At 47.4% G+C, this 142,330-nt stretch overlaps 4 protein-coding genes across 7 annotated transcripts in view; 1 reads left to right on the forward strand and 3 right to left on the reverse strand.

Moving 5' to 3' along the window:
• ALX3 (ALX homeobox 3) overlaps positions 1 to 5,091 on the forward strand; it is a gene marked incomplete at both ends in the record, with an annotated part of 9,194 nt that extends 4,103 nt beyond the window's left edge. The window contains 3 exons of the mRNA XM_080799970.1: positions 1,278 to 1,594; positions 4,297 to 4,425; positions 4,783 to 5,091. Coding sequence (XP_080656096.1) covers positions 1,278 to 1,594; positions 4,297 to 4,425; positions 4,783 to 5,091 — 755 coding nt within the window. The remainder of the gene's footprint in view (positions 1 to 1,277; positions 1,595 to 4,296; positions 4,426 to 4,782) is intronic.
• Positions 5,092 to 11,284: 6,193 nt separating this feature from the next.
• Positions 11,285 to 29,254, reverse strand: STRIP1 (striatin interacting protein 1). Its single transcript, XM_080799957.1, has 21 exons — positions 29,056 to 29,254; positions 26,003 to 26,072; positions 25,073 to 25,147; positions 24,514 to 24,648; positions 24,294 to 24,414; positions 23,953 to 24,021; positions 22,823 to 22,929; positions 22,583 to 22,710; positions 21,414 to 21,596; positions 20,841 to 21,058; positions 19,606 to 19,671; positions 19,418 to 19,481; positions 18,283 to 18,354; positions 17,723 to 17,797; positions 17,435 to 17,532; positions 16,112 to 16,238; positions 15,799 to 15,899; positions 14,797 to 14,863; positions 14,155 to 14,259; positions 13,368 to 13,572; positions 11,285 to 12,262 (listed from the first exon to the last, which is right to left on the reverse strand). The coding sequence occupies exons 1-21, from the start codon at positions 29,233 to 29,235 to the stop codon at positions 12,015 to 12,017; spliced, it is 2,514 nt and encodes an 837-aa protein (XP_080656083.1). The 5' UTR covers positions 29,236 to 29,254; the 3' UTR covers positions 11,285 to 12,014.
• Positions 29,255 to 39,524: 10,270 nt separating this feature from the next.
• On the reverse strand, positions 39,525 to 80,754 carry AHCYL1 (adenosylhomocysteinase like 1; the record flags this gene model as incomplete). 3 transcript variants are annotated; one of them, XM_080799965.1, is made up of 17 exons in its annotated part: positions 80,368 to 80,754; positions 56,133 to 56,244; positions 53,494 to 53,637; positions 52,442 to 52,542; positions 51,695 to 51,797; positions 50,438 to 50,532; positions 49,750 to 49,856; positions 48,808 to 48,924; positions 48,471 to 48,534; positions 47,587 to 47,675; positions 47,152 to 47,222; positions 46,694 to 46,788; positions 46,508 to 46,606; positions 46,061 to 46,129; positions 45,544 to 45,622; positions 44,315 to 44,435; positions 39,525 to 43,795 (listed from the first exon to the last, which is right to left on the reverse strand). In XM_080799965.1, exons 1-17 carry the CDS (start codon positions 80,485 to 80,487, stop codon positions 43,789 to 43,791), a joined length of 1,593 nt encoding a protein of 530 aa, XP_080656091.1. In that variant the 5' UTR covers positions 80,488 to 80,754. The 3 variants fall into 3 exon arrangements, with proteins under 3 accessions (XP_080656091.1, XP_080656093.1, XP_080656092.1); XM_080799967.1 differs by lacking the exon at positions 80,368 to 80,754 and adding an exon at positions 60,808 to 61,090; XM_080799966.1 differs by lacking the exon at positions 39,525 to 43,795 and having other exon boundaries at positions 44,311 to 44,435.
• Positions 80,755 to 122,537: 41,783 nt separating this feature from the next.
• On the reverse strand, positions 122,538 to 142,004 carry CSF1 (colony stimulating factor 1). 2 transcript variants are annotated; one of them, XM_080799968.1, is made up of 9 exons: positions 141,793 to 142,004; positions 138,465 to 138,587; positions 137,162 to 137,224; positions 135,379 to 135,549; positions 131,793 to 131,940; positions 129,524 to 130,557; positions 128,916 to 128,968; positions 128,523 to 128,581; positions 122,538 to 124,673 (listed from the first exon to the last, which is right to left on the reverse strand). In XM_080799968.1, the coding sequence occupies exons 1-8, from the start codon at positions 141,829 to 141,831 to the stop codon at positions 128,536 to 128,538; spliced, it is 1,677 nt and encodes a 558-aa protein (XP_080656094.1). In that variant the 5' UTR covers positions 141,832 to 142,004; the 3' UTR covers positions 122,538 to 124,673; positions 128,523 to 128,535. The 2 variants fall into 2 exon arrangements, with proteins under 2 accessions (XP_080656094.1, XP_080656095.1); XM_080799969.1 differs by having other exon boundaries at positions 129,524 to 129,654; positions 141,793 to 141,996.
• Between the last annotated feature and the right edge of the window lie 326 nt (positions 142,005 to 142,330).

Raw genomic sequence — 142,330 nt, forward strand, 5'->3', positions numbered from 1 at the left:
GGGAGATCCCTGACCACCTTTCAGATGAGGGGGACCCTGCCCAACTTGTCCTCCATAATGCAGATGGGGAATCATCAGAGCCAGAACCCAAGAATCCCATCTGTCTGGTCCCATCCTTCCCTGATGACAGCTGTGATCCTGACACCAAGTCCCAAGGAGGAAACCGCCTCTTGGTGCCAGCCTGCTAGGCCTCCTGGGGCTCAGACTCCTGCCTGGGGTGGGCCAGGGCCAGGCCAGGACTGTGTGAGTCAGTGGGGCGCCTTTTTGGCTGTGCTCCTGCTGTCCCAGCGGGCTCTCGAGATTTCATGGCAATGCCACTTGCCAGAGGAGCGGGCAGAGCGATCGGGGTGACCTATTTTTCACCATGACCGGGTTGTGGCAGGGCTCCACCAAGCCTCTCATGTGCGGGTTAGCGTGTCAGAGTGGGGCTGCTGGGAACTGCGCCCAGCAGCAGTCAGGTCACCCCTCCCTGGTTGCTCATCCTGGGCAATGGGGGAGCCATCAGAAACTGCCGAGGAGGGAGGGGCAGTCATTGGCCAGAGTGATGGGGTTGGGAGCTGAGTCCTCCTCTTTCGACACTGGTCCCCCAAGCCTTCACCCTCCTGCTCTCTAATGCTGGAGCTCAAATGTTGGGTCAAACATCACAATTTCCGGAGGAATGAGACAATGTCTTTTGGATGCTTCTTTTCCCCATCTTGTCCTTCTTGCCCCGGGGCTGGGGGATTTGTCATTGCCCTGAGATTTGGGGTCTAGAGAATGAGGCACAGCCAGACCAGCCAAAGGGGATCTGAATGTCCCTGTCTGTCCCCTGCCTGGACCTGGGACCGGAGCAGGGGCATGAGGACCTGGGAACCACAGTCCCCGCAGTCAGGGCCAAGGAGGCACTTCCTGGCAGGGGCGGGAGATGCCAGCCACCCCGGGGCTCACCCCCTCCTCCCGCCTCTGTGCTAGGCCCTGCCCAGGGGGCTAGTCCTGGCACCCCCACGCCCTGTGGGCCACGCCACCACAAAGCACTTCCCCGAAATGAACCCTCTTCTGGCCCCAGCAGATCCGCCCCGACCACAGAGCACATGGTTCCCCAGGGCCCCCTGAGCTGGAGGCTCAGCACACAGGCCTCCAAATGCCAGGCTCCCATACAGGGTGGCTGCTTCGACGAGGGAAGAGAAAGGAAGGGGGAGGCGGGGACTGAAGCGTCAAACGTTCTGCCCCCTCCCCCAGTCCACCCACAAAACCTCCTGGTTCGGTTTCCATCCTCCTTTTTGTGTTTTCCATTGCAGCTGAGGAGAAGGCCTCCAAAGCTGCCAGCTTCCCCCAGCTGCCCTTGGACTGCCGAGGGGGCCCCAGAGACAGGCCCTCTAGCTTGCAAGGCTCCCCGGGCCCTTGTCTGGCCAGCCTGCGTGTCCCTCTGTCCCCGGGACTCCCGGACTCCATGGAGCTGGCCAAGAATAAGAGCAAGAAGCGCCGGAACCGCACGACCTTCAGCACGTTCCAGCTGGAAGAGCTGGAGAAAGTCTTCCAGAAAACCCACTACCCAGATGTGTACGCCCGGGAGCAGCTGGCTCTGCGAACGGATCTAACTGAGGCTCGGGTACAGGTGAGGGCACCCCGGCCGTGGGCCTCTCTGGCTGCCTCGACCACCCCGGCCGTGGGCCAGGCCATGGAAGGGCCGGGAGAGGTGGGCGCTGGTGCCATGCTGAGCTGTCTTTCCCCAGTGCCTGACCCCGGCCTGCCACCCTTCGGCTCCCCCTCCATGCCCAGCTCCGCTGCGGCCCAAGTGCCTCATGGGGTAGTTGTCTCTGGCAGTTCAAAGACCTACCTGTCTGGGAACCCTAGCTCTGCCACTTTCTAGCTGACCAGGTGACTTAGTGCATGTCGTTGGATCTCTTGATCTCACTTTGAATGGTCTTTGAGCATCAAGATGCGGCAGCCTTTCAGAAGCAGTGAAAGGCTGAACACATCGGGCAGCTCCTGAGGCAGCTGCCCAGAGCAGGAGGGTCCCCAATGGGGGAGTGTGAGGTTCAGTGATGCTCAAAGCCATCCTGAGCCAGCGATTTTCAGGCCCCCCAGCTCTCAGACCCCTTCCCCACCCAACCAACTCTCCCCAGCAGAGATCAGGCCCCAGGGCTTCCTGGGTAGGGCTGTGGCCAGCTTCCTGTTGGGGTTGAGGGGATGGAGGGATGCTGGGAACAGGGGAAAGGGAGAAGGAAAGTCCATTTCCAAGACACATCAGAGGTGAGAAAGAACAGGCAGATGGCAAGCAGAGGGTGGGGATGGGGAAGGAGTCTTCGGGAAAAGCTTGGCCCAAAAGGAAGATGGTGGTTGTTGCCTTGCTTTGACTGGCGTGGTGTCCAGCAGGCTCCCTGAAGCCAGGCAGGAGTCACTGGGAGAGGGGTGGGATTTGGGCTTCTTGGGAGAGGTGAGGAAGTGACCTCTAGACAGAGGAGATTCTCTTTCCCCCTGCAGAAGAGAACTCATAGGGACAGAGCTTATACATAGCACACCCTGTATGGGACCTTGCAAAGAGGCCAGTTGCCTTCTAGCACAGAAGGCCCCACAGCTGGATTCAGCATAGGACCAGAGGTACTTGGGCTCTTTCCCCCTTCTCTTCTGGGTCCTCCTGCTTTCATTCCCCCCCACCAAGGTGGCACCCAAACACACTTCTAGGACTGTGCTCATAGAGTGCCCAGGGCCGGGGCCAGCAGGGTAAGAGGCCGAGCATTCACAACAGTCCCAGAACTCTTGAGCCACAGAAGTCCAGAACATCGAGTCTCCAGACCCTCAGCGAGCCTCTGGGGTAGGGTCCCAATAGCCATGGCCGTGGCACTCCTTGGAGAGCTGGAGTACATCCCCCTACTCCTTTCCCAGGCCTTCTCAATCCCGAGGGGGTGCTGGGGCGGCCATAGGCCCCCAGACTGACGCTTGAGGCCCCAGAGGAAGGCTCTTTTCTCTGACAGGAAAGTGACAGTCACCTGTAGGCCCTGCCCCACAGAGAGCAGTAAGCCGCCACACGGAACAGAGCAGAGGGCCTGGCCCAAGTGCAGGTGGAAGGCTACGGTGGGGTCTATAGAGACAATCAGGGATGGTGGGGAAGAACACCCAGTGAAGCAGCCCCCTTCACTCACTCCAGACTCTTTCAATTGCCCGTGGGGCAGGGAGGATAGAGAAGGGAAGGCCCAGCAGCTGGGCAGGCAGGATGGTCCATCCCTGACCTTGCCCCAGGCCTGCTCTGGGCTCTGGCTTTGAGGCTTGGTGGGCTGGGGGTCTGCCAAGCTCCTTAACTGTCGTGGCTTCACCTGCCTGTGTGGGTAGGAACGGCCACCATGGGGGTGTGTATGAGGGGCCGAGGTGGGGTTCCTTACACACTCACACGCACACATACACACAGAATTTGTTGTGGCTCCGAGCTAAATCCCTAGAAAGCAAGGGGATGGTTTGGTTCGGTTTGGTTTGGTTTTGATATTGCCAACATCCAGCCCAGAGCCTGACACAGAAATGTTTATTAAATGATAGAAACACAAAACACATGCATGGGGACCATAAACGTAGAGCCGCAGGGCCCACAGATCCATCGCAGATGCACACATAAGCGCCCAGCACACGGGCGGGCGCCCCTCACCTGCCAGGCGCTCACAGACGAGGGGAGGCACAGATTACAAAGCAGACAATGGTAATTGGGTGGGGTGAGTATGAGAGAGATGCCCGCATGACACCCAGGCCAGTGGAGATGTATGCGTATGTGTCAGGGTGAGGTGGGCAGCCCAGGCAGGCGAGGCCCAAGCCAAGACAGGGGACTCTCAAGGTGGTGGATGGGTTGAAAGGCAAGCGGGCATGAGAAGCAAGTGGGGAGAATCCATTGATACTGCCTGCTTGGGGATGAGGCTGCGGGGAAGGGGGTGCTCAGGGCCCAGGGGCCTTCTTACAGAGCTGGGCCCGGGGCGGACAATGGCAGGTGGGTGGCCTGGGACTGGAGATGAGGTAAGGGAGGCCTAGGTGGGGCCCAGAGCCTCTGAGGCCACAGATCCCATGATACCCTTAGTAGCCCAAGCGGGCAGAACCAAGAGAGTGACTCAGCCTGGTGTCTGGGGGGTAATGGGGACCCAAGGGGCCAAGAAACTCCCTCCAAACTCAGATCTTTCCTAGACCCCATTCCGGGTTCCCCAGCCCTGAGAACAATAGGAATTTATAGGCAGCTTAAGGTCCTCCAGGCGGGAGCCAGCTCCATACCTTCCAGAAGGACACCACCACCCACCTCAGGGCCACTGTGTCACTCCCTCAGCCTCTCCCCTCCGTCCTCAGGTCTGGTTCCAGAACCGCAGAGCAAAGTGGCGGAAGCGTGAGCGATACGGGAAGATCCAGGAGGGGCGGAACCCCTTCACATCTGCCTACGACATCTCTGTGCTGCCCCGAACTGACAGCCACCCGCAGGTGACACCCCACCCAGCCCCACATCAGGGCCTGGCCCCCGGGAGACCTGAAGCAGCATTAGGGCTCTGTGAAACTGTGGGTAAATCACTCGTCCTCCGCCAAGCGGGGCTCCTTCCTGTCTCACGAATGATGCATGCCTAACGGCGGGCACGGCAGGAAACCTCACTTGGCGCAGTGGCAGGGGTCTCCTGGATTCCATTTCGAGGGTCGGGGGTAGGAGGGAGCAGATTCTAGACCGCGGTCAAGCAGAGCTTGCCGGGTAAGTTTCTGGAGTCCTAAGGGCAGAGACAGAACCCCCAGGTAAGGGAGGCAGCCCTTGGGCTATTGATTCATGGGCCTTCTTTTCTCTCTTTTCAGCTGCAGAACTCCCTGTGGCCCACTCCAGGGTCTGGGAGCCCCCCCGGCCCCTGCCTCGTGTCTCCAGAGGGCATGCCCTCGCCGTGCATGTCTCCGTATTCCCACTCTCACGGGAATGTGGCCGGCTTCATGGGGGTGCCAGCTTCCCCCGGAGCCCACCCTGGCATATACTCCATCCATGGCTTCTCCCCGGCCCTGGGGGGCCACGGCTTTGAGCCTCCCCCAGATGGCGACTATAAGTCTCCAAGCCTCATCTCGCTCAGGGTGAAGTCCAAGGAGCCACCCACCCTACTAAACTGGACCACGTGATTGGTTGCGTGGACATGCAGACTAAGCTGCCCACCCCGCTTTTCTGTTCCCATCTGCTCCCACCCCATTCCAGCCTGGGGGGCCAGAGAGGACATACCTCTGTCTCCAAGCCCCAGAGATGGTTCCCGGAGGCCCCAGCAGAGCAGCTGGGATACTCAGCCTCCTGCAGGGGACAAGCTAGAGTTTTGTTTTTTTTTTTCTTTTAAAATAAAGTGGGGCTGCCCAGGACAAAGGGGGCTGCAAAGCAGGTAGGACTCTTCCTACCACACACTGGGTCCCTTCATCCAACTCTGGGCTCGAGGAAGACACTTGCCCTGCTTCCTTCAGACTTTGTCTGAGTTTAAGTGTCACCCCGCCAGCTGATATGGGTGAATTGGTTCCTCATTCAGGGAACCCAGGAGAATAAGAGGATGGCAAAGGTTGAAGCAGGAAAAGCTCTCTGTGACTTAGGGGAAACCTGGCTTGCATGAACATCTGGGGCCAGCCTTACTTCCCCCTCCTACCACTAGGGGGCAAGCGCTCAGCATCTGGAGCTCACAAGGGTGCATAGGCTGTCCCTGGAAATGGTTCCGGGCACCCCTGATCCAGCCTACCCCTTACTCCTGCCCTGTGCTCCCTCTCCCAACATGCCACGGAGTCCTCTCCCCCTGCAAGGGGGCAGAAAGTCCCCCAGACACCACCAAATCTTTGGATTCTCTTCAATGGGATAAGGCCAGAGCTATGCCATGGAAACTGTAGGCTCCCTTGGTTTACTCGTTAGATGTTGGTAAGAGTAAAAGAGATTTCCACAGAGTCTAAGCCCCTGAGATCTCAACACCCCTTTTGTAAAAAAAAAAAAAAAAGAAAAGAAAAGAAAATTTTAAAAAAATGTGCTGCCCAGCATACTAATAAAGATGGCAGTATTTTTTGGAACAGGCAATTGTGTTGGGCTTTGGCACTTGGTTAGCTGGTCTGTGCCCAGGGTTCTGGCTGAGCCAGGCCCTCCTGAGGGGCCACTAGGGATCCTGGGGGCTAGGGGAAGGTAGGCCTGCAGCAGGGCCCCCAAGGCTGAGTGATGCCATGCCTGGCTCTGTCACCTGCCCAGGATCAGCTGGTGTGAGTGGCAGGAAGAAGAGCCCAGCTCTAGGGCAGCTAGGCCCATGTGGAAGGGAAAATGGGGGACTGGGAGTGGGAAGGTGAGTGGGAAGGCGGAGATAAACTTGTGGCTGAACTGGCAGCGGAAGTGAGGGGTGGAATGAAAGACGGGGGAGCCCACTGAGGGCTCTGGGCTCTCCTGGGCCAGAACCATGGGGGTGGGGCAGCCCCCTTCTCCCAGAAGCCCCAGGAGCTTGTCTGAGCTGTGGGGCAGAGACAAAAGCCAGGACTCTTTCTTGTGGTTTCAGAGTATTAGCCATTCTATCCTTCATCCCTACTTTCTGCCTTATCTCTGCAGCCTGGAAGGCAGGAAGAAAGCGGGCCTGGCCCTCCCACCCTCCCAGTAAACACAACCACATTGCTCAAAAGAGCTCAGCCTCAGCCAGGAGCCCAGGCACCACACCCCAGGCCTCCTCTTCCAGGCACAGAGAAACCCGAGCACACAAAGACACCAGTGCTGTGCTCATTCCCAAAGAGGCAGCAAGTCCCCATCAGGATCAGATCTTCCTGACAGTGTGGCTAGGTTCAAGCACCCTTCAGAAGAAACCAGTGTTTTCCTTCCCTTCCCTTCATTCAAGGGCCAGGCTGTCAGTGATTTCTCTGATTTCCCTCCTCTCTGTACTGACACTGGCTCTGAGGTCCACATGAGAGCCCTGTAGCCATCAGGAAGGGAAGAGCTAGTAGGGACAGGCAGCCCCAGCACCTCCGAGGAACACAACACCCCCTCCCCAACACCCCCCCCCAACACCCCCCCACCGCCCTTCACAAAGCTGGTCAATAATGACCGGGCTCAAACCCAAATTTCTAACTCAGGGCTAAGACCACTGCACTCAAAGTTTCTGCACCCAAGGAGTGGCCAGCAAAATTCTGGAATTCTGTGTCACAAAGTCAGAGAGATGCAGAAAGATTAGTTTGTTCTACAAGTATTTATTGAGTGGCCACTCTGTGCCAGGGATTGTGCTGGGTGCCAGAAACAGAACAATGGTCAAGAAAAAAATCACAATTCCCTCTCTCACATAGCTCTGCGGGGGATCGGGGGTGGCAGTACATGGAGAGGAAGGGATCCGTGAAAGCAAAAGAAGCAGAAGTCGGGAAGGGAGGGACGAGAGAAGAGAAGGTAGTAAAGCCAACAGAGATCCATGCAGCAAGAGTGGAGGAGGCAGGCGGAGGCTGGGAGCGAACCGTGCAGGAGGGAGGCCCTGGTGGGGGAGGGCATGGGGAGGCCAGAGACCAGCTACTGGCTCCCATCCAGGGGCATCTGCCCACAGCTCATATTTTTCTGGCCAGTGACAGCTAAATGAAGAGAAAGCTAACTTTACAACCGCCCACTTCACACATAATGAATATGAATGGGCATCCCCGGAGCCTGTTCCCTAGGATTATCTGTGAGCTGATGGCTTCTCCCACCGACTGGGCCATCCCAGCAGGCCTGTCCCCTGGCTAGGACACAGGCAGCCCTTCCACCTGCTTCCCATTAGCCATCCTCCCATCCTCCCCTCCTCCTCCACACCCTAGGCACCTCACCCCTAAGACACGGCCCCCCTCCCCCCATCTTCAGATGCCCCTGCCCCCAGCCTCACTCCCGAGGTGACCTCAGCTCTCAGCCTAGTCCCCAGGCCAGGCTGGGGGCTATGCTAACCCCTTCTGGAAAAAGAAAGGGGAAGTGGCCCCACCTGGAATCCAAAATTTAAGAGAGTTGCTAGGCTCAGTGCCCCTTTGCTAAGGCCCCTCTCTGCCCTAGTGAGGCCCACCCAGAGAAGCCCTAAATCTTGGTGCTGGCAGGGACACAGACCCCAGGTCCGGAGAACAGAGCCCTTGTTAGCGGGCCCTTTGGTCCAGGCTTCTGGTCTCAGTCGGGCATGAGGAAATGCTTCTCATTAGAGGCATTCAATCTTCCTTCCCCACCTTCCCCCAAGCATTTACACATCAACCTGAATTACAGCCCTTACAAGCAGACCTTCTGCAGCCCCAGACAGGAACAGAGCCCAGCCTGGCCAGGAGCCGGGCATTTCCCCCCGTCAGATGGAGGGAGCACACGCTGCACTCCCGCTCCAGCCTCATCCTGGCCACTCTCCCCAGGGGCAATGCTCTCAGGACCCATGGTCTGGACGCCGGAGCCCCCACCCTCCCCACAACCCCACGGCAGGCTCCTCCACCCAGTGTCTTCTCCAGGGCATTGGCTGGGGCCAGTGGGGCCCAGGTGACCCTGCGGGTATGTCCACCATGCTATTGCTCTCGCTTGCTGTTGGAGGCACCTAACAACTGACAGCTTGTCAAGGAAAGGGAGTGTGGTGTTCTGTTCCCCTGGATGCCCAGGGCACCTGGAAAAATGCCTGGCCCAGAGAAGACGCCTTCAAGGGAGGGCAGCAGGGTGGCCCCGCAATGGCTGACTTTTGAAAGCCTTCTGTATACAGAGCAGTGAGCTTAGGAGGAGGGACAGGCGGAGGCCTGAGACATTGTTCTGGCCCTTGAAGGGGGCGGGGGGTTTTCTCCAGGGGATTCAGGAAGTGGAAGCAAATTCAGAGTGGGCTAGAGTTGGAAGGGCCCTTAGCAGGACTACGAAAAGCTGTCATTTATGAGCCCGTGCTGTCCCCACCGCAGCCAGGCATGGAGGCCATTATCCATGATCTTATTTAGCCCTCATGACCACCTGTTATTATTAAACCGATTTTTACAGATGAGCCAGCTGAGGGTTGAGCTCGCTGAGCTCCAGGTCCTCTGCAGTCTGAGGCTGATCGTGCCAAGTGACAAGTGAAATGGCCCCACTACTGCTTCCTGGAGCAGTGGGCTTCTGAGAGGACAGAGAGCCAGCCTCCCAGGACAGGAGCCTGACAGCAACGGCGGGGCAGCCACACGCAAGGCCTCTGGGACCGGGGACAGAAAGACAACCCAGCTCAGGCCGAAGAGGAAGATAGTAGCGACAGCCCCCAAATTACCTCGATGAGGGCACATTTGGGGCACATGAGAAGCCAGAGCAAGGCCTAGTGGACATCTGCCAAAATTCTTCTTGCCGAGGACCATGCTTAAGCAAATACTAAGTACTGATGGACTAAAGGGAATAAAAGAGCAAATGAATGCACTGGTGGTAAATGCTGGGGGTGGGGGTGGGGTGGGGGGGACGACGGCATTGACATACACACTTTGCAGAGACCTGGGTTTGTATCCAGGCCCTGGCTCTCCTATTCTGTGACCATGGGCAAGTTCCTTACCCTTTCTGTGCCAGTTTCTCATGTAATGCTGGTACCTTTCAGGGTTATTAGAAGCAGTAAGATATTATATACAAAGCACTCAGAGTAGCGGCTAGCATACAGCAAGCACTGAACACTGGCTGGCTCCTGTGTGGGGAACAAGCTTTCAAGAAGCATGGGGACCGGACCTGGTACCTATATGGCACCAAGTGGTAAACGCTTTTGATTAACAAGGCCAGTTCCCTCAGGTGATAAGGCCACCAGGTAACCCATCTGTCAGTGGATGGAAGGAGCCCTGGACCTTCAGCCTGGTAGCAATAATCAACATTTTGTGTAACTCAACCATTTACAAAGGGCCTTCATGTACCCTGCCCATCTCAGGGCCCAGATGAGAAAGAAAACCACAAAGAGAACATGGCCCACTTGTTCCAAAAACCATTTTTGTACAAAAGCCTGGATCTGAACGGCCAGCCCAGCACTAGCACACTCTGTGGCTGGGATATGGCTCTGCCTCTCCTGGGCCAGCCCCTGGGCCTACAGATGCAGGCATTCACTTGCCCACTCTGGCTTCATGGAGCCGCAGTGTTGATATTCTGCATTCTTATTTGCACAAACTTATAGATAAATTAGACATATAGGTATTTACAGACCTTTGCAAACCAAGAGGGGAAAAAAGGGCACCTCTGGTTAAGGGAAACTTCAGAAGAGATTGGGGAGATCTTAAAAAGGGGAAGGAAGCAAAACTTCAGACAGGCTGGTTCAGTGATCCAGGCTGCCTGGTGGAGTAGGAAAGTGAAAATCTGTCTTACCTGAACTAAAATCTCAAGATACATACTTCCTATTGGTCCTGGCTAGGAACAGAAGAAAATCCATCCCACACATATGAATGGTGTCTGATTCCCTTGTCTGGTGCAAGTTACCGAGGAGCAGAAATTCAATCAGTCGCAGGGGACTTCCCACCTCAGAGGCTTACAGAAAAAGGACAGTGCTGGCTTTGCCCCTGCTGCTCCAAATCATGCAGGCTTACCCTGAAAGCCCAGCTTGGGGCCTGCACTGGGGCTCAGCCAAGACCCAGGCCAGGAAGGCACTGAACCAGCAAAAGGGAGATTCTCCCCAGAGCACATTTCCTTTGTAAGTCAAGACCCCTCAGAGACTTAAGACCCAATACACATGGCCTACAGGTTAAGATAAGGGACCTTCAAGTAATTCTGAAAAGAGAACAGTCCTATGGTATCACCTGCACCAGAAACAGAACCTCAAGATGGAAGGAGGTAGAAGCGGAGATGGAAGTAGGTGGAAGCAGATGTGTCCAGGGATTGGAGGCCAGGTGCAGGCTCCAGGAGGCCTCCAACCGACACCTACCCCAGAGAATCCCCTTGTCTCTTCCCCAGCAATGTGGGCTCCTGCGGCCCCCAAACCACACCTTCCCCCTGTGAGGCTGACTGCTTCCCCAGGCTCTGGGCACAGAGGTTTCCTCTCGCTCCCAACCACCCACCCTTGTGAGGGCCCAGAGCAGCTGAGCCCTCGCTGACTCAGCCGCTCCCTCGCTGGCACTACAACTGGTTTGGCAGAAGCCAACTCAGAAGTGTGATCCAGAGACGCCTGGGGCTTCTACTGCGATCACATCAAACCCAGGCACACAGAACTACTGGTCACCCCAGCAGCCCGGAGCCCTGGAGCTGGGCTGAAGCGATTCCAGATTGACGTGGGGGAAAACACTCTGGGTAAGTATCAACTCCCCATTTCTCCCCCTCAGGTGGGAAAGGCAGGTAGCCTGGCAGAGAACAAGTGGGTGACCCATCAATGCTGGCAGGAAAAGCTACTTTCTAGATGGGAGGAGATAGGGGCCATACTTCCTGCAGACACGGCAATGGGGATTGGTTTTGCTTCCTTTTAATGTAAACAGAATACACAAATACGTTAAAAACCCCAACAGGACACGAGAGAATACACAGAGATTTATATATAGGTATTTACAGACCCTTGCAAACCCAGAGGAGAAGTGGCATCTCTGGCGAAGGGCAGCTTCCCTTCCTAGCCCCTAACCCCGTCCCAAATCAAAGCATTGAGGCAGATGTAGGAGCCTCTGCAACTGCTTTTGGATGAAACTTAGCAGGAGGCTGGAATGACATCAGAAACCCCCAAAGCAAAACCAAGATTCCAACTTTCTGGCCCTGGCCCATACCCTAAGCCCTCCTCCTCGGCAGGCTGACATGCCAAGAATCTGTGCATCTTGGGAAGAGTCAGCGTGACCCCTGCAATTCAGATGCAATGGCTTCCCAGCCCACCCCAGCTTTTCCCAGCCTTGGGCTGAATGAGAAATGAGCTGCAACCAACCGTGTCCAAGAGAAGAGGGTAGGGAGGAGTGAAGGAAGAGGGGATCCCAAGCTGAGAGCAGACTGCACTCAGAGCAGGACGCTGGGAATCAATGAGGGGCCAAATCTGGCCTCCCCCACCAGCCCAGCGTGGCCTAGGGAGGGCACGGTGGGGCCGTGCTGCCACCTGGAGGAAGGTGGGAGCACTGCACCCACGGACTGGGACAGCCCCTGGGGCACCTCCAGGTTACCCCCTCTTTCCTTGTCAGTCCCCTGCCCAGGAGCCTCACTGCAGCAGCTCCTCCCAAGAAATGGGCTTGGAGAAGACCTCCCTTTCTAACCAGAGGTCATAGTTCATCTGGAAGTCCTCAGGGAGGTCCACCCGCTGGCCCAGGACACTCTGTAGGCAGTTGTCCACAGGCAGGAAGTCCGGGTTGCTATGGGCCCGGTCGTACCGCCGGGCGTTGAAGCGTTCGATATTGGCACGGAGGGCACATTCCTCTGCCTGGAAGTCCCAAGGCCGGGCATCAAGATCTGGGACAAAGCAGGAAGACACGTTTAGGAGCCAAGCCCTTGTGGCAGCTCCCCCGGGTTCACCGAAGCTCGGGACCAGGCTGACCCTGGCTTGAAATGCTATCAGCCCAGAGCAGATCTCCAATCCCCATCCTCAGGAAGACTGACAGGACTTTTTACTTTGATACAAAAGAAAATCAGGTAAAAAGAGAGAGACCAGATCTATAAAGAGGCCATGTTGCAGCTTGTGGGGACCCAGCTAGGGAGGGCCACAGAACGACACACTTCTCTGTAAGTCACATTCTCCCTGGCTCTCTGGGATGGATGGCAGGAAGCTGCAGATCCCCTCATTGGCTCATTGGCTCAGTTCCCTGGCCAGGGCCCCAGGGGCCACTCTGGCTCCGCACAAATTCACAGGGCACTGGGGCGCTTATGTGGTCACCTGGCCATGGGGCTGTGGGCTAGGAACCGGAACAGGGTGGCAGCACGCTCAGGAAAGCCCAGGAAGAGCCCACTCCACCTGGAGGCTGAGGTGGCCCCCAGACAGGAAGCACACATACAGATACCCAACAGCTACAGGTATGAGGGAGGTACCCTGCTGGGAGCAAGGAATATAGAGGACAATGGGGCTAATGGGCCAAGATCCCTGTGTGGGAGGGAGGCTGAGCTAAAGAGAAGCTGGATCAGGTTACACAGGAGGGGAAGAGACACTGGGCCAGCCTCACAAGCCTTGCTTAAGAGTTCAGAAGCTAAGGAAGGATTTTACTCAGGGAGTTAGCGCCACAGGACCTGCTTTTTAAAAAGATCACAGCAGCTCAGTGTGAGGCACTGATAGAGGGGAAGAAAAGGAGGGCAAGGAAACCATCTGGGTCTGTGAGAATTTCAGTGGTCAGAACCGAGGCAGTGGTCGTGGGGAGAGAAAAGATGGTTAAGCATCTTGTGACAGTTTCTGGAAAAGGAACTCCTTCAGGGGTACAGAGGAATGGGGGATGATCACATGCACCAATCCCAGGCAGTTTCTCAACGTCCTTCCTAGAGCTCCCAGCGGGATGGTACAGAGGCAGGAACTGGACTCCACGGGTTCCTTGGAGGGAAAGGCGACCCCCAGCTTTGCACCAGAGCTTACCGTTGCCATATGCCCAGTCATCGTTCAGCCGATGCCGCACCTTCTGATAGATGGCAGACATGGTCTTCATGTTGCTCTTCCGCCACTGCCGCCCCAGGTACTTGGTCTGCACCTTGAGCAGCTTGAGCACGTACAGCTGCATCATGGCCTGCTTCACCTTGAGGGCACGCTTCAGGATGGGGGCCGACTTGAACACCACCAGCATCTGGGAAGGGCCACGTAGGGCCGGGTTGCGGGCAGAGATTGACACCTGCACCACGCCCTCTGCTCACTGCTTTTGGGGTTACAGGCAGGGAAACCGACTATCTCTGTCTCCCCAGACTGAGGGGTTTCCCGGGACACTCCCACCACTAAAATCACGGGTCATCGCGAAATCTGAGGCAAGCCGTGAACCCTCTCACCACCAACATTCATATGTGCACATATGTAAAATTTCCAAGGACTCACAGACATCCCCACCCCAAAGGCATCCTGACTCAGGGTTAAGGGAGACTCCCAGAATCCTGGTTGTGGTACAACTGGAGATTAAGAGGACATAGAAAAATCCCTTCTCTATGTGTCCACTGGCTTCAGGGCACGACTGAGCCTCTTCCAGTTTCCAGTTCAACTCAGCAAGGAACCAGGAATGAGCCGTTAAATGCAAGGACGTGGCTACAGGCAAATCCGGTGAGAAGGATGTAGGGGCAGCAGCAAGCCCACCCCGGGGATACCCTGGGAGGGGACAGCATGGGGTGTGGCCCTCTGCCTTGACTTCCAAGTTGTATACCTGCTGACTATACTAGCTCACCATGGTCCTAGAGTGCTTCCACTTTGTCAGCTTGTTCAAGATCCGAAGCAGATTGATACAGGAAAAGAGGTTCCTCCAGCAAAACTGGTTATTGTCACCTGCCTCCTACAGGGAGAATCCGGGAACAGTTATAACCCTCACAGCTGCAGGTGCTCAGCAGTGGCCAAGACCCGCATGCCTCTCTCAGAACTGCCGGGCCTTCCTCTCCTCAGCCCTGGAGGACTGCTATCCCAGAGTTTGGCAGGGGTATGGAAGCTCCCTAGAAATTTTCTCCAGGACATGTGGAGCATGTGGGTTTTGGAGACTGTGCCCTTAGCCCCCACACGTGGGGCACCCGCACCCACCTCAGAGCTGCACCCCCCAGAGATCCAGCATGGGAGAGGGAAGCAGCCCGGCCAGGGGAGCTCTGGGTCCACAGCCCCTGAAGACCCTGCTCCTGACCAACTACTCCCTATACCCACATCTTTCCCCTCAGCAAGCTCCCTCCTCTGGCCCTTCTATGCCCTCTTGCTGCTTTAAAAGCCAGCACTCAGCAGTGACCTCACACTTGTGCACACCTCCATCCCCATGTCAGGGGAGGCAGGCCCTCCACCAGCACCCCTCACGCCAAAGGAACAGCTGGGGAAGCACACAGCCACTCACCAGACTCTCGGCGGTCAGCTCCGGCAGCTCGTGCACCACGCAGTGGGGGTAATCCAGGACAGAGATGCTGCAGAGAGCCAGGGTACCCATCCTGAGCAAAGCTGGGGGCTGGTGAAGCAGCTACAACAGGGCTGGCTCCTGGCCTTCCTCCCTCACTTGGGAGTGGAAGCAGGACTCTGCCTTATCTACACCCCTTGGTTCCCCCAGTTATAGGAAGATGAAATCCCTACTATCAGAGAGCTTGTAGGGTCCCTCTACGGTCAGAGACCAGCCTGCCATCTTGCAAGGTCCAGAGTCCCTGCTTTCCTCAAAGCAATGAGTCTGGGGCCTGGGGAGGGGGAAGATTTCTCAAGGTAATTAATGTACGCCAAACCCCTCATGGAGACAGTGTCCAGCTGAGGCTCACCCTGCAGCACATCGTCAAATCTGCTGGCCCCAGGCGAGGGGCGGCAGGGTAAGAGCAGACAGGGCCTCACGGTGCACATGGCAGAGCCCCTCAGAGATCAGGAAGCCCAGCCAGTCTCCTCAAAAAAGCACCAAACAGGGGCACCTGGGTGGCTCAGTGGGTTGAAGCCTCTGCCTTCAGCTCAGGTCGTGATCCCAGGGTCCTGGGATCGAGCCCCGTATTGGGCTCTCTGCTCATCGGAGAACCTGCTTCCCTTCCTCTCTCTCTGCCTACTTGTGATCTCTGTCAAAAAATAAATAAATAAATAAATAAAATCGTAAAAAAAAAAAAGCACCAAACACTGAGGACAGCACTGGAGCCCAGGATGAGAACCTTCCTACCCAGCACAGATTGAGTCACCTGTCACTAGAGTAGCTAGACTCAGACTGGACACAGTGGCATTCTCCACAGCAGGAACCACATCTCACTCATCTTTGTGTCCTGGGGCCTCGTGGAGTGCTGGCATGTAGGGCCTGAACAGGCTCAGGAGGCGAGGCCAGCAGGGAGCCCTGCCATCTGGCCATACCCACCCCTTCCTGCTCCCTCATCCTTATCACCTGTTCTTGGCGGTGATGTAGGACATGATGTTTTGATTGAAGAACTTCAGGATCAAAGGGATGCAGTTGGCAAACACCAGGTGCTGGGCCATGTATTCAAACTGAAACCAACAGAAAAAACTAAGCATGCCCTTTAGGACCTCACCCTCTTTCCTCCGATGATAAAAGGCCTTGGTCGGAGCACTATGTCTTAAAACATTCATGCAGAGCTCAAAGGGGGTTTGAAGGTCAAGGCCTGGGTTCTTCAGGGCTGGAGGAGCAGCACTGTCTGGGGCCCTGGCCCAGTGAATAAGAAGGAAGGCCCTACAAGTACCTGGTAGACGTGGTTCAACTTAAAATGCTTGAGCAGCAACAGCAGGACAGCGGAAATGGCCTTAACAATGACCTCCTTGTGGCGGTTCACATCCACGCCCAGCTTCATGCTCTGCAACACCGTGGTGCTGGAAACACAGTTCCGCGGTGAGCCACCAGTGTGTACAGCACAGCCTTTCCTGGTGCTCACAGGAGACACAGGATTCCTGAGCCTTCCCTGGGCAGAGGCCGCTGCCCCACTCCCCAACCCCCGACCCTCACCCCAGATACCTCAGATATCAGGCCCGGGGCTCCTCCCACCCACCTTGCAGGCAGTCCGGCTCAGCACAATTTATTTCTTGTGAGGCCACAAACACATTCTTAGCCTGTTTCCCTGATTTCCTCACAAAATGAACTTTTCCTTTTCAAGTTCTTCCTAAGCTTTTGCTACCATATGAACTTAGGTCCCTCAAAGTGTATTCTGTGGAATACTAGTACATTGAGATGTATCACACTATGGAGAAAAAAGGGCTTTGGTGTCACATAAATTGAAGAAGCACTGAGTTCAATCAGTTTCTTCATTCAGGGCTTCTCACTGTAAATCTCTGTAAAAAGAGGTTTAGTATCTGACTCGGGAACCTTTCTTCCAAGGATCATCACGATGGCTTTGTGTTCTGGGACACTCCCTTTGGTATTAGCCAATCCCTGCCTCCTCCCTCACAGGGCCATCACTCAAGGGGCCCAAACCCCAGGGAGCTGGGAGGTACTGGCAGGCTGGCAGGAGGTCAGATCAAGGCCCAGGTCCTTCTCAAAGCATAAAATGATCTCAGTTTGTACTCTCATACCAAAGTGATGAGGTCAGTGTCCCAGAGAAAAAGAACCCCTAAGGATTTCACCAGCGCCCTGAGATACCCATAAATACTTTGTTTGCCAAATCACCGGTGAATAGGAAAGAACCTGCACCCCGCTCAGAATCGGCTGTTGGCTGGTAAAGTGTCCAGAAGCTAAACCTACGTGTCCTGGCTGTCCCGATCACACTGCTTTCGAGGGAGGGTTTCAGGAAATGTCAAACACAGCCTGATTCGTTTTATAGGGGAGGAAAGGAAGTTTCCCCAGTTCACTCAGCGGCAGAGTCCACATCAGAATCCAGGCCCACCACACTAAACCACTTCCCAACCAGTAGAACTAAATATTTAATCCGATATAGTTTCTTTCTTCTGAGCCAGGAATACCCTAAACTTAACCTACAGAGAAACTGAACCAAAGAGAGAAACAACCTAGTAAGACTGGGGCTGAGAGGAAAACACTCCCCTTTCCCCTCTACATTCACAGGAACACCACTCACGGCATCTCCTCAGGCAGGACATCTGCTAAGATGTTGATTGAGTCCGTTTTGGCCTTTGAGGTGGGGGCTGCAGCCAGCAGGATCTTCAGCAGTGCGATCTGGGGAGAGGCAGACCTGAGCCCTGAGAGGCGGTCCTTCCGGAAGAGCGCAGGTAGGCGGCAAGAGGGGCTGAAGGACACTGGCAGGGCGCACTCTCAAGGCCAGTGTAGTGGGTAGGGCTACCAAAGGGCTCCCAGACCCAGAGCCCTCCTGAGCAGGAGGTAAGAGCCCAAGAGCAGGAGCACTCACCATGTACTGAGGCAGGCTGGGAAGCAAGCCTTGGTACAGGGTTTCTGCAGGTACTTGCTCCACTTCCTCTTCTCCCTTTTAACACAACAGGTACAAATAGAGATTCCCCCGTCCTGACTGGTCTCCTGAGCCAGCTTGCTAGGCAGCTAGAGGAGCATATGTAAGTAGCAATGTAAATAATGACATGGATCATGACAGCAAACCTTGAATAATACAATGTGTGAGGCACTTTACCTGTACTAACTCATTTAATCCTTTCTGCAACTCTTGTGAAGAAGGTACTATTACTATTCCCATTCTACAGGCAAGCAAACCAAAGCGCAGTAAGATCCAGTAACTTGCCTGAGTGGCCACCTACTGAGTGGTGGAGCAGGAGTCAGAGGCAGGTGACAGACTCAGAGTCCGTGCTCTTGACCCCCACACTAGCACACGCCACCCCTGCAGCAGGAGTGAGACTGGGAGCTTTGAGGGCAGGGTCTAGGGCAGCTTTGCGGTCTGGGCCCAGCACAGTGCCTAGGAACAGCTGGGGGTCCGGTGGCCAGAGAAGGCCTCAGACTCACCCCTGAGAGGGGAGAGCGAAGGTACTCCTCCTCCATCTGGGCCTGGACCTCTGCAATCGATGTGTACTTGTGCTGGAGAGAGAGAGCAGAGAAACACCTCTCATTCTCTGGCTGAAGCCCCACACCCTGGCAAAGGCCCCACTCAATTTTCTTCAAACACAATCTTCTCAAAGAGGGCTAAGTCACCACAAAGATCCCTACTTCAAATCCTGAAATATTTTTCTAAGTGGGCACATTTTTCTTAAACCCAGCCTAAAAACCACATGATAGATTAGAAAACAACAAAGGAGAGAGGGGCTTTCAGATAACTATAGAGCCAGGAGAAAACTATTAGAGGGAGAGTCAAAGATTCAGAAAAGCCGAGCAGCACAGGGCCTACTTAGCCCACTTACACTATAAATCTCAAAAATATACTTAAAAAAAACTACATCAACATTTCCTCTCCTGACACGTTGTCAGGGGAGACACCTCTTCCCCACTCCTGATGCTTCCTCCCACATGGAGGGATATGCACGTGTCAAAAACCCCCACTCTCCCATCCCATTCCACACACTCCCTCCTCCTTTTGCCAACTGGTGAGTATCAGGGAAGGTATAGGACTCTGAGCCCAGCCAACTACTCTTTCCTCTTTAGAAAAAAGAATAGCCTATGTTCACTTCTGTTCCTCAACTAGGCTTAGGAGGGTTCCAGCACCGCCTGGCCCTGGGTAGTGAGTCTGCCCAATTCTGGAAGTAAAACATTAGGGTGCATATCACTGCTGTGTTCTCATGCCTCACTGTCCAGTCGCTCTATTAGCAATAAAGCTGGTGTTTCAATTGCCATCTGTCTACTCCTCTATCTCAACTGCTTAGAACTTGGACTCAGAAAAGGGAGGGCAATTTATTGGGCCCTTTAAAATGCCAACTATCAAGTACTATCTCTAATAAACTCCCAGTCAAGTCCCCAACAAAAACTCAGCTAAAATAAGTAAAACTACAAAGAGCTGTACTAAAGGGCATTGCCACAGCCCACCCCTGCCTCCACTCCAGGTTCCTTCAGGCAAACAACACTCTTCAAAAGGTTTCTCCCAATGGACTGCTCTCACTTTACTCACTTGGGACCAAAGTAGGTCAAAAGCTCATTCAAAGCCACCTACCTGTTTTAGAGTCTTGATGCTTTCGTGGATTGGCCTGGGCAGCCCCACCACTGTGTTTGTATCACTGGAGAATAAAGAAAACCTGTGTTAAGCCTAGACAGCAATTTGCCTCGATCCCTAAACACCAAAGGCCAGGAGAAAGAACTCCCGTTACCTCTTTCTTCAAAAGGAAGTCAGATCACACTCACCTGCCTAGAGTGTAACCTATAAACTTGCTGCGGCTGGACTCGAGGAACATCTCAATGTCCTTCTCTCTGCCAAAGACAAAGACAAGGTTTTTACGAAATGTTATCTCAAGGTGTCATGGTCAATAGAACACAGAATGCACAGAAATTGTGAAGCCAGGAAAAACGGTCTCCCACCATTATTTTTCTTTTTAGGGGGAAGAAAAAAAGAAAAGAAAGAACGAACGAACAAATCAACTAAAGTCTTCAGACTATTTTAAAGTCCTTTATAATGTTGTTGGATCTATAACCTGAAAATATTATGTGTAACTAGTTTACGGGTAAAATTAAGGTGCTACATCAAACTGAAAAGGACACTTTATTCAGCTGGTGAGTCTGTCAAAAGAATTTCTCAAATATCTAAAGTTATTACAACCACTAGATCTATCAAATACAGCTATTTTCCTATGCGTCCTGGGTCCGTCTTAAACAACTGGCACGTCTTGCATTTCCTGACGACTAGCTCTACATTGCCATCAGAGATCACTGAAAACTGGGGTTTCAGATCAAGAAACTGACTTCTGTATCCTTTCACATGTCCACCAATTTCGTAAGTTGGTGGCTTTTTTTTTTTAAAGATTTTATTTCTCCATTAGAGAGTGAGCGAGCGAGAGCACAGGCAGGGGGAGGGGCAAAGGGAAAGGGAGAAGCAGACTCCCCGCTGAACAAGAAAGCCTGATGCCCGGACTCAATCCCAGGACTCCAGAATCAGGACCTGAGCCAAAGACAGATGCTTAACTAACTGAGCCACCCAGGCGCTCCTAGCTGGCACCTTTTCAAACAGATACCATTTCTATACACCCAGGCACCTTCCCACCTATTGATTCATTCACACATATCTCAAATACCTTAATTATGATTCTAAAAACTCTTCCTTATTCTTTAGTTTTTCTGTTAAAAACACATACATCCCCAGGGTAAGTGGAGATGGGTTCAGTTACATGTCCTGGTTTTCCTTTTTCCCTCCTTCCCCTTCATTAGTACAGCTAACCAAGAGCTAACTCACATTACTGACTCAAGAGCCATACACAGGTTTCTCTGAGCAAGGCCAGCATCCTGAGACCTCTAGGCCAACACACAGTACTTTAAGGAGCTTCATCCCAAAGCCAAGTCAGCCTGGCCCTGCAGAGGACCTCCTCCTGGGGCTGGGAGGCCTCTGGTTTTAGGAGCCACGAGTGTGCCAGACATCTGAGCCTCACCTGACCTTGGGAGCCCACGGAAGCCCCTTTGGGCAGGTGAGCCTGTCAGTCTGAGGCTGCTGTAACGGGGGAGGCATCACTTCATCCCGCTCAAGGGGGAATGTCTCCCCCTCCAGACTGTTGTCATCATCATTCTCCTCTTCCTCTTCCCGAGGGTCATCAGCCTTGTAGGGATCCCGCTCGTTGAAGGCATCCAAGTTGTCCTGTTTTATCAGTGCCTAGGGGGAATCAGACAAGCGCCAACCGAGAAACTGTTAAGGGCAAGGAGGCTAGAGAGGCTGTAACAAAGAAAAGTGGCAGGCGGAGCCAAGGGCCGGGGAAAAACCTGAGAGGAAGGCCAGGCTGGGCCTGAAGGGCTTTTCTTGCCCCAGTGTCTCAAAAGTGCCATGTTGTGAGTACCCATGGTCAACCGGACCCTGGGCTAGAGACACAGTGTCCCCGGCCCAGAAGCCTTCATTTGGACTAGCTGGTCAGAGAGGATTTCCAACAAGCCCGCTTACCCAGGGAGCATGCTGCCATGCGCTGTGCACCTTGGGACTCTTGGGACTCACAGGGCACATCTGTCACCCTCACCTTGTGCTCCCGACGGCCCCGCTTCTGCTGCTGCTCAATCAGGTCCGAGGCAGACGCTGGCGGAGAGGCAGCCCTCATGTTGCGGATCACCTTGATGCTGTCCTCAGGCAGCGGGGGGAGACCCAGGACCATGCGCTTCTCAGCCTTCATGCTCTGGAGCTCCTCAAAGCCGCCCAGGGTACACTGTATCATGGACAAGGGGCAAGGCCAGGCTCAACACCTCCACAAGTGGGTCCTCAAGCCCTGCGAGACACCACAACCTGCACCAATCTCTGAACAAGGGACTAAACCCATTCACACGAGGATCCAGCAACGCCAACGTGGGAGCAGAGCAGTCAGACCAAGGGAAGGAGACACACAGGCTGACTGAGCTAGTGGCCATGCTTTGCTCCGTATGATACACTCATCATATCAGGAAAGCAGACTGAAGAGCCTACTCCTTCAGGTTCCTAGAAGAATCTGTGAGACTAACATGCTTCAAAGGCTATACATGCCAGTCTTTCAAATTGGGGATACACTGTTACATACTCCCCCCACAAAAAAAAAACAACCCAGGCTCCAGCTTCAATGAGGCTTTGTGAGGAACCAAGAGGATATCTGACCAAAATAAAATGTTCATACCACTCTAAAGAGGCCCTAACCTCCCTGAGCCCGGCTCCGCAGAGCTAGTCTGCTCTGGAAGGAGGAGGTGAGCCCCAGGGGGAAGGAGGAACCCCATCTGCAGCTCCACTGGGTGCAGAAGGGCACTGGGCCAGGTTGCTGGCCATTCCTCCCCCAGCCAGAAACAGGCTCTACACAACCCCCTGAGGAAGAGGGCACTAGCACAAGGCTTGCTCTTGCTTCCCTCAAGGGACCTCTGACAGAGGGGACCCAATTACACCAGCTCTAGTTCTGTCTCCAATCACTTCATACACTCCAGGTTCAGAAGCAGCCTGTCTGGGGAGAAGGTGTTTTATGACTAGAGGAGCAGCTTGTAGCTGTCAGGGACCCAAGGGCCAAGTCCTCTTCAGCTATAGTGAGACAAAAGTGCTGTTTTGTTTTAAACCTAAGTTTTATAGTTTAGTTATTTAGTTTTTCACATAATTCAATGTTTAAAAGGATATATAGTGAAAAGTCTGTCTCCTGGCCTGAGCCCTTGCAGCTGAGTTCCCCTTCAAGGAGGTACTCACCAACACTGTCTTCCAGAGCAGCAAGAGAACTTTCTTCATGGGGAAGTGGGGGGCATGGCCGCTGCAAAATTTGGTCACCATCCCAAATAGCATGATGGCAAATGGTTCATTGTTGTACAGGGGGGAACCTAGAGGCAACACAGAGGGATCAGGACCACCAGCAGAACAGGACCCTCCCAAAGGCCAGCAGCCTCGGCTCCCAGGCAGGGCCTCAACACCCCAGGGTCTCCAGGGCCCTACCCAGCTCAGCCCTGAAGGTCTGTCGCATGGTCCTCCACTCGGCCTTATCACCCTCACACTCCTGATGAACAGTCTCCACAATCAGGTACATGATGTTAAGCAGGACCCTGGGAACAAGAGCCAGCTCATAATGTTGCACAATCGTGAAGCAAGGGAGCGTCCTGGCTTCTCCACGGTCCAGCTGATGTGAGGAAAGCATGTGCACAAAGGCTAGTTGGTGGCAGAGGGCTGTGACAAAGAGCAAACTGAGAGTCCCACAGAATGCCCCTTGGGGTGGCCTTTCTTGTCCTCTGCTGTTAAGGGCATGACCAGATCTTACTCTGCTTTGCATGCCAGCAATGAACTAGGTGTTTATCCAAGCAGGCACTTCATCAATGGTTGCTGAATGGATGAACAAGAACAAGAATGGCCCAAAGCATTTCTGGCCCTAAGCACCCCTGGAGCAAGAAGAGGTGGGAGTGAGCGGTGGAAGTAGGTGCCAGGTCAGACAAAGCAGCACAGGGTCCAAGCAAAATAAGCATAATAAATAAGCAAAAATAAATAAGCAAAATAAATAAATAATAAATAAGCAAAAATAAGACCAAGCAAGTGCTACCGTGCTGGAGTGGAAACCGGGAGCCAGGGGCAGTGCCCAGGGACGCAACCACAGTGGGGACCACCATGAACACCCAGTCTGAAAACTCCCAAGCTCACAGAGACAGATGCTAGGCCTCACAAAATGGGAAGGCGACCCCATTGTTCAGCAGCTGCTATTACTGCCTGTGGGCAGGACATCGTGAGGGAGATGGGGGTCAAGCTGCGCACCAGAGGGTGGAGCCCGAGGAGCCACACGGTGTGCGGTCCACCAAGCACAAAGCACCACACCAGCAAGCTGTCAGCAGCAGCGTGGGCAGGAGGCTGCACAGTCACTTGGGCTCTATTAAGTGGCCTCACCCTAGATTTCCTGCCGGGGGTGGTTCTCAGCGCCACCAAGGGAGAGCCCCCGCCCCCAACCCGCACAGCTGACTCAGGACACACGGAGATGGGCAAGCACAGAAGGAGCGCACACATAGCAAGGGCCCCCAAAGACATCCTCCTGCTCCCGGCTCTGATCTCATTCTCAGGGAGCCCAAGCCAGCTGCCTGCCTCACCTCAGGTCTGTGCTGTCTGCCAGGGAGATGGCTGGCTTCCTCACCGCGCTGCTGCAGGCCGCACTGTTGCTGCAGGAGACATCTGGGAGTCAGGCCCTCCCCCAGGAAGGAAGACGAGGAATTGGCCGGTCAAGGGCCGCCCAGTGGGGGAATGAAATGCTACGATAAGTGCTTCGACTGCAGAAGAGCCCACGGTTCAACCCGACTGGTCAGAACAGAGCCTGGGACCACCCCATCAGCCCCACTTGGCCCATTCCCCCTTCCCAAAACCACTGAGCTCTGCCAGCCCTGTCTTCTCAGCCCCTGCCTCCTCTTCCCTACTCCAGCTCCTCAGAACTCACTCTATCTCCATGTTCAGAAGTTCCACCAATGCATTGAACGTGCCCACCTCCAGGAGCAGAAAGATGTTGTAGCGCATCCAGGACTGCACCTCTGCCTCTGAGCTACACTCTCCAAACGTGCCTGCAAACACAGGCAGAGCTCGCGGGGGGCCCTCCCAGGATCGCACTGGACGGCATCACTGAAAGCAGCAGCAGGGTGCCTGGGGGGCCCGCTCAGTACCTTGGGCAACATAGAGAATTGCTCGAGCCACCTTGAGTCTTTTCTCCCTGGCAGTGACTTCCAGGCCATCCAGGAGCCTCATGGCATGGGTACGGTGCTGGTTGGTATCCAGTTCGGTCCATTTCTTATCTGTTACTGTGGGGCAAGAGACTAGCTGCACTTGAGCCCAGAAAAATCCTCACGATGGAATGAACCTTTGTTAACTCACCAAATTCAAGACTGCCACAAGGCCAGAACACTCAGAGAGAGAAGTTAACTCTCTAGGTAAGGCAGAAGGTCACGCTGCTGCTCTACAAATTTCCAGACTGAAACACTGCTGTTTTTTGATGCAATTTTAATCACATAAAGCTTTTCCCCCCAGTACTCACACTCTGCAAAGCCACCATCAGAACACCAGCAAGCCCACCCTAAAGGTGACATGGGGCCTGGCACAATCACGAGTTGGCAGGTTTCTTGGGCCAGTCCAGGATGACTCAAGTCACTCAGATGACTAAGAGAAGCCCTGCAGCTCTCAGGATGCTGGGTCAAAGAAACCAAGAAGTGAGGGGAATCATCTCACCATGGATCCGGAAGTCCTCCTCAAAGCATTTTCGATTCATCAGGAATTCTGGCCCTTCTGTGTAGCTGTAAAGCTCTATCAAGAACAAAGTCTCATCAGCTCCATGTCCACATGCCACAGCAGGTCTCGTCCATAGCAGAGACTACAAGGTATTTGCCTCTAGGCCCCACTCTCTCCCTGAGTCACAGTGACTCTTGGACTATCCAGTTACTAAGGGGGTCTTAGTGCTCTGACGTGCACAATGGAGAGAATGCTAACTCCCCTTACAGCACACAATCAGAATGCCAGTTACACATAAGCCCAGGCATTTCCAGTCTGGTGCACATCAATCCCACCATGCCACGCGAGGCAGACTGCCACCATGGACATGTGTCTCTCAAGTGGCCATGATCTCCTAACTAGGACCTGTACTATGGAGGCCTGAAAAGCAGCTCAGGCTAGCCTAACGTTACATGTGAGTAGCAGTGGCAGCAACACATGTGCACAGACGCAGGCACACCTGTTGGCAGACCTCATGCACGACCTACTGCTCCAGGAAAAACCACTGTCAGGCAGATAGTGTATGGCCCAGGAGCACCACTGTCTGCGACTGGGCCACAGCCAGCTTAGCTGACCACAGCAGAGGGGCTTCACCAAAGCAAAGGAAAAACCAAAGTTATGAGATACACATAGCTGGAACCCCGTAATTAACATGTATGTATATACATATATATATGTGTGTGTGTGTGTGTGTATATATATATATATGGGGTATATATGTATATACACACATATATATATATATGCAAGTTTATACAACTGATATATACGTATATATATCACTAGGTAGCCAAAGGAAAAAATGAACTCCAAAATGACATTCATTCTTAATTTTATTAAAGACCAATACAGAAAAAAAAATCCTAAATAATAAGAAGGTCTGTGCTTTACCCGAGAGCTCTGCAGCCCACTTGTCTGTGTCAGCATATTCAAACTCGAGATCTGGCGACTCGGAATAGCCCTGAGGAGGAGAGGAGACAGTAATGCAAAAGACCTCAGTGTTTTCTGAAGGAGGAAATACACATGCGTCCAGAGACACTGCTGTGTTATAAGACACCACTGCCTCCAATTTGCTGGGGCTAGCTTTGTCTCCGGGGCTAGCTCAGGTTTCCCTATTGGGCCCTTCCAGGGCACCTTCCACTTTCCCTTAAGAGCACAACTTCTAATTATATGCCAGCATGTGTATTTGTTTTGTATCTGTCTCTCCACAATATGCAAGTTCCATTCCTTGAGGAGAACTTCGTCCACTCTGCTCACCAGCGACTTCACAATGCCCAGCATACTACCTCGCCTGAATAAATGAATGAAGTTTTTTTTGTTGTTTTTTTTAAAAAAGATTTTATTTATTTATTTGACAGAAATCACAAGTAGGCAGAGAGGCAGGCAGAAGGGGGGCGGGGAGCAGACTCCCCGCTGAGCAGAGAGCCAGACGCGGGGCTCCATCCCAGGACCCTGGGATCATGACCTGAGCCGAAGAAGGCAGAGGCTTAACCCACTGAGCCACCCAGGCCCCCCGAATGAAGAGTTTATAGTCAAATAAATTCTTGTGAGATAAATGAACACAGAGCTTCTAAGTGTTCTGTGCAGTGAATGACCCCTTCTTTACAACGCTAAGATTCCGGAAGCCTCGCTTCTTTCTGGCTAGTAGTAGGCCATCAACAGCTCAGGACAAAATGAGTATTGATACCCTCAGTTTTCCTGCCCTTTTCTCAAATTTCAGTGAGAACTGACAGACAGAGAAGGCGCAGTCTAACAGAATGGTTTCCCTCCCCCACACACAGGAGAGAATGTGACAGAGAATCTTTTCACTGGTGGGGATAGGTAATCACCAAGAACACACCTTGTGCTGGGAAGAGAGAAGAGGTGACAAAGTAGGTAAAATCTTCAGGCCTAATTATAAGCTACTTAGGAAGACAAAGACCACCCACAGAATGACATAACAAACCCAGACACTGAAAACCATGAAGAACTCTACTCTGTCAGAGGCAACAGACTGCACACTTTCATAAGTTCCTGAGCTTCAGTTCATTTATGGAACGGGGATGACAAAAATCTATCTTGAAGGTTTTTAAGAACTAATCAAAATTATGTAGCACACAGTGGGCTCTCATCAAGTGATGTGTTCCCTGTCCTCCAGGCATTGCTCAAGCTCCCAGACTACTGATTCCAGCTTTGCCCCAAGAGCTGAGTGCAGCACAGACATCTCTAAGAAAATGAATTGAAACAGATCTCTCAGCTTAAGTGTTCACAGGCTGGCCTTCCACGTGTTGAGTCTATATGGAAATCAAAGGATAGAAGGAGAAATTCAAATGCATCAAAGGGTATTTATTTGCTCTTTCAAGACAACCTAGAAAAATTTTAAACTGTAACTCCTCTCCTGATAAGGGTGGGCTCACCCCCACCACTTTCATAATTCTCCATCACCCCACCAGACAAAGGCTCCTAAAAAGTCAGTTTCACTGGGCGCCTGCGTGGCTCAGTGGGTTAAAGCCTCTGCCTTCGGCTCAGGTCATGATCCCAGGGTCCTGGGATCGAGCCCCGCATCGAGCTCTCTGCTCAGCAGGGAGCCTGCCTCCCCCCTCTCTCAGCTTGCCTCTCTGCCTACTTGTGATTTCTGTCTGTCAAATAAATAAATAAAATCTTTTTTAAAAAGTCAGTTTCACTGCTTTTTCAAATTCCCATCAAGCTCAGTGTACCTCTATTTTGGACTTGCCAAATTTTGACAGGCTTTGCCAGAGATTTGTACTTGACAACAAAATACGAAAGCTTGATGGGTGCCTGGGTGGCTCAGTGGGTTAAGCCGCTGCCTTCGGCTTGGGTCATGATCTCAGGGTCCTAGGATGGAGTCCCACATGGGACTCTCTGCTCAGCAGGGAGTCTGCTCCCCTCTGCCTCTCTCTGCCTACTTGTGATCTTTCTCTGTCAAATAAATAAATAAAATCTTTAAAAAAAAATACGAAAGCTTGAGAGGAATTGATTTCACATATCTTCAGCCTTTGGTATGACCTGGTATACTGCGTCTGCACAAGGAGGAATTCCCTCTCAGTAATAAGCGCTTTACTGCTGATCAGCCTCTGAGTTCTCTCGTAAAGACGACCTCACAGTAAATACTCTGGGAACGTACTGATTAAGAAGCCCTAAAATGCTGCGACGTGCGTGTCTTCATTCATGAAATCTACATTGGGAGGGAGTGGGAGGAATTCTTTAACTCGGGGCGAGGTGACTAGTCAGCTTCAGACTACGGTGTCTCCGGAACCGGAGGAACAGCCCACTAGCAAGAAAGGGAATGCTGAGCCCTAATGCCTGTTTACAATGTATATTTGTGATCGTTAACACTTCGGCATCTGGCGCACTAGGCACTGTGAAACTACGGCCTGGACCTGTAAATAGCTAAGGTCAGACCGAGCTGGGAATGTTACCCCCGCCTACTCTCAAATCTCCGGGCGAGTAGTACTATTAGTGATAATTAGCTCCGTCGGGCTTCCAGCTCCCTTCCCTGCCCACACACACCGCCCACCGCACGCTGCGGAGCCCACAGGACCAGGCGACAGAGATGATTAGCTGTCGGAGTGCAGCCGCCCGCCCCCTGGAGCGCACGCAGACCACTGACTCCTCATCCCAGAACTGGGACCGGGTGCGGCTTCCCCAGGGGCTGGGGCCTGGAGGCCGCACCCTTAGCGCCGGCCCCAGAGAAGCAAACGAGGAGTCGCTGGCTACGGGAGGTTCTGGCTAACGACGGAGCTCGGGGATGGGACCCCGGCTTCACGCCCCCGGCCCCAGGGGTGCCAACCTTACTTCCTGCTCCTTTCACTGTAGAATGACAACTCTCCCACCGGACTCTCTCCAACCCTCCGGAAGCCCAGCTGGAACCCGAAAGCGGCCCCGGGCCCGGGTCCCCCGCCGTCACCCGCCCGGTGCTACACTCGCCCCCCGAAGCTCCTTACCTCCGAGTCTTTGCGCTGGTTGCGGTTGAACTCTCGGGCTTTCCCCCCGGGCAGGAGGCCCCCGCCGGCCCGCGGGGCTCCGGGTGGAGGCTGCGCGGTTGCCGGTGGCGGAGGTGGTGGCGGCTGAGGCTGTTTGCTGTTCATGATCAGCGGGCCGGGACCGCCGGCTGCCGGCTCCATCTTGGCTGCTCCACACCCCCAGCTCAATTCACGGACTGTAGCCGTGATGCAACTCTCGCGTAATTTCGTCCAGGAACCCTCCCTGGGGTCGCCATATTAGGTGTGGCGGCAAGTGCTGGAAGCCATCTTGGCTGCCCAGCACCTCGCGAGATTGCCTCTGCCGGGACTCTTACCTTTCTCTGTCCCTTTGGTTTTCACCCCTTTTCAGTACTTGTTTAGGTGCAGTTTGATGTGTGAGTACTCCATAGCTCCTTAGGTCAGTTTAGTTGCCCCCGACTTGCTTTAATATGGCTTTGCACTTGTCACTGCTCTAGCTCTGTTCAAAGCGTAGGGGATATAACAGTTAACACAATGGACACGATCCCAGTCTTCACGGAGTTTATGCTCACCTTGGGGAGATACGCTAAACAAATGGATAAATCAGTAAAACAATTAGAGTTATGATAAGCATGCATTCATCATTCATTCAACAAACAGTAAATGTCTCTGTGCGTCCAGGCAGTGCGAATGAATAGGGAACAAATCAAGTTCCTGCGCTAATGGTACCTAACAGTACCGAGTGGGAGAGAGACGCGATGAGCGATACGCTATTAGAGAAGTAAGTGTTGCCAAGAAACAAAAGGAAGTGTAAGGGGTTAGGAAGTGGCAGTGGTGATGGGACGCGTGGCTATGTTAGGTCGGATGCCCAGGGAGGCGAGCCTGAGAGAACGATTTTAAATGAGTGCTGAAGAAATGAGAATCCTGCAAACTGCCAATGAGCAGCTTAAGCAAAGGGACCTGAAGTCGGTTGGCAAGTGAGTGAGCCAGGGAAAGAATAGGAAGAGGTTAGGGCTAGATCATCCACCAGACAAATAAATTTAGAGCCGTGAAGGGCATGAAAAAAAATTGGAATTTTATTCTAAGTGAAAAAGAAAACCATCAGAGGGTGTTACCCAGGGAGCTGACATGGTCTGATGTTTACAAGACCAATGTGACTGCGTTTTGGAGAAGGGATTGGAGAGTTGAGAGTGGAAGAGGGTAGGCAGGTTAGGACACTTCATAGATGACAATGATGATGCTTGCACCAGGATGGAGTTAAGATATTTCTATATCATGTAGGTAGATTCAACAGGATTTAGTGAAAGGCTGTAATCCTCCTGGCAGAATAAAGTGGAGTTGATTTTGGCTGGAGCAACTAGATGAGTGGTTGTATTGCTAAACAGGTATTGCTAAATTGATAAAATAGAGAAGTCTGGGAGAAAGAAAAACAGGTTTAGGAAGAAGATCAAGATTTCTGTTTTGAGATGCCCATTAAACTTCTTAGAGGTAATGTTTGATAATTACCTGTTACTATACTTTGAAGTCCTTAAAGACATTTCTTCCATCTTTGTCTCTCCAGAGCTCCATCTTGGCTACTCCAGCTCAATTCTCAGAAAGTCCCAATGAGGCAACTTTGGCGAAATTTCCATCACCCAACCAGTAAGTGCTTTAAGTCTTTGTTGTAAACTAGTGAACAAATCTAAAGCCACTATGTTGCTACTTACTCCTACTGATCTTCCTGTTTTTTGCCTATTTCTTCTCAAATCCGGTAGTATACTTTGTAAATTAGCATTTCATCCAAGCTGGGCTAGGCCAAGGTGATAGGAAAAACTAAGGAATTTTCAAGAAAAGGACTAATGCGGCAAGTCTTCAGGTCCCACAAAACCCAAAACGTAACACCTCTCTAGTTTTGCTTACCAGTTTGGCCAGGTTCTAAGACTGACCTACCGCAGCTCTTATCACCTGGGGGGATGGGGGGTCGGAATACAGCTTTAAGTATCCTGTACTGTTTCAGCTCCATTCAGGATAGGGAGGATTTAAGGTTTTAGTTCAGTAATTCCACTTCTAGTAATAGATCCTAAGGAAACAAAGAGTTAGACAAAGATATATGTATGATGATGCCAGTGGTATTTTCAATTGTGTAAAGCTGGAACCAACCTAATTTGAGGAATAGCCAACAAGAAAATGACTAACTAAAAATGGGGGCATGGATAAAATTGAATATACAGAAGCCAGGAATATTTGTGTTTAATATTGAAGGAATTTTTAGTGACACTTTGGAGAATGGTTATGACTTCCTTCTTTCCTCTTCTGTAAAATGATGATAATCCCATCTGTCTTATGAGGCTACAGATCAAATGAACTTATTTATGTGAAATCATTCTGAAAACTATGAAGCGTTTTGTTTTGTTTTGTTTTTATAAAGGGTTTTTTTAAAAAAGAATTTTGGGGCACCTGGGTGGCTCGGTTGGTTAAGCGTCTGCCTTCGGTTGAGGTTGTGAGCTCAGGGTCCTGGGACTGAACCCCATGTCAGGCTCCCTTCTCAGTGGGGAGTCTGCTGCTCCCTCTCCCTCAACCCCCCCACCCCTCCCGCTGCCCATACTCACTCTCTCTGTCTCTGCCTTTGTTTTTCTCTCAAATAAATGAATAAAATCTTTAAAAGAAAAAGAAATAATATTATGGCCAAGAGGTGAAGCCTAAGGTGAGAAGGCACTTCTTTCACCACAAGTAGTTTTGGTTCCAGAGACTGGAGGAAGGGGAAGTGCATATTCGAGCTGTTACAGCATCATGGGGGGTGGGGGGGTTGCCAAGAACATGGTGGTGGTCCTGGGTGGGCTCTGTAGTAGGAAGTCAGCACATACATGTGCCTTCAGGGTGTTATCTACCAGGCAAGATGCTTCACATCCATACACACCGAACTGCATGCCAGGAGGCACTTTCCATCTTAGCCTTGGTCAGGTTATTACCAGTCCCTGAAATGCTCAATATTAAAGTTGTGACTTGTAGAGCATCTGTGGGCCAGGTCTAAACCTGTAGTTGTAGTGCTATGTGGCATTTTCTCCACTAATGGCCATGAGAAGAAAAGGTTGATAATGTGACAGTTAGTTAGTTAGTTAGTTAATAGGGCAAATAACATTAATCCTGTCTTCCAAAGGAATCAAGCAGCTTAACTCTTTCCCAGGACATATTAGTTAATAACTTCCTAGGCTTTTTACCTACTTGATGGCTTAATCAAGAGAGGACCCAAACATACATCTGATGGCTGATTTGACATCTTACTCAGATGTCTAACAGGCGTTTCAAACTTAGCATGTTACAGACAGAACTCTGAATTCTCCCTCCCTTTTCACAAACTGGCTCCTCTCTTGTTTTTCCTTCTCTGGATAGATAATGTTCCCAACTCCGTCCACTTTTCACAAGCTAAGACCTAGGACACATCCTTAACTCCTCCCTGCTTCACCCCTTACCTGTACCTACCAGTGGCTCTCCCACCAAAACTGTCCCCACGCTCCCATTTCATGAACATCACTACTATAGTCTGCCTTACTTCCCTCCCTGCTGTTTGCCTGACTCTACTGGTGAGCCAGGCTGGGCTTTTATTATTATTTAAAAAATATTTTATTTATTTATTTGAGAGAGAACGTGAGTGGGGAGGAGGGGCAGAGGGAGAGGGAGAAGCTGACTCCCCACTGAGCAGGGAGCCTGATGCGGGGCTCGATCCCAAGACCCCAGGATCATGACCTGAGCCGAGGCAGACGCACACCCAACCAACTGAGCCACCTAGGTGCTCCCAGGCTGGGCTTTTAGAACCCCAAAGCATTTAGTATAACTGATTTGCTCCCAATCTCCCATGGTTTCCCACCTCCCTTAGATTTTTTTTTATTTTTATTTTTTTAAAGATTTTATTTATTTATTCGACAGACAGAGAGATCACGAGTAGGCAGAGAGGAAGGTGCGGGGGCGGGGGGGGGGGGGAATAGGCTGCCTGCTGAGCAGAGAGCCTGATGCCAGGCTCAATCCCAGGACCCTGCGATCATGTCTTGAGCTGAAGGCAGAGGCTTAACCCACTGAGACACCCAGGTGCCCCCCACCTCCCTTAGATTTAAATCCTAACTCTTTTTTTTTTTTTTAAATCCTAACTCTTTACCCTAACATCCAAGGCTCACGTGGGCCCCCAGAGGGCCCTGCCTGTTTCTCTGACCTCATCTCCTACCACTCTCCTCCTTTGGCCTCATGCCCCTTGCCTCTTGCCCCCCGCCCCAGGCTCTAACTCTCTAGCAGGTCAAGTTTGCCGCTACTTCAAGACCTTGTCACTAGCTGGTTTGTTGAAGTATGGGGAGCGGGGAGCTTGGAGTGTTCTTTCTATAGATCACGGTAATAATAATAACAGCAACTATGTATATATCCTTAGTGTATGGTGGGCACCGTGCCAAGGACCTAAACTCATTTAATCCTCACACCAATGCTCTGGGATGGATACTGTTGTTTGCTGCTGAAGAAACCGGGATAAAGAGAGGTGAAGTATTTGCTAAAGGTCACATCCTGTCTGAGACCAGCTTCCCTGAAAGCAGGCTCTGAGGCAGAGATCTGCATCTGGGAGGTGTGTTGGAGACCGACCCTGGTAAAAACCCCCTTAAGCAGATGAGAGCACCAGGACTGGGGGAGGGAGAAGTTGAACTGTGACACGGTTGCCATAGAGATCTCGGTGGACCCTTCAAGGCCCTGGAGAGCCCGCATTGGAGGCCAAGGAGTCAGGCTTTTATATTCCTGCATGGATGAATCCTCAGCTGCCAGACTGCCTGGGGTATATCTTTAAGCTAAGGGAGCTCTCTTCACTGAAGAAGGACTTCTGGAAACTGCAACTGCTAAGCAGCCAACACTTCGGGCAGTGGAATTATGAAAGCCCCAGCCCCGAAAGGAGAGTTTGAGCAGCAAGTCACCGTCCCCAGGACACACCGTGCCTTAGTTTCTAGTTCTGCGTAACAAGCTACCCTCACATTTAAGGATCAAAATAACAAATAGTTATTATCTCATCGTTTCTGTGGGTCAGCAATCTGGGGGTGGCTTTGCTGAGTGCCTCGAGCTCAGGATGTTAAAGCATAAATTGTTCTAGCACCTGTTAACGTGGTAAGGAAGACTTCAGTCCAGACTCTTGGAATAGGCGTCCAGACTATCCCTAGGTGAGAAAGCTTGGGCTCAACTCCAAATCCAACAAAGACTGCTGGGAACTTGTAGCCAACAAGTGGAATGAGGGGGTTAGTGGATGAAAAAAAAAGATATTACTAAGAGGAGACACCAAGGGTAGGGTGATTCTTGCTAAACTAACAGGATTCTTGCTGAAGGCGGGCCAGGGTGATCAGATATCAAGGGTGGAGAAGGAAGAATATGATCAGATACCAAGGGTGAGAAGATTCTTGCTAAACTTACTTAGTAGAATTCTTGTTATACTTGGGCTATGCAGGCCCGGAAAGGACAGGAAGCCAAGGTTAAGGCCTCATCAAGGAAAGGGCTCAGAGGAGGCTGATTGCAGTTTGGACAAGCAGAGCGTCTTTGTCAAGGTCTCTCACGAGGTTACGGTCAAAGCTGTTGGCTAGGGCGGTGGTCTTACCTGACAGCTTGACCTGGAGAAGGGGAAGGATTCTAGGAAGAAGGCAGAGTAAGAAGCACGAGGAAATCTGTCTCCCCATTTAGTGGACAATTGTAGTGTCAGAATGTGTCTGATGTAACTGTTTTGGAACTCTGAAGTTTGCTGAAGGCTCTGCAGGGAAGACCTGGAGAGTAAATTACCTTCACTTTGATCAATTTCAGCTGTTAGCCACCCTAGCAACTACCCATCCCCCAATGGCTTGTAACTGTACCTTTAGTTTTCTGCATGAGACTGATACGTTTAAAGAAAAAGATTGTTAGTGTGAAAACTAGTATTACTGTATCTTCGGTTTGTGACTCCACACTTTGTTTTTTATATAATTTAGGAGAATAGTGAATTTAAAAGAATTATTCGTTTGTTTTGGGGCACACAATGTATAAAGACGATATTTTGTTACATCAGCAATCAAAAGGGGTAAGGACAGAGCTATAAAGGAGCAGAGTTTTTGTATGTTACTGAAGGTATAAATTCAAACGAGAGCATTATAAATTTAGAATCTTAAATGTAATCCCATGGGAACCACAAAGAAAATAAACTGTATAATATACACAAAAGGAAATGGGAAAGGACTTTAAACAACTCACTACAAAAAATAAACTAAACACAAAAGAAGACAGTAAGGCAGGAAATGAGAGACAAAAAAGTTACAGGACATATGGAATACAAATAGCACTATGCCAGGGGAAGTCCTCTTGATAAGTAATTAAGTGTAATAAATTTAACTTGAATTGTTAAAAGACAAAGATTGGCAGAATGGGCAAACACACAACCTAACTCTATACTATCTGTAAGACTCACTTGAGATCCAAAGGCACTATCAAGTGGAAAGGGGAGGATAGAAAAAGATATTCCAAGCAATAGTCACCAGGAGAGAGCAGAGGTGGCCAAATTAATATCAATTGATTTTATTTATTTATTTACTTATTCATTTATTTATAAAGATTTATTTATTTATTTGAGAGAGTGTGCACAAGTGTGAGCATGAGGGTAGAGGCAGAGGGAGAGGAAGAGAGAATCTTAAGCAGACTCCATGCTGAATGCAGAGCCCGACACAGGGCTCTGTCTTACCACCCTGAGATCATGACCCTGAGATCACGACCTGAGCTGAAACCAAGAGTCAGTCGCTTAACTGACAAAGCCATTCAGGCACCCCAAAGGAGGATTTATGTAGTAAGATTAGGCTCAAAACAGCACAAAGCTCTAATAATTATAAACATGTATGGCATCTAATGAAGACCATCAAAATATATGAAGCAAACACCGATAGAATTGAAGGGAGAAATGGATAGTTATACAATAATAGTTGGAGACTTCAATACCGCACTCACGATAATGGATAGAACCAGACAGAAGGTAAGCAAGAAAAGAGAGGACTTAAAACAATAAACCAATCAGAGCTAACAGACACACAGAACACTATCCAACAGCCAAAGCACACACATTAGTAAGCCCACAGCAGAGATAGGAAAAAGCCACACAAATGGTTGTTCCCCATTGTATGTATGACAGAGAAAGAGAATACCTTTCTTCATCTTACCATTAGATGTGACACAAAGCCATCTTTGCTTGGAAGAATATTCACGCACAGCTATCCCTTCTGTTGACAGATTTGCCTGAAAGCAAGCTATAAGAGCTAGTGCCCCTCAGGGAAGGCTGTGCTCAGTTGACCCTCAGGAGAGTTGCAAGCCCGTATTTGTCCAGTTCAAGCTCCTTGTCACACTTTCCTTGACGGGAAGACTCCTCTAAGTGGCCCTTCAGAAGCATTTTGCCCAGATAGAAATACAAAAGCAAGGGAATCATTGAAGAGAATGCCCCTTTCATTTGGTGTTTGTGCAAGGAAACAGTGGGGTGGGTAGAGTATGTGTGTGAACTTTTGTGATTGACAACCCAATGCAGAGCACAAGGGCCCAGTGGGTCATCAGGGGATCTGTGTGGCCCCAGGAGTGGGTGACTTTGACCCAGTTTGGCTCTGGCTCTGGGAAGCAAGTATTCTGTGTCCCCAGAGGCAGCAGGTTCCCTAGGTGACTGGCTTGCTATTCAGGAAACGTCCGCAAAGTCATGGCGTCTGCGGCGTGGGGCTTCATGGCCATGCCATTTCTTCTGCTGAAAGGATCTTTTTTAAGAAATGAGAACCACAGGGAAACTGCCTCCAAGTACCCTTGAGGAGCTTCAAGGTGACTCAGAAGAAAGGCCTCAGGGAGCCAGAAAGCATGAAGGTTAAATCCTAGGTCTACCTATCAACTACCCTAAGACTCGAGATGCTTGATTTCCTCCTGGCCCTAAGTTTGTTTCAGTGGGTCTGGGACAGGATTGGGAATCTATATTTTTAACCAGGCCCATATGTGACTCATACTAGAAACCTGGTATGAGCCTCTTTCCTACAAGCCGTATTGGCTTGTGTTTGTTACACCTGGACCCTGGAGACAGACTGTCTGGGTTACTTCCAGCTCCACCAGCTTGGGATTTGTGTATACTTGGGCAAGTTATTTCACCTCCCTGTCTCAATTTCCCCATTTGTACAATGGGGAGAATAGTAGTACCTGTCTTATGGGGTTATTGTGAAGATCCAGTATGCTAATTGCGGAAAGCCTTTAGCATGAAACCAGTTACTGCAAACACTGTGTGTTCCTCTTAATATTCCAGAGCCACAGACCATTATCCACAAGTCCAAAATTTAAACAAATTCTAAAAATCAAAAAGTTTTTCCCTGGGACGCCTGGGTGGCTCAGTCGGTTAAGTATCTGCCTTGGTTCAGCTCAGGTCATGATCCCAAGGATCGAGCCCCGCCGTCAGGCTCCCTGCTCAGCGAGGAGCCTGCTTCTCCCTCTGCTTGCCGTTTCCCCTGTTCCTGTGCTCATGCACGCTCTCTCTCTCTCTGCCAGATAAATCTTAAGACAGTTTTTCCCTGAAGTTTGGCACAAATCAATGTGGCAGCGAAACCTGATCTGAACTGATGAGAGGCTACTGATACTCTTTATCCCTTATTCTGTGCATATTAAAATTTAATTGAAGAAATAGCACATTTGATTATGGAATGCTGCCTCACAGCCTCAGTAGGTATTACATGATATACTGTGTATTTGTGTATTTCCTAAAAATCTGAAATACTCTCAACCTCAAAACACAGGGGTTGCAGAGAAGGGATCTCCGAGCTACAGCTCATTATCTTTCCTTGGCCAGAGACAATGTGTAATAGCCAGACAATGTGAGAAAACTCGCCCTCTGGTGGTTGCAGTGGAGAACCACACCACAGGAGGGCCGGAGGAGAGGGAAAAGCCCCATCAGAGACTCATCCTCTGTCCCACAGTTCAGAAGAAAAATTCTTTTTAGAGGACATTTCTTAAATGTCTTCAAGGGCTGCTGTATGGGCAGAGAAGACATCACTTCAGTCAAAAAAATTAATATTCTATTTACTGAAGTAATAAAAACATTACATCAGCTTTTTAAAGTTCAGTTTCTAGATCTTATATTTATAAAGCTAGCAAATGTTAATTCTTTTAATTAGGGGAAATTTGAATATCCAATTTATAAACAAACTCCTTTAAACATTTCCTATTGCATTTTTGTATTTAATATATTCGATTTCCTTTTCAGAGTACTTTAATTATCTGGCTAAACTCAAACAAAATACTACTAAAATTTCCTATAGTACTTGTGATCTCTCTCTCTGTCCAATAAATAGATAAGTAAAATCTTAAAAAAAAAGTTCCTATAGTATATATATAGTTTCCAATACCATATAGAGAGAAATGATTGCAATTTAAAACTGATTACTAAGTCTAAATTGATTACTCACTCACACATTCCAGACTGGAATCACAAATTATCTTCCCCAAGTTAATTTTTAAGTTGCTTTATCAGTTTGCTGAGATTTCCTAGTACCAGAGGGAATCCTGGCCAGGATGCAGATGGATTGTGGATCTGCTAGCGGACTAGAATACTCTGTTCAATATCCTTTACTTTCCAATGCTTTCATTCTCTTAGCTTCTGCTCTCAGACTCCCTCTTCTTACCTAATAGAATGCAAATGCAATGCCTTTCAACACATCTTTCCCTTTGTACCTACCACACCACCTTTATGCCTGCGGTCAGCAACTCTTTCCCTAAAAGGCCAGTAAATACTTTGCACTTTGTGAGCTCTTTGGTGCACCTACTTAACTGTCTGCCATCGTGAAAGGAGTCATAGACATTACATAAGTAAGTGTGCCTGTGTATAAAACTTCATTCATGGACACTGAAATTTGAATTTCATGTCATTTTCATGTGTCACAAAATAGCAGTCACGGTTTAAAAAGACATTTAAAAATGTGAAAACCATTCTTTAGCTTCTGAGCTGTACTAATATAGGCAGTGGGCCAGATTTGGCTCACTTACTGACCCCTGCTCTAACCCAGAGTTTTGCACGCAGTTAGCAGGTTAAGTACTGATGTCAATTCTTGTTCTATGTTCTTTGAAAACTCACACATTTCTCTGAAATTTTTCCTCATTCAAAGTTATGTGGCAGCTAAGACTGTCCAGGGAGCACTCTGGAGCGGTTATACCATGCTGAGCCCACACAGGGATGTCCACACTTTTGTTTAACTATCCGGGTCTGTGTATTACTTTCACTGGGATTTGTCAGTGAAATACAGTTTTGTGTAGAGAGGTAAAATACTGTTTCTTTGTTGATTTCTTTTCCTTTGCTAACCCAGGAGTCTTAAACTTTATCATCTGGTCTGAGATGTTCCTAAATAGAGCCAAGAGATTTAAAAAACTTTTCTCAATTGATGAAATTAAAGTCTGATTTTTTGGGGGGGAAGGTGTCTTTGAACTCTCATTAAAATTCTTTTTTTTTTTTTCATTAAAATTCTTTAACTTTGCAATAAAACTTACAAAATAGTAGCAAGTACATTACAAATAAAATCTTTTCCTAGCCTATCTGGGAATGAGTCACTGACCTGATGACACATCACCCCTTAATATTTGAGTCATTTCCTCCAAGCAAGGACACTCTATAGACAACAGTTCAGTCGATAACATCACAAAATCAACCGAAGTTCCCACCACCTAGTCCTTGTCCTCCTTTCAGGTTTCAACAGTTGTCCCAATAATGTTTACAGTAAAAATGATCCAGTTCAGTTTATTTAGTTGTTTTATTAGTCTCTGCAGTTTTTGGTCATTCTTTGATTTTGGTGACCTTGGCACTTTGGAAGCCTGACTACAGGCCAGTAATTTTGTAAAACAATTTGGATTTGTCTGATGCTTCCTCATGATTACATTCGGGTTTTACATCTTTGGCAGAAATATCACAGAGGGATGCTGTGTCCTTTTCAATGCATTCCAGGGGTGGAGGATTGAAATGGAAGGTGAGAATCCTCCCATTACTGATTTTTTTTTAAAGATTTTATTTATTTATTTGACAGAGAGATCACAAGTAGACAGAGATGCAGACAGAGAAAGGGAGAAGCAGGCTCCCTGCTGAGCAGAGAGCCCGATGCGGCTAGATCAAAGGACCCTGAGATCATGACCTGAGATGAAGGCAGAGGCTTTAACCCACTGAGCCACCCAGGCGACCCCCATTACTGATTTTTATTTTGTTCAATTAAGGTGGTCTGCCAGCTTCTCCACTTTAAAACTATTCCTTTCCCCCTTATACTATTTTATAGGAAGGTACTTTGAAACTATGTACATATCCAATTCCTTATTTAACCATTCATTCATATCAGCATAAACTTATAGTTTCCAATTTTATTTAATGATTTATAAGCCCTTATTTTGATGTCAGATTGTCTCAGATTTGCCCTGCGTAAATTCCTTTAAAGCTGGCTTCTGTGTCCTTTTGACATGCCCCCATCACTTTTTAACTACTTTCTTTCTTTCTGGCTCATCTTGTACTTTTCCTGCCCAGCCATGGAATCAGCCCTTTCTCCAAAAAGTCCTGGCTCCTTTAAGTGGAGAATGTAATGCCTAAATCCAGATGCTAGATTTGTGCCTTGTATCGGGAGAAAGAGACTGCTGCAAGGCTCATTTAGTTGACAGAGCTAGGGAATGTTTGTGTATGCACACACATGTGATATTTTCCCACCATAATAGGCAACTTTTTATAAGCTTTTTTTTTTTAACTTTTTATAATCTTAAAAGTTATCAAAGAGACTCCCAAGACAGTTAAAGTTTAAATCTCTAATTAGGCAATATGAAGTTTATCTTAAATTTGGATTTATGTGCATGGATAAAGCCTCCCAGCATTAAAAACACTCATTTTACCAGTCTGCACAGAAATCATCAACATTGTCTGGGACCAATTTAACAAAACAGAAAAGGCATTACTTTTGAGTATTATTAATAGATACATTGTTACATCAGAAGACAGGAGACAACTCCAGAGTTGGATACAGTTGTGGGAGGGGCTAAAGCTTTCCTAATTTTGGAGACATTCTTTTTTTTTTTTTTTTTTAAGATTTATTTATTTGAGAGCAAGCAAGCGAGCAGTGGGGAGTGGCAGAGGGAGAGGGAGAGAGTCTCAAGAAGACTCCATAGTAAGCACAAAACCCAACGTGGGGCTTGATCTCATGACCCTGAGATCATGACCTGAGCTGAAACCAAGAGTCAGCCGCTTAACTGACTGAGCCATCCAGGCACCCTGGAGACATTCTTTAAGGAAAAGAATTAGGTATGGGCTCTTGAAGGGGGACTATGCAAGTGAGGGGCCCTGAAATTTCAGATTTTTTTTCTTTTTTAGATTTTATTTTTAAGTAATCTCCACACCCAACACAAGGCTCAAACTCCCAACCCCAAGACCAAGAGCTGCACACTCCACCTACTGAGCCAGCCAGGTTCCTTGCAGATTTGTTTCTTGAAGGAATTTTGAGTGCAAGTGCTTTGGCACAGAACAGGCACACACAACTTAAGGTACTCCTGAAAAACTCTGCATCCAGCCTGTTCCTCTCCGTACTAGGTCCTCAGCACATCTCTGTTAGAGGCTGCTGACTGACCTCTGACTCATCCCACTCTAGAAAACAAGTTCTAATGACGTTCTGCTGTTCAGGCAAGAATGACACAGAATCCCAATAAGGTCTTATCATTTTAATTGACTTTAATGATTATTGCTCATCTGCAAGGATTAATATTGCATTCATTAAAAATCATTCAATACAAAATAAACTTGTTCTTCCCGAGTTGCTCTCCACACGCTCCCTCTGATGCCAGACATTTTCCCACAGTGCCCTTTGTTACATGGCTTGACAGAGATGGAGCCCTTACCTATTATTCCTATGGACACAGTAATAGATTGGGAGCAGGGGGCAAGCCAGAGGGCAGCGGGACCTGGGCCCCTTGCCTCCAGCAGAGCTGATGTCATGGATACCACTGTTGGCCAGGTTACCGCCCCTCCAGGATGGGGTGTTCTGATTGGCTGGTTCAATGCCCTTGGAAAAAGGGCTTGAACCCTTAGCATCTACAGAGAAGAAAGCATGGTCACACTGAAAAGAAGTGGGAAGGGGCTAGGTAGGGGAGAACCAGGAGAGGAAAAGGAAAAATGTTTTGGCAAGACTCTGCTAGAAGGACGCAGAGTGAAAGCTTTCCTTTCTTATGTTTTTATGTCTGTCTCTCTGATCAACAGCAAAAGAGAAATGAACATTGCTAGTACCTAGCACTAATGCCTGACCCAACTTTGAAGGATCACCAGCTAGAACAAGTTGAAGATTTAGAATCCTGGATAATTATATACTTAAAGCTCGTGAGCATAAAGCTCATCGGACCATGCAGAAATGCCGGTAAGCAGGGTGCATGGCATGGGAATACATACCTCTCCAATCTTTGAGGGCCTTTCTAGGGATTCTTTCCGAGCATGAGCCAGGATGCACTGATTACCTTCTCTGTGCACAAACTGCCCTTTAAGATCTTGGTTCATAAACTTTTTGTGACATGTGTCAATTAAAAGAGGTACCACTTCTGTAAAACTAACGTTATACATGGGGCCTAAAGTCCCAGACCAGTTATATGGAACTATATTTCCCTCACTCTGGCCCAATTTATCCTTTCCCTCCCATCCACATCTACCTCCCTTTAAATATTTTAGGTTGCAGAAGCACAGCTGACCAGAAATTTGCTCTTAAAGGATAAATCCTAAAGATAGAGCTCAGTGTTTTAGACTGAGTAATGGCTCAAGAAATTCGCCTTCAGCACAAGCTGTATGGGGCAGAGCTGACAGAATTTGCCATTATGGCCCCAGTTCATCGAAGCTATAAACTATGGGCTAGAAACAGAGAGACTTATCAGAGTTTGAGGCCAGCATTTCTCCAGACTCAACTCTGCACTCTCAGCTCCGAAGGTTCAAAAGAGAAACTGGGAATGACTAATCACCCAAGCAGTTCCTCAGTGTTAACACTAAGCATTTTTCTTACCTTTTTCTTTCTTTCTTTCTCTCTTTTTTTTTTTTTTTTGTACAACAGAAATCAATGCTAGGGGACAAAATTAAACTTAATAGAGTGCAGTCTGGTTAAAAACTTGAAAAATGAGAAGGTCTGGTGGGAGTGGAGGAAGGGTTGTACTAAATCCAAGTGGACCAACTGGATCTTAACAGTACACATCTCTGAACCAGACACACCGCCTGCACACAGGAAACAGGGCTTGGAACACCTGAAGAAATGAGCATGCGCCACCTAACACCTAACCTACCTGGCTAGTGGGTGCCATCCATCCCTGCTTCTCTGACAAAGTGAAAGAGCACTGATTTCAGCAGCTAAGAAATGGGCTCTTTTAAGGCAATTTAGACATTGCAGATTGTTCAACAAAGAAGGTACCTTAGCATTTCCTGTTAATAAGGTACCCAATTAAGACTAAAGTCCCCAGAAATGGGAAAGAATCACCTTTCTGGGCTGGGAGAGTAAAATCCTTCTTTAGTGACTAGGGTGAGGAACCTTGAACCTCAGTTTCATCTAAAGAGCCATGAAGCAAGTTCCTGTGTGGTCTGCAGAACTTGGACAATGAGATGAAGAAAATGAAAATGAAATTACAGAAAAAAAAAAAAATCAACAGGAAAGGAATAAGAAGAAAATAAACGTTATCTTAAAAAATATTTCTTTTAGAGTTGTGTGGTACACGTGGACTGGTCCTTGGTAATATGGTCCATTAGTATCTGTAAAGGAAGAGACTGCTTGGTTAGCACTTGGGTCTTCCACATGAGAGATCCAAGAGAAAAATAAGAAACAGAGGATTCTCCCCAGGGTCCCTCCCGGCCCTGGCGGGATCCCTACAGCCATTCCTCATGGATCATTCTTCCCGCTGCTTCCATGGGGTTTCTGGCAATGCCATCTCTGATTTCATTTCCTGCTCCCTGATAATATAAGCCAGTGGTTTTTAACCCTGACTATACATTAATCTAGGGAGCTTTTACAAAATAAGTCTGGGCCCCATGCCAGACCAACTGTATTAGAATCTCTGGGGATGAGACCAAGCTTCCTGCTTCAAAATTCTAGAAAACCCTCACCCCTTACATCTACTACTAGATATACAATTTCTCTGCTACCTTGTTAGTCTGGAGCAGAGTTCTGGTACTCTTCAAAATCAGGAACACCACTTTATTTAAGAATGCTGGCTAACATGCTTTGTTTAATATTGGGTAAAAGAGCATCTCACTTGTTTTCCCCCAAGTTACCTGTAATAATTGGGTTTGAATGGCCCATTTTTGTTGAGTCCCAGATATTTTGCTTGGTCATCTGTCAGCTCTGTCAGGTGGGCATCAAATGATGGCAGGTGCAAGCTGGCAACATACTCATCTAGGAAGAACACAGTGGCAGGGGAGCTCACTCCGTTTCAATCTGCCTCTTAGGGCACACCCTCCCCCTATTTTCATCTGAAGCTTTTTGAGGAGGACAAGGAATAAAATCACTGTGAAAGCACCTGTAACTCAAAATATTTGCTTAAAGAACCCTCAAAGTTGCCTTTCTGGCAGGGTACTTCTCTCTGTATATCCAGAATGCATTTGGAAGGCCATTTGCTAGGGTGACAAAATGGGGTAGACTTGTACCTCCCCATCCTTCTCTGGCAAAGCTTTTGGCTTTACCCCAGTGGCTAACATGCTACATATGACTCTCACCTTCCTGTAGCAACTTCCTTAACTGAATTACATTCAAACTATGAAACAAAGTAGATACCAATAGCTCAAAAGTGCTTTGTATCATTACGATTTCTTTAGAATAATATCCATAAAGGCCCAAATCTTAGGATCACTGATTTCTAAGGCAGCTGGTGCAAACTGATTACTTTTCCATAGATAAAACTTCACAGGCTTTACTTTTATGAATACGAATTAAAGAAAAAAAAATCTGAGATAAGCTGGTTGGAGGAGATGAGAGTGAGAAGTCTTTCAGCTTTAAAGAAGGGGTGAGGGGCTGACCAGTTATAGATGGGAGGTGGGTGCCACTATTCCAGAAGGGCAAAGAACCAGAAATGATGTAGTATGCCACATGAACACAACGGAGCTGTCCCCCAGATTATCAGGAGGTTCGTATTTACAGAGGATGGATGATAAAACCTAGATTTGTTTCTGTTTCTCTCATCTTGGTCACAGGCTGTAGTCACTGGTGGTGGGAAGTTTACTGAACTCCATATGGCTACTAAGAATAAGAGCATCTACCTTAAACCACTATGCTAAGCACTTTTACTCATTAGCTCTAATTCTTACTACAATCCTACAACGTATGTAACTATTACTCTCACATTATTGATAAAGATACTGAGGAGATTAGAATTGGTCCTGAGGCCCAGAAACCATGAAATGCTAGGATGCAGATTAGAACTCTGACTCTAAATCCAATACTTTCATTTTACCAAACCATGCAAAAGTCTGGGGATCGGTAGAGGCTCCTACTGTTTCTCACTCACCCATTTTCTTAGGAAGCAGGTATACATCTTGTTTGTATCGTCCCTCAGGTGCATTATACAGCTCTATCAGTGCCAAAGCCTAAGTTGGGAAAAGAGGGTCAGAAGACACAAAAACACTTCTTAGACAGGAACCTAAAAATAAAACTCAATATAACAGGGTCTTGGGGTAAGTACCACAGTGATCTATCATGATGATAGTACCCAGGACTTGGCCTGCAGTAAACACCACCACACACCATAAGAGGATTTGCTGCTGTTTTTGTTTAGTTCCTAATAAAAGAACAGACTAAATACAACTAGGCTGGAACCCTACCTTCTCAACTAACATAGCCAACTCAAAGGGGCACAGACACTGACTCTGCCTGAGGACTCTTTTCTACGCTTGAGAAAGCCAGTCTTGGCCCCTTGTAGCCTGAAACAGGTTGAAAAGAACACAGCACGGCACACTCTCATTGAACTCTGACCCAGGTCTGGTTCCACTAATCAGGGCAGGAGAGGCAGGCATTTGGCCACATACCTGTGTTGTAGCTGTGATGGACAGAACAAAGGTGGGAACTGTGGAGCAGCTCAGGTTGAGAAGACGACCCTGAAAAGGTAAGAGAGACCCGGGTGACCTGTGCTCCCCCTCCGTCTGATTCCAGTGTCATACAAGTGAAGCAGAGCAGGACAGGACTCAGTCGGTACAGAAAGAATTACAGTTCCACATCAGGCCTCTAGATTTTATCTTATTTCCCGTAAGCCCGTGTGAGTATGACATGCTGAAGCAGCCACGGGAGTCAGGAAATAGTGTATTACTTGGTAAAAGGTAGATCTTTTTTTGAGTGGTTCTATTTTAGGGACCAGAAAGTTTAAGAACTAGATCTCTATCCAAAGATGGAGTTCAGGAAAAGCTGGGCCCAACGCTTTCTCCCCAATTCCCCTCCTCCGCCATGGATCTAACGACATTGCCCTCCCGTGTGTGTACCTCTGCCAGGAGGACAACACGTTTGCCATCTGGCCAGATGACATGGTCCACCTGAGAGCGCACGCGCTCCCATGTCAGCTCTGGAGTGCGCAGGCTGGTCTGAAAGGAAGATGGCACAGTTGACGGCGGCTATAGTGGAAAGGAGGGGAAAAAGGCCTTGCAGCAAATCAATGAGGGAAACCTTACCACATCAATTTCTGTGTTGGAGTGGCCCATATTGCATACGATACAGCTGTTTTTCATGCGGTCCAAATGCTCCCGTGTCACTACATTCTTATTTCCTAAAGGTAAAGGAGAGCAGCCAAAGAAAGATGCTGGGGGACAAAGGTACCTGGCTTCCAGTGAGGACATGGGAAAAGAGGATGCCTGCTGCACTGAAAGGCATGCATCCTTTATGAGAAACGAGTACACTGCGTAACAGCTTTTTACACTCAGTGATTTGGTTTTAAGATTCAACAGTATAAATCGCCTTCAAGAAAAAAGGCTCTTGGTTCTGGAAAACATGTTAAGGTTCCGATAGCTTATTCTGGTTCTGAGACTTTTACACCGAGCACAGGTCTCACCTATTTTATCTGAAAGACCACTTTCAAGATTTGGCCTCAGAACTACCAGTCCTCCATGTACACCAAAGCACTGATACTTACCCGTGCAAGTTATTACGACATCTACTTGCCGGATGACTTCATTTAGCTTTACCACCCTGAACCCATCCATGCTAGAAGGAAAGGAAGGAACACAATGAGCAAAGCAAGGAGGCAGTGGCACAGAGGCTGGTCACAAAATGAGACCAGCGAAATTCCCTTCTGAAGTCGGGTCCAGTGCTATCTCATGCGTAAGTGACAAGCTGTTCTAAGCTACACACTGGCCTCTTCGGACTCCCCGAGATTTCAATCAGGAAGGGAAAATGCCGAGAAGCTCTAGGAGTGCCCTGGGCTTACAATGGAGGGAAGAGCCATCCTCCTAGCTTTCTCTTCCTTTAGAGGGATTTCTGCAAGGAACGGTTAATATAATCAATCATAAACTCTCAGAAACACTAAGTACCAGGGGTGAATCTAACAGTATTACCATCCTGTTCTTACCAGGCCTGCAGAGCACAGATGGGGTCGATTTCTGTGATGTAGACAATTGCTCCAAGGGCCTTGAGAGCAGCACAGCAGCCCTTTCCCACCTGCAGAACATAAGAAAGAAGTAGGGGTGTCAGGTCATTTAAGGCATGGGTAGGGGGTATGTGGCTATTCTGGAGAAGGGAATTAACCTCCCTGAAATCACCAATGCTCTAGTGAGCCCTTGCAGGGATGCTCCAAGCCAGGCAGAGCATAAACAGATCCAGATTATGCTGCGACCCTCAGCCAGAGAGGTGATCTGACATTCATATTTCACAGCAAGGGCTAGGGGCTCAGAATAGTGAAAGAAACTCGGAGATTGAATAAGTGTTACCATCAGGAAAACAAGACCAAGGAAGAGCAATTGTAACCTCTCATAGCTTATTCCAGAAAAACCTGATTAACTCTCATTTAAGATGCATCGAACTCAAGGACAGCCCAGCAGTTCAAGAACCTCCATGGGTCACTGATGACAATAGTCTCCTTCACCTAGTCTAGTTTAGGGATCATCAACTATGTACCACTTAGGGTCACACCCTTCAGTCCCAGGTCATTTGTGTGGCTAAAATGCCACATGTTCACTTCAAGTCAATCTCATGAAAGGTAACTGTTACCATGGTGGAGGGAGGGGCAGGGCTGCCAACATGCCATTCCACAAGACAGTGTGGTGAGATCTGAAAACTCAATGGATTTTGTATGTCTCTATTCATAAATCTGAATAAAGCACTTCTGCTACTGAGATACATTATCTCGAAGCATATTTTAACCTACCATGTCAGTGACCATGCTGACAGCACAGATTGCCTTCACTTCACATTTCTAGAAAGTCTATGAAAAGACACTGAGACCCAGCTATTTACCTCACCATAGCCACACACCACCACTTGTTTCCCACCAAACATCACATCTGTGGTCCTCTTCAGGCTGTGGAAAACAGATAAGGGCTCAACTTAAACATTATTAGCCCAGACACAGTCCCTCTGCACAAAAGCAAAAGTGTGAGGCAATGCCCCATGAGAACTCCAGCTGGAAGCTGGCTGGGCCCAGTATGACATGAGCCCCTCTAACGAACCTTTAACACCAAAGGAAGACGACGGGAAGACCACGGGAGAAGACTAGGAGTGGTTTCAGAATAACATTGCGACCCGACCCAAACCTGTCCCCTAGGAGTCTGAATATCTATACATTTCAACCTACCCATCCAAAATGGACTCTCGGCAGCAGTACAAGTTATCAAACTTCTGTTTGGTAACAGAGTCATTGACATTCATGGCCGGAACACAGAGCTTCCCAGCTTTGGAGAGCTGATACAGCCTAAAGGGAAAAGAAGCCACAAAAACAAACAAAACCGAAATTAGCTGGTAAAACATACTACGTGGCAAAATCTGCCTAATTCTCTTAGAGCTCCATGCTGCCCCCCCCAGCTGTATTTATTGCCCAAGGATATCAGTAAGCAAGAGCATTTCCTTGTCCTCACCTCTTTTCATTTTCTCTCCCCCTGGGCCCCCGCCCTTTTCTTGGAAGGGGAAAAAAAACCCTTTCAATAGAAGAAATTGACTTCTCTTCCATAAAAGGGGATGTATTTCCTTAGATCAGCATTTTCTTGATAAAAAAACAAACAAACATGCCTACTTCTGATAAACAAAGATTATCAATGACTCTGATTCGGTTGCCTATGTGTGCTTGTATGAGCGTGTGCAGTGTGCCCACAACAGAGAAACACTCTTTCAGAGAGAGATCTTTTAGGGTTTTTGACAAGCCAAGAATACTTTGCCCAGTTTTACTTTTTGTAGTGTGTATAATATATAGTTTTACAATAGGATTTTTTTTTGTATTTCAAATATAAAATTTTAATACAATATTGAATACAGTTTTCCAGATACATTCATTCCCTACACCTCCCAACACTGGTTGAGACTCACAGTGGAATAAGTGGGAAAGAAAAATGTGTGAACTAGAACCTGAAATAACTTCCTTTAGGATCTCCTGGATTCTTCAGAAGTAAAAACAGAGAAGTTTTATCTAATGAAGGTACTCCCATTTAGTTACACATCTGAAACATAGCCCTCAAGCCTAACGGAGACCAGGAGAGTTTGCTGAGGCAAGGACACAAGGGGCAGCTACTCCAGAATCTGTTACCTGTGAACACCAGTCACGCTCTCTTCCACAATGCCTCGGATCTTCTTAAACACGTTTGGATACTTCTTATAAACCCAGTGGGTTAAGTCTCCCCCATCATCCAGGATCTACAGAACAGCCAGAAGACTTCTATGGGCATTCAGGCTGCTAGAGCTGGGGGGAACTTTGAACCCACTTTCTGTACTAGTAAGAGAGCCCTGTATGTTTTGGAGGAGCACTCCTCAGAGCTCCTTAGAACAGGTTTAGACAGTGGAAACACAGTCAAATCTGTTGGTGTAGAATGGTTAAAAGGATTCCTAAGTTTGTTCTTGGCTATAGTGAAGAGTATTAGGCTAATCATAGCCTCGTTTTTAGTCTACAGTCTTGAAATATATAGCTCTGTGGGATGCAAAAGGCGAGCTGGGGCAGGAAGGAAAGAAACCAGAATTCTACTCCAAAGAGGAACCACATTATTTCTATTTATTTCATTCTGCTGTGTTTGAGCCACAAGTGTTCACTTTAGTTTTACCCTTCCCCCACCTTTCCATTCAGTACTCAGACCCATTCTGAATAGGTATTGAGCTAAACACTCTGACAACAAAGTAACTGTATCAGAACACACATCCAAAACATATTTAGGGAACCATGCTTTGAGGGAAAAAAGGAAACAAATCTATGGTCAAAGTGTGGGATGAATATACATCATTACCATGTTAGCTTGCCAACCATCCATGTTCACACAGCGGTCAATACACCACCAGAAGTCATCTTCTGACTCGCCCTTCCAGGCAAACACTGCAACTCCTATGGGGATGGGAACAAATCAGCTGATTCTTCCTTCTGGGAGTCTGCTATACCAATACCACTTTCTGAGATCCATGTGAAGAGGAAAAAGGCTACAGAAACTATGTTGGACAGGAAACAACTTCGAAAGGGCAAAAAGTCAAAATGGCACCTGTAGTTCAGAAATTGGTAACAAATTTAAAAGATTTTTGTTTTTTTAGAAGTATTTTGGAACCTTAAATTGTTACTCTCGTTCGTCAGTTTTATACTTGGAACTTTAACAACCTAAGGAGATAAAGTGAAATGGGAATCAAAATAAAGTTGTTCACTAGAACATTATTTGTATTAGCAAGAATCTTGAAACAACCTAAATGGTCAACATGAGTAAAACGATGAAGAAAAATCATGTGGCCATATGATTATTACAAATGCTGCTTTCAAGAAGTTTTCAGGGACATGGAAAACTACTTCTGAAAGTGTTATGTTTTAGGTAATAAATTATATATTGAGACTTATTTATCTCTGTAAAAAGTGAACAGAAGAAAGGAAAAATGTGTAAAAGATTATCCCTGTGCAGTAGGATTATTATTATTATTTGGAAACTCCTAAATTTTCTGTAATGAACACCAGAAAAGAACAAGAAAATCAAAAGTATTATAAAGTTGCTCTCTGAGGATCCCAGGGAGATGGTAAGTCCTTTAAGAAACCTCACAACGATTTTCTTCTAAACATTTTTACAGTAAAAACTGTTTCAAGCTGAGCTGAACTTACAAGTAGTCCATACAGTTTCAATACAATATTGAACACCAAATTATCTAATGAACTACTAGTACTAAAGGCAGTTCTTACTTGTATGCCTTCAAAAGTGATGAGCCTTTGGTGAAAAGAGATCGGCTGAACTCCTATACCTCATACAGTTTAATATTCCTCCTTGTTCACTTACCATTAGAATTAAGCATCTCCCCATATAATTAAGATTCTTTTCAAAGGTCATTCTTAATGACCGTATCAGGGATATGGACCTTCCTTTTATTACCCATTTTCTTCCTGTTGCTATTCTTATTACCCTCCAACGTTTTATAGCCTCTAGACAAACACATAACCATAAAGATAGTTTTGATATGTAAATATTTTACTTAGGTAATTATTTCGAAGCACAGTTGGTGAAAAAGGCTAAACTTACCAGCCTCAGCCAGGGCCGCAGCCACTTCGTTCTGAGTGGAATAGATGTTGCAAGCAGACCAGCGGCACTGAGCCCCCAGGGCACAGAGTGTCTCAATCAACACCTATGTAGACATATGGGAGGACAGAGTGAGAGACAGGAGGGCTGGGTGGGAGCAGCACACAAGGGGACCATGCCCAGCAACTCTGCAGCAACTAGCGCTACACTGGGAAGTTATAAGAGGGTATGGTCCAGCGAGGGAGCCTACCGCTATCTAACTTTACCCCGAAGATGTGCTCCTAAAAGTCTTAACATCTTCCTAACAGTTGTATTTTTGCAGATCTAGATCTCCGAGTCAGGTTTGTAAATATACGTTATAACTATACACACAGAGTAGAAAACCCCATTACTGTGTAACAGGAGGTCCCACCTAACAGTCATTAGCATTTGGAGATTGGATAGATACGGAAGGAAAAGCAAAAAAAAAAAAAAAAAAAAAAGTTTATTTTTCCCCCTCATCAGAAGTCCCTCTTTAGGGGCGCCTGGGTGGCTCAGTGGGTTAAAGCCTCTGCCTTCGGCTCGGGTCATGAAACCAGAGTTCTGGGATCGAGCCCCACATCAGGCTCTCTGCTGAGCAGGGAGCCTGCTTCCTCCTCTCTCTCCTCTCTCTCTCTCTCTGCCTACTTGTGATCTCTGTCGAATAAATACATAAAATCTTTAAAAAAAAAAAAAAAAAGAAGTCCCTCTTTAGTCTCCCAGCAAACTCACCGCTGTCTGGGCTGTGATGTGTGTACAGCCCACTATTTTAGCACCAGCCAAGGGCTTCTCCCCCTGAGCACGTTTCCTGAGTGAAATCAGAGCAGACATGTCTGTGAAAGAACAGAGGATTTGAGCTAGGTCTGCACTAGCAGTATTATCAATTTCTGCCCCAGCAACATCTAGGGCTGGTCTGGATCTGTTGAGATACTGCAAGATAAAGTAGAAACACCAAGTAAATTTCCATGATGACTGGCAACTTCAACAGCAGAAAGACAGTTGGGGAGTTGTTATCCAACTGCTCGGAAATTTCTCTCCTCCTGCAGAGGACTGAACAGAGAATGAATTCTCACATCTGGTCAAAATGGAGAGTGAGTCTCATCATTCACTTGGGAGGAGGGAAGTGGTTATGGCATTGGCTAAAGGACTCCTAATTATCAAACCAGGAAAGAAGTCTTCACCCTCAGCAGAAGAGCACTTGCTATGCAGCCTAACCCCATTCTGTCAGTCTGTTTGGTTTCGTACTTACCCCCAGCAGAGAGCACACCTTTAGTGTGAAAGTAACAAGAGTGAAAAGACCTTATCAGGAGTGGGGTGGGTGGGGAAAACCAAGATTTAACGGACTGTCAGTCACTTTCACTCTTGCTCCAGCAGAGGGTGCTAAGGACCAAAGAGACACTGGTCACCACATCCTTAGCTGAAAACCCTCCCACATCTGCTGCTTCTGGAAAATGTAGGTCTCTGAGATTGGCAGCTGTGGTAGGATCCCGCAGAACTAACCACCATGTAGTGATCCAGGACTTGCTGAGTCCACAAGGAGATCTCCGAATATGGTGTCATGGGGGAGGAAAACAGAAACTACTCTGTGTAATTACTACGTGCTGAGAACAGGAAGCAAGGAGAACAAGAACAAGAACCCTGAGGCTCAAGCAGCACGCAGAGAGATCTGCTTATACAAGAGCCCAGAATGATGAATTTTTCAAGGCGACTTTCAAGTGTCAAGTTGTTTGTGGGTCCTGATGACCAGCAAGTGGGATGCTTCTGGTCCCACTCCCTTTCTTTACCTTGTTCTGCAATCTCAATCTCCCGGCGTCCAAATTCTGCCTGCTTGATGTTCTTCACACAGAAATTGCTGCTGCCCTTGGAGTTGGTCTGCTGTTTCTCTCGGGGAGAAACCTCATCATCAGAGCTATCTGTGTAGGATGCAGCTAGAGCCAGGAGAGAAAAAAACAAGGACAGAAAATCCTCAATGGCCCCAACTCCACAAAGTGCACTCCCCAAAGGACTCTCATTTAAGTTAAGCAGACTCAGAACTGGAGCCACCTTTTACACCACTCTCAGAGTCTCCCTCCTCAGAGTCTAACGGATGAATGACATTGTTGTGGATCTCTCAGCGTTGGAGCCCTTTCTTCCACCCTGATGATACTCTGCCCTTAGTCCCTGTAACAGGAAGCTACAGAGCCCACTCCTGCACCAGCTCTAGGGATCCCAGCTAACAGGGGCACTGGGTCCCAATGTGGATTGGAACAAGACATGGCAAAGATGGAAGAATACTTAAGGGCATGTAAGGAACACCATTGCTGTAGAACACTGGTTCTCAAACTCAAGCATCTACAGCATTCATCAGAATCATGTGGAAGGTTTGTTAAAATACAAATGGCTAGGCCCCACCGCCAGAGGTTCCCAATCCACAGATCTCGGGTGGCACCCAAGAATCAGCATTTCTAACAAGTCCCCAGCTGTTGCTGCTGTTGTTTAGAAAACCACACTCTGAGAACCAGTAACACGGATGACAGTGCTAAGAGAATCTTATAAGGGATTTTACACTAGGCTGTGCTCAAGGAATACAGAGATGGAAAGAAACGACTCAAAAGGTGAATGAGTAGCTCTGGTTGTACTACTGCCAGCCCTGAGATCACTCGGTATGTTCAACTTTAAAAAAACCAGCTTCACATAAAGGCTAAAAATGTCCTTTCAGATAGATGAGCAGGGGGACATAGAGTAATCACTCCCCTACTCTCAAATCACTTCTTTCCTCTCTGAATCAACGAGTGGTTCCCGATCTGTCTGTCTCTGCCAGTGCATCAGGTCTCTCTCACTGTCTTCCACACACTGCTAGCCAACACAAATACTCCCAAAGGTATCTGTCTCACCAGATAACTGAACTAGATCCCAAAGCTTTTTAAAAAAATGCTCTGATAAGCTCATGTTAATACATGGACATCAAGATTTTTGAGAACTTTGCGAAAGCTTTCTTCACTCCCTCCTTCCATCCTCCTCTTAGAGCCCAGCTTTTCACAATGAATTCTCTCTTTGCTGGAATCGGTCTGCTTATCACTCCTACTCTTTCGTATCTGTCACTTCAAAACACCTTTTATTTTTGACAGCCATTATGTTTTGAACCTCTTCTTGCACACATGCCACAATGACTCTGAATATTCATTTATTTCAGTACTTAACCCTGTAAACCACCATTTGCTCTTATCTGCTTATCTTATCCATGCTGAGTTATCAGTGGCACGGAGCAGAAGACGCTTCTTTTTAAAATGCATTTACTTTAAAAAAAACAAACAATCCTTTCCCCTCAAGTCCAGTCCTTAATGTTAATAACACGGTATAAACAGTATTCTGGCAAAGTCATTTATGGAGATGGTAAATAAATCTCTTTGCTGAAACTAATAGCAATCTATGACCTTGGGCAAGCCGCTTAAACTCTTAAATGTTCCCTCAGTTGAACAATGGGGAATGGATCCACAGATGCCCCTGTGGATCTTCCACTGTCTACTCTGCTAGTACTCAAATCCTAACTTCTACATCCCAAACCACACTAACTTTCCAGTACTCCATGTAAAGTTGAGGACACAATTAAAAAAAAAAAAAGCCTACTTATATAGGATCAAATTAGGAGAGAACTAAAAAGAAACAGAGCTGGAGCCACATTATCATTGTTGAACCTCTCCTACTCCAGAGGTGAACAGGGGAGGGCACTTCAACATAAAGGGTAAGCTAGCAAATAAAAAGGAGCCAAAATACTCATTCTTCTTGTTACCATTCAAGCAGTCTTAGAGCCAAGAAAGAAAAAGACAGGTGGCAGGGTATATCTTAAACAACAAAGTTGGAAATTATGCTTCCAAAGTACACCTCTTTTTCAAGGCCAGTTCCATCAGCCAAAATAGAATTGATTTTCTCCCTTTGTGATGTGGGTGGAGAAACCTGGGAATGGGAACCGGCCCAGCACTACCAAGCAGGCATTGGCCACAGACCACACACAGAGACAGCCAGGGGAAGAGAAGTCTCCAGATGACAAAAGCCTCCCCGGCTACAAGCCTGACTGGGGACATTCCCATTGCCCAAGTGCTAATTATCAGCTCTCAGCAGAAGGATGGGAAGTACTTTCAGATTCTAGATAAGTAAAGCGCAGTGGGCGGAGAACTAGCTTAAGACTCTGGAACTGGGGGGGCACCTGGGTGGCTCAGTGGGTTAAAGCCTCAGCTCAGCTCAGGTCATGATCCCGTCCTCCTGGGATCGAGCCCCGCATTGGGCTCCCTGCTTGGCGGGGAGCCTGCGTCCCTTCCCCTCTCTCTGCCTGCCTCTCTGCCTACTTGTGATCTCTGTCAAATAAATAAATAAAATCTTTAAAAAAAAAAAAAAAAGACTCTGGAACTGGGAAGAGAGATCAGAGTGGACATAAGTTCACACCTACCTGAACTGTAGCTGTCCGTGGAAGACTGGGAGATGGAGCGAGACAAAGATCGGCGGCCTGTCTTGGTGGGGAATTTGGTGAACTCCTGCATGTCATCAGCAAACTGGATTTGCTGTAAGAGGAAGACAAACAGTTGAAAATTTACAACAGGCATTCTATGGAATGTTGAATTTTTTAAGGCCATGTATTTCCTTCCCTAAAACCTAATGTTATTACATAGTTCCTACAAGCCAGCAAATTCTCAGACTGGAGTGAGGGTGGGCAGAAGTTACTTGCTGACTCCTCCCAAATGCCAATTACTGCCTCTTTCCAATTGCTGTAGAATTTTGGGTGGGGGGGAGCTTAAGACCAAACTTCTTTTAGCATCTATCCAAATTTCACAAATCTTTCTTCTCACATTCCATCCAGTTTCCTTTCCTCTTACAAACTTGACACATTAGGTAGGCTCTTTACCCTTCCTCCCAACTCTACCAAAAAACACACATTCTCATAGTGCTTCTGCTTCCCCCCACCCAAAGGATTCTCTTAAAGCACATTCTTATCCTGAAATTAGCAATGGTCTTGTTGTTTGAAGAAAATTATGGAGTTGCCTTGAAATGGTGACAGGCACTGGGGTGCCAAGTCAGAGTCAAATGATAGCTATACTTCACAAAGCCATGCAGTATGCCCAGAACTTTCCACATCCAATAAAATACTGGCATACAATAAAGCACGCGAAATTCAAAAAAATATATGCACTCCACAGTAAAATCTAACTAATTAGGACTAATTTGAAGGAGAAAATAAATGACTTGGTAAACTCTGTATTAAAAACTTCTTTAAATGAAATATACCAGAACTAGGTAATTGTTTGAAGGATACTTGGAAAATTGGCTTTAATAAATGGCAAATACCTTATAATTACTATAACTTACAAATTAATGGATGCTTCTAAAATGTATGAAAACATTTTCTTCTATTAAATGGTTTAAACCTTCCTCCTGAATGCTCTCTTTAAGCTCTGATACACCCTTTAAAATAAACTTCAGCCTCCTGAAAAACAGAACGGTTTGAGACTATGAATTGAGATTCTCCTCACAATCTGACTAAATCTGAAAAGGTTCCCATGGAGAATTCATTAAGCTAAGTCTTTAGCAGATAACTCTGGAAATATAAAAGCTATTACAGATTAAAATCTTCTCCCCATAATGCTAGCAACATGGTTATAGCCACTCTGAAGCCAGAACAGTAAACTGCTTGTTTGTTACAGCAGCAGTATAAGAATCAGGAGTAAAAGTGCAACACAGAAAAAGAACTCAGTAAATAAAAAGCACTCAGTCTAAACAACATACATGGCACCAGAACTTGATTAACAAGTATCTTTATACACCCTAGGCAGCTTTTTTAGTTTAGTTGCTAAAACTTAAATAATTTAAATGCCAAAAGCACAGTGCCTTTCAAAACAATCAACCAACCAACCCACCCCACTCTTGAGGGGCACCTGCGTGGCACATTTGGTTAAGCGACCAACTCTTGCTTTTGGCTCAGGTCATGATCTCAGGGGTCCTGATCTCAGGGTGGTGAGATGGAGCCCTGGCTCCACGCTCAGCATGGAGTCTGCTTAAGTTTCTCTCTCCCTCTGCCCCTCCCACCACATGCACTCTTTCTCTCAAATAAATAAATCTAAAAACAAAACAACAAACCCACTCCTTGAAGTGGCCACAGGTCAGCATGTGCCCTTCTAGAGCGGATTTCCCACTGCATGTTCACATGACTTCTGCAGTCAGCAAAGCCAGTTTTACTGAAGAGATTTATCCAGGACCAAGGTAATGACTTTCAAACCCAATATGCAGTTCTTTTGGTGGGAGAAAAAATACAGTCAAGAGACCATCAATGCTTTTTAACATCCTGCAGAGGCAGCCCTTCCTCCATCAGCCTCCTTGTTCCTGGCATGGGCAGTCTAGTCGGAAGCTACTCTTTTCTCTTGGCTGTTATGATTCCCTCCCCTGTTCATCTTTTTTCAAAAGGCTCTGGGCATATTCCCAGACACCACCTACCTGGTGGTGGCGGGGGTGGGGGAGGGAAATGCAGTAACATTCGCAGTTTCTTAAATAAAAAAAAAAAAGAGAGAGAGAAAGAAAGAGGGAGAGAGAGGTGGCTGTGGCAAGATAGAAATGTTTCTGCAGCAACCTAAGAACTGATTTAATAGTCATAATCCTACCTTGTATTAACAAAGCTCATCAGTAGTCTACAGCTTAGCAAAATCTTTCCCATCTAAAAATATTAGGCTGTGTTGCAAGCAGCTTACTGATCAGTGCAGTGCCCCATCTCTCAAATAATGAATATGGTCCATATTTGAAGTGGGCAGACTGTTCGTTCAAGCCATGGCATGGATGGGTGGCTGTCTATTCTTGGAGCTCTCTGATATTTTCACTGCTTACAGATAAGGTGGTCTAGCTATACGAAGATGCCTGATCACCGTGTCTTCTCTCCCCCTGCCAAACTGCATGCTGAGGAGAACCCAGATCACAACTTATGCTCTGCCAGTTCCCACCAGGCCTGCTTGCTCCAGGGCGGCCTGACAGCCTGCAGCTCTGTTTTCGTTTTGAAGTACGGCCTGGAGCTGTTCACCTTCGCATTGTAAACAAAGACACTGCAGTCAAGAGCAGTTTTTGAATATTACCCGTTTTTCCGTCTAGTGAAACCAGATCTCAGCAACAGCCCTCTAAGTTGGGATGGCTTCACCCCACTTACACCAATACTATCATTTAGGTAAAAACAAAACCCGAAGATGGCTGCAAAGCTGTTCTGTTTACATTACTTCCTATTATTGTCATTTCTTACCATCATAATTAAGTCTCCACTGGTGTACCTCAGTGTTTCTTCAAAGCTATATCTTTTTTTTTTTTTTTTAAGATTTTATTCATTTACCCGACAGACAGAGATCACAAGTAGGCAGAGAGAGAGAGGAGGAAGCAGGCTCCCCGCTAAGCAGAGAGCCCGACGCGGGGCTCGATCCCAGGACCCCAGGATCACGACCCGAGCCGAAGGCAGAGGCTTTAACCCACTGAGCCACCCAGGTGCCCCCAAAGCTATATCTTTAAGGAAGGCTAGTTCTAAATAGGATGAAGAATGGGAAAGGGGGAGGGAAAAAGAGATAAGGTAGCTGGAACTTCAAAAAGTATCTGAAAATCAAAAAGTCCTATGTTATAGAACTATTTTGTGTTTGAATACTCACCATCCCATAAACAGACTTACGCACACCAAGCATGCCAGTGTTTCATTCTTGAACTAATATTACATCTGAGAAAGGTTAGAAGGTCAGATTGACCCATTCTCCAAATAGCACATCCAAATACAGAAGTCTATTTGGCGTGCCTTAAAAACTCAATTAAATATCAGGCCAATTCAATGTGCTATTTTAAAGCACCCATTTGAAGGGCTCAGTGGGTACAATGGGTGACTCTCTTCCATGTGACACTGAAAAGGATGAAAAGAAGCTTTCCAAAGAATCTGGTATCTGGTGCACCCACCACCTCGTGGGTAAGTGTGGTGACAAGCGAGCTGAAAGAACTGCTGTTTATAATTTATGAAGAAAAAGGGATCACAAGCAACCCAAAACAGTTATCAGCCTCCAGGGAAGACAAACTGTTTAATACTATTCATTCAATTTATCCCAACTGGTTTTTACCATCAGAAGCTAAAAAGTTTACTTCCACAAACATATGTTCTACCTACCCAGATGTTAAATAATAGCTTAGCCACACTTCCTTCCCAGGTCCCACCCAATCTTGCTGTCTAGCTCCCGAATCCCTGAGAACTGAAAGCCATCAGAATTGCGCTATGTATAGCCAAGGGATGATGATCAGGATAATACTCATGGAGTGTTACGTTCTTTTAGTCAACACATTGGGGAGGCACCTACTAAGCACCCAGCGCTATCCCAGGAAAGATTTATGAAAGGAAATAAGGGCCCTTACAGTCTATAGATTTCGTCTGACTGAGAGGGTAACCGTAACACAAATGGTTATCATAGAATTTTACTGCTTCTTAAGGAAGAGCCTAGATATTGCAGTCTTAACAGCCTTATCTGGTATTGCTCAGCTTAGGCCTCCAAAAATCAGAGGTTAGGCCAGACATCTTAAGAAACTTGTGATTTCACATGCTATCTAGCAGCTTTTAATTTCCTCAGAAAGGTTTCCTCCTAAGGGTGAAGGATAGACTCAAAGGTAAATAGCAATCATTAGGAAAACAAACCATTAAGAAAGCACAGCTTAGAAGTGAGTAGAGGGACTGGTCTATCTTTCTGCTGGGGAGTACGTGAAGGACTAGTAACCCCCCTTCTGGTACACTACTGATCTTCTGAGGCATTCCCAAATTTCTATGATCTGTCCCACTGTCTCCTCCAGCATACTGTATGTGCAGAATTTTCTGCATATTTCTCAGCTAATACTTAACAACTGAGCAAAAAGATGACTATCAGAAGCTAGAAATTTTAATAAGGTGGACTACTAAGGTGTTGAAACACCTTCCAGGATTCCTACATCTTTTCTAATCCCTTTTTCACACATCTTCTGGCTAATAGATTCCTTCTTCTATAGAATCTACTCTCATCTGCTCTCTTTTCAAAGGGAAGGAAGAAGGTATGGCTATCGGCCTAAACAAAACAGGTGCAAGACCTTGCCTTGATACTTACCACTGATCAATCTGATTCCATTTCGGATGAATCCAAAGAAACAGTTATCAATAAACACCAATGTTTTGGTACAAGAACTATGTAAGTCTACACATCTATCAGACCTTCAATTAGGTAAAAGAAATTTCCCAAAGAAGAACGGTATCCTCTTCCCAACACGCTGCTCTCAGGTACACCACCAGAAAATAATTTATCTCAAGGGACTCAATCTCAGGCCACTGAGTTGAATCCACAGCCTCCTTCAGTCACTTCTTCCATTCCCTAGTGCAGAAACCAGTCTTCTGAGACTCAGCAGGTTTTGGCTGCTCCCTGTCCTCCTTCCCTGTCTCAAGTTTCTTAAGTTCTCAGTTTCCCCAGATGGGGCCTGAGCTGGGGGCGGGGGTGGGGGGAGGGTGACGGCAACCTGACTAATCACAGCACATATCTCCCTCCACAACTCCACCCATCTCTGTCTCAACGGTAATAGGATATAATACGCACACACACGTGTACACACACACACACACACACACACACTGCCAGAATACACTTCTAGAAGAAACAGTCTTTTAAAAAATGGGACTTAACTTGATCTTTCATCAATGCTGGTGGGAGGAAGGGGTGAGGCAACACCAAAGCTCACACTGCCTAGTCACTTAACTGGTGAGGAAGGAACATAAAGCTTGAAAACCTCTGCCAAAGAGCAGTCTTACCCTTATCAGCTACTCCCCCACCCCTCACCCTTCTTATAAGACAATGTACCTCATGGATTTCTATTAGCTCCTATGTTGTATCCTACTCATATAACGAGTAGTATACGATATATGTATTTTTAATATATAAAGTATAAATATAAATTTTGTGTGTGTGTGTATATATTTTTATTTCTATTTTATTTTTTTGTACAGGTGACTGAAGAAATCTAGATTCCTGGAACATATCCATGACTTTAGTGATACACAAAAGTTCCCTTTCAACTCACTCTCCACTCCTACTGTCTCATTTTCCCAACCTTATTCACATTTTCTACATGTAAATACTTTAAAAGAATAGTATAATAAACATCTGTATACCCTCCCTCTACACTGAATCCTCCCATTTCCACAAGTTTCTACCTCTGTATATATACACACACATACATATGCATCCTTTCAAGTGATCCTGCCAAAAAAGATTGCAAACATGAAAACTCGCCAATCAATTCTTCAGAATGAATCTTCTAAGAATAAGAATATTCTCTTATAGAACCACAGTAACATTCTCAAATTTTAAGAATATTAATAAGCCTATCTCATCCAGGCTGTGGTCAAACTTCTCCAATTATCTCAAGAATACCTTTCATGAAGATATGGTATGTGCACAAGGGACTATTACATGGTCATAACAAAGAACGACACCTTGTCATGTGCAGCAACCACAGGGTATTATGCTAAGTGAAATAAGTCAGAGAAAGACAAATACCATATAATTTCACTCGTACATGGAATTTTAAAAAGCAAACAAACAAAAAAAAGAGACAGGGGCACCTCGGTGGATCAGTGGGTTAAAGCCTCTGCCTTTGGCTCAGGTCATGATCCCAGGGTCCTGGGATCGAGCCCCGCATCAGGCTCTCTGCTCGGCAGGGGGCCTGCTTCCTCCTCTCTCTGCCTGCTTCTCTGCCTACTTGTGATCTCTGTCTCTCAAATAAATAAATAAAATCTTAAAAAAAAGAGAGAGAGACAAACAAAAAACACACCCTTAAATACAGAGAACAAACTGGTGGTAGATAAGAGAAGTGGATGGGAGGAGAACAGGGAAATAAAGAAGATGAAGACTTCTCTTGATGAGCACTGAGTAATGTATAGAACTGTTTTATCATTGTACACCTGAAACTAATATAACACTGTGTTATTCACACTTGAGCAATTAAAGAAAAAGAATCTTTCATAGTTATAGACCCAAATGCCTCCCCAACTCTTCCAACTCAGGATGGAATCAAGGTTCACTAAACGCATTTGGCTGTTAGGTTCCTTTAGTATCTGGTAATCTAGAACAGTTCTCCTGCTTTTATTTTATTCCCCTCTGTGGTATTTTTTTCCTGGAAGAGTACAGGCCAGTTGCCTTATGGAATCTCCCATATTCTGAATTTTTCAGATTAGTTCTTTCCTGTAAATTGGAAGTTCAGTTTTGAGGTTTGACTTGGAAGAGATCAAAATTTTGGCAAGAATATTTCATAGCTAACATTGTATACTTTGCATCGTTATCAGGCAGCACATAACATCAGGTTGTGCCATGATCAGTGACACCAAACTGAACCCTGGGTTAAAGTGAGACCATCAGTCTCTGAAAGGTATATTTTCTCCTTTGCAAGTAAAGGTTAAATTGTGGGGTGTTATTTTTCAGCCTGTGAATATCCTGTTCCCTAGTGACTTTACCATCTGTTCATAATCCTTGCCTGAACCAATTATATTGGGGGGGGGGTTGTTACAGAATCATGTTTTTTTCCCTATCATTCTTTGCACATACATTAGCTGGCATTACTTTTGTAAAGAAAAGTTTTTCTTCTCCTTCTTTTACTTTTTTCTTTACTTGTCATTCATATTTTTATTTATTCAATCTGTTACACTAAATTATACAATGAGTACACTCAATGCTCCAGTTGTCCCAAACTGGGCCAGTGGGAGTCTCCTTCAAGCTGACTCTTCTGTTTAAGCACTTCCTTCCTTTCTGGCATAAGATACACCAGATTCACCTTGTTCTTTCTCTGCTTCAGACCTGGAATCAGCCATGTCTCCAAGGAGCCCATATTTCTTTCAGTAGGGAATGTTATTTAGAAAGTAGTTTCTGAGTATTAAATTAAGCTAATTGTTATTAGAGGTGTCAGTGCTAGTAAGTTCTTTTATGGGACAGAGAAATCTTTTTGTTTACTCATGAGTTTATATTGATATTTCCATTTCAAATTTAACATTGCCTTTTTAAAACTTTTAATTTTCCTATTTGTATTTCTTTCCTCTTATGATGACAATCTTGGTTTCTAATAGCAATGATACACTTACTTGTTTTATTCTATAATACACCTAAAACAATTTCAAAATTTTAAGGGTAATATTATTAACAACATGCTACATAGTAAAGTATCAATATTTCACTGAAGTTCTTTTTATCTTTAGAAAATACCTCAAATAGTTCAAGTATGGTTTTCTAGGTGATTATATAATCAATTTGATATGTAGTTAGATTCATTTGTTTCTGTTAACAAGCAATTATAAGGTTTCCTTTTTTCTCTTTAATTTTTTGACATTTTATGAAACACACACCTCAAAGTTTTAAAGGTATAGTCAGAGATGTCTATCTGCCATTTCCAACTCCACCCCCCTCGCCCATCACCATTTTCATTGGTTTCTGGTTTATGTTCATTTCTGGAGATAGAAAAAAAGTATATATTTATACTCTTATTTTCCTTTTCTTACCCAAAAGGCAGAATGCTAAAATATTCTGCACCTTGGCTTTTTTGTTTGTTTTTTCCACTTAGGAAATCACTTTGAATTGGTTCAGAGTATAAGAATCAGTAATTCTTAAATGCTGGGAAGGACTGCAGGTTACTACTATTCACCTTATATGTTTGTAATAAAAAGTCATTAACCTAAAGCCAACCTTGACTTTAAATAGAGCTCAAAGAAATTAAACTGGCAAACCTCACTGCAAGGTTTGCTGGGGTATTCTTTAAGATGGAAATTTGTCAAATGCTTATAAACAGGTAAAGCTGTACACGTCAAATGAATTTTTATGCAAAGAAAAGTTAATAGCGAATGCAAGCAATCCATCAATGGACAGATCTAGAAGGAAGATGGAGTTTCTGACATTTTGGAAGGTGGCCACACAGACTGAGTAAATGCCATCTGTATAATTTCTTAGCCTGCCAAGAAGGAACAAGATTGGAGATGTATAAAAACAATTCTTCCTTCCTTGATCTGGAAGTTTAGCTTACATGAAAGTGAAAGCCAACTACATCTTGCAAATTCAAAGCCTCTACACATACTTGTTTGAGTGAATGAGTCCCACCTGTAAGTCAGAGCAACTTTGAGGGAAGCTATATCCATTGAGAGGTGCAAGACATGCAAATCCTTGCCAAACAGTTTACGGCAGAAGAACTACAAGCAGTTCCATAAAAGCCATAGCTGAGTTTACCTAGATGTGCTTTCTAAACTCTAGACTAACACCCAGCCAAGGTTAATAAGACAGAAACCCTATTAGTTTTTTAGTTACCATCCACTGCTTCCCATAAAGTATAGGCTCAAGGGAGTAAAAAGTCATCAAAACTCAACATTATATAAAGATATTAGACTTTAAAGACCTAATACTGAACAGTGACTATGTAGTAACAGGTATTATATCCAAATGTGGGTGGGTAAACAGGACCTTTCAGAATCCACTCTGCAGACACATAGTTTCAATTTCAAAAAACAAGTCAAAATCACTTTTTAAAGATTCAGCTGCAGGTGGCTTTAGTTTCCACAGCTGTTAACAAAACACAAAATACTAAACTTCTAGGAGACTAGAGACACAAGGACAAGAATCTGACCATTGGTCACATCAAAAACATAACTATATTTTTCATTCTAGAGAGATAATGTTTGCCATCTCTTCCTGGCATTCTAACTTGAGATATGTATGTTCATTTTTAGATAAAAGTCTCAGGATGAAATCATGACCTCAGATAAATGAGTAAGAAAGAAAATGGTGAAAAGAATTGTTGGCTGTAATGTCTCTGGGGCTATTTAAAAATAAGAACTACCCAGGGGTACCTGGGTGGCTCAGTGGGTTAAAGCCTCTGCCTTCGGCTCAGGTCATGATCCCGGGGTCCTGGGATCGAGCCCCGCATCGGGCTCTCTGCTCAGCAGGGAGCCTGTTTCCCTTCTTCTCTCTCTGGCTGCCTCTCTGCCTACCTGTGATCTCTGTCAAATAAATAAATAAATGAAATCTTTAAAAAAAATAAAATAAAAAAATAAAAAAAAGAACTACCCAGATACCTGGGTGGCTCAGTCGGTTAACTGTTTGACTCTAGATTTTGGCTCAGGTCATGACCTCAGGGTCTTGAGATCAGACCCTACATTGGCTCTTTGCTGGCTGTGGAGGCTGCTTAAGATTCTCTTGCTCTCCCCCTCCTTTACCCCCCCACCCCATGCACTCGCTCAGTCTCTCTCTTCAAACAAACAAAAGACAAAAAGCAAACAAAAATCAAACAAAAAACCCCAAACACACACCAAAAAACCCCAAAACAAAACTACCTATTGCTCCAGAATGAATACAGGATAATCCCCTCACTCTATTTCCCAGACCAGAATACAAAAGTGGAGTTTTCCTGACCCATGACTTTCTTAACGGTCATTTTCTAATGAGTAAAGTGGATAGAAGCACAAGGATAAAGACCTCTAGCTTTAGGTTGTATCTCAAACTAAAAGCCAAAATCAAATCTGGTATAGGAGGAGTTACTCAGCACGTTTTATCAATAAATAACAATGCGAGAACATCACTGATCTCAGTATTCTTCAAACCATTTTTGTTTAAATGTTGGCATACAAAGAACAAGTAAAATCACCTGTGAGCATCACATCAGGACTTTTACTTACTGCTGATCATAAATTTGAAATCCACATTTAAACCAGTATTGTAAAAACAAAGGTCCTGTGAATGCATGTATTTTTTTAAAAATATTTTTATTTTATTTATTTGCAGAGAGAGAGAAGACAGAGAGAAAGCACGAGCAGGGAGAGCGGCAGGTTCCCCGCTGAGAAAGGAGCCCGATGTGATACTCTAGCCCGACGTGATACTCCTAGGACCCTGGAATCATGACCTGAGCCAAAGACAGATGCTTAACCAACTAAGCCACCCTGGCATCACCTGATTGCCTAGATTTCTATGACGTTCTAGTTTAAGCACTCTGCTTCAACATCAGTGGCCCACAGATACGACTTCTTTACAGAGGATTCCTTACAGAGGATCTGTATTTTCAAGATATTTTACAATCTTTGAGTGCAGGATTTACTCTTCACAGATGAAAAAAAAAAAAAAGAACAGGGGTGGGGATTAAGTGACTTGCTGAAGGCAAATTTGCTAACAATGCTGAGATTAAAAAAAAAGGAAAAAGCAAGGGAGCAAAAAGTCCCTACAGGTCCAGTACTATTATCCTTCTTTTGGAATAGGCTGGGGGAAACAGCAGCTTTCCTCTGTATTTTCAAGAAGTCAGTTACAGAATAGTCTACTATTGCACAGAAGCTCTCTGAGCTTCCAGATGAACACTTGTGAATCTAGGGATGGAAAAAGAATTCTTTCTGTTCCAAAATCTGCACTGATTTTGGGAGAAGTACAATGATGCAAAGAAATATATTAAAGTTGCCAACAAATTGCCTTGAGGGGTATGGTTCCTTGGGCTGGAAAGGGTGAGGAGGGAGTAAGAGCCCAAACACTGTGGAAGCAAAAAGCTCTGTGCTGGCATGTATGTCCACTGTCTTCTGGTGGCAGAATGGGGAGGAGGAGAATGCACAGGCAATCTAATCCTGACCACTAGGATGAGAGAAATGACCCCAAAATGTCTTGTAGGCATCAAGAGCAATGTAGAAATTCCATCTGCATTTATTACACAAGGAGATTTTCAAATTTGGTATGGTTAAAACCAACCAATGATTTTTTTTTTCATCATCTGGGAAACCTATTTTCATAAGAAATGACCATACTTTAGGGGCACCAGGTGGCCCAGTGGGTTAAGCCTCTGCCTTCAGCTCAGGTCTTGATCTCAGGGTCCTGGGATTGAGCCCCACATCGGGTTCTCTGCTCTGCAGGGTGCCTGCTTCTCCCTCTCTGCCTGCTGCTCTGCCTATTTGTGACCTCTCTCTCTGTCAAATAAATAAATAAACTCTTAAAAAAAATGACCATACTTTAAAACATGCAACAGAGAATACATTTTAAATGTGTTTTTTAAAGCAACTTATTTATGTTGTGCACAATGGGAACATGGGCATTTTCCCTCTCACAGACAGCACAATTAGAGTATATGTCCTTAAACTGAGAACTCCACCAGGTCCCTTTCTCACCTGTGGCGTGGTATTCAAACAGTATCTACTCCAAGTCACCCTGCATCTTCTAACATGTCTGAAAGATCTGGCAAAGTCAGATTTTTCCAATACAAAACAAGTTCTCTGACTTTACAACAACTAAAAAATAGTTCTTATATGGTTATTAATTTTATTGAAGTATTCTGGATTTAAGCAATATGATTACTGAATTTTGATTTCCTATCTATGGTAGGTATTTAAACTACTCATTTAATGAATGAAGAAAACATTCTGGCTATACGGTTTTTAGGATAATTTTTCCAAAAACTGAGTAGCAGGTTTTAACTATATAGCTTACATGCTGAATAGAACCTTAAACAGTCCCAGGAAGTGAGGTCTGAAATTCCTCTGATCATTCAAAGGGCTTCTTTAAAAATAGAAAATAAATTGGTGGTGTGATTCTATTCCCCTAGATTAGGGAGCTTTGGTTTTTAATGGATCATTGAGCAAACATCGAGACATCCATATACTAACAGCAGGTTGGAAGGTTTCATAGCAGAACAGCTTTTCCATATGCTGGACAAACTGGGGCAGTTACAATTGGAATCATCTAGAGCCTCCAGTCTCCTCTGGCAGGGGACTATGGGGTCTGTTCTTTAAGGGGCTCTGAATGTATAGCAGTTTGGCTTAGAAGACCTTGAATACACCACTTTTTCAGCAATCCCTCAGTGTGAGTCTGGAAAGTTTCCCTTAGATCTCTGGAAAGAGAAACAAGAATTCCCTGTAAAGATCACCCTTCAAGAGGTCTTGATCTGTAGTTACGCTAATGATCAGATTCCAGGGAGGTAAAGGTAGAACTGGCACAGGGCTCTGGGTGCTCACTGTGCTCCAACCTCTATTTTGGTCGTGTCATTTCTACATAATTCTTTTCCGAGTGTCCCAAATGAAATTTCATTCATACTTCTACAGTATATGTTATGCATGGTACTAACTCTAAGGCAGGGTTTAGCCATTCATTCAAGTCAAATACCAACTCTTCCAAGGACAGAGACAAATTAATATTGGTATACATAAAGCAAAGCTTTATCTGCCCTCCCCTTTTTATCCAGAGTTCTGTCTGGTAATAAAGGAATAGTGGCAGACCCTTATGGAGTAAAAAAGAATCTTCTTTTTCCTTTTTTTTTTTTGGCGTGGGTCTCAAATCCACTCCCTTTGGCTTAAGGCTACCTGGCTTGCCAGCTCAACCACCTTTCTGAGTTCCGCCCTACTTTGTTTCCTCTCATCTCTCTCCAGTCTTTTTACTCCTTGGCTATTTCCTCAGTCCCTCATCAATCAGCTCCTTCTGTGAGGCTATATGCTGAAGCCAGAATTTCGCTAAAACGTCCTCTCATGATCTTTATAATTTTACTACACTCTTAGTCTAGGAATTGATAATATAAATTATCGTGTTAAGAAAATTCTCATCTTCTGACCCAATTTTTAATCCACTGAGTCCAAGAAGCTCAGTTAACCAGAAATCAAGAGGTGGGAATGGGAACAGCGTCAAAATAATTCAAAGAGCGCAGACTCAAGAAATGCTATTGGTGTAGTGGAGGCTTAGCAATTCCTTGCACTTGCTTTTTTAGAGGCACCCTCAAGTTCTTTGCAAATGGCCTTGGCTATGCAGAAGAAGAAACTACAACCCAATGTGGCTAGGAGAGAACAGTCGCAAACATCCAACTCATGGCCTGGCCTGATCCTAACCACCAGGTTCTCAATTCTAGGCAAGCGTTCTAGGTTTTTAGCCTGGGTTCATGGATGGGCGCCAGGCTGCCAACTCCCCTTATATGTGAATTGTCATATATACACACATACATATTTACATTAAAATGTGTGTTTATTTTTCTGGAAGAAAAACACAGTTCTGATAGGGCTCCAAACCCCAGATGGTTAAGAACCACTGCACTTGACTTCTGTGACCCGAATAATAACCTCTCAAGAATGTAAACTCCAGAGGATATGGATCTTTGTCTTGTTCACTGTTGAATCCTAAATGCCCAGCACAGGTCTTCAGATATAACAGTAGATGCTCAACCCTGAGCTGATAGAGCTGAATGATTTCTGGTCACAGTCTATGCTGAATATTTTGGAAAAGAAGAGTAACCCTAGACTATTTTCAGGACCTCTCACATGGGGCACAAGATTTTTCCTCAGGGCCAAAGTCATTCAAGGTAGATGGGAGCTACATTACCATCCCAGTATCAGATTTCATAACAATTTTGGTCAGTCTTGCTAGATAATTTAAAAGGCTGGTTCTTTTTTTTTTTTTTAATTTATTTTTTTTAAAAAAAGACTGGTTCTAAATATGGAATCCTTCAAGTTTAAAAGCACATACTATCCTATTCTCCACTTGCCCCATCCCTCGACTCTTACCCATTCTGATTAAGGAGATCTAGGTTAGGGCCCTGAAATGAATGTTTTGAAAAGCTCCCTAGGTGACTGATTCCTTCTGTTCCTTCCACTCCACGAGAAGTACTCATCGAAGACAATCTAAGCAGGATCTGAAAAAGCAAACCCAAGCACAGTGAGTTCACCAGGCTCTTGATAAAGCAACTGAAGGCATACAGGGAACAACCGGGTTAGACACATCTCGTTCAGAGATAAAATAAATACAGCAAAGGAGGAAGAAAATCTGCCTCTTTAATACCAACTCCATCTGTCAGGTACAGCCAATCCATTAAACAGATCTACAGGGTTTAGGAGAACATGACAAAGAGCTTGTCATAGGAAGAGAGACTGTATTTTTACAATGGCTTGGTCCAAAATCAGTAAGAATTGGCAAGGTGCTCTCATTCCAAACATGCCCAGTGTTCAGCTAATCCCCTCCCTGTGGAGTCAAAAAAGAATGTGCAGAATTCTGAACCCTCTATTCCTCAAATAGGAGGGGTTCCTTCTTCTGAATGCAAGGGTTGAAACTAATCTCATCAACTCTCCACTCCTAATTACAAACTAGGTAGACGAATGAGATGCCTCCCAACATGGGTGCTCTCCATCTAACCTTTATGATTTGTAAATATCCTTTACCCCATCTCACAAAAGCCATGCCTCTGCCAACCTCAATTTATTTCCAACTGGCAAACAAGAGCAGAAACCACCCCCAGAGTAATGTTTTCCTCAGGGAAATCCTGGGGAAGGGTGCAATAAGGTCAGTGCCTCCAGCATGCGTTTTCCCTGGACTTACAATACAGCTTATTACATTTAGAACATCATGTTCCCAACCAGCTTGGTCTCTTTCTGTTATAAATCTGAAGTAAACAGATTCTACAGCAGCTACAAGTCTGTTACCAAGGCCACTGTATTGATCAGTATAATTAACATTCACAATTCATCTAGTCCAGCATGACAAGCCAGCTGGGCTACTCTCCATAAGAACTGAACACTGGGAATCTTCATGTCTTGTGTGCTAAGAAGTCTGGTGGTCTGAAGCTGGGCCCTAAAAACTCATAGGAGACTACCTGGCCACCCACAGGAAACTGAATTAGTTACCAGAACAATCAAACACATCTGTCTTTTTTATGAAGTGCCTATTTCTACCCCCAAAACTACAAAATTCTGAAGGTCTCGCTTTCCCCTGAATCCTGCTTACATCACATACTTAGGGAAACAAAACACACAAAATCCTCAATGCCAACTAGAGCCTGATTCCTGGTTAGGACAAGCACTGGCCCAGTTCCCAGAAGACTGTAACTCTGAAGAAGGTGTCTTTCAAAGACAAGGGCATATAAAGCTTTTGAAGATGGAGCTCAGCCATTGGTTCAGAAGAGGCAGCTAGGGTTGCAGAAGGAGAAGAATCAGAAGTTTGCCCACTGTTGTTTATTACTTTTAGGACTCCAACATAAACTCAAAAATGAAACTGTTCAACTCACTGCTGGCCCTCAAATCCCAAACATCCTAAGAGTAAGCCTCTGTTCCTTAAATCAAGAGCATGTGTAAACCAGAACACCACTTTCAACTTAGGGCAGTGTTCCTAACGCTAAGGGTTTAAAGCTTGGTGGGACATCAAATTACCTTCTCATTACATGTAAGGATATCCCGAAGCTTCTAGCCTACTGCCCTGTGGTTTAAAACTTGATGGGACATCAAATTACCTTCCCATTACATGTAAGGATATCCCTAAGCTTCTAGCCTACTGCCCTGTGGTTCTTGGCTACTCGGCTAAGAAGCTGGAGGCTTTGTATCTCAACAGTCTCCTCCCTTACCTCCTATTTCAGGCATTATAAAGAGATCTACTAAGCTGTTGGAAATTCTTATCAATTTCTCACCTGCAGTTTTTGGCATTTCCATTATCATGAGAGGGTATATCCATTACCATGAGAGGGATCGAGTTAAAAAAACAACCTTTTGCCAACTGAAAGGGACAGGGAGCCAAAGCAACCAAGTGAGTCCAACTCACTTTCTCATAGTGATAATCATCTCACAATATTTTCCTCCATAAACAAGTACTGACAGTACTCATATGCCAAGCACTGCTATACGTAAGTGTGAGATAGGTCCTTGCCCTCAGTACGCCTGGGTTACAGAAACCAAATGAAAATTCAGATTCAGGTATCAAGTCAGTCCTAAAAATAGTTTTGAGAAATACTACACTGAAATCAAATCTATTTTTGAGAGATACAGAGGAACAAGTTATTTTGTTTAGTTTTGATGGTGTAGCACGTGAGTTCCCTAAACACTCCTGAGAATCAGCTCTGAAGCTTTGGAGGCACCACGCTTCATATGAAGGGCAGAGGGTATGAGACAGTATAAGAACCCCTGGAAGGTGCTGAAATGCTGGTTTCAGTATGCCTAAGTTCCTGAGTTGAACCCTCAAGGCATTGATAATGAGTCTCTTGGGAAGCTGAGGAGCATCCCAAAGAGGGGGCCGGCAAAGAACACCAACAACCTCAGCTTTGTTTCAAGGACAAACTGCAAGCTGGAAACAATCTCAGCAGTTTCTGCATCTGTAAAGAAAAGAGACACTATGGCTGAAAGACCTCCGCTTCTAAATCAGGGTTTTTAACCCAGGATCCACAAATGAGTTTCAGGAAGTATCCCAAGTCCTCTGAAACTTATGCAAGTTTTTGTGTTCCTGAATTTTCCCAAAGAACTGTAATTTTCATAAGATTCTTAAAGGGACCTATGACTCAAAAGATTAAGAACCATTGTTCTAGAGTTTCTAATCCAGTGACTATCTCAGAAGCATCCCTCAAACTGGCAAAAGGGAAACCTATTTCAGTTCTCTACCTTCCATACAGACTCACCTACTTATTGACCTCTCTCCTAAAAGGAGAAACAGAGATGAGGGTGTGCATTTTGAAAATTCAACGCGAAGAGCTCTTTTCTACATCTCCAAAATAAAGCTAACCATCCTGAGAGTCCAAATAAATCTTTCTTAAGACCTCTGAGGAGGGAGGTGGCCAAAAAGGGCAGAGCAGAACCATGGTCCTACTTACTTTTCTAGTAGGTCCCGTTTTTGGTTTTAGGATCCTAAGATCATGATGAACACAAAGCTACAGCCCCAAAACTCTGACCTGAGATCAAGCCAGTCCTGGGGGAAAGAAATAAAGTAATTCCCATTATGTCGGCGGAAACCTGTGCCCCAAAGGTTCACCTTAATTAATAAGTACCACAAGAACTGGAAACATTTACAAACAAAACAAAACAAAACAAAACCCAGAACTTCCAAAATCCTGACATTATTCAAACCACAGTGCAATGGACAGCTTCATTCAGGAGATGGAAATGAAACATGGTAACACTCATCTCCTCTGGGCCTTTAACCCCTCCCGCGCTCACTCACCAATTCCCCATCTAGCTCACAGAGCTGTGCACCACTGCGGATCAGCACATTAGCGTTTTCCTTGGCACCTGGAACACACAGCATGCTCAGCGGGATTCCAATGACGCCACTGTACACGCACACTCTTCAAGAAAGAAAAGAAAGATATACAAAAGGGCCTTTTCTAGTTGGGCAGTTTTTCAGATTGTAGAGAACTATGCCTGAGGCAGGTCCAAGATGAACAGCGTGGAACAGTGGGCAGTCCCAAGCCCTCCTGTTCAAGCCTCGTTCCACCACACGACTGAGTACCGGGTGTCCACTTTAGCAGTGAACTGGTTTGGGCTGGTGAAAGAGAACATTTTCAGCCCATTAAGCTCTACAGGTAAAGTCCAGAGGCATGTCAGCTGAGGTACTGGGACTTCTGTGGCAAGAAAGCAGGAGCATGCTGGGCCAGTCCTACATTTGTGTTTCTTCAAAGTCTTTTCTTCCTCTCGACCACAGGATTCCAAATACTACCGCTTACCAGTGGTTCATTATGCTTTTTCACTTTGTGGCCCGTTTGCATAGTAAATGATTAAGTCCCACTGTATATTGCTAAGTAGCACCAATCATTATACTCATTCTGAGATTAAGGCACCGGACTGAATCCTTTGGAAAAAACTGAACAGAGATAGGAAAAAAATGAGACCAGTCTCAGTGTCAACAAAAGCACGGGTATTCCATCCTAGTTCTGTAATTGCTTCAGAGCAAAGGCCACACACTTCTGCAGGAGAAAATCAGTTAAATGTAATTAGGAGCAGGCTGTTTAGAGCAAAGAGAAAGAGTACCTGAGGGAGGCACTTGGAATACACAGGGATGGGATCTAATGGTGATTATATAAAAAGATAAAATCACACCTCCAAAGGGTCTTTGGAATTGTTTTATGTAATTCAGGGATTCTAGTTTGGGAAGACTCCCAGATGATTGCAGTTTGAGAAAATAAACTCCTGGGCTCAGCTAGCCCACTGTCTGAAAGGCACCCACCTTCTACAGGTGCACTGTGTGATGTGAAGGGTGGGGGAAGAGGGGTCAGGTAGAGCACGCCCCATTTCTATCACAAACTCTTTGTTCTCCTGTTGTCTGCGCACCTCTGAGAAGTCCACTATTTTAGTGTTCAATAGGTTTAAGCCCTACATAAAATAACATTTTTCTCGCAGAAAAATTTTTTCCTGTTGAAAAGACATTCCAAGAGAAACATCTTTGTTTTGGCTCTTTAAGACCATTTCAAAATTCCATATAAACCAGAGTACTTTTCAAAGTTTACAGAGGCAGTCACTGAACAGCATGGTGGGACGACAGGTCTAAACCAGAACTGCACCAGGCACGGGAAAAACATGGTCACTCTAGTTATAAAGAAACAAAAGCGCTAAGTAAATTTACTAAATGCTAATCCCCTCAGCAATCCTGTAGTACTATCATTATTCCTCATTTTACAGACAAGAAAATGGAGGCTCCACAGGTTAAGTCACTTGCCCAAAGTCACATGGTTTTTGGATGCTAGGGACTGAAGGTAAACCCGACTCCAAAAATCAAGTGCTTAATGTACATTGTACTCCTCAGTTTTAGGAACAAAAAGGGGAAGTTAAAGAGATCTTATGTTAACAGCCAAGCAAGAGTGGGAGAGCAAGAGAACTACCTGAATGAGTCAAAGGGAAATATGGAATTGTAAGAGAAAAGGTGACCATACTTTTATGTGAAGTTTTAACTGCTTATCATATTCAAGATGCTGACATCATTTACTGACAAGGGTAGGAAAGACAATTTGTGGTAAGAATCTTGTTTACAGGTCATAACTACTTGAGGTGGCAGAGTAAATTTATGAAGAGTCACAGGCAACTAGAAATCTACAAGATTCTATGTATCAAAATATCCTTCATAAATAACCTTACAACAATACATAGGGAAACACATACTGGACCCAAATGATACCCCCCCCCGATAAAATTAAACATAACACGACTGTAATCTTGCCAGCAAGGGATCTAGACAATGAATAGATTTCTGTTACAAGATAAAAAGCTAAAGGAATTCAGAACAAAGTAATTTGGAAACCAGTGTCTAACAACCAAATAAGAAAACGAGATAATCAGTACCTGTGGAGAAATCCAAACATGATCTTCTTATACCCTTGACTTCTGTCTGAAGACTGTCCCTAAAACAGCAACTGTCCTGAAGAGAATCAAGAGATCCTAATAATGTAGAGAAGATAGGAAATATCCACCTATCAAACCTCTTCTTGGTGAATCCCAAGAAGTATCGGTGCAAATTCAGTAACACTGCACCAAGAATTAGCCATAACATAGCCCTGATGAGAAGAGGAGCAACCTGCATTCCACCCGACAGGTTAACAGCTAAGTAGGACTCACTAGGGCGCTACTTGCTCTCACTAGCTCACCCTTTTGATAAACTGAGGCTACTATATGTGCCTTACTCAAATAAAGAATATCCTACAGGGGCACCTGGGTGGCTCAGTGGGTTAAGCCTCTGCCTTCGGCTCAGGTCATGATCTCGGGGTCCTGGGATGGAGTCCCGCATCAGGCTTTCTGCTCAGTGGAGAGCCTGCTTCCTCCCCTCTCTCTCTCTCTCTCTCTGCCTGCCTCTCTGCCTACTTGCGATCTCTCTTTGTCAAATAAATAAATAAAATCTTAAAAAAAAAAAAAAAGAATATCCTACAAACAAAAGTAATTGTGTGTCTTCTCTTTTCCCCTACTGCTGGTGGTAAAAGTCTGTCTGCACAGATCTTAAGTTTAATGCCTAAAGTATCACTCTGGAGAGTACCCCCTCTTAAATATTTAGAAGTACAGAGTGTCCCCCCAGTAAATGTTCAGAAGTGCAGAGAATAGCAAATGCTCTGACAGGCTTCCAGAGAAGTCTATCTTCGGAAGTTTCATCAAGCTGGAGATTTGGGTTTACTCTTAGAAAAAAATAAAATCAACTTGATACAATGTCTATTTCCAAAGTCCAAGGACAGCTCTCACTCCTGCAATACAAAGTAGCAAAAAGAGGGATAAATACCCAGTGATTATGGGGAACTAGCAGGTTTATGGGTCTACTAATAACTGCCAACATTAAACAAGGATCCTCTTTAGTTGCGGCACAATGTACACTACCCTTACAACTAAGGAACCCCCTTTCCAGGGCGCCTGGGTAGCTCAGTGGGTTGGGGCCTCTGCCTTCGGCTCGGGTCATGGTCCCAGGGACCTGGCATAGAGCCCCTCGTCCGGCTCTGTGCCTAGCGGGTGGGGGGGCTGCTTCCTTTCCTCTCTCTCTGTCTGCCTCTCTGCCTGCTTGTGATCTCTGTCAAATAAATAAATAAAATCTTAAAAAAAAAAAAAAAGGAACCCCTTTTCCCACCCCAATTTTCCTGGCAATACAATCTGAAATCAACAGTAACAGTTATAAACAAGTCTTACCATGTGACTCATACTACAGCTGTTAATACTGTCCCATGAAAATCTCCTTTAGAACTCTGGGTCAGCCAAAGCTGTCTTCCCAGGTAAACGGTACATGTATTACCTGCCACATCGCTAACTCGATTCCCTTTATCATCTGACTCCTAGGAGGGAAAAGTTGCATGTGATGATCAGCCTCATCAATTATCTTAGTCCTCAGGGTTAATATTTTTTCCCTTCCTTCTACAGTTTTGACATTTTCTTTTTTTAAAGATTTATCTATTTATTTGAGACAGCGAGTGAGCGCATGGGTGGAGGGGAGAGGAAGAAGCAGGCTCCCCACTGAGCAGAGAGCCCGATGCAGGACCTGATCCCAGGACCCTGAGACACCACCTGAGCCAAGGGCAGAAGCTTAACCAACTGAACTACCCAGGCACCCCTAGTTTTGACTTTCTATCTATATTGTATGTGTCTTGTGTGACAAGCCATTTCAAATGCTCACTAAAAAGAGGGATACTAAGTGTACTAATAGACTTCCTTAAAACCAGTTTTGCAATCTTATCTCCTAACATGCACCTATCTCTACCTGTTCCAAATGAAAAGCACTCATTTGGTAGATGAGGAAACTGAGATACAGAACCTCACTTGCTTAAGGTAGCACCCATTTAGTTGACTTCCTGACACCTAGATCAAACCTTGAATCAAACCAACAAGTCCTATTAACTTCACAGTACTGTGGTAGACCCTGGGGCATACAAAACTAAGTTACAATTATAGTTGAAGAATCTCAATCTTTGCTTCTAAATGATGGACATCTACTCTGCCCCCAAAGTGAACAAAATTTCACCAGTTACACTGGAATCTGACCTAAGGACCATCAAGGTCACCCTAAAGTGACCTACAGCCTGACTGGCACCTCACTTCCTGAGGGGCCCTGGGGCTTGGAATGATCTAAGGATTACTTTACAGCCACACTGGAATCCTCACAGGGTAAAGCCGGCACCATCTGAAGAGGTCTTTTTCTTATATCATTCAGAACACACCATACTGCATTTTTTCTCTTTTCTCAAGCTTTCTCACATTATCCACACATGGCAGAGGTACAAAAGTTACTTAAGTCATAATGTCCAATTCAGTTGTTCTGAAAAAACGGATCACCTAGAACTTGCTATGTGACCTTGACCAGTCCTCAGTCAACTCATTAACTAAATAAATGCCTTTTATCATCACTAGGGGAAGGGTAATTAGTCATCATAACTCACTTTAATACAAAGTGCTGTGTAAATGCTAAACAACAAACCTCAGGCAGAGCAGGATTAATAAGAAACATGGGGGTACATTTACCAACAAAAGGAAACTTATAATAGGGTCTTCCCACATTCCTGGCAGAGACTGCTCATTTCAGCTAATGCGATGACTCTTTAAAATCATTAGCATTTGGCTTGACAAGAGTACACAAGAACAATATTCCTCCTGGGAAAGAAAGAGGAAAAGGAATATTTATTCTTGGTAGATGGTCCTACAGACTTCTCAATTACTGGTTAGCTAGGTGGGCAATTAATATTTGAATACCTACTACATGCTAGGTATAGAGCTAGGCACAATACATACACTGGTGAACAAAAGTCCCTGCCTTTATGTAGTTTACAATCTACAATACAAACTTTGCCTTACTAATAAGTGGCACTTGCAAGAACATGGTCTTACTAACATTAAGGCACGTAAGAATACAGACGCTTAATCCCTGAAGCTACTAGACAAAAGAGGATAGGCTAATGGGGAGAGAAGAGTTCAGGGAATTAGGGTACCAGGGCCTCCCCCTAACTCATCGTAAGTATTACCCTTAAGCATTCTTAGAAAGGCTGTGCCTGTGATTCCAAATAGTCAGATTACGGTTACTGCCCCAACAAAGCAGTCAACTGAACTGAAAGCGCTAAAAATAAGTTAATCAGACTCCAAAGAATCAAAAGATCTTCTACTACCTTTTAAAGGCATTCTACTGGTACATTTCTCAATTTTGTGGGAAAAGAGAGCTACAGCACACAATGGCGACCCGTCTTTTCAATCCTGCATTTGATTTCTGGAGTGGTAGATTAATCTACTTTAAAAACAAAGTCATCCCTCCCACTATGACAGCTTAACTAAATCAGGTAAAGGAGCCTCAAGGACTCTATTCCTGCAAACCATGTATGCAGCTTACACAAGCACTGCATCCCATCAAACACCGCAGGCAGAGGCAGCCTTGAAACACTGTCTTTACAGGAGGGAAATATTTATCCAGCTTCTCACTGGTTTCAGAAAGGTCACCTCTCTGCAAAGATTCTCCCGTCTACTGTTAACTGGGTGCCAGGTATGTGGAAAGTCAAGATGTGGTTGACAGCAAATGCTCACAAAGCACTTGGGATCCCAATTCCACCGTTCAGAGAGCTAGTTAGGCTAAAATCACCAAAGGCTGCTATTTAATCTTTCACGACAAGAGAATTAGTAGGGTGTCCTTTGAGCTCATCCCGCAGCACAATAGACTAAACTTGTTCTGCCTCAGTTAAGTGCGGTAAAGAATGAGCAATCCTTCCTTACCACCCACCGCTCCAACCCACCCAAGCTCCTTTCTCAAGGGATGCCTAAGTGATCTATTCACATGACTACGATCAACCTGTATCCAAGACAGGGTCTGCTGTCACCAACCTCCAAACGTTAATATCTTACATATGTCGAAGCAACTGGACGACCGTAGAAGGTGAAAATCATACTTTCCTTTTCAATCTCACATTGCCCTCGCTGCTTTCACCTAGTATAAAAGAGCTAGCTCCATGTATTTTTTTCCTCTTGCCTCCAAGCTAGCACGCAGTTGCTGGATAAACCAGACACTGCTCCCAAAGATTGCCCAAAGCAGCTCTGCCAGATTTACCCACTCACCTGAGGGGTGATTTTCTGTACAGCGCCATCCCCTGGGGCTGGTCACAAGGGTCGACTGAGATGGCTCACCACGGCCCCCCCACCACCCCCAACCCCGTCTTCGAAAGGCCCTTCATCCAGGAAAAGTCAGCTGCAAATTTAAGGCCCGGCCCTTTCGGATTTCAGAAAGATCCCGGAGGACTAGGTCCGAGGGACAAAGGAAAGTGAGGTCAGGGGCGGCCTTTCCAGCTCGGGATAGGCCTGGGGTCACTCACCCGCCACCCCTCACACCACCTCCGTCGTCCCGGACTACCTCAAACCTGGCCCCTGAAGTCCCGAACTAGCCGGAGCCCGGGCCCTGGGCTCGCTCGCGCCGCTTCCGCGAGGCCCCATCCCAGGCCCCCGCCGCCACCCAGAGCCCCCGCACCTTCTTGGGCGCCTTGGTGACGGTGGCCATGAAGGAGTACTTCTCAGCGTCCTCAATCTCCTTGGCCTGCTTCAGCTCCTCCCCGACCCCGGGCAGCGGCATCGCGTCAGGCATCGACATCCCCCGGCCGGCCCGGCCCGCGGCTGACCCGCCGCCCCCGCCTCTTTCCCTCACCCGCGCCCGCCCGCCCGCGCGGCACCCTTAGACACGCGTTCGCCCACCCTCCCGCAGGGCCCGCGCGGAGCTGCGTCCGATGCTAAGGTGCTGTGGCCAGCGTCTCGTCCGCTCGGCAGTCTAAACCAGCCAGACAGGGACGGCGGCTACAGGAGCAGCAAGAGGAGCAGCGCCGAGGTCCGACCGGCCCGCGCCGCCACCTCCGCCGCACGCAAACACGCACGCAAAGTAAGGGTAGAGGGAGGTGACGCCACGTCAAGTACTGGCAGCTTCGAGCGGGGCGGGGTCAGGGAAAGAGGCGGGGAGAAATGGCGCCCTGCCGTGACGCCACCAGGCTGGATCAGGCTGCAGAAGCCACGCCTTCTTCTTCCCGCCTCGCTCGTTCCCAGAGTGAGCTGGACACTTTCCGGCGCCAGGTGGCGGCATCAGCCCTGTGAGCGGCCGGTGGTTTCCTCAAGGACGCCTCGGAACTCGGCGTGGGGGAGAAGGGGTTCCTTTGGGCTGTGGAGTTCCCCCGCCAAGGCCTCAGAGGGGCATTAAGGGTGACGTTTGGAAGCAAAGACCGGAGTCCTACGCGACACATTCTACAACCAGTACCAGGAAATATGCGGGGACCCAAACGATCCATTCACTGCTCCAGACCCTTTGGACCAGCAGCCCTTCGCCTTCTGCTCACCCTATAAGGGTCAGCGGAACAGACTCACAGCACGCTGGTTTCTGTACAACCTTTTGTGACCTCCACCACCGTCTCCTCTGGGTCTTGCTTGTTTAAAAGACCTTCAGGCCGCAGAGCTAATGTTATCTGGCCATTGGGATGGGGTTAATGGGTAGGGAGTGAAGAGAAGGAGGGGGCTTTGGAGGTGGTAGAAAGAAGTTCCGTCCTGAATGGGTTTCCTACTCTCCCCCAAACATAGGCTCGGCCAGCTCCCGGTGGCACCCGGGGCGTTCTCTTACTGGCCCCTACTATGTGCCCTAGGCTAAGGCCTGGATAGTAGAGGTGTTTGTGATACATTTTATGTTTTGCAAGACAGTCCAGCTGCAGAGGCAAAGCCTATTTGGAACCTAATGCCAGCTGAGGTAGCATGTCCTTTGAGATTTAAAGGACACTGGCTGAGTGCCATGTCCTGTGGAAAGTCCAGTGCCCTTCCCGGGATTTCTGTGAATTACTGGGTCTGTGTGTGGGGTGGGGGGAATGACTTAGATTTTCATGGTTATCTCTGGCTCTAGATTTCTGCCTCATCTGAAGTTTTATTCACTGTTCTGGTGGTGGTGCTTGTTTCTTTAGTTCTGCTGTCAATTCAAATATGGAACGCAGCCCCTTCTTTCAACCCCCACGCCTATTCCAAAACAACGGCAAAAATAATGCTGTAACATGTAGCAGAACTTTTAATGAAGGTTTGTGGGCCACAGGGGAGAGATTACATCACACAGCAAACAATTTAAAATCACATTTCTGAAATGTTCTGCAAAGTTATTTTGGCTATCTTGTCACCTGGGGTTTCTCATGGGCCACGCCACCCCACTAAGTTCCCCTAGCCCAGTGCTGTCTAATGTGGCTTCCTCCCATTACTCCCTTCCAGTTTTATTTTATTTAAATTCAGTTAATTAGCATATAGTGTATTATCCGTTTCAGAGGTAGAGATCAATGATTTATCCATCGTATATAACACCCAGCGCTCGTTACACCATGTGTCCTCCTTAATACCCAGTCACCCAGTTACCCCATCCATTACTCTCTTCCCATCCTTCCACTTCCCTCTCTCTTCCTTGATTGACTCTGAGAAGCCAGATTCCTCTCTACCTTGATGAGTAATTCAGGTCCTCCCAGTACCCTTGTCCCAAATTCCCCGTGCCCGACCAAGCCCACCTTCTTATACCCAGAAGTCCACCAGGTCTTTGACAGGCTCAACTCTTTCAAGAAAGAAGCTGTGGTTTGAAATGACATCTTTTCCACTGGTTTGTGTTCAAGACTGGGGAGAGTATGAAATACATGCCTCTGGGGCCCTAGAGTCTTAGTCAGAGAAGCCCGTGTTCCAAACACCCCGCCCCAGGGGGCCGTCTGTTTGAATCGGGCTGCGAAAGTGCCCGAAAGGCTGCATGTTTCCGCAGGTCCTCATCTTCACTGTTAGAATTCTCTCATCTGCCCACTCTTTCAAGCCCCCAACTTCCCTCTGGCGGTATTCCTGTATCAGAAGGAACAGAGAGCAAGGGGGCCAGAATAGCAGATTCATCCACAAGGGGGCCAGACAGGTACCTTCCTCTTTAGCTCTCAGCTGGGGCCAGGAGCCTTACTTGCACACCGAGGAGTCTTTGGACCTACAGCCTAAAGTTGCTTGTTTTCTGTAGGTTTGCCCACACTGTTGTCAGAGTCCAGGGATCAGAGGTGCCTGCTGAGAGAACAGAAGAAGAGCCAGTTGGAACAGAGGTGAAAATGCCACATTCCTAGAATAGGAAAACATGTGATTTAGGATAGCTTATTTAAAAAACAACAATAACAACAAAAACCAAAAAAAAGAAAAACAAAAAAACATAGATGTGTCTGTCCTTTGGATCTGATTTTTAAAACTCCCATTGTCTGAGAGCTTTGTCTCTCCAAGCCCAAGTTCTGCCATGCATGTTAGCAATCAGACGGAGACTCTTGGAAATGGAAGATCCCATCTCTCAGACTCCCCCTGAATCAAAGTAACAGGTTTTCCCTAACCCCTTGCTCACAGAACTGGCCTCCGCTGCTGCTGAAGATGTTGAAGACAGAGCTGTACCTTTGCACTTTGAACCAGGAAGGAGACTGGCAGGCCTGACTCTGCCTACCTGAGTGCCTGGCCCAAGGGGAGGCTGGGGAGGCCGACCAAGGGGATCTAGGTGCCTAGACTGGAAGGCAGGAGGGACAGTACTCCCTGCCCTGGAAAAGGCAGCAGGCCTATGTGTTCACGTCGGGCTGGAGCCCAGGGCCTTCCTGGAAATCAGCCTGCTGCTAAGGACGTGGTGGGCTGGTATTGTCCCCACCATGTGTGGGCTGGAGCCCGGAAGAACTCGTCCAGCCTGGGAGTGTAATGACCTAATATGGGTGAGAACTGTGGCACGCCGCCCCTCTCCCTCCTAGATGGCCCCAATTGGCCCAGCCGAACGGGTTGCCTCTACTGGATTACAAGAAATGACCTGTCCTCAGTCCTCCCACCCCGAAGAGCATAATCTTCACAGATGAGAACAACCACCAGGGGCCTGCGTTTGAGGACCCGCAAGGACAGGTGCCTCTGTTGTGTGTGGTGAATGGAAGATACCAACGAGCCTCAGGGTCAGAAGTGACCCTGCTCTAGAAAGGGGTAGCCTGAGGGTAGAGATGAACTGGGAGATGCCATCACCAGAAATGTGCCTGCCCTGGGGTATCACACCTGGGCTTGGTCTTGTTAATCAAATTCACTCTTCTGTCTACCCCCAAACTTACCTTCCACATTCATTCATTTTTTTTTTAATTCATAAAATTTACATCGAATGCTGGAGATGTGCTAGGAGCACCATTAGACATTGGAGCTACAGAGACAAAAGTAGTACTGATCTCTACTGGGGGACAGAGGGTGGGGGATTCAGGGGTTGGGAGAGGGTGGGGAAAGGCTTCGCAAGAGGCAGTGGCTCCTTGAGCAGCCCTTTGGCATATAAGCAGCTGGGCCTGGTAGGGAAGGGATAGCATGAGAAAAGGCAGGGCAATGAAATAACGTGATGTATTACAGGTACTGTCAATAATGCAGTGCAGGTGCAAAATGGAGCAGAGTGAGAGCAGAAGGTGGAGCCAGATCCTGCAGATCCTGGCAAGCCATGGGTGGGTGGTGGTGGTGACATCCACCAGGATGGGGAACATGGGAGGAGAAGCAAATCTGGGCGGAGGGGCTGCTGAGATAAGGAGTCAGCTTCAGATCTGTCTGAGTTTGGTATGTCTGTGGAGCGCACTGTCCCCGAGTCCTGGGGGGAGCCTAGGTTGGTGCCTTTCATACCTGCTGGCTTCTAGCAGGGCTGGCACCCCACAGAGCAAGGCTGGCCTCCCCCTGGAGGCCTCTGGGCCTCCTTTTAGCTCTCTGAAATGAAAGGTGCAGAAAAGTTGCAAGAGATCTTGGATGACCACAGAAGCAAGGGAGCAAGGCTCAGTGGCTCTACGTTTGTCCGATGGATCACCTCCCATCTTCCTTCTGTCCCAGGGCCTCCCTGTTGCACAACTCTGGGAGGCAGCATGAACATTGACATGAAAGGGGCTCCTGAAGCAGGACTCCAGATTGCTGATCTGGCGTCTTGGCCCTGAGGGACCCCAGAGGCGAGGCTCCCAGCTCCACCTCTGCATCTTGGGACGCTGGCTCCACAGGCATGCCTGCCTCCCGCCTCCCACCCAACTCTTTCACTCCCCATGTCCAGTACCCCCCGCCCCCCACTTTGTAACTCTAGCCCTTTCTTCTTTCTTTCTTTCTTTCTTTCTTTCTTTCTTTCTTTCTTTCTTTTTAAAAGATTATATATTTGACAGAGAGAGACACAGCAAGAGAAGGAACACAAACAGGGGGAGTGGGAGAGGGAGAAGCAGGAAGCCTAACTTGGGGCTCGATCCCAGGACCCTGGGATAATGACCTGAGCCAAAGGCAGATGTTTAACGACTGAACCACCCAGGTGCCCCACTCTAGCCCTTTCAAGTAGATGGACAGTCCCCTGGGGGCCTTCTCCTCCTCTGCCTCTTACAATCATATTTAGTATTTATTATCGTTCAGAACTCCACAGGAAAGAAAAACCTGCGAAAATAAAAATCCCTTCCCACCTCTCTAAGTTCGCTTCTGGTTCTTGGCCATTTGCAGAAGCTGGCATTTACATACCTGTGATCCATAGGTGCATGTCGCTTTGTGTTCTGCTTTGATCAGATTACAATATTTCGAAAACACATTACCACATACAGAGATTGCTTACATGCTTGTCCTTGTCAGTGTTTCCCAAGCACTCCTTCGTCTTGCCGTAAAAGTTGGCTTTGTCGCGCTCCCAGGGCTAGGCCCTGGTTTCCAGCTTACTGCCATCTGAATAAAGTGTGTGTCAGAGTGGCTAGGCTTTCAAACAAAACACACAAGTTTGGGTCACAGCACCCAGGCTCTGCCAGAGCGAAGGAGCAAAAATGTAAACCGGAGGGCCAATTGTCCTGGCCATAAACAGAAACTTGGGGGAAGGCACCTTTTGGACACAGGGGATGGGAGGCCCAGCACTTGGAACTTGTGATGGCTGACACACGGAGGGGGACTGCGTGGCGTGGAGGGAAGCCGGGCATCTGGACAGAGGGTGAGGTGGCCTCTCCAGTCTTGACTTTGCTACCAACTTGGCTGCTGGAATCCTGGGCCTTTTTGGGCCTCCGTTTCTTCATGCAAAACAAGGGGATAGCTCTCCATCTGGGGACTGGGATGATCCAATCTCATAAAATAATAAATATCCAAGAGCTTTGAGTAAGTTACAAGTATTGTGCAAATGTAAGTTACCAAAATGTGGCTCCAGCTAAAAATCGGGAGGGGAAGGTGTTATTGGCAAGAATTAGGAATTCTCTCCGTGCACCGCTTCCCAGAATGAGGAGCGGCCGCAGCAACCTGCTTGTCAGTGCTGGTGCTGAGTCCTTGTTTACACAGGGATCATACTTCCTTGAGAAGGGAGGCTGGAGCTGTCCCAGCCAGGAGCCGCTGCCACCTCCCCAGCCCAGCCTGGCCTGGGTCTGGCTACTGTGTATCCAGCAGCCCCTCCGGACTTCCTCAAATGCTTTCTTCTGGGTTGTACCAGAGAGTCTGATGTAGCTTTCTTCATTTTCTTTTCATTTTCCGAAGCTGCAGCCCATAAAGCTAAGGCTGAGCAAGCCTCCAGTCATTGTAAACAATGCTCAAGGAATCTGTTTTGCCGGTTCTTTGTGCTACTTTGTGTACTTTCTTGTGCCTGTGAATGTGTAATTGTGAAACTGGCTGTAGGCATCAGCCTGTGCCCAGGTCTCTGCCAGTCTGTTATTTATTAAGCCCAGGCTTTTTGTCAGGGGTTAGGCTGGATGCCAGGGAGCCTGCAGTCACCAAGACAGACAGTTCCTGGCCTCATGGGGCTTAGAGTCAATAGTGGGACTTGGTCACAAAATCTTGCCCCCCCCCAAAATATCTTTTCAGAGTGGGGCCCTCCTCCTTCCTCTTTCCACGTACCTCACCATGCAAAGTCCTTCTGAGAAGTAAACTGCTTTTACCATGCCAGACCTCAGGGTAGGGAGGAGCACGGCCATCCATCTCCAGAGTCTGCATCGACATACCCACCCTTGGCTTTATCCTGAGTCTTAGAAGTTTCTAGAATGTTCTCTCCCTGGCAGATATCCTGTCCCAAGACAATGGAGAGTGGGCTGATTGGGCGGAGGCACCGGTTTCCTGGGATCGGGGACTGCATTGCCTCTCTCTGCCTCTCACCAGCATTGGCTCCCCACCTGCCGCCAGCCACCTGCCCCTAGGACTGAAAATGGTCTTGGATTTGGGAGAGACAAGCAGATGGCCAGGTTGATTAGATCTGCTGTTGGGGACTCAGAGAGGGATTTGCCTTGGCTGGAAGAGCACTGGGACAGGATGCAGTGGGATAGCCAGAAGCTTCTTGAAGTCTCTGGTGGCTGGGATCCTACCCCCTTTGCCCCAAGGTTGGTTTGTTGGAGCTGGAGGAGTATGGTGAGCTGTCAGTGTGGAGGCTGCTGCTGGGTGGGAGCCCGCCTTCCTCACCCTCTCTGGTGTGCAGGGCGGGCCCCATTGCATCACCCTTGGAGCCTCTGCTCCTGGCTTTGCAGCCAGCTGGGCCCCTGGAGGAGGGACTCTCCCTGTTTTTCAACAAACCATTAACCATTTCACCCTCCCAGGCCTTCCTATAGCTGACCTAGATTTGCAGCACTGCCCTTGACACCCACCTGTCTTGCTCCTGCAAACCTGCCTTCTGCTCCATGGTGCGCGGGCGTTCTGCCTGGGTGTCCATCTGAGGGCTGAAGGCTGGCTCCACCAGCCTTGGCAAGCCCGGGCTCCTCCGCAGGAGAAGAGTTAACCTCCGTCGTCCCCACCCTCAGCATTTGTCCCATACTGCAGCAGTGAGGAAAGGCTCCTCGGCCTCTCTCATGAGCTCATGCCACTTCCACACTCCGAACACAGCCCGGACAAAGGGTCAACACAACGTTTTCGACTCAAAGCCACAGTGGGGCCCAAGTGGAGACCAGGAGCTTGGACGTTAACCTCTCCCACAGTCCCTCCAACAATTGCCAGCAGACCTGCTTGGGCCTTGGCCCACACTTCCCCAACTCCAGGGACCCAGGGAAAGGGTGGGCAGGGCTAGGACCCTAAGGGGCCCACAGGGGTCTGATGGAAGTCTCTAGTATACAGTGTTTCCCTGTGCCCTGCTTGGGTAGCAGGGAGAGATGGGAGGCAGAGAGGCCCTTACAGGCAGTGAAGCCCAGGCCACATTCCCGCTCAGGCCTTTTATCTCGCAGCCCCAGCATTCCCCTCATCACCCCACCCATTCCAGCGCCTGAAATAGCCTGAAACTTGAGCCAAGCCTAGGCCCAGGTCCCAATTTTAGTTCCACAAACATCTGGCTGCGCCTTAACGTGTAGCATCCTGGGCTGGGTCCTGTGGGGGCCACAGAGAGGAGTGAGGCCCAGCCCCTGCCCTCAGGAAGCTTGCAAAATGTACCCTAATGACTGTGATCACAGGCGTAAGATTCCACAGGAAGAAGAAAGAAGGAGGATTTCCTAGGGTGAGTGGCTTCGTGGAGAGTCTTTTTTGTTGAGTTTCAAAGGGCTAGTGGGATTTCCACAGGCAGGAGTGAGGGCCACTCGTTGTAGGGGAACGGCAAGAGCAAAACCACAGACGTGTAAAATTCAAAGAGTTTGTTCTGGAACATGGTCCATAATCTAGTTTGACTGGAGCACGTGGGACGATACAGAGCTGCTTACGGTATCCGTGAATATGTCATTACTTTACTGTGAGTTGTCTCGACTTCCTACAGCCTGATGGTTCCAAGAGGCAAGGACTTATGGGTCTACAGAAGTTGACAGAGACACAGAGGGCTCAAGAAACTTAGAAACTTGCTCAGTGTTATAAAGCACAGTAGCGACAGAGTGAGGACTGGAGCCAGGTTCCCCTACTCTGGTCCATCTCTGCCCAGTTTGGTCTCTTAATCCAATGGAGCTGGCCAGCCCGGCAGACCTTGCCCCACTTTCCAAGCCAAGAGATGTTAGAAATCAACAGCCAGCAATCAAGGATGAACACAGATTTTGCCACGTGAATGTTCCTCATATTGTCATTCATAAGTAAGAAAATGAATAACTCCATGACACTTGATGGGGAAGAAATGCCAGTATTTTTATTTTGTCAAGTTTATTTAAATATGACCATAAGCCCCATCCACAGTTGGTAAGAAGTTTAAAATCATCATTAGGTCCTCAGCCCCTGGCCTATTGGATTAAAATACAAAAGCAAAACCAAAACCCCACAAAAAAACACAAAAATCCCCAAACAAGCAAAGGGCTTGATCTTATAAAAGTGAGGCAGCTGGTCCTTATTCAGGGGAAATGGCCACAGTAACATCTGCTCCTTGTACTACATGTTGAACGCTGGTCCTTCCCATCTGTGAGTATTGCTTCCTCCTCATAGCCGTCCCATACCCGGTTCTGCCACCCTGTGGGGGGAGGAGGGTGGGGGACGAGGTCAGGGGATGTGTGTTCCAGCTGGATCTAAACGTCTGCCACTTGTGGCCACTTGTGATCCTGCACCTTCTTCTCAGGTACTGGAAGTCACTGCCCCACAGGTAAGGCTCCTGCTCCCCCCCTTGGAAAACCAGCTGTAATCCCCTTTGACCTCCAGGACTGGAAGCTCTGGCCACTCTCCTGGGAGGATGTGGGGAAAATACTTCACATTCTTTCCTGAAGAGTCCACAGCCAAGAAAACCACATATAGCTGATTTCTCAATCACATTATTCCACCACATTAAATGTTCAATTAATCATCCTCTCTCACTTCCAATAGCAAAAGAAAAGTATAGCCACAGGCCACCAAAACTGTGGTCAAGGCCATATCATGCAAGAATGCTTAATGACCTGGAAAGAGGCTCATGATAAAAATACCAGATGAAAAAGGCAGCTCTTTAAAACAGCATTACAGCACTGTATACGGAAAGACTCCGTTTTCTACCTACGAACAGGGAAAACTCAGCTCCTGCCCCCTGTGTGTCTCTTCTGTGTGTCTTCACTACTTTAAGACAGAACACCTCACTTCTGGTCTCCCAATGTGTAGAGGTTTTTCCCCAGAACAAGCAATCCTCTGCGATACCAGCTGGGTTCCCACAATTCAACCCCATTCCTACGCCATCTATCAGAGACAGAGTCAGATGCCACAGGTGCAGGGCTCAGTCCCACAACACGGACACCCTCATCCCCAGTCCCACTTCAGACACCAGTCACGTGCTCGGGCTGCCACTCGCGTTTCTGACCAGCCAGCGGTAGATCAGATTCCAATGACCCCTCCTTGGGTTTGATTACTTTGCCAGAGCTGCTCACGGAACTCAGGGAAACACTGACTTACATTTGCCAGTTTCTTATATAAAGGATAGGATAAGGGATGAACACCCCTATGGGGGAGATGCCCAGGGCGAGGTATGTGAGAAGGGACGCGGAGCAACCACTCTCCCCGCACCTCCATATGGTCCTCAACCTGAAAGCTTTCTGAGCCCGTACCTGTGGAATTGATGGACTTAGTGTCATGCAGGCATGATCGATCATTAACTCCATTTGCAGCCATTCCTTCTCAGAGAGTCTGAACATTCTGAGCTTCAAATCATGGCTTCCTCTTGCCAGTGACCAGCCCCCACCAGAAGCCCACCAATAGTCACCTCACTAGAACGAGAGATGCCCCTAGGGCTCTTATCAGATGGGAAATTACAACGATTTAAGAGCCAGGAACAGGGGACACAGACCAATACATATTTTCCATTATCTCCCAAGTGCGAACCGACTTTCTGATAAATGTAAAATCACTTATTTATACAAAGCAAAAAGAACTGAAAAGATAAACACCAAAATGCTGATTTCTCTCTGAGAAATAGAAATGGTCATTTCTATTTTCTCATTTGTGCATATTTTCATTTTCTAAAAATGTGATAGTAAGTGCATATTACCTTTGGTGAGCAATCTGAACAAAAATGTAATTTTAGGGGCGCCTCGGTGGCTCAGTGGGTTGGGGCCTCTGCCTTCGGCTCGGGTCATGATCCTGGAGTCCTGGGATCAAGCCCCGCATCAGGCTCTCTGCTCAGCAGGGAGCCTGCTTCCTCCTCTCTCTCTGCCTGCCTCTCTGCCTACTTGTGATCTCTGTCTGTCAAATAAATAAATAAAATCTTTTAAAATGTAATTTCAAATTATAAAAGTAACGTATACTCGTAAAAACAAATCTAAGCCAACAGATGTATTGTGCAACAAAAGCAAAAATCTTCTTTCCCCCTGGGCATGCACACATTCTAGGCTTAGAGTGGGGAACCTCACCTCCACATAATATTTTTCGTATTTTCATAGGTGGGATTTTTTATTGCATAAATAAGGCTATTCATATTATTGTACAGCCCCTCATATAGACAGTTACCTAGTAAAATAGAGATTACAAGGAGACCTACCTTGCTGAGGGTTTTGTCACAATGAGTTCATACATGTAAAAGGCTTTGAGCTTTGCTTGCCGCATAAAAAGCATTACCTGAATTTTAACTATTTTAATGTATTTGTTGTTTAATTTCCCACCCTATTTTATGGACATCCCTCCACATAAACTTAATACTTTAGAAAACATTTAAAATGGTGTTTTTCCAAATTAAACAAAACGTTGGCACGTGGGTGGCTCAGTCAGTGAAGCATCAGCTTTTGGCTCAGGTCGTGATCCCAGGGTCCTGGGATTGAGCCCCACATTGGGCTCCCTGCTCAGCGGGGAGTCTGCTTCTCCCTCTCCCTTTGCCCCTCCCCACCCCCAGCCCCCACAGCTTGTGCTCTTGTTCCTCTCTCTGTCTCTCTCTCAAATAAATAAAATTTAAAATATTAAATTATATTAAAAGAAAAAAAAACAAGTAAATAGCTGATTTCTCATCTACTCTTCTCATCACTCGGAGAGGGGCTGCATAATGGAAAGATCCCCCTTTATCTACTTTCACACTGATGACCCGGCTGGCCTTGACCTGAATGATCATGAGCCCTAGATGGGCAATCTAGTCAGCCAAATGCATGCTACCTAGAGGCTTGGGGTTATTTGAACTATTTGTCCTTTCTGGAGAGAAGGAAGCAGAAATTCCCTAAGCCGTCTGGAAATCAGTATACAGATCTTCCACTTATGATGGGGTCATATCTCAACAAACCTGTAATAAGTCTTTTACGTTGAAAATGCTTTTAAGACACCTAAACCACTAAATATCATAGCTTAGTGGAGTCTCCCTTAAATGTGCTCAGAACACTTACATTAGCCTGAAGTTGGGCAAAATCATCTAACATAAGCCTATTTCATTGTAAAGTGTCAAACATCTCACGTAATTCATTGAATATGGGTACAGAATGGTTGTATGTGTATGGGTTGTTTACCCTTCCTGATCACGTGTCTGGCCAGGAGCTATAGCTGGATCCCAAGGCCCAGCATCTGGAAAGAAGATCGGAGGGTGTCTAGATAGCCCCAGAAAAGACCAAAACTCAAAATTAGAAGTACAGTTTCTATTGAGTGTATTTGATTTTGCACCATTGTAAAGCCGAAAGGTTAAGTGGAACCGTACAATCAGGGACTGTGTGTAGCTGTGGAATTGCCCAGAGGCCTGGGCTTACCTGGCTGGGAGATTTTGTGCAGTTCCAGGGGTGACTGCCAAACAGAAGAGGAAAAGAGATCAGGTTGACAGGGCAGCTGTGGGAAATTGTAAGAACATTCTTTATATCAATCACTGAAAACGTGTCAGCAGAGACTAGTTTTAGTAATTGGCAAGGAGATATTGAGATTACAGAAGTCAGTTATCACTGTAGCCAACATGACTACCATCTGTATTTTGGATCCAGGAGCAAAACATACAAGAAATTATATCCAATTCACAGCACGGCAAATGGCACTGGTTCAGAATCCAGGAATTGTGTTCCATGGGATGTTTGTAAAATCCTCGTCATTTCTTAGGTTCAGACTTTTTTAAAATAAAGGGTTGGTCCATTAATGGAATCGCATTTTACCCAAACCAGAAAAAGACATCACAAGAACAGAAAATTAAAAACAAATAATTCTCATGAACATAGATACAAATTCTCAGCAGAGTATTAGAAAATCAAATCCAACAATATAATAAAAAGGGAATAATACACCAGGCCCAAATGGGGTTTATCCAAGGAGGGCAGGAATTATTCATTATTTGAAAGCTAATCAATGTAATTCCCACATTTACCATTTAAAGAAAAAAAAATGATTACAGCTATTGATGCATAAAAAGAACCTGGCAAAATTCACATCTATTTCTGATTTTAGAAAAAAGAAACAAAAGTCATATGGATTGGAAGGAAGAAATAAAACTGTCTCGGTTTTCATATAACCCCATAGAATTCATATACACACATGAAACATCATCTAGCACTGAGTTTAGCAAGATTACAAAAGGTAAGATCCATACAAATCAATCAAAATCAATCCCATATCTATATACTAGCAATAAAAATTGGAAACTAAATTCAAAAAACCAATATCACTTGCAATAGCTAAGAAAATCAAATATTTAGATACAAACCTTCTAAAACATATACAGGATCTATATGCTTTAAAGTATAAAAGACTAATGAAAGAAACCAAAGAGGACCTAAAAAAATAGAAAGTCATGCCATGTTCAGGAACTGGAAGACTCAATAGGGTATAGATTTGATTCTCTCCAACTTGATCAATAAATTTTAACTCAGTTCCTATCAAAGCCTCAGAAGATTTTTAGTAGATATAGACAAGCAGTTTCTTTAAAATTATACAGAAAGACAAAGGAACTAAAACAATTTTGCAGAAGAAGTACAAAGCTGGGAGAATCACACAACCTGATTTTAAGACTTACTGCAAAGCTATAGTAATCAAAACAGGAAAGACACGTGTCAGTGAAGCGGGATAGAGAATCCAGAAACAGATACACACAAATATGGCTAATTGATGTCTCAGGCACAAAGGCAATCCAGCATAGAAAAGGAAAAAAAATTTTTTTAAACAACAAATTGGGCTGAAACAGTTGGAGAGTCATAAGCAGAAAAACAAACTTCAAACCATGTACAAAAATTAACTCAGAATGGATGTCTAATTCCTGTAATTTTCAATGTAAAACATCAGATTATAAAACGTTCAGAAGAGGGGTACCTGGGGGCCTTAGTCGGTTGAGCATCTGCATTAGGCTGGGGTCATGATCCCACGGTCCTGGGATTGAATGGGGCTCCCTGCTCAGTGGGGAGCCTGGTTCTCCCTCTCCTGCTCCCCTTGCCCGTGTTCTCTCTCTCTCTCTCTCCTTCTCTCTGTGTCAAATAAATAAATAAATAATTTATTTATTTATAAATTTATAAAATTTATTTATACACTTTATTTATTTATTCATAAAATTTATTTATAAATAAATAAATAAAATCTTAAAAAAAAAAACTTTCAGAAGAAAACAGGACAATTTTCATGACCTGAGGGTTAGGCAAAGCGTTCTGAGATTTGATGAGAAAAACATGATCCATAAATATATTGGACTTCATTAAAACTTTGAGGGGCTCCTGGGTGCCTCTGTCAGTTAAGCAAGCGCTTGCCTTCAGCTCAGGACATGATCCCAGGGTCCTGGGATTGAGACCAGAGCCCTGAGCCTCCTGAGCCCCCTCTGTCAGGCTTGCTCCCTTGCTCAGTGGGGAGTCTGTTTCTCCCTCTCTCTCTGCCCCTCCCCCTGCTCAGGTGCTTGCAGGCACTCCTCTCTCTCTCAAATAAATAAACAAAATCTGGAAAAAAAAAAAAAAACCCTTAATGAGATAGCAGCACACATGTTAGAATGGCTAAAATAAAACCCCTGACAATACTGAGCGCTGTTGAGGATGGTGTCATACGTTGGAACATGGTTCCAATACACCGATGGTAGGAATGAAAAAGGGTACAGCCGCACTGGGAAACAATTGGATAAACTCTTACAAAATGAAACATAAATTACCTTATGACCCAGTAGTTGTGCTCATGGGTAGTTACACCAGAGAAATGAACGTTTATGTTTGCATAAAAACCCGTACGAGGATATTCATAGCAGCTCATTCATAATTGCCAAACCCTGAAATAGTCCAAATGTCCTTCAATAAGTGAATGGATACAAAAACCAACTGTGGTTCTTCTATACAATAGATTAAAAAGTAAAAACTATTTCTATATGAAACAACTTTGGTGACCGCCAAAGGTATTAAGCTGAGTGAAAGAAGCTACTCTCACTCTTTTTTGGTTAGTATTGGCATGGTATATCTTTCCCTGTTCCTTTACCTGTAATCATATTTATTCATATATATGACCTATATTTTATTTAAAATGGGTTTCTTGTAGACAACATTTAATTGGGTCTTCTTTTCCTGATCCACTCTGACATTTCTGTCTTTTCAATGGCATGGTAGATTTTTGTCATTTAATGTGATTATGGCTACAGTTGTTTTAGGGCCTATCATATTTGTTGCTATTTCCCATTCATTACCCTTGTTCTTTGTCCCTACTTTTGTCTTCCACTCTTTCTGGCTTTCGAAGTTTTAACTGAGTATTTTATATGATTCTTTTTTCTTTCTTTTCTCAGTCTGTCAATTATTCTTCCTTTTTATTTATTTTTTTACAGATTTTATTTATTTATTTGACAGACAGAGATCACAAGTAGGCAGAGAAGCAGGCAGAGAGAGAGGGGGCAGCAGGCTCCCCGCTGAGCAGAAAGCCTGATGCAGGGCTCAGTCCCAGAACCCTGAGATCATGACCTGAGCTGAAGGCAGAGGCTCAACTTACTGAGCCACCCAGGAGCCCCAATTCTTCCTTTTTAAACTTTTTATAGTGATTCCCCTAGAGTTTGCAATATACATTTATAACCAACCCAAGTCCATTATCAGATAATGCTGTACCGCTTCACGGGTAGTGCGAGTGCCAACAAAATGTTCCAAATTCCCCCCTCCAAACAATAATCTGTTGGATTAGTTCAGGATAAGAAAAGTAAAAGTTTTTTTGTTTTTGTTTTTGTTTTTTTGCTTTCACCTACTCTAATACTTTTCCTCTTTTTTTTCTTTTTTAATGTAAATCTGAGTTTCTGACCTATATCATTTCCTTGTCTGTGAAGGACGTCTAACATTTCTTGCAAGTCAGGTCCTCCTGACAACCAGTTCCCTCAATTTTTGTTTGTCTGAGAAAGTCTTTATTTCTCCTTAACTTTTGGAAGATCATTTCACAGAGCACAGAGTTCTACGCTGGTGGGTTGTTTTTTGTTTTTTTTTTTCATCACTCTTACCACTTGAAATATTTCACTCTGTTCTCTTGCTTGCATGATTTCTGAGAAGCCAAATTCATTCTTATCTTTCCTCCTCTTCAGGTAGGGTGTTTTTTCATTCTCTTCTGGCTTTTATCAAGATTTTTTCTTTACTGTTATGCAGTTTTAGTATGATATGGTTAGGTGTAATTTTTTGTTGTTTGTTTGTTTATTTTTTGCATTTATCCTGCCCAGTGTTCTCTGAGCTTTCTGGATGTGTACTTTGGTGTCTGACATGAATTTGGAGGACATTCTCAGTCATAATTGCTCCAAATATTTCCCCTGCTCTTTCTCTTTTTCTTCTTGTGGTAGCTCCATTATGCGAATGTTACCCCTTCTCTAGCTGTCCTGTAGTTCTTGACTGTTCTGTTCCTTTTTTTTTTTTTTTCTTCTTCACTCTTTTTCCCTTTGATTTTTAGTTTTGGAAATTTCTATTGACTTATCCTCAAGCTCGGAGAGTTTTTCCTCAGCTGTCTTCAGTCTACTAATGAGCCCATCAAAGGCATTCTTTATTTCTATTCCGGTTACAGTATTGTTGTTTTTAATCTCTAGCATTTCTCTTTGATTCTTTCTAAGACTTTCCATCTCTCTGTTTACATTACCGTCAGTTCCTGCATGTTGGCTACTTTTCCCACTGGAGCCATTAGCATATTAATTGTAGTTGTTTTGAATTCCCAGGCTGATAACAGGACACCCCTGCCATATTGGAGTCTGGTTCTGATGCTTGCTCTCCCTCTTCAAACTATGGGTTTTTGCCTTTTAGTATGCCTTGCAGAGTTTTTGTTTGTTTATTTATTTTGGTTGTTGAAAGCCTAACCTGATGTACTGAAAAAGGAACTCTGGAAAATAGGCTTTTAGTGGTGTGGTGGTCACGTGTTGTGGGAGAGGAAGCATTTTGTAGCCTGATGATTAGGTCTCAGTCTTTTCGTGAGGCTGTGCTCCTGGGCTATGGACTTCCCACAGGGTTCCCCATTCTTTCTCCCTTAAGGTGGAATAGGGGCTGGAATTGGGTATTTCCCTTCCCCCTGTCTGGGAAAACCCCGATAGGTTAGGCTGTGGTAAAATAGTTTCTCCTGGGAGCAGGCCTTCGTTAAGAAGAATGGAATGCTCTGGCGTATTTCAAAATGGTCACTTTTTCCCTTCCTGTGTTGGAAGGAAGCACAAGGGGATTTTTTTTCTGATAGTCTCAGCAAGAACCTGGTCAAGCTTCCAGGGCTAAAACTCACAAAAGCATGGGCATCCCCCATGATTGCCCCCATTCCCCCCCCACCCCCCGCCACCGCCTGGAGTTTTTAACTCCCGGACTTGTCCACACTGATTCCCCAGCAACTTGCCAGCTACAATTTAGGTTCTCCTCCCCCAGGACTGATTCCCACGGAGCTTTGTGTTACTCGAAGTTGGAGCTGTGATTCTCTGTATGTACCTGTCTCTCTCTCTCCATTCTGGGGGGCAGTGGTGTGCTCTGCGACCTGTTTTCTGATGAATCTAAGAAGAGTTGATTTTTCAGTTTGTTCAGCTTTTTACTTGTTGGGTGGACAGGCTGATGATTTCCAAGGTCCTTCCATGCTGGAGCGGAAACCAGAAGTCAACTTAGTGTTAGTTTAAAATATTAGGCTCCTGGGGCGCCTGGGTGGCTCAGTGGGTTAAAGCCTCTGCCTTCAGCTCAGGTCATGATCCCAGGGTCCTGGGATCGAGCCCCGCATCGGGCTCCCTGCTTGGCGGGGAGCCTGCTTCCCCCTCTCCCTCTCTGCCTGCCTCTTTGCCTACTTGTGATCTCTGTCTGTCAAATAAATAAATAAAAACTAAAAAAAAAAAGTCTGTTAAAAAACTAGGCTCTTAAAATGGTTAAAAGGTAAATTTTATTTTAGGTGTATTTTATGGCAATAAAATTTTTGAAAAATAACATTTAAAAAAAGAAATGAATGAGACACTTAAAAATGAGACATTAGTGTAAGGAATAAGGTGGGTTTTCCAAATGCTTGCAAGATACTACTATGTGATAATACCATCAACACATCGGACTCGACATGGTTTGAACTCCTTTAATTTGCTTTACTTCCCATGTTCTTAATTTTCAATTATAGGGCCACCTTTCTGTTGGTGACCCATCCTCTAAACCTTGGGCCATCTTGGACCACTCTGTCTCTCCAATAGTCACTCAGTTGCTACGTCATGTCTATTATGTTTCCACAACTCAGTTGTACATCCATTTTCTCTTTTCCTTCCCTCTTGCCCTTCTTCTGGTTTATCACCACTGGTCCCAATTTTGCAATTACTTTCCAACATGTTCTTCCTTAAGAATTTATTTTAGAGTCAAACCGATCTGAGTTCAAACCCTGGCTCTGCTTTTAACACTTAAAAAAAAAAAAAAGATTTATTTAAGAGAGAGTGAGCAAGCAAGTGTGGGAAAGCAAAAGGGAGGGACAGGAGCAGAGGGAAAGGGAAGTCCAAGCAGACTCCCGGATGAGCACAGAGCCCTAGGCAGGGCTCCATTCCATGACCCTGAGATCCTGAGATCACCACTGAGCTGAAACCAAGAGTCTGACACTCAGGGCGCCTGGGTGGCTCAGTGGGTTGGGCCTCTGCCTTCCACTCAGGTCATGATCTCAGGATCCTGGGATTGAGCCCCGCATCGGGCTCTCTGCTCAGCGGGGAGCCTGCTTTTCCCCTCTCTCTGCCTGCCTTTCTGCATACTTGTGATCTCTCTCTCTCTCTGTCAAATAAATAAATAAAATCTTAAAAAAAAAAAAAAAGAGTCTGACACTCAAGGATGGTATCTCCCCGCACCCCACCCCCCCGACCCCGACACCTAATGCTTCTGACCTTGGGTGTAATATACTTAACCTCTTTGCTCCTCAGGCATCATCTGTAAAATTGAGGTGAGAATAATACTCAATTCCCAGGTCTATAGGGTGAAGATTGGAAAAGCCTAGGAGCCAGGCACTGGGTCTTCAACGCCTTATCTGTTACTTTCATGGAACGAGACAATGCATATAAAGGTCTTGGCATGGTGCTGGGTACAGAATAAGTATCCAGTCATTGCTGGCTGCTCTGTATGATTATCTTTCATCTCAGTCCGTTTTAGACACTACTGTCAAATTAATTTCCCTAATGAGCACTTTCGATTATGTCCTTCTTGCTCAGAATCTTTCTCTGACTCCCTCCTGCCTGTTGAAATATGTCCAAACTCTTGTGCCAAACATTCAAAGCTCTTGATCTGTTCCTTCCTACCTTTCAAATGTTCCTTCCTAAATTTCACTGGACCCAATGCATCCCCCTGGTTTCCCCTCTCTTTAGCTTTGTTCAAACTGTTCTCTCTCCCTGGAATGCCCTCCCTCCTCCCATCTTGCTTGGTAAATATTTGCTGAGTAAATAGATAGTGTCCTTTGGAAAAGCTCCCCCAGAGAAGACAGTTCTAATCTGTGCTGTATAGCCCTCCTGTGGTGGAGACACACAGGGCAGGCTCTGTTTATTTTCAGCAGGCCTCTCTGTGGGAGAGACATATATACAAAGGAAGAGGTTTTAAACAAGTCAATCCTGTTCCATATCCCCTCAACCCCTCCTGAATCCTGACGCCACATGAAACTGATGCCGAGAGAGGGTATTGCTCAACTCCTCTTGCCCAGCTAACATCTCCATTCAGGGCATATTTACTGAGTACCTACGAGGTGCAACTTATTGGGGACGGTGGGGGTGAGGGATCAGAGCACATTTAAGACCATCTTGCTGATGAAGAGAAGGCCAACACAAAGATGGCCGCCAGCAATTGGGAATCCAGAATCCAGTTCTAAACTCTGTGTTGCCCAAGAGAAGTCTTACCAGGATGAACTCGTGCACAAGAGAAGGGGTTAAAGAGGCTACAAAGAAACAAGTTTTGTTACAGCCATGCCTGGGGTCGGTCTTCATGTCCCCCATGCTTGGAGAAGGTATGGTATGCTAAGGCAAACAGCTGATGTGTGCCAGGGAAATGCAAACCAATGACATTTTCCATTAGAGGATGAGCCACACCCAGGGCAGTTTCTTAAAAGGCAGCTACCCTAAAACCACTGGTACCTTGCTGAAGGAACAGGTGCAGGTGAAGATTTTTTTTTCCCCCCAAAGTCCACCTCCCCACACCCAGTGCAGTCCATTTGGTCCAGGGAAGCTCCATTGTTTAAACAGTAAGACATCATTAATGACAGCAGGAGTGATAAGCAGGGGTTCATGAAAAAATTGGGTATATAAGTTCTCTTTTTTAAAAATTGGTTTTTATTTATTTATCTGAGAAAGCACAAGCAGGGGAAGAGGGAGAGGGAGAGGGAGAAGCAGGCTCCCCCCTGAGCAGGGAACCCAATGCAGGGCCGGATCCCAGGACCCTGGATCATGACCTGAGTCGAAGGCAGACGCTTAACACTGAGCCACCCAGGTGCCCCTGGGTGTATATGTTCTTGTAATTCTACATAAGTTAACTCAATATCAAAGTTCTTGGCAGGTCTGTAACCTAGGTTTTACTCCCAAAATGTTCTTAGCTCATGGGTAACTCAGGATGGGGTAGGAGCTCAAACCTAAAGCAAAGCTTTCAAAAAGGATTTGGGTTGAACCCGGTTCAACCATCTACTATCTCTATGACCTTGAACCTTAGAGAAGGGCTTTGTGGTTCTGCTTCCTCATTTTGACAAATGGGGTGATACCCCCTAGGTTAAGGGTTGTTGTGAGGATGTAACGAAAGTTTGTGTGTGGAATGCCTGACAGAACTGCTGGTTATTATCTGCTGGTTATTAACACCATAGCAATTATCAGACGTCTCCCTGCACTCCATCCTGTCCCCAGACTCTCCCCTCCAAAGCTGCCTAAGCTACACATGTAACAGCTTCCTCCGTGCTTCCCCCACACCTCTAAAAAGTCATAGTGGTAAATAATAATAACAACAACAACAAACTCTAACAGCTGTTAGAGTGGGCCTGGGACATGCCATGCCCTGGGCAGGGCGGGGGGCACTTGGCAAACCTCATCTCCAATCCTCAATATACTGAGTCTACAGAGCAAGCCCCTGAAGCTGAGAAATGAGAGGTTGACTTGTCCAAAGGAGATAGCTGGGCTCAGAACTCAGGTGCTCTCTGTCCAAAGTCTATACTCATCCCACTTGACCTTATTTTCTCCTCTGGAAAGATAATCTCCTTTCTGGACACGAACACCAGAGACACCGGCTAGCCCTGAGCACCATTCAGACCTTTCCTAACGGTCTGCCTACAGACCATTCACTCATTCACTCATTCACTCCACAAACATTTATTGAGTGTTTACTAAGTGCTAGGGATGTAAAATTGATTAAGACCGTTCACGGATCTAAAGAGTTCACATTGTGATGGGGAAGAGGGATCCATAAAAGGAGAAGAGGGCAAGTCAGCGATTAAATGAGAAGGCCCAGTGAACCCCCAGAGTCCAGGCGGAGAGTCGAAGGGAACAGTGATGGCATCAGGAAAACTTTCACAGGAGGTGATCTGGGTTCATTCACTATCCTGCTCTTTATCTCATTCATCCCAGAAACACATTTTAAGCAACGACTATGGTTCAGGCTTTAGGCTAAACCCTGGGATTAAATATAGCTGGGGCTGGGTTCAGTCTACGTCCCTAAGAAATATATGCCTAGCCAGGAGGGATGGATCATAAATCTCTGACTTCACTGAAATTGCATTGCAGGGCACAAGGAAAGAATTAATGCTCTAGGCCAAGGGTGGCTACAGAGGCCAAGTTTCTTTTAAAAGAATTGTTATTGGTTTGGTTTTTTCCCCCGCTTTTTCCTGTCTGGTCTTATGGCACTTTAAACACCTTTGAGGATATCCCACAGACCATGCCAAGTAAAAATAGCACATCCCAAACTACATTTATGTTTTACGACATTCTCCAGGGGAAGAAGGCATAATTCAAAGTTCCATCAACGTCTTTTAACTGAGGTGTTGTTAGTTATAGAGATGGCGCCCATTTTGATGTATCATAGTTCAAATTATTACATGCAATATCACAAAATCCAGTGTTAGGTATGTTAAAAAAAATAACATAATAAAAAAATAACTGGGGGCACCTGGGTAGCTCAGTGGGTTAAGCCTCTGCCTTCGGCTCAGGTCATGATCTCAGGGTCCTGGGATCGAGCCCCGCATTGGGCTCTTTGCTCAGCGGGGAGCCTGCTTCCCCCTCTTTCTCTGCCTGCCTCTCTGCCTACTTGTGATCTCTGTCTGTCAAATAAATAAATAAAATCCTAAAAAAAAAAACCCAAAACTGCCTGCTCTTTGCCCACGGTTGCCCTCTCTGGAGTGGACTATGGTGGGGTACAAAGTAGAGGTCCGTTAACTGTGTGACTCTCAACTCCTAAATCATTCCTTCCACCTAGTGAGTCTCAGACCCTGTAGGCAAAAGCAGGTTCAATAAAAAGTCTTCCAAAGTAAGGAAACGCAATAGATGATAAAGCTGTCCTTTTATATCACGGTCAACTGTGTGGCCATTTAGAACAAAAATAAACTTGGAGCCATACTATATGCCTTTATACTAAAATAAAATCAAGACGAATCTGAGATATCTAAACTTTGAAAAATGAAATCCTAAAAGTGCCAGAAGAAAACGTGGGAAGGTTTTTTTTTTTCTTTTTTAACTTTCATAATCTCAAAGTAGGAGAGGGTTGAAGCCATAAGAGAAAGTATTGATAAATTCAGACACATAAAAATAAAACTTCTCTGCATTGCAAAAAAAATCACCATAAATAGTCAAAATCAAATAACAAACTGGGCAGCGGGGAGCATCTGAAACTTAGAATATGGCACAAAGGAGAGCATATATAATAATGTATCATATCATTTATATTAATATATATTTATTTATATTAATATATATTTATATGTAATAGATTATATATACAAAAATATAATGTCCTTATCCTATAAGTATAAAATTATCCTGTTTCATATTGCAGGTAGATCTAAACAATTAGAGGGGAAATATATCTATAAAATTTATAGGTATTGCTATGACCTCTATTGAGAGTAATTTAGTAATACCTTTAAAAATAAAAGAAAATTCAAAAAAAGAAAAAAGAAAAGAAAATTCACATACTCTGGAACCCACCAGTTTGAGCTCATTGTTGTTTTCTTTGTGAAAAGTTTGGAAATAACCTAACATCCATCCATTAGAAACTAGTTCAGCAAATTATGGTATAACCATAAAGGGACAATTATACAGCTATTAAAAAGAAGAAAGAGGAGGGTTTTTTTTTTTTAAATGTACTGATATGTAAAGATCTTCACCTCATATTTGTAAAAATATCTGCAAAATCTACCCAAGAAGGTTGCCTCTGTTAGGGCCACTAACAAAAGGGCCACTTTGCACCTTTTGTACCTTTTGAATTTTAAACCACATGGATCTTTCCTTGCCAAGTTTATTGTTTATTGCATAGGTAAGCTACATCCATTTAAAGTGCACAATGCAATAAGTTTTGAAAATTGTATACACTTGTGAAACCACCATCCCAAGCTGGACACAGAACATTTAGGTCATCCCCCACGGATTCCTCATGCCCCTTTGCTGTCTCTCTCTCTCCACACTTGTCCCTTGCAACCACTGACCAGCCTTCTGTCACTAGAGGCTGGTCTGCATTTTATATAAAGGGACTCAAGCTGTATCTCTTTCATATCTGGCTCTCGCACACTGTAGGATGGCTTAGAGATTTATTCATGTTATTCATATTAAGATTATTCATGTTACTGTATTTAATAAAATACACATGTTATTCATGTGTATTTAAGAGCTTGTTCCAAAATAGTATTTTGTTGTATGGTTGTACCACATTTTGTTTATCCAGCCACTGTTGATGAACATTTGGGTTGTTTGCAGGTTTGGATTATGTGAATAAGGCTGCTGTGAAACTTTACCTGTACATGCTTGGGTGAAAATATGTTTTCGTTTCTTTTGAGTAAATACCTCAGAGTGGAAAGGTTAGATTGTAGGTGTGTGTATGTTAATTTCATAAGAAATGCCGGTTTTCCAAAGTGATTGGACGCTTCTCCATTCCTACTAGCAGGGCATGAATCCTTGCCAATATTTGGCATTTTGGTCTTTTAAATGTTATGATGAATGTATAATGGTACTACCTATTTTACTTAATTTAAAACATTGTTTTATTAGAAAGAGGGGGGGCGCAGAGGGAGAAGGAGAGAGAGTCCTAAGTAGGCTCCAAGCCCAGTGCAGAACTTGATGTGGGGCTCGATCTCACGACCCTGAGATGGTGACCTGAGCCAAAATCAAGAAAGAGTCAGACACTAAACTGACTGAGCCACCCAGGTGCCCCTTACCTATTTTAAAAGATACACTTAAGATTAAAATAAACAGATAGATAACAGCTTATAGCCTCTACCCTCAAGTCTATAAATAATGAGATAAGAAAGGTGGGTGTTGAAATTTTGAAAAGGGAGGTGTATTAGTTTTCTATTGCTGTGTAACCAATTACCACAATATACTGGTTTAAAAACAACCTACATTTATTATTTCACCGTCTCTCTGGGTCAGGAGTCTGGGCATGGCTTTGCTGGGCCTTCTGCTCAGGGTCACACAAGGCTACAATCAAGGTTTTGGCTGGGGCTACATTCTTTTATTTTATATATTTTATTTTATATCATTCAGACATGGCTTTTGGCAGAATTCAGTTCCACTGATTGTAGGACTGAGCTCCCTGATTTCTTGCTGGCTGTCACCTGGGGCCTGCTCTCAGTGTCCAGAAGTCACCCACATTTCCTGGCATGTGGCCCTCTCCTAGGCTTCCACAACATGGCGGCATAACTTGAAGGCCAGTAGGAGACACTTTCTCTCTCCAGTCCTCTAATAAGACAGTCTTATCAAACCTACCATAATCACAGAAGTATCTCTACCACTGCCTTTGCCACATACATTCTGCCCACACTCAGGGGAGAGGCTTACACAGGGACAGGATGCATGGGGGGACATCTACATCTGTTTGACATATGTGTGTCAGACCTAGGCATTGGTTCTCCGATTTGAGTGAGCATGAGAACCCCCAGAGGGGCCCATTCAGTTAAGATGAAGTTAAGTTTCCTGGGCTATATCCACAGGGTTTCTGAGCTGGGGCCTAGGAATGTGTTTGTTTGTTTGTTTGTTTGTTTTTTAAAGATTTTATTTACTTATTTGAGAGAGAGCATGATAGGGGGAAGGTCAGAGGGAGAAGCAGAGCTCCACGCTGAGCAGGGAGCCCGATGTGGGACTTGATCCTGGGATTCCAGGATCCTGACCAGAGCTGAAAGCAGTCACTTAACCAACTGAGCCGCCCAGGCGCCCAGGAATGTGTTTTCTTAGTGAGCAATTAAGGTCTCAGATGTGTCTGAGGTGGGTGGTCCCCAAGCCACACCTACAGAAACGCCATCATGGAGGTTAGTTCATGGCTTTCGAGGGGGCACACTTGAATCTGAGCCTCCTCTTTGCCCATAAGCCGGTGACATTGACCAATTCCATCTTTCCTTCTTGAAGACTGAAGGAGAGGCTGGGTACTACTTACCAGCAGAGCCCTACAGAGGCAAAGACCACGGCCAGGGACAAAAAAGACCAGGAAGTAGAGAAACCCTGAGGACAAAATAATCTACGAGGACATTGCTGAAAGACAAGGCTAACGAATCAAAGTAAAACCCACTGGCAATATAAGAAAGTTTTCTTTATGGTTCTATCACTTACTAGATGTAAAACATTGACACATCGCTTAAAATCCTTGGGCCTCAACGTCTGCAAAGTGAGGATTATAATACCTGCTTCCCAGATCTGTTACCACATGTCAGTGAGACACTGCTGGAGAAAAAGCAAAAAAAACAAAAAAACAAAAAAACCTGCTTTCAAATATCTGCCAAATCCTACCCGAAAAACCTAGAATCTCAAAAAGGATTCCAGACTGTCAAAATATTACCACAAATGTTGGTGCTTCTGTTTCTCCACAGAGACAAGTAAAAGAAAATAGGCAAGTAAAAATAAGAAGCAATAATGATAAATGTAAAGGACAAGAAAAGATCATACAAGTATATAATTTCTATTACACGTCAAGGGCATAAACCTCCCTATGAGGAGAAAATAAATTTAAAGTCTGGGTTATAAAATAAATACCACTATTCCTTACCTATAAGAAAACTAATTAAAACCAAAAGACTTGGGGCACCTGGGTGGTTCAGTGGGTTAAAGCCTCTGCCTTCGGCTCAGGTCATGATCCCACAGTCCTGGGATCGAGCCCCGAATCGGGCTCTCTGCTCAGCAGGGAGCCTGCTTCCCCCTCTCTCTCTGCCTGCCTCTCTGCCTACTTGTGATCTCTGTCTGTCAAATAAATAAATAAAATCTTTTAAAAAAAGACTTTTTTAAAAAAAGACCAAAATGATGGGCGTATTCTAAGTTCTGTTATGACTGTGTAAAAAACAGAATGTCAAATAAAGTAGATTTTACAATCACAAATATTAAGGCTGACAACATACATCGAACAATAAGTGCCTAACAATTCTCAAGTTTTGGGTCCTAAATAATACAGTAATAGACATAAGCCAAAAGCTGGTAAACATTAAAGAGAAAGAAAGAAGGGGTGCCTGGGTGGCTCAGTGGGTTAAAGCCTCTGCCCTCAGCTCAGGTTAAGATCTCAGGGTCCTGGGATCGAGCCCCACATCGGGCTCTCTGCTCAGCAGGGAGCCTGCTTCCCCCTCTCTCTCTGCCTGCCTCTTTGCCTACTTGTGATCTCTGTCTGTCAAGTAAATAAATAAAATCTTAAAAGAAAAAAAAATTTAGAGAAAGAAAGAAAAATATAGTTGCATTTGGATTCCTTGGCACTACATTAGTTAATTTCCATTTTATTTATATATTTATTTTTAATTTCCATTTTAGAAAGAGAGAAAATGTAGCAAATTAAATCAGAAGTAAAAAAGAAAACAAAATTTTTAAGTGTGTACTCGTCTAACAGTTGATGAAAAGATAGTCAATAAAGTTTAATATCTATTCCTCATTGAAGCTTTGAAATAAGATGTGATTTTTATTCTTTGATGAGAAGAACCATGTACTCTTTCTGAAGGGTCAATGTCACACAACGGTTCCTCCCGTTGAAAGCAGGAGCAGAAGTGTCACCCAGTGCTGTTCTTTCAACATGGTATTGGAAATGGTAATAGCTATTTGTGCAGGACATAAAAATATAGAGATTTAAAAAAATAGTACTTTTTGTAGTTGACTTGATTATATACCTGAAAGTTCCAAGAAAAGCAACGCCTAAATTACTAGAAATAATAAATGAATCCAGCAAAGATGTAGCCAAAAGAAACCCACACAGAACAATTGTATTTCTAGCTGTTAGTGAAATACAGCCATATATTAATAAAAAGATAAAATAAAGAAGAGAGAAAAATTCCATTTATAACCACAAACCAAAAATAAATTTGGTTGAGGGTTTTCTCTGAGCCACAATATATATTCCAAGATGATTATTAAACCATAACAGGAAAAGGAAAGGAGGATGTGAACAAATGGAGAGATATACTGGATCATTACTGAAAAACAAAATCTAATAAATGTGACAGTGTTTTCAAAGTTGATAGATTTAATGCAGTATTAGTTTAAGGCTTTATAAAATACTTATAGAAGCTGAATAATTGATGTCTATCTTAGAGAACAGTGGGAAAAAACAAGGACTCTCTCACAGGATTGAAAATGCATTGTAAAAAGCACATTTATCAAAATGATAGGCCCCTAAACAGTTAAAAAAAAAAAATCAGTGGAACACCTCTGCTGGGTATAGCATCTTAAGCTTAAAACAGAACCAGTTCCAAATTCCCACTGTTCCTTCTTCAGTCTGTTTCCATCTCAGCAAAGGCAAAACCACCCTTCCAGGGGTACCTGGGTGGCTCAGTGGGTTAAAGCCTCTGCCTTCGGCTCAGGTCAGGATCTCAGCGTCCTGCAATCCAGCCCTGCATCGGGCTCTCTGCTCAACAGGGAGTCTGCTTCACCCTCTCTCTCTGCCTGCCTCTCTGCTACTTATGATCTCCATCTGTCAAGTAAGTAAATAAAATCTTTAAACAAGCAAACAAACCCACCCTTCCAGTGGTCTGGCCAAAATAAGTGAAGTCATCCTTGACCTTCTTTATTTCAAGTCAAAAATAAATCCAGAACCCACCAGTTCTCACTGGCCCACCACCCATGCCCCTGAAGGAGGCCCCCCTGGCCTTCTGTCCCTACCGTGGCCTGCAGCCTCCTCGCAGACCCACTGGTTTCCCTTCTCTCTTGTGGGCTTTCTAGCACCCCAGCCAGAGCACGTCAGGAACTTGATGTTCCTTTACAACCGCTGGTCTCTTCTTGTACCTGCTTTCCCCCAGATATGTGTGTGTGTGTGTGTGTGTTAAAGATTCATTTATGTACCCGAGAGAGAGAGTTCGAGCCAGCACGTCCATGCGAGGGGAAGGGGCAGAGGGAGAGAATCTCCAAGCACACTCCACACTCAGCATGGAGCCTAAGTAGGGCATCAATCCCATCATGCTGAGGTCATGACCTGAGCCGAAACCAAAGTCGCTCAATGGACGGAGCCACCCAGGCAGTACCCACCCCCTGCCCCCATACATGCATGCTTGTTCCCCCGCTTCCTTCCTGTCTCTGCTCAAATGTCATCTTCTCAGTGAGGTCCTTAAGTTCCCCTTTGGAAATTTCAACCCCATGCCAGTCTCCCTAACATTTTCCCTACCTTACTTGTTATTTATTTATCCATCTATCGTGTATTTTTTTAAAGATTTTATTTATCTATTTGACAGAGATCACAAGGAGGTAGAGAGGCAGGCAGAGAGGGGGAAGCAGGCTCCCCGCTGAGCAGAGAGCCTGACATGGGGCTTGATCCCAGGTTCCCGGGTCATGACCTGAGCCGAAGGCAGCTGCTTAACTAACTGAGCCACCCAGGAGCCTATCATGCATTTTTTAAGAATTTGTTTCCCTCCTTCCTATTCTTTCTCCAGAATGTTGGCTCCATGAGGGCAGAAATGCTTGTTTTGTTCTTAGCACCTAGAACAGTGCCTGGCACATTGTAGGTGCTCAAAAAAAATTTTGTTGTTGTTGTTGACTGAATGAAACAAAACAGAAATTCCTGTGGGTCAGATGTCCTACTTCATACACTTAATTTAAAACAAATGAGAAACAATACAACAATGCAGAAAGAGTTCATCGCTCACTAATTGTTCAGGCAATGGGATGCTAGAAAGGAAGTTCATTACTTTATGCCATGTATTACTTTAGAGAAATACTTTGTATCACATTGAATAATAAATTTCCGGGTAAAACGCGCACTAGTATTTTTAAGGATAAGGAAAAAATCTTGTGTTTGAAGGAGTGATAAAGGTCAGACTATTGAAGAGATGACAAATATTGAGGACGAGATAGAGAAATAGGAATATATAGACATTATTCTTAAAAAATAAAGATTATTTTAAAATTATGGTAGACACGGGCTATAGAAAAAATAGATGTGAAAATATAATTATTGGAAGTTTATCCCAAAATAGGAAAGAATGGATGCATATATAGTTGTGTCTGGATTCCAGTTTGTAAGTTTCCAGAGATCAGTAGTTTATTAACAGATAAAAAGGAAGAAAAACATCACATAGAAAATATACGGCCTTGAAAGCAATAAAGAAAAACATATCTAAACAACTTTAAAATAGCACTGTGGAACTATTAAGCTAGTAAAAACAAATAAAAATGATAAATCTCATGTTAACAGGACTATGAGGCCGTATGTACCTACATGTTGCTGGTGATGATATGTTCGGGTAATTCCTTAAACAGTCAAATGATATGTACCAAAAGCTATAAAATTTTTCATACTGTCCGGTCATATCTCCCAGACTATTTATTCCATTTTAGGAAGCTGACCCACCAGGAAGTAAATGAAACACCAAGGCTCTTGTCGTTATTATGCCCTTGGAGTGACCTGCCCATGAGCGCGAAGAGCCTAGAAGCAGGGGATGGAGAATCAGTCTGGGCTGGATCGTGTGACAGCATCGGGAATTTATAGCCCAGAGTTACTAAACCAAGTGAGATTTTACTCAGACTCATCTTTTGGTTTTTGACTTTAATTTGGAAGGAGGAAGAAGGAAGGCGTTCCAGGCGTTCACACTGGAGATGCTGGGCTGCCTTGGCCAGGTTGCATGTTCCAGAACCTTGGGGCCAGACAGGCCGCTGGGCAGCTCACTTCCTCACCCCTAGGAGTCAGCCTCTGGGCTCTGGCTGCAGGCTCTTCTGCTTGAATTGCTTCCTGGGACAGAGGGCTGGTCCCGAATATGGTCCAAATGGGATCACTGGGAAGGAGACACAATGCCTCGCAGACTCTGCTGTGGGGAAGACAGATCCAGGAACACACCCAGGAATTTAGGAAGTGGATGGTGTTTTTTTTCTTCTTCTTCTTCTAGTGAGAGCCTGCCCATTGGTTGAGCATGGGTAGTGTCAAAATTAAATCCTGATGCTCCTGCATTTTTCCTGGGAACAATGACAAATTTGGCTGCTGCTTGGGGCAGTGGATGGGCAGAAGAAGGGAGAGACTGAGTGAAGGGGTCTGGAGGGGAGGGAGAAATGTCTCCAGGGCATTTTTTTAAAGGAAGCTTTGCTATGTACTGTGCTGTGTGACCTCCTCCTCTCTGTCCCCAAGAGAATTTTGCTAAAGACTGACTCATCTTTTAAGGCTTTTTGAAGTCAGATTTAGATTTCTTTGGAATGTTGTCCTGTGATGATCTGAGGGCAGAAGCAATCCACAGATATGGGATTATTTATTCACAGAAGCATTTATGAAGTCTGTACGGGATATGAGGTACTGTACTAGGAGCTGAAAATATGGAGGTAAGCAAGGTACAGTCCTCGCTCTCAAGTTGCTCCCAGTGCCCTAGAAAGACAGGCATGTATAAAATTAAAAGGTGAATGGTCAGTATTAAATAATGATAAAAGTGGCAGCCTGAATAATACTTCCTAAAAACATGTGAATCCTCTTATCTGAGAATATTACCTGATCCAGGTGAACCTAAATGGAATCATGGGTGTCCTTACAAGAAAGAAGCAGGTGGAAATGTGACCCCAAAAGAGAAGAGGGCGATGTGAGGGGAGAAGCAGAGGCCGAGGGATGTGCTTTGAATGTGGGATGGCAGGGTTAGGAATGTGGGGGACCTCTGGAAGCTGAAAAAAGCCAGGAAAAAGATTCTTCCTTCAGAGGCTCCAGAAGGAAACAGCCCTGATCAAGACAACTGGATTTTAGGCCAGCGAAACTGGAAACTGATTTCTGACTAATGTTTTCCAAAACTGTACAAAGATTAGTTTGTGCTGTTCTAAGCCACGGAGTTTGTGGTAATCTGGTACAACAGCAATGGGGAATGGACACACCAGTGTTCCGGGCAGTAAGGAGCACAGAACGGCATGGGTGCCGCATCATGCTGTTGACACAGTGCATTACAGGTGTCCAAAGGGAATTCCAAGAGGAGAGGCGTTGGCCACGGACGCTTCCGACTGGAGAAGGACCATTCAGCCAGCACTCTGAGGTGTGGAGAAATGAAGGAACCAGCCTAGGCCTATACACGCATATTCCCCAAGTACACATTTATTATCTGCTCCGAGCTAGGTCTTGTGTTGAGTTTGATGGGGACTGAGGATGAATATAGCGGAGTTCTTGTCCTTAAGTAGTTTCTGGTCCAGCAGGGGAAAACCTGGCATGAAAACCCTGGAGTGTCCTTACCGTGGACCAGTTCCCTCAAGTCTCTAGGTTCGGTTCTTTCTGGGTAAATCATAAAAAGAGCTACTTCACCAGATGTTGTGAGGACCAAGTAATAAAATATGGGTAAAGCTGTTTTGTAACCTATGAATCATATTCCAGGGCTGAATACCAGGCTCTTCATTACCCTTCTGGGTCTGCAGATCTCCCTGCTTCCACATCCTTCACCTTAGAGAGGCTCCCGGCTCCTCCATAAGGCGTTCAGAGTTGAATCCTGGTTGGGGGACAGGAATCAGGGCTCACCTCATGATCAGAGTCGTCTAAACCACAGGCGCAGACGTAACCACTGGGTTCCAGTCACTTTTTTTTTCTTCCTTTAAAAAATGCTGCTCAGGTGAAATCTCTCTCCTTTTTTTTTTTTCTTTTTTTTAAATGAGGAAGTTGCTCATTGTCAAATACGTGAAAGGATGAAGAGAATAGTTTCTGGGAAGGATGGTCTGTAACTGTAAGCCAGAAAGTCAAATGCTGTGTAAAGCATGCTGTTTGGCCCTCTGCTGATATTCTCCTATCAGATGACATCGTGCTGAAAAATTGGTGGCGAATGTTTGCAGTGGAACAAAAGTCCCAGCTCAGGGTTTGGCTCCTGGTGAAAACTAAAGAAGGAAATCATCGGTTTAGAAGTTGCATGTGTCCTCACTTCCTGTTTGGTTCCTTTCGGCTCCACAGAGGCGAACCAAGTGTCTCCTCTGCCCGGTCATGTGCTGGGCGAAGGGCAGGCTCTGGGGATGGATTTCACACCTGGTGAGGCTATAGGTCAGGTGTGGTTCCTCTACCTCAGTGTTTGGACTTTTAACTCAAAGGGTTATAATTTTTCAGGAAAGTTCTAGAGCCCATTTCAGATCTTGCTCCTTCTGTGTAGCTTCACTGATCCTTAGCTGAAACAACTCTATCTCTCTGTGTCTCTTTTTCTCTGCCTCCGTCTCTTTGTGTCTCTCTCTCTGTCTCTCCCTCCCTTCCCCATCCCCTTTCCTCCAAGGATGGCCTTTACTCTGTATCTCCCAGGACACTTCATAGTTCAAATATTTTCCTCCACAGTCCCTACGTTAGAATGTGCTAGAAATGCAAATATTTTGACAACCAAGCAACAGATTCTGAAATACTTTTGTATCCCCCAAATAATAAAAACAGCAAACATTGGCATAGTGCTATTTTCCAGGACAGCTTAGCGATAGGTACTATTATCATCCCTACTTTACAGATGAGGAGACTGGGCTATTTGATGACTTACCCGGGTCTCGTTGGTCAGATCTTGTGGACCAGTTTCCAGCTCAGAAAATGTGGTCTCCACAGTCACGCATCCTGTCTCTTCCATTCACCCTGGCCTTGTCCGAAAGCTTTGCACGTCTGTGTCATCATGGATACATGTGCTGTTATGGTCTCATCCCTTCAAATGCTCCTCTGTGCCTATCTTGTACATAGCAGGTGCTCAGTAAATAATTGTGGATTAGGTGAATTGGCTCAGAAAAATACAGAAGCTAAAAGAATAAAAGAAAATCTGTAAAAGTTGTAATAATGTGGGAGGCATTTCACGATTATAATATTAAGTATAAAATTGCTATAAAACTGAATATAGGGGTGCCTGAGTGGCTCAGTGGGTTAAAGCCTCTGCCTTCGGCTCAGGTCATGATCCCAGGGTCCTGGGATGGAGCCCCGCATCGGGCTTTCTGCTCCGTGGGGACCCTGCTTCCTCCTCTCTCTCTGCCTGCCTCTCTGCCTACTTGTGATCTCTGCCTGTCAAATAAATAAATAAAATCTTAAAAAAAATAAATAAAATAAAAAATAAAAGCACACAATTCTTATTAAAAAAAAACAAAACTGAATATACATCATGATATTAACTGTATAAAAATATAAACATAGTACTTCATCCTGAACTGGAAGGAAATAGAAAAGAATGTTGGCAGTAGTTGTCACAGAATGGTGTGGCTAAGAGTAAATTTTTATTTTCTTATGTATGCTTTTTGTCTTTTCCCATTTATGTATCATTGGCTTATGGGAACTTCATAAACAAAAAAGTGAAAGTTTGCAAATATATCACCCACTTAGAGGAGAGCAAGAACTACATGACTGGAAGCTTGCCTTGGCGATCTGTGGTCTCCCTTGGGGGTTGAGTGGAATTTAGGTTGTGGTATGGATTTCACAGCCTCTGTGTGTGTGTGTGTGTGTGTGTGTGTGTGTGTGTGTGACATCTGTGTCACAATCTGACGGTATACACGGGAGAACATAGTGTAAATGATTACTTATGAATGAGAAAGTGAAAGATTTCTCCCTTTAATATAGATCAAATGGCCCATGGGCTTTGGAGGAAACTGGTCTTAGAAGAGAGTAGATTGTTAGGGCTGGAAAAGGGCCATAGAGATCCTTAAACCAAATCTCCTCCTCTTATACATCAATCTCCAATGCCAACTTTGTTCAGGGAATTGATGTGGGTTAACCTCAATAGAAAGGAGAAGGTTGAAATCGTACGTGGAATTCTCACTTCTTGCTCTATCTGGGTCAACCCTGCAGCCTGGTCCTGCCGTCCTGGCCAAGGGCCGCTCAGGCTCACCTTTGGTGGTGGGCTACTGCACCAGTCCAGCTCGGTTAGCCTTTCTGATATGTTCTCTACTCTTTTCTAGGCCTGTGCACACCAGTAGACTACTGTCTGTGGCCAAAATGACCATTCAGAGACATCAGACAATCTGTCACCAGCCAGCAACTGACCAGTAATTTGCTCAATTGGTCAAACTGCTTTTGTTTGTTTAGGTTTCGGCTCAGAAGGTAACATTTTGTGGCCTGAAGGATGGCTTCAGGAAGATCACGACTTCGCACACGGAAGTAGAAGTTTCACAAAATATTTTGCATCATTTTTTCCAGTTATAAAAGCAATATGAACATTTTATTAAAAATTAGAAAATGCAGAGAAAAGAGAGAAAAGAAATCCCCCATAATCCTAACTTTAGTGATAGCCTCTATTAACATAACTGTTCTTGTAATTAGTGGTTCTCCTAATCTTTTCCCTCTGTATAGATATATCACGTACTGTATGTATATTTTATTCCTGCTTCTTTCCCTTAAAATGATATAATAAGCTTTCCCCATATCTCTCAATATTTTGAAAACTCTGATTGCAAAGGACTGCATAAAATTCCACGGTAACAATGAACCATCACTATGTAACCATTCTTCTGGTATCAGGCATTGAAACCGTTTCTATGTTTTAAAAATTAAAATGTCAGGTTGCCTGGGTGGCTCGGTCGGTCGGTTAAGCATCTGCCTTCGGCTCAGATCATGATCCCAGGATCCTAGGATCAAGCCCCAAGTTGGGCTCTCTGCTTGGCAGGAAGCCTGCTTCTCCCTCTCCCATCCCAGCTCCCTCCTTGTATTCCCTCTCTCGCTGTGTCTCTCTCTGTTAAATAAATAAAATCTTAAAAAAAGAAAAGAAAAGAAAAAAGAATAAGTAAAATAAAAATTAAAATGTCATTAAAAGAAAAGAGACAATCAGCCCTGGGTATCTCCTGACCAAAGTACACACCAGCATCTCCAATATATAAGAAACAAGTGACAGAGAAACACATTAGTGACACTCTGACAACACATTCAGAAAAATCTGGATTCCAGGAAACTCTACAGGACAAATGAACCAGATTTTTAGGGAAGGAAACTGCCGGGGTAGGGGTGGGGGAAGAGATGAGCGAAGGGAAATCTAGGACAGAAAGAGGCTCCAAGAGGCATGTCAGCCACTCGCAGTGTATGAATGACATTTGGGTTCACATGCAAACAAACTCCAAAAAAATTTAATGAGACTGAAAATTGAAACACTAACTTAGATATTTGATAATATTAAGGAATTATTAATTTTTCAGAAGTTATAAGAAGTTTTTGTGGTTATGTTTTAAAAACCATTCCTTACCTTTTAAAGACTCATGCTAAAGTGTTTTACATTTGAAAGGATGTATTTGGGATTTGCTTTAAAATAATGGGAAGGGGGCAGGAAAAGGCGAGTGGGGGTAGAGATGGGTCAAGATTGGCCATAGTTGTTGAAGCTGAATGATGGGTGTGTGAAGATTCATTTTACTGTCTCTTTACTTTAGTGTATGTTTGATATTTTCTAGAATTAAAAGTTAGAAAGAAGAACCAAGGCAAAGGAAGCCAGCATCTCTGAAGGCCAAGTGCTGAGCTGAGCTCTGGAGGAAACTGCCCTGTGCTTGAATGAGAGACTTCATTTAGTCCCACCTTTCACACACTGGCTGTGTGTCCCCGGACTTTTACTTAACCTCTCTGAGCCCCAGAGCTGTCAATTATAAAACTGATGTTTTAAAGTCTGCCTCATAAGGTTGTCGTGAGGAGGAAACATGATCTTATCTGGGAAAGTGCTTGGAAACCTAAGTAACATTGAGTTTATCTCAAGTGATGAGTACAGCATGAGGTCCAGGAGAATCTGCCCCCTTATCCTCCTCAGGGAGTTAAGGCTCCCCAGTTTTTCATTGATAGCTGAGAGTGAGCCTTTCATAGAAAAACACTCAGGTACACCATTTTAATTCCCTTGTTATTTCTTTTATTATACACTTTAGAATTATTTTCTTTTTGTTTATTGGGGGAGTTGAAATATTTTGTTTTGTTTGGTTGTGTGTGTGTGTTTTGAATTGTTTTCTTGGTGGTTGTCCTAAGGATTACCATCAGCATTTTAGAACAATCTGGCTTAGATTACACAAACTTAATTTTTTAAATATTTGTGATGTTTAGTTTTTCTCAAGCATTGTGACATGAACAGTGAATTGAGTACACTATTTATATTAAAATGTTGTTCTGAAATTTTTCAAAAATCTGCAACAGCATAGATTAGACGAAAACCAACGCCCACGCAGCTGTCATCTTACCTTGAAAATGGTCAATTCATAAATGATTTGGGTTCTGTTCCCATGGAATGAACCTGCAGCAGGTTTCTGAGACTGCACTGTGGGTTTTTTAAAAGGTTTCATTTATTTATTTGTTGTTTGTTTGTTTGTTTAGAGAGCAGTTGAGGGGGAGAGGCAGAGGGAGTGGGGAGAATTTCAAGTAGACTTTGTGCTGAGCAGAGGGAAGGGGAGAATTCAAGTAGACTTTGTGCTGAGCACAGATACCCATGACTCCCTGCTAAGTCAGGAGCCCAACACGGGACTTGATCCAAGGACTCCAAGATCATGACCTGAGTGAAGTCAAATGCTTGACTGACTGAGTCACCAAGGGCCCCATCCTTTCCTTCTTGGACTCCTAGTATGCATATGTTGGTGTGGCTTGTTCTCCCGTCCGCCTCTGAGGCTTCATTGGTTTTCCTTCTTTCTGTTATTCAGGCAGGATTATCTCAGTGGATTTATCCTCAAATTCACTGATTCTTCCTCTGGATATCCAAGCCTACTGTTGAGGCCCTGTGGTGAAATTGTACTTTTCAACTCCAGAACTTCTATTTGGATCCTTTTTTATAATTTCCATATCTCATTGACATTCTCTTTTTGGTGAGATATTATTCGCATATTTTCCTTTAGTTCTTTTGTTGTTTTTTTTTAGTAATTTATTTTTAAGTAATCTCTATACCCAACATGGGGCTCAAACTCACAACCCCGAGACCACGAGCTGCAGGCTCCACCCATGGAGCCAGCCAGGCACCCCTTCCTTTAGTTCTTTAGACCTGGTTTCCTGTAGTCTTTGAACACACTATACTAGATTTAATATCTTAGCCTGTAAGTCCAATCTCTGTGTGTCCTCGGGGACAATTTCTATTGAATGCATTTTTCCCCTCATGTATGAATCAACTTTCTTGCATCTTTATGCATCTTGTAATTTGCTGCTGCTGTTGTTGTTGTTGTTAGAACCAGATTTTCAAAAGTATATAATGTAACAATTCTGGAAATCAGATTTCTACTCCCTCCCCAGGGTTTGTTGTTGTCGCTGCTATAGTAAAATACGCCAAACATAACACAGGCCTTGGGCCAAATTCTCTTCAAGACTAAAGCTGTTCTTTGGGAGACTAGAGACAACTTCTTATGTGTAGGCATGGAGCTCGTCTGAGGAAAACCAACGTGGATTGGGTGTCCACAGGGCATTCTAATAATGATGCCTCTTTGAGGTTCCCGCAAATATCACAGGCAGAGGGAGGGTTATGGCCTCAGCCTTTTCTCTGTCTCCTCAGAATGATGAGAGTGTGTCGAACCTATGGATGTCACAGTGATCCTATCAGCCTTGCTTGTGCGATCCCAGCCTATGACAACCTCCTCTGGAGATCTGGCTGGTTGTATGGCAAGCATATTTCCAGTCTCTTCTCCCAAGAACATCACGATCAGGCAAAATAAGAATAATGTCAAAGCCTGCTGCCAGCTAAAGTGATCAGTGCCCAGATATCACCTGGGCCAATAATTAGCCAGGGGACTGGGAAATGCACAAAGGGTGGACAGGGAGAAAACACAAGGGTCCCAAAGGATCAGCCCAAGGAAGTCAGTAGAAGGGTTGCCAGTCAAGAAGGACCTTCATCTCCTCCCCCAAAATACGGGTGCTTGGGTGGCTCAGTTGTTAAGCATCTGCCTTCGGCTCAGGTCATGATCCCAGCATACTGGGATCGAGCCCTGCATTGGGCTCCCTGCTTGATGGGGAGCCTGCTTCTCCCTTTCCACCTTCCCTGTGCTTGTGTTTCCTCTCTCACTGTGTCTCTCTCTGTCAAATAAATAAATAAAATCTTTAAAAAGGCGGTGGGGGGGGCGCTTTTCCTGAGGCCCAGGTGGTGGGCACATACCTGGGAAGGACCCTCCTCTCTTCCTGGTAGACGTAGGGTTAGCAGTAGGGCCAAATACAAATCGGAGTAGGAATCTGTCATGGGTACCCCTGCCCGGTGCCAGACTAAACAATCCTTCTGAGGGGAAGAAGAAGGAGGACGCTAAGGTCCTGGGGACCCTCGGTGAGAAGTGGCCTTTTGTTGTGTCAGATGTAACGAGCTTATGTTAAATGCCCACTAGACTGTGATCTAACAAGGCTGACAAGACCTTGAAAACAGCCAGGTTGGGGTTCCAAGCTAAGTTCTGCCGCGTACCACCTTCTGTGACCTTGGCCAAGTTCTAAGTGTCACTAGACCTTAGTTTCTACATCCGTAAGAGAGCGTGTTACCACCCACTCATGGGGCTATTGTAGGATGGAATGACGTTGCATTTTTTACAGAGTGCCTCACTCACACCAGGCAATTAGTCAAGGAAAGTTGTTCATCTTGTTGGCGGCGTTGGTTAAGGAAGAGGAAGAGACCAACGCCACACTGCTTGAAATCCTTCTGTGCTTTCCTCTGCCTTGATTTTCCTGAAATCCTGCATGGCACCGTACCCTTAGTCAGGTCCTCTGGTGTAAGCTCTCCTGGCACCTGTATCTTCCTACCTCTGTTTCATCCTTATGCTCACTTATTTGTGTGACTGACTAATACCTGTCTCCCTCACTGACTCCTTGCCTCACCATTTTATGCTCAGTATCTAGCAATTCATGGGGAAAGGGATGAGTGAATAAGGATAAGCCTTTGGCCTCCACAGACCTCACTAGGTGCACACGCTGGAAGGAACCAGACAGCAGAGTGGCTGGGGGCAGGTGTCCATGACCTCAGAGCAGTGCTGGGACTTGGGGGCCCCCGTGACTGGAGCTCAGCTTGGGGCTTTCACCCAGCTCTCCTCCAGGAGGTTTTTGGACAACTTGACCCAGCCTCCTCCACTTCCCCCTCTGTAACCTCTCCTGCCCCACTGCCCCCCAGTCCCAGAGCTGCATCACTATGGACTCCGGATAAGGTCATGGGGGTCAACCTGCAGGCCTTCCTGTGGTCTCAGACCAGGGATGGAGCTCTATGGCAGCCATAGTCCCTGCAGGCCTCAGTGAGCCTCTCTGTGGGTCGGTCACTTTGCCATGGGGCTTTCCCAGCCAGCGTGGTCCACCTTATTCCCTCAGCAGTCCCAGCCTCCAGGCCAGCAGAGCCCAGTCACAGGCCTTTCCCAGAAACCGAAGTGGGAAACCAGGGGGCAAATGTGCTGCTGTGACAGATGGGGACTTCACTGGAGTAGGGGAAGGTGGGTTCTTCTCCCTTGGCCACCCAGCAGCTGACCTGGGCACTGCCCATGCCTCCATCACATTAGCACCTTATTCAAGGTGTCAGCAGACGCCCAGCCAGACCCCGGGCCACCACCGGCCCCTTCCTTACAGCACCCACCGTCTACAAGAGGTTAACCTCAGGCTTCTTCCTCGTCGTCTCTGATTCACTTTCCTGTCTCTGGCCGGATAATGGTTTGGGGTTTGGCCAGGCCCTTCTCTGGCGTACTCGAAGACAGAGTTCCTGACCCTCCCTGCCGATGAGCACCTACTAGAGCCACTTTCCCCTGGGTCTCCTACCAGTCCCCTGCCTCTACTCAGAAATCCCTGAGCTACAATGTGTCCAAAGCCTCACCCAGTCGGGAAACAGCCAGCTCTGCCAGCTTCCACTGAGACGAGTCGGGCCGTGACAGGCTCCCGGCTCTCCGGTGGCTGCCCAGAAGGGAGCTGTGCTTAGACTGGGCCCCCAGGGACCACTTGGCAAGGACAGCACCAGAACCCGCTTTATTTGGGAGCAGCCCTTTCGAGTCCACGTGGTCCCTTCTGGTGCGTCCCCTCAGATGAGGTAGACCTGGTTTGTATTCTGAAACCAGTTCCAAGGATGAGGAGGAAGCCCAGGTTCGGAGAGGACACATAACTTGCACAAGTCCGCCCAGCTCAGCAGTAAAAGAGCCAAACCAGCTATCTACGTTCTCTGGTTCTGAATCCAAACTATTGTTCCACAGACAAGAAACTCCTCAAGCAGCCGCTTGCAACCTGGGAAACCCAGGAAAGTCCTGCTGAGACTCTCTGGACTTTCTTTCTGGATGTTTCCTGAGGCTTCTGAAAAGGGAGGTGAAGGGCAGCCGTGTTTTTTCTTGGTTGGTTGGGTTTTTTGGGCCAATCTTTGCTTTAAAGTGTCCATTCCATCCATAGCCCAGTGATTAGTGAGGTTTCTAACCTAACCTCATCTCCACCAGAAGGCCAGGAGAACCTTCCACTGAATGTTCCTCCTCTCCTTGGCTAATGAATGAGTATAGTTATTCAATATACATTCCACGGATTAGGACCAAGTCAGGCCCTAGAAAAGGACATCTGCGAACTCTGGTCAGAATTTGCATTGTTATGCCTTGCTCACTCATTCAGTATTAACCTTTTGACATGCATTTATAGGACAATTACTGTATGCCGGGTAATCTTAGGCACTGGGATACGAGGAAGGTTGCAGAACAGTTCCTGCTACAGTTCATGGCCCAGTGGGATGGACAGACAAATTTAGCAAGCTCTCAGTCTGTGGGAGCACAGAGAAGGAAGGCACTAAGCTTGGGTGGGCCTGCGGGACCTGTGTCAGGGCAGAAAGGCTTCTCCGAGGAGGTGATTTTTAAGTTGGGCTTCGGAGGAAAAACTACGAGTAAGCGTCTTCAAAAATCTTTTCTGAGGGGCTTTTCATGAAAGATGGGATATGCTTCGGGGAACGGATGAGGAATAGGATGGTAGCTGGTGGGTGGTGGGGGGTTAAGGTACACAGAGGGATGACAGAATTACCTGGACACTTAGTCCCTGGCCAAGTTTGTTTAGGGCCAGTCCTGGCCCTATAACCCTGGTCCCCTAAGTGCAAAGACCCAAACTTTTCAGTCAGCATGCTCCAATAAGATTTCTGTGCTGGTTTGAAAGATCTTCTGTGTCCTCCAACATGGTAGCCACATGTGTGGCTAGCGAGCCTTTGAAATCTTGCTAGCATGACTGAAGAACTGGATGTTTACTTTCATTGCATTTTAATTCATTTCAAAGTAAATAAACACCATGTCAGACAGTGCATCTCTACGTGCTTCTCACCCTGGATCACATTTGAATCACTTAAGATATCTTTCAAATTTCTGATGCTTGGTGTCTGCGCCTTTCCCCGTGAGATTCTGATTTTCTTGATCTAGGGTGGGGCTTTTTGGGGAAACAACTCAAGTGACTCTCAGGTGAGCAGGGGTTGAGAACTACCGGTCTGAAATCTTGTCTGCTGCATCTCACGGGTAGGGAGGGCCTGGTTTCACAGGGCTACTTAGGGTAAGTGTCTGGGCTGTGCTGGGCCTTCAGTCACCCTGGCCTTTCCCAACACCCGTTGACCCCTCCAGGCCACAGTGCCCAATGAGAGGATCAGGCCCTAAGACCCTTCACAAAGGGTCTCAAAAGAGACCTGCCGACTCTCCCCCTGCCAGCCTCACCCACTCCCTAGTGGAGGCAGCACTCATCCACCTGAGCCCTTCGAGGCCGCAGCCACCTGCCCCTGGAGAGCAGGGGAAAGCTAGGGTCGGTGTCAAGGAGCCTGGTCCTTGCAGGCCTGGGGCCCTTGGACAGAGCCCAACCAGCAATTTTCCCAGGCTGGGCGAGGCTGGGCTGGAGCAGGGGCCACGGGCCAGGCCTGAGGTTTGGCTGGTTTCTGTCTACTTTCCCATTAAACAGATATGCCAGTGAATGTGTTTGGGACAGCAATGATGCAGGAGGTTTTGGTAACAAGACTGCAGCTTGGAGACAACCCTCTTTCCCCATGTATCCTGGAAAAAGCTTTCTGAGCTGGGGCTCACCCAGCAGCTGCTGCCCGCCCACCCCTGTTTTCCCCCCACACCCCAAAAGCACTTTTCCCATGACTCACACATGGCAGCTTGTGCACTTCTTTTATTATTAAATATATAAGCAGCTTCCTATTTTTTAAATAGATATTTAAATGACTTTATATAAAATAATTCACCACTTCCAAGTATAAAAACAAAATCTCACAGTGTGTGAGCCAATGTTCCCTCTCAGCTTTCTCAATGAAAGGATTCCTGTGCAGGTAGCCGGGGGTGGGGCTCCCAGAGGTCTGGGGGCCTTCCCACACCTGTGTCACCAAACGCCCACAAAGAGCTTCTGCAATGGGCTGGATTTGCTTTCTTCACTTTTAAAATACTATACGTTTGGGGTGGGGGAGGAATGCCTTTTTTTCTGTGTTTTTTTTTTTCCCTTTCACTTTTAAATACATATTTTCTAGCATCAAATATAGAGTCTGTGACTAGTAGGAGCCCCACAGAGCAAGCTCCCCGCTGCCCTTCCTTCAGCCGAGAGCAGCAGGGCAGGGGCGGGGGGGGGTACGGGCAGGAGACCCCCACTTTTGAGGACAGGAAGAAAAGTTCATGGGCCCCCACCCAGAGGCCAGGAAGGCCAGGATCTCTCACTGGTGGGCCCAGGACAGCAGGAGAGGAGGGGCACAGCAGCACAAAGGGACCAAGGCGGGGTGATCAACGGCCCTGACACCTCCTGCCAGCTCTCAGAGCAGTGGCTGTGGGCTGGCCCAAGAAGCTGAAGCCCTCTAGGCAGACTTGGAAGTGGATGCCTGGTCTCTCTCCCACCCTGGCTGGCCTGGTCAGAGAGATAGTGGAGGGGCAACAGCTGGGGAAATCACTGCCTACCTGGGTGGGGAAAGATAGGGTGGGAAGAGGATGGGACCTGGGTGCCATGCTGTGAGGTCGGCGCAGGCTTGCCGCTGTGATGGGGCCGGGGCTTGGTATGGGAAAGGAGACCAGGTGGCAGGGTCTGGGTGCAGACCCCCTCCCCCAACCACCTCGGCATACCCATAACTGCGAAGACCCAATTTCAGTGAGAGCGTCCCCTGCAGCCTTTCCCCAGGGGTGGGGGGTCTGCCTCTGTCCTCCCTCCCACTAGTCACTTCCCTCTTGGGAATGTCAAAGTGCAAGACGCAGAAACCTGCGAACAACAACAAGGATGCAGCCTGAAGACCAGCTCCGGCTGGAGGCCCAGGCGTTTCTCCTGCCCTGGGGAGTTGAAGCCTCGGTCAGCAGAAGGTCAGGGGCTTAGGGGCTCCCTCAGTCGACACACAAGGCCAGCTCGGGCACTAGGCGCAGGCTGCTGGCAGGAGGCTGGAGGGGCGGGAGGATGGACGGACGTTCGCTCACAGGGATGGACAGGGCGGGCTGTTCAGCAGGCAGGTTCAGTATTCACAGTGCAATGGCTTCCTTCAGGAGGGGAGCCTCTGCGCGGCCTCCCGGAGAAGCTCTGGCAGAGCTGGAGGGAAGGTGGGGCAGACGCCGGAGCTGGCTCTTCCCCTTGGCCTTGGAGCCAAGCCAGATAGGTCCCGAGGGCAGGGTTGACCTCCCCTCTCCACCTGGCAACCAGCAAAGGACACCTGGGCAAGCGGAGGGTGTAGGCACCCTCCAGACTGTCTGCACGAACCCGGCAGGCCCAGAGGCCTTCTCTTCCCGGCTTTTGGGCTGCACATCTTGACGGGAAATCTAGCCGACGCTGGCCCGCCCTGCCGAGCTCATGCTTCTCTCTCCGGAGACAAGTCCCTGCTTGTCGGTGTTGGGATCCCTTGGCACCAGGCAGTCCTCTGGGCACCAAGGCTCTTCCATTCCTCAGCGCCCATCCTGCTCTCCCACGTCCTTTGGGCATCTGGGTCCCTGGCCCAGGTGTGGCTTGGAGGGGAGTGGGAGGAGGACACGGTCCCTGAGGCACAGAGGGTCCTCAGCTGGGCTTCCCAGCCTTCCTCTAGTGAATGGGAGCCTCCAGGGCCCACGATAAACATTAGCAGCGTGGGGGGCATCCTCCAGCCCTCTCGTAGTCAGTCCAGAGTCTGAGGGTCGAGGGCAGAGGGACCCCAGCCTCGCTGCTCTGGTCTAGTCCTGGCAGGCAGGAGCTCTTGTGGTGGGCAGGTCACATTCCCAGGAGAACAGCTTGCGGGGAGGGGTGGTGGACACCCCCATCACATCTCTCCCGTGGAGAGACTATCCTACGTGCCCAGCTGTAGGGGAGAGAAAGAAAGGCCAGTCAGCTGAGTGGGAGTGGAGGGAGGGGTCACTGAGGACATGAGTGGGGGAGGCATAGCGTTCCTGTGGGCTCGTGGCCATGCTGCAGGCAAGACTTCCATCTGTCCGCTCCCTCGCCTTCCCAGCCACCCCAGACACCGCAAGGGACAAGGCCGCTTTTCCTGGCAGTGGCCCAAGCCTCTGGCCAGACTGGCCTCACCTCCTACCTCCTCCTGGGGAACCAGGGACCACAGGGGGAGGTAATGGGGCCTGGTAGAGGCTTAAGCAGGGCCGGGGGAGGGTGTTGGCCACTGCTCGAGTGGTAGAGGCTGACGGGGAGGGAAGGAGGCACTAGAGGATCCTTAGACCCCTTTTCAGATAAGACCATCTCATTGGTCTTGGGCCAAGGAATGAAGGGTGATTCCAGCTAACTCTAGCAAAGAGTTATACCCTACACCATTCATCACCGAGGGTCATCACACGTGTTACTCTGGACAGCAGGTCATGGGTAATGAAGAGGAAGAACCAGAGACAGTTCCGGAACAAGGGAACTCCCATTTTGCCACTTGGCATGCTAACCCCTAGGCCACCCAGCCTCCTTCCCGATGGGCTGAGGGACTTGCCTCCCCGCACCATCCATGGGAGCCGAGGCCCTGCTCCCTCCAACCCCACCCCCATCGTACTCCCTTGCCCAGCATCCTTGGAACGCTTTGTTCCCAGAGCAGAAATCCCCTGGACCCTATCCAACAGTTTGACTTTGGATCCTGTGTGGAGCTTCCCTCCCTGACCATCCATAGGCCCTACTGGCAAAGTCCATGATGGACGAGGAGGGCAGATGGGACCACAGCTTCTGGCTCCCAGCCCATTCCCATGATCTGGAGAGGGAAGAAGGGAGAACCATAAAATGGAAATGAGCCTTGCTGGATACAGCTGGGCCACAGGTCCTGCTGGAGCTAGGAGGGAAGAAGGACCAAGTGGGTGAGCTCCACTGCCCCTGTGTCCTCGTTCCTTGGAGTGGAGGGATTGGGGTCTGTGTTTTCTTTCTGAGCATCCCTCTATCAGTCTCTCTGCCTGTGTTTTTTCCTCTCTCTTTGTCAGAGTGGTAGGTACCCTACGGATGGGCCCTGAGTCTCCTATGGCTCCTAGGGCCTGGGCTGGACCTACCGATCCAAGCGGGGTCTGGATATGGCCCCTACCCTGGGTTCCCTCTCCCAGTGAGATTTTGAGGGGAGGAAGGGGGAAAGCTTGTCAGGGCCTGAGAGCAGGCAGGCAGGGAAAACAGAGAAAGAGTACAGAGGAGATGATGCGGAAGGTCAGGACTAAGCGGGGAGGCTGGCAACCAGTCAGAGGGAGGTGTAGCCTTGGGCCATGAAGGCTCCAGGGTCCTTGGTCCCTCTTCTGCTTTCCCAGTCCTGAGGGGGTCTGGGCTAGCCTCACAGCCCTGCCCGTGTCCCGTCTGATCCGCTCACCCATCTTAGCCTACCCCACCAACAAGGGGGACCCCGGGGTTCCAGATGTGTTGCTTCCCGCTTTTTTCTTTTTTCTTTTTTTTTTTTTAAGATTTTATTTATTTATTTGACAGAGAGAGAGATCACAAGCAGGCAGAGAGGCAGGCAGAGAGAGGGGGAAGCAGGCTCTCCGCTGAGCAGAGAGCCCGATGTGGGGCTCGATCCCAGGACCCTGAGATTATGACCTGAGCCGAAGGCAGAGGCTTTAACCCACTGAGCCACCCAGGCGCCCTAGCTTCCCGCTTTTTTTCTAAATAGACTTTCCTGATTTTGAGTGCTTGTTAGGTCCCTTTCCTGTTGAGGAGTGGCCCAGACCTGTCACTGTACACATGGGAAAGTCCTAAGGTGCTCACTTGCTCTTGGCATGGGGTGTAACGAGAAGCCCGAATGGGTTACCCCAGCTCGTCAGCCAGCCGGCCAGTCAGTCAGCAGATCAGGCTATTAGCCAGCTAGCTAGTCAATCAACCAGTCAGCTCACTGATCAACAACCAGCCAGTTAAGCAGTTACCAGCTAGTCAGTTGGTCAGTCAAAGTCACCTCACCAGCTGGTCAGTCAGTCTGTCAGAGTCTATTAGTTAGCTGGCTAACAGGTCACCCAGAAGACCGGTTGGTTAGAGACAACCGGCCAGGCTCAGGTGGTGAGTCAACACTTAAGCCAACCAGGCCACATTTATTGAGTTTGTGACAAGTATGGAGAAGGCCTCTCTGTATTAGAACATGGGACAGAAGAAAATGACAAAAAAAGTAGAAGACACAGTCCCTGACCTCAAGGGGCTCACAGCCTTCTTAGGGATATGGACTATATATACACACACGGAAGAAGGTTTGAAAATGTATAAAAACAACATCCAAATAAGTGCAAATTGATATAATATGAACCAAATACAGAAGGGCTGAGGGGTAGGAACTGAAGAGCAGGCAGGGGGTGGGGAAGTCAGTCTGGAAAAATGGGAGGTGGCGGGGTCGGGGGGCTGCCTGGAATCAGGGAGCCAAGGCCGAGGAACGATAAGGATCACATCTTTATCAACAACGTGGGTGAGGACAACAGAAGGCACTCCTCAACGTGCAGGGGACACACTTGGGAGGGCTAGGAAGACAGAATGAGGATTTAAAACTATTTCCATGGGCTCAGGTGCTGGGCAGAAACCAACGAGATGGTTTCTACAAGGACACACAGAAACTCCTGCACCCGGGTTGAAAAAACGAAGCTGTCCACGTAAGGGAAAGAAGGCCTGGCTTGACAGAGGTTTATGGGAAATGGAATTTGGGGTTTTAACAGAGCACAAGCTCAACACAGGACAATAGCACGATGCAGCTATTAAAAAACAAAGCAGAAAACCCACTAATGCAATATGAATCTGTGCAAATAGAAGAATACCGTCCAGATCAAGGAAGGTAACAGTCCCACTGTACTTGGTAGACAACATCTGATGCACCATGTCCAGGGCTGCGGGCCCTATTTTCAGAGGGACATTGACAAATGAGTGTGTCCAAAGGAGGGCGACCAGGATGGTGAGGGGTCTGAAAACCATATCATATAAGGAACGTTTGAGGCACTTGGCCACACTCAGCTTAGAGAATTCTTTAAGGGGATATGGATAGCAGACTTGAGACACTGGAGGGCTCTCATGAGAAGAGGAGGGAGAACCATGATGGAGGGAGCAGGGAAGCTCCCTGGAGGAAGGACCTCCTCCCAGCGCTCCTGGGAGATGACAGGGAGCTTGGCTGGGATTGGGAGCACGGGCCCAGCAGCTGGCTGATCCCCTGTCGGGGGCGAAGAGGGAAGACCCCCATGGTGGGGGATGCTGGCCAAATGACCTCTAAGAGCCTTTCCAAGACTAAGGTTCTGTGGCTCCATGAATCTAAAGCAGGGACATAGAAATGATCTTGACTGGGGAGAAGGGTCAACTAGGGTGCAGGCCGATAGGAAGCTGGTGAAAGGTGGGTGTTAGGGCCAGCTGCTGGAGGAGCCTGGGAGCCTGAAGTGGGTAGCAGTGCAAATTCCCCAGGAGGGTAAAGACTTTACACAAGATTTTGGCTGCTCTGGAATGAAGAGTGGCAGCAAGACTAAAAAGCAAATACAGAAATAATAACCCGATGCACGGGTAATAGTGCCTGGCTCAGACTGGGGGGCAGGGAGGGGGAGGGGGGAAGACCCGAGGATTCCCGAAAGGAGACAGTTGGCAGGATCTGGTGATGGATGGAAAAGGGAGTAGGAGGGGTGGAAGTTAAGTGTGGCCCGGCCTTGGGAGAGTTGGTGGTATCCCCAAGGTCGGATGATTGGAAAAGGGGTAGCTCATTTTAAGGGGTGGAGAGAGATCCAAATCAGAGTCTTACCTTAGAGACCCCTCTACACGGGCAGTTCCACCTGTCTGTCCTCATCCTGGGTCAGGGGGCTGCAGGCAGAGCATAGGGCTGGTATAAGACTTCAGCGGAGGCTGAGGAGTGAGGGAACCCCTTAAGTGTGTCCCCCAACCCTCCCAGACATGTGCTCCAGCCCTCTCAGATTCAGAAGACCCAGAACTGCCTAGCCCTAAGAAGAAATCAGGAAAAATCCCAGATATCTGGTAAAGAAGAAACGCCCTTCCTCCTCTCCGCCTCCCATCCTGCTCCACTTCCTCAGAGCAAGTGAAAGAAAGTCACCCCCAGGTCTAGAAAGGAGACAGATGCCAAGACACACCCCCCTACCCCGTGCCTTCCAGAGCATCCCCACCCCGTGGAAACTCTCACCTGCCCTCTGGTCGCTCCATGGGAGAATCCATTGTCTGAGGCTCTCGATGGCTCTGGGGACAGACAGCAAAGAGCAGGTTCACTGAGGAGCTGGGGACTGATGTGGGAACTGTGCCTCACCCCCAGGCAGGGGTGCCCAGGGGAGTTGATGAGTTAGTTATCAAAGTCCCCCCAGCTACCCAGATGTGGGGATGAGCCACGGGCCTGGAGAGATTTCTGAGGGCTCCCTGCTGGGTCTCACCCTCTCTTCTGCCCAGGCTGGCTGCTTCCTATCCCGGGGGGCCCCTGGGCCCAGGCTCCGCAGAACTTCCAAACGTCCTACCCTCATAGCACTTTACTTGGCCAGCTCCCCTCACATGTGGGTTCTCTTCCCATTCTTGGCCCAAGAATATTCTCTCCCCGTCCCTTCCCGTTGACTTTATAAGCTTGGGTTTCTCGCATTTTTTAAGAAACACTCCATTTCAACCTCTTATCTTCTGTGTTCAGTTGGGCCCGCATCTTGGCGCCTGAGGAATCCAGCAGGGCCCAATAATCCTCTGACCTGCTCCTCCCCCCAGATTGTGCCCCTCCCCCATGAGCTGCCCTCCTCTCTTGGGGCCTCTCCTTACCCGCCGTCTCCGCCTGTAGAACAGGAGGCCACCGACGGCCAGCAGGACCAGGACGATGCTGGGCACCAGCAGGTGGAAGGTAAACCGAGGGAGCTGAGGGTCAGAGTGTCTCTCCTTCTGCCTCTCATGGCCTGTGTCAGTCAAAGGAATGGAGTTAAAAGGGGCGGGGGCCCTGGCTGCCCCCTCACTTGCTCGTCTTCCTTCCAGCTCTGTGGGGCTCCTTCGATCCCTGGTGCTCCTTCTGCCCTCCAACTCCCCGAGGGGCAGCACATGGCCCCAAGAGTGCCTTCTGGAAAGCTTTGGGGGTGCAGAGAGGGCTGAGGGATTGCTGAGGCCTCGTGGCGGCCGTGACGGGGTCCTGGCAGAGCTTGGCTCCTGGTGGTCTCTGGGTGGGGCAGATGGACGGTCTGTCTTCTCAGGTGTGTGACTCTGGGCCTGGCCAGCGGATCTTGCAGGGCCCACCATGGGCAGGGGAATGCCAGTCATGTCCTCTGGCTGCTGGCTCCTGGCTGAGTAGGACAGGGGAAAAGGTGCTGACAAGAGGTCACTGGGCCTGGCGGTCGTCTCGGCCTGGAATCTGCCTCCTTCCAGCCTGGAGGAAGAAAGCTCTGCCCCTTGGGGTACGGGACCCTCACTAGCCTCTCCGGAGGCCTCTTCCAGGGTCCAGTTGGTGCCCAACGCAGAGTTAAGAGTGTCCTCCATCCCCAGGTCGGGGGCCCCGACAGAAGGCTGGAGCTGAGATGACTCTCCGACGGGGCTGGCCCCCACCCCTGGGGGCTCCGGAGATTCAAAGCTCTGGCAGGTGCTCCTGGGTGGTCGCTGCTTGGCACTTCCTAGGTCCAGGTCCACTGTGCGAAGGGGCTGCTCACTGGGCAAGAGGGAGCTGCCCTCTGTCCCCTCAGAATCAGCCCGGGTCAAGCCAGCCATAGGGGCCATGGAGGGGGCAGGGGGCTGCTGAGGGGAGACAGAGGCCAGGTCACTGCTAGGGGTGGCTTTGGGGTACAGGCAGTTGCAATCAGGCTTGGTCACCACACCTGAAAGAACCACAGAGAGAGGGAGAGAGAAAGACGGGGAGGAGATAGAGTCACCAGCCTCCAGCACAGCTTTCCCGGGTGGGGGAGGGGGTCGAGAGGGGGATATGGGTCCAGGGGCGGTCCCTCACCCCCTAATTCAGCGCTGGGGCAGAGGAGAGGACAGGACTGGAGCCAGAGCTTAGGACACAGGCCTCAGGCAGTGAAGGTACAGACTGCAGGGTCTCACAGGCAGAGAGCAAAGAGTGGGTGTAGAGACACAGATCGGGGGCCGGGGGCAGGGAAGACCAGGGAACAGCCTTTCCTGAAGTTCCAGCCGGCTAGGTGCCAAGCCAGGATTAAGCAGCAGCTAGCCAGGAAGTGGAGCAGCGGCCTCCAGGACTAACCCAAGTCACCCCCAAGTCCCATAGACAGTGTCGATTGGAAAGCAGCTAGGCAGTTTCGTGCACGGCCAGGGGCCACATAGCCAAAGCCATGGGCGGGAACTAGCTGGGGCTGGAACACGGCCAGTACTTGAGGCCTTGGGATTGAAGCAACGAGACTGGACTTGGCCACTGGCAGGTCGCAGGGCCTCAGGCCCTGCCTCAGGGAGCAAGGTTGAATGTAGGAGGGCACAAGTGACATGGGATGCAGAGACGAGGACACGCACGATACACATGTGTGCGGCTGGGCCTGCACTGGGAGCTTCTGAACGATGCTCAGACTTCAAATCCAGCCTTTTCCCTTGAGGGGACACTTAAGGCGTCCTGGGGACTTCTGGAGCCAGGGTATCCTGGTGGTTCACAGCAGGGCTCCTGGCGCAAGGCCCTGGGTCCCAGATGGAGCCTCGGTCTCTCCACGGAACCCCCTGTACGTTCAGCCAGCCTGCAGAGCTGGTGGGGAAAGCCTCCAAGCCTGCAGCGCTCTCCGAGGGGGGCCCCTTTCCCTTGCCCTAATCGTACAGCCACCAGCATGATCCTTCTCAATGCTTCCACATGCAGACATAGTTGGTGTGCATGCACACACATGTCGGAAAAGACATGTGCCCAGGCCCACCCAGAGGCACAGGAAGCCACATATGTACACAAGGAAAGCACATCTGCACACACAGGAGCACGTGTAGCAGCCAGGCTGCCTCCCCAGGGTCCCTCCAGCCTCCCTCCGGCCTCCCTCAGGCCCCATGTCTCACCTCCCAATCCCTGCTCTGTTGCCCCCCCTCCTCCCCTTGTCCTGCACTCACTGGCCTTTTCGGTGCTGACCTTGGCTGGAGCACTTAGCAAAGCTGTTGTTGCAGTTCTTGCTGAAAATGTTCCAGTCCTTTTTCAGGAGAGTCTTTGTTTCATTAAAGACATTCTTGATCTTTTCCAGCAACTGCAGGGGTGTCTCATAGAAAGTTCTGACGCAGGCCTGGAAAGACAGCAGGGCCCCCCTTGGTGAGGATGAGCATTGGTCTATGTCTCTAGCTTGTTTGCCAAACTCCCCTGGCCTTTCTCACATCTGTCTCCTTTTTCTCTTTCATTTTCTCCTTCCCCTTGCCCCTAGTCTGCGGTGGAATCAGTCCTGAGATCTTGAGATACGTCATTTATTTGCAGATCTATTTAACATATATCTGTGTGCCAGGCATGTGACAATTACCTGGGAATCAGGCAACGAACACCAGAGACATGGTTGGTGGCTGAGTTGGACACTGAGTCCAGCAAGTCATTGGTCTTAAATGCACTGTTACAAGTGCAGTGAGTCACATGGAGAAGTGCGGAATGATGTGAGAATATTACAACAAGTGGAACTAAATGAGGGTTCAGGGGAATTTTCCCATGGAACCAATGGAAAAAGGAGCAAGAGTCACCCAGGAAAGGAGGCGGGGTTGGAGAAAGCTGTCCACGTGGTGAGAACAGACTGTGCAAAGGTCCTGGGGCAGGAGAGAGCCTGAAATGTCCAAAGACTGAAAGATGGCTGCAGTGGATACAGGAAGGCCATCTAGGAAGAAGGTGCAACAACAGATGCAACTGAGAGAGGTCAGCAAGGGCCGGGTCCTGCAGGCCCTGGTTAGCCATGTCGGAAACTGTTAACTTGATCCACAGAGCAAAGACAAAACATCCGAGGGGCTGCGGGGAGATGGGTCACGGTGGCATGATCAGACTTAAGTTTTAAAAGGGTCATCATGCTGTGGTGTGGAGCAGGCCATGAGGACTTGGTTCCTTCTTTAGCACTGGTATGCCTTGGAAGGAGGGCTGAAGCTACCCCCAGTCCTGTCTGTTGAGCTGTTCTTTTCTATTCTGCTTGTAGGAGCCAGGTTCCCCACACCCACTGGAGCTCGCTTTACACACTTCTGGCTTTCTTCCCACCTCTTGAGCTGCTCCTCAGTCTCCTTACCAGGCTCCCATCCTCCAGCTGATTTATAAATTCCGGCATTCCTCAAGACTGTCCTGGACTCACCTCTCCTCTCACCCCAGATGATGCCACACAGGCCTATGGGTTCATCGGTGGCCTACTTGCCGATGAGTTCCAAATACCAAGTTTTCCCTTACCCCCAGGTGCATGGGGGAGAACTGTAAGCTTAACTCTGAGGTCCTCAATGCCATCTCTGAATGCCCATGACCTGTGTACAGTAGGACCTGGGGAGATGGTGACCCAAGGGATGAATGAATGAACACAGGCATGAGAAGACCATCATTCAGCTCCTCCACTCACTGCTGGAGCAGACTATCGAGTTTGGGCTCCTTTCCTCCTCTCTAAAGTCAGAACCATCATCCTTTCCAGCCTCCCCACCAGGGCTGCGGTAAGAAAGAGGGACGCTGGCGCTCTCTCGCCCTTCTATGTAAACCTTCGTCTCCTTCATACCTCACCTCAGGCTTCCTAGAGAAGACAGCAGCCATCCAACAGAAGGTCCGGCTGCCCACTTATGAAACAGAGACTGTGCCTTATCTCCTCAGGGGCTCTGATCCCCGCACCAGCCTTCCCCTCAGCATACCGGCTCCTCTAGCCTCAAAGGCTCCCTCCTCCCTCAAGGCTTCCCCGCCACCACTGCTTCCACACTGGATCTAGGCCATGTGCAGGGTGGGTGGCTGGTGAAAATGCAGATTCCCAGGCCTGTCCACAGACCCAGTGAATCAGACTTTCTAGGGGTGCATCCTGGGAATCTGGAATTTAAGCAAGCTCTCCAAGGGATACGTATGAACTTTAATGGTGGAACACCCCGGCTTCAATACCTCTCGGAAAAAAGGGTTCCTCCTGCAACCCCACACTCCCTCTGGCAACCTCTCCCTTTTTCTGGGCCCTTGTGGAGCTGAGCTCCTCTACGGGGCGGCCTCTACTTCCTCTGTGTTCACCCATTGGTACCCACCTCCGGTGGCAGCTGCACACTCCTAGACCCATCGGACGCTCTCCTACCCTGGTCTTGCTTGGACTTTTCAACCCCATTTGATAAAGGCAACTACTCATTCCATCTTGAGACCCCCTTCTCCATGGGTCCAGTGAAATCAGTCCCCTCATTTTCCTCCCACCCCTCAGTCTGCTCCTTCCCAGTCTCCTCATCAGGTGCTGTGCCTACCTGGCTTCTGAGGGTGGGGTTCCGGGGCCCTGTCCTACCATCTCCTGGCCTCATGCATGACATCCTTGCTGCCCCCTCCTTCGTGTGCATCGTGGTGGCCCAACTCAAGCCCCAGCTGTCTGCTCCACATTTCTGCTCAGCTGTTTCACAAGCATCTCGGGGTTGTGTTCCCCAAACTGAGCTCCTGGTCTTCCCCCAAGGCTACTCTGCCTACTGATTTTCCCCATTTCACAAGTTCTGCAGCTCCCTAGTCCAAGCCTCTAGGATCTCTGGGACGACTTGTGCCCCCTGTTGGCCTCCCAGCCTCCATTCCTGCCCCCTGCAGTCCCCTCTCCGCAGGGCTACCAAACCCGCCTCACAGTTCCTTTCAGTCACTTCCTGTTCACCAGGGCGCCCCTCACACGTCAGACAACATCCCATGTCTATAAGACCCCCGGTGCGCCCCTGCTGGCTCCCACCTCCTCCCCTCTCTCTGTCTCTTCCACGCCTTGGCTCTGGTGACTACCGGTTGGGCTCCTGAATGTGCGTGTAGCCGACCTCAGGGCTTGGTGTGTAGCCTTCTCTGTTCTGGAATGTTCTGACCAGCCTCACTGCCTCCTAACTCTTACTCCTCTTTGGACCTCAAATGAATATTCTCTTACTCAGAAGCCTTCTTCTTCCCTTCTTCCCCACCACCTCCCTTTTTAAATGAGACTGCCCTTTGTCTCTCAGAGCCCCAGGGAGGCCCCCTTCACGGCTCCTTCCCCCACCTCCTTCAGACCTTCCCTTGCCTGGTCATTGCCACCCTATGTCCCCCATATTTTACTCATACGTTTTGTTAACTGTCTCATCCCCTCCCCTAGACATAAGCTCCCTGCATGCAAGGGTTTTTGTCTGGTTTGATCCCAGCTGTTTCCCAGTGTCCAGACCGGTAATTGGCATGCAACAGGCATGCAGTGACTATTTGTTGGATGAATGAATGGTCCTCATGCTTCATAATGCTATTTATTTGTCATTGTTTAATGGTCGTCAGCCTCCCCTGACCATTAGCCCCATGAGGGTGTGAACCATGCTGTTCTTGCTCATGATGACATCGATGACATCGTCAAGGCCTAGCACTGTGTCTCCCACCTGGCAAGTCCTTAGCAGAGGTGTGTGGGGTGAATCCATGAATGAGAGCGTGAGTGAGCAATGACCCGGGGTGGCGGGAGAGCAGGGGAGGCATGGGGACACCCTCTGTGTATCTGGGCAGGCGTGGGACCACCAAAGTCGCCCTCTGCTCTCACTCCAAGCTCCCGGCTCCAGAACACTCCTACCTTGTCCTGCTCTTCATAGTCCTTGGTGAAGCAGCTCTTAAGCCTCAGAGACAGTTCCTGGAGCTTCACGATGACGTTGGCATTGGGAGTATTGTCTTTGAAGCGCATGGTGTCCTCCATGATGTCTTGCATCAGGAAAAATGCCTTCTTAAGGTAGCACACAGGATCTTTCTGGAAAACGAGAACCTGGAGTTTATGGTCTGGCTAATGTGGTCTGGGAACCCACCCAGGCTCTGTGGCAGGTGCCCTCATCCCTGGCTGACCGAGAGCTGCAGCCTACCCTACACCTGGCCCTGAGGGGGCCTGCCCTTGAGGGAGGGCCATGCCACTCCAGTTCGAAGGGGGGCGCTGACCCCAGCTGCTCTTTCATGCTCTGTGTCTGGGATCTGGAACTGCTAGGAACTGGGGTAGAGGGAAAGACATGCATGGGCTTCTGATCAGACACAGCCTCGTATTTCTGGAAGATGAGGCTTTAATCAGAATGGGTGTGCATGTGTAGGGTGGGTTCTGGGGGAATGCTCCGTGTTTCTGTCTCTCTTTTGGCTTGCTTTCACAAGTCCGTTACCAGGTGGCTCCTTCTAATCCTCCAGGCCACAGGGGAACTAAAGACCATCTGAGGGCCCAAAGAATAACCTCAGTGTTTTGTCTCCCTGAGAGATGGCGGTTGCTTCAATGGAGATTCTGCTTTGGCTCTGTATTCCTAGGACCCAGTCCCATTGATTCCTAGCAGAAGAAATTTGCTAGGCTTGTTAAGGTGTGAGGGAGGGAGTGAAATACTGAGGTGATTCTTTGGGCCCTGATGTGGTCTCCAGTTCTGACAGACGTGTGTATGGGTCGGGTGAGCAGAAGCTCAGAGATGGGAGCAACTTCTGGGCACATCACAGTGATTTTGTGTGAAGCACAAAGATGAGAGGATGTGACCCAAGGGGTGGGGTGGGAGCAGTTGGAAAGGCCTCACAGGTACAGGAAAAGCTTGTGCAAAGGCCCGGAGGCCAGAGGAGGCAGGCGACCAGGGCAGTGGGTGGGACTGTGTGGTGTAAACCCCAAGCTGACCAACCTGGGCTTTCTCCTGGAGTGAGGGGGCCCTGCCAGGTTAGGGAGAGAGAAATGAAGATAATAGGTTGGAGTTCTGAGAGCTCCTCCTACTGGTGGGGTGATGCGTGCATTAGAAGCCCCGAGGCCTCTTAGGAGGCTCGGGAAACTGTCCAAGCAACTGATTGGGTGAGGCTGGGGCAGAACTCAGAGCTGCTGGGAGGTGGAACCAGCAGCCCTTGGTGGCTGGCTGGGTGTGGGGTAGGAGGAAGAGGGAAAGGGCTGGACTGACTCCCTGGCTGCTGCTCTGTCTGTTGGATGGAAATGACATCCTTAAGGAAAGCATGTGACCCAGAAGTCATATTGGTTTGCCTCAGGCCCTTAGAGCCAGCCTGCCCGGGTTCAGATCAGGCCTTCACCACTCAGTAGCTGTGCTCCCTTAACCTCTCTGAGGACAATAACCAAGATCAGCATGTCACATAGTTGTATTATCAGGATTAAATGAGAAAGTACCTAGCACACAGAAGAGCTTGATAGGTGCCAGGGCCAGGAGAAGGGAGCTGCAGGGGACTCGAGGCCTGGACCTTGTTCAGCCCTGGACCCTGGCACCCCAGGATGGAGCACCAGCGATCCTCCCACCCTCTCCCTGCCCAATTACGGGATTTCTCCTCCCTTCAAGTTCCTACATATACCCACCTTGGGAAGCACACAGAGGGCCGGCACATGGGCCTTGTAAATAACCATAACTCACCAACTGCTCCTGGTCTACAAACTCAAAGGCAATCTGGCAGGAAGTCTCCATCTGACTATCAATCTGTAAGAGAGAGTAGGCCAGTGGTGGCTGGGTGTCTGCAGCTCACTTGAGCTGGCCTAAGAATGAGAACTGGAGTTTTGATCCTCCTCTGCCTCCCCACCGACTATGCTGGGAAAGACAGAGCCAAGGGGAAAGACTTGGGCCTCCCACAGGCCCAGGCTGGGCTGTAGAAGAACAAGAAGTCTCCTCCTTCCACCTCCCACTCCATCAAATCTAACAAACAGCTATTAGTTATAAGGACGAACTCTCTAAGAGGATCTAGGGCCTAATCTTCCATGACAGGTAGTAAGCTCCCTGTCGTGGCAGGAATTCAAGCATAGGCTAGACAAGCTCTGGGGATTCGAGATCTATAGGGGTTGGGGCTAGATGTCCTGAAAGCCCTCCTTGGCCCCCAGAGCATTCTAAGCCTCAGAGAATGCTGTGGTTCTTGGTCCAGCTGGGACAGCTGCAGTAGCTACATGCAAGAGGGAAAGCATAGAGGTGAGAAAGGTAGCAGGCCCAGCCTACAGGCCCCGGAGCCGGAGCCAGCCTCAGCAAGTGGTACTCCACCCTGCCTGGCTAGCCCAAGGGATGGTAAATTCTCTTCTGAGCAGGACAGCAGCCATGATGGTAACCTGATTCTGCCTGGCTGAACCACATTTGGAATTGGGAACCTCTCTGCCAGCCCAATTAGAATAAGGCACAGCCTCCTTCATGGTGGCCTGGGTGTGCAGTACTTCCCAGCTCTAGGGTTCAGTCCAGAGCCAGGAAAGGGAAGGTGGAGGGCTGGGAGTGAGGCAGGAGCCTCCCCTCTCTCCACATCTGGCTGTGGCCCTGATGCCAGGCTGGCAGCATGTCTGGGAGCCCACGAGTCCGGGCCCACATTTGGACACAGCAGGCAGACTGGGCTGGCTCCCTGGAGATGCTTTCTCTCACTGAGGGAGATCCGGGCTCACCAACCACTTCTGAATCCAGGGGTGACCTTCCAGGCAATCATCAACTCGGGCAAAAGCTGGAAGTCCACCCAGTCCATTGCCTGCAGGCAGAGTCACGGAGGGCTTCAGGGTTGGGTGTGGGTCAGACGCCCTGACACTGAGAAGGTCAATGAGGAGAGCATCAGTGGAGCTAGACAGGAGCCATGAATCACAGCCTGCTCAGCTGTGCTTCTCTGCCTGCAACCCTTGCCTTGGACCCTGTTCCCTGGCTCCTGCCTCGGTTTCCCCAGAGGGGAGAAAGTAGACAGGCACTGCCGCGTACTCACCAGCTGCTGGAGGAATTGCAGGTGTCCGTTCCCAATCATGTGGCTACAGTGCTCCGACGCCTCCTCGGTAATACTCCCTCTCACCAGGAGACAGACCAGCAGAAGCAGGGGTGTCAGCCATGTCTGTAATAGACAGTGCATCATTACTCCCAGCTTTCCGTCTCCCTAGGAACCCCCATGCCCTGCCGGGAGGGAAAAAACAAGGACCTCATACCCACAGTATTCCAGACTACAAAGCCCCAGGATGCAGTGTTTCCCAAATCCAGCTTTCTCAGGATTTCCTAACTGGCATGCGCAGTCTTGCACTCCCTTGACAACTACCCACACGTCACCTCCTCCAAGAAGCCTGCCCAGATTCACCCAGGCCAAGCCTGACGATGCACTGAACTTTTCACTAGGACCTGGGAAGTGTTCCTACCTGCCTAAATTTCAATTACACGGGCAAGTCCTCCAGTGCAGGACTAGCACCTGCTCATTGCTGTGTCCCTGCAACATCGAACACAAACTAGAGAACTTTTGGGTTGCCCACTCCTCTCAGGTTCACTTTCATGCACCCACTCCAGACTTCAAGTTGGAGACATTTCCCCTGGGCCCAGCCCTTCCTCCCACCTGATTCCACCCAGGACTGGCTCTGCTACTGGAAAAACCAGGGCCCCAAACTCAGTTTCACTGGGAACTTATCCCATGCCGGAGACATTTTGGAGCTCTGTGTGTGTGTGTGTGTGTGTGTGTGTGTGTCCAAAGGAGCCCAACTGCTTAATCAGAGGCAGCCGTGCCAGCCCTAGGCCATCCCTACCCCTTGGAACCCCATCAGGCTCTATATCCAGCCAGCCAGCTCTGATCATGACCAGGAAGTGTTCTGAGATCTCTCCCTCCTTCAGTGCCCACCTGGCCTGGGAGCTGCTCACCCTCAGAGTGATGGAACTAGCCCCTGATACTCCGTCATTCCCCCTTCCTTCCTCTCTCCCTCCTCCTCTCCGAGGTCCTCTCAACCCTCTCCCTGGCCCAGATCTCCCCTTCTCCAGCCAGAGGCAGCAGGATTCTTGAGCCTTCTTCCCCCCAGCTCAAGGTTGCCTCCTGGCAGCTGATGTCCCCAGATTCAGGGAAATGCTGTCAGGGTGGGGTGAGAGCTGGCACTTTCCTGGGCTCTGGGCTCTGCCTCAGAAACCCAAATGATGAGACAAATACTGCAAATAAACAGCACATTGGAAAAACAAGGAGGCTATGAAACAGCCTACAACAACGACATGCTGATTTACATATAACTACAAGTCCAAAAGCTTGTTAGCTCCTACCAGGGAGGAGAGGCCCTGGCTGGGCTACCAGGGAGGGTGCACAGAAGGGAGGCCTCAGTGAGGCCTTGAGAAATGGGGAGAAGTTGATGGCAGAGAGAAGGAAGGGGAGGTCTGGAGGGCAGAGGCCCGGGATGGCCCAATGTCATTCAGTAAAGGCTGAGGGTCCTGGCCTGATCTGGGGGAGGGAGAGTAGAGAAGAGGGAGGACAGTCATGGGGGGACTTCGGGCTCTGTTGGGCAGTTGAAGAGGTAGCCCTGGGGGGGAACGGTTGCCCAGGCCTTCCGAAACCTTCAGTTCAGGACCCACTGGAAACGGGGCCATGCAGAAGCTGTGTCTCCGTCCCAGGCTGGCTGCCACTGAGGTTCTGAGCCCCCGGTTTTGCATGGTATGGAGGAAAGAGCCCGTGGGAAAGGAGATACTCAGGAAGACAACCTTGCCACAGGTACTTCAAGATCTTGATGCCGCCTGGCTTTCAGAGCTATTTCAGGGACTGGTGTGGGAAGACTGCAGCCACCACGTGGGAAGCTGACTTTGAAGGTGGCCCAAAAGGACCCCCACCCCTGCCCCTGGGGTCCCAGTTTTGCCTCAGAGGATGAGCCGGATGGGCACCCAAGGGTTAACACTCTGGTTCAGCTTGAATGTGGCTGGGCAGGCTCTTCTCCCCCTCCATTCTTCCTCCCACCTTCACGCCTCAGCCTCTGGGAGAGCCATGAAGGCACCTTTGCCCTTTGCGGCAGGCCCAGACATCTCTCAGACCCACTGACCAGCATCACCTGTCCCTTCCTCCTTATCAACAAGGGCCCTGGAGGGACCTCAGCTGGACCGGACCTCTGGCTGCTCCTGTCTAAAACCAGCCCCCCTGCTCTCTCCACCTTAGCCTTCTTCATGGTCTCCCTCCAGCCCTTATCTTTGTCTTGTTGCCTATCAGCTCCCCTTCTACGATGTCCCCTCCCAGCCCTGCCTCCTCTCCCTCAGCTGGGCTCTTCCTCCCTCTGGGGATGGATGTGCTCTTCCCCTTCCATCTCAACCCCACCTGCGATTCCTTTCCATTCCCCTCCAAATATGTCTGCTTCTCTCCCAGTCAGGTTTCTCTTCCCGTTCTCCTCTAGGGCTCCGCAGAAGCAAACCCACCCAGAGACCACCTTATCGTTCATTGACACTGCCACCCTGCACTTTCTAGGAGATACCCCGCTAGTGCCTGCAGTTGCGTCCAGACATTCCCCTGTGCAGCCCTGAGCAGCCCTTAGCACACCCAGGGTTCTGCGCCACCAAACCCTCCTTCCACCTTCCTCTGCCCCCTCTAAGACCAGGATCTCCCCAGCTGACTGAACCAGATTTTGCAATGAAAAGGTTCAGAACTAGTCCCAGAAACCTCAGGAGTCCCGTTCCCTGCCAAACAGACTTGATCCAGCCACCCAAGTCCCCAGTAGCTCCTGCCTGCTCCCTGGAACAAGTAGAGGCTTGCCCAGCTCCTTCCTCTGCCAGCAGGTTCCTGGGCACAGGCCTTGGCATTCTGTAAGCCGGCTGACCCCTGAACTTCCCCCACTCAGAAGCGCCCACTCCCCCCAAGCAGGGTCTGAAGCATGTGCGTGGCCCACGGGGAAGATACCGGCTGCGGAGGCGCCACACTGAGCGCCCAGCCTTTGCCCCTGACTCTTAGGGGTGTCCGGTCAGTGGAGAGAGAGGCAGGGGCTTCCAAGGAGCTGGCAAAGAGCCTTGGCTTCGAACCCTTCTCTCCTGACAGCGGGTGGCTCAGTGTGCGCCTCGGTGCAATGGGGTGAGCAGCGTCCCCTTTCCAGGGCAGTACCGCAGCCCCGGGAGCAGCTGCAGGGCGCCAGGGGGCTCAGTCGCGGCGCGCCCGGGACCTCAAGCAGCCAGGACGCAAAGATGGGAAGGAGACCGGAGCCCGCGGTCTCCGCGGGGGAGTGTCGCCGGCCGGCGCGCCTGGGTAATGGGTTCCGAGGAGCCGCGCCACGCCGCCCGCTCCCGCCTCAGCCCTGCCGGCCCCCCGCAGCCCCGCGGCCGCCGCTTACCGTGGGAGGGCAGCGCCCGGCGGCGCCCCGCGCGGTCATACGGGCAGCTGGGTCCCGGCCGGGCGCGTCGGCCGCCCTCGCTAGCTCGCTCGCTGGCCGCCGCAGAGCCCGCGCCCCGGCCGAGGGCCGCGCTGCCGTCCGGGGGGTGCGGAGAACGGGCGGCGGCGCCGAGAGCACCCAGGCAACTTTCACTTTCCACCAGCCGGCTCCACTGGCCAGCTCCTCGGCACAGCCTTTTAAGCGGACTTGTGGGACATGTGGTTTATGGGAAATCACCTTGGATAGGCGCCAAACACACAGATACACACACACACACACACACACACACACACACACACACACGACACACAGACACAGACACGCGCGCACGCGCGCGCGCGCACTGCCACAGAACCCAGACACAGACACACTCCAGAGCCCCCACTCATCCGTCTCCCCTCCCCCGCCCCCGGGGCCGGTCTTCCCCGTGGTCCTCCCAGTCGCCCTGTTTTCTGTGCTCAGCTCCGGAGCCCTCAGCAGAGCAACGCGGGCTCCACTG

Source organism: Martes martes (genome assembly GCF_963455335.1).
Source record: "Martes martes genome assembly, chromosome: 4".
NCBI classification, from domain to species: Eukaryota; Metazoa; Chordata; class Mammalia; order Carnivora; family Mustelidae; genus Martes; species Martes martes.

Bases quoted from the DNA above. Each gene is read 5' to 3' on its own strand.
- CSF1 (XM_080799968.1), bottom strand. From the start codon at position 141,831: ATGACCGCGCGGGGCGCCGCCGGGCGCTGCCCTCCCACG. The intron at 128,969-129,523 runs GTAAGGAGAGGC...GTCTGTCCCCAG, and splicing joins TCTACAGGCGGAGACGGCGG to AGCCATCGAGAGCCTCAGAC. The intron at 128,582-128,915 runs GTGAGAGTTTCC...CTCTGCCTGCAG, and splicing joins ATGGAGCGACCAGAGGGCAG to CCCCCTGACCCAGGATGAGG.
- STRIP1 (XM_080799957.1), bottom strand. From the start codon at position 29,235: ATGGAGCCGGCAGCCGGCGGTCCCGGCCCGCTGATCATGAACAGCAAA. The intron at 21,059-21,413 runs GTGAGGGTGACA...GATTCCCCCTAG, and splicing joins GGGGCCGTCGGGAGCACAAG to GCACTGATAAAACAGGACAA. The intron at 15,900-16,111 runs GTACTTGTAGGG...TGTTGGTTTCAG, and splicing joins AGTTGAACCACGTCTACCAG to TTTGAATACATGGCCCAGCA.